The sequence below is a fragment of the Dasypus novemcinctus genome, chromosome 11 (assembly GCF_030445035.2).
Source record: "Dasypus novemcinctus isolate mDasNov1 chromosome 11, mDasNov1.1.hap2, whole genome shotgun sequence".
In the NCBI taxonomy this organism is placed as follows: Eukaryota; Metazoa; Chordata; class Mammalia; order Cingulata; family Dasypodidae; genus Dasypus; species Dasypus novemcinctus.
The window spans coordinates 46,475,249-46,619,427 of record NC_080683.1 but is presented as its reverse complement, the minus strand read 5'-3'; the positions used below and the strand labels follow the sequence as shown (position 1 = coordinate 46,619,427).

At 35.7% G+C, this 144,179-nt stretch overlaps 1 long non-coding RNA gene across 1 annotated transcript; it reads right to left on the bottom strand.

Annotated features, from left to right (window-relative positions):
* Positions 1–43,451: 43,451 nt before the first annotated feature.
* Positions 43,452–136,510, bottom strand: LOC111763638 (uncharacterized). The gene is made up of 5 exons (XR_002796470.3): positions 136,276–136,510; positions 121,021–121,117; positions 57,424–57,602; positions 47,074–47,162; positions 43,452–43,540 (listed from the first exon to the last, which is right to left on the bottom strand). It is a non-coding gene; the product is annotated as an uncharacterized lncRNA (long non-coding RNA).
* Positions 136,511–144,179: the final 7,669 nt, after the last annotated feature.

Sequence of the window (144,179 nt, the reverse complement as noted above, 5' to 3'; positions counted from 1 at the left end):
TTTTCATTTGGTGAAAATATGCCCTTGAGCTCTGTCAATGTAATTTTAAATGTAGCATTTGGTATCTGAACTTTCGCTGCTGTTGCAAAGAACACTCAAGCATGGAAACTCAACAATTCCAGAAATCCCTTGATCTCAGCCTCCCCATTTTCATGCCTCAGAAACATTTCTCTCTTGGGTGGAGACACAAAGGAGACCAGAAACAGGGAAGGACAGCAGGGGTTGGGGTTGAAAGGAAGGGTGAAATAGGAGTTTTCGTAAACAAGCCCTGTTTTTACTAGGCTTCTTTTCACTAGGAAGTGATTCTTTTTTAACTCTATATTGAAATCTGCTTCAAGGCTAGAGAAAAACAAATAATTATGTCAAAATTCCACAATTTAAGTTCCTTTTGTCATAACATAAGCTTATGTGGGCTTTTTAAAAATGTATTACTAATAATATTACCTCAGATGATTTAATAATTATAACTTTTCAAAGGTATTTTATTATTGACAATTTTATTTTATCTTTTGTAAATGATAAATATTTTCTTCACATGCATAAAGTCAAAAGCCTAAAGGGAGGACCCCTGGAATAACAGGGAGCTCTGCAGTGTGGTAACCTGAATATTTCAAAGGGTCATCTGGTCTGCCCCATGTGAATGATGCTCCCAGGTAGCACAGATGTAAAGTCAGAGTCTGGAACATCCTAGGACGAAGGCCTCAGTTTACTCATCCACGAAATTAGATAGTGGGACTAGATAACTTCTAAGATTACTTTTCCTTTGGAATTCTGTGATTTTATGAAACTATAAAGACATGTGCCCTTACCCTTCCTTATTCTTTCTCCTTCCATGTGAAAGGATGTGTCCTCTGTGGAAATGTCAAGTCTCTGCTAGTTGCCAGAACAGAGTCAGGGAGCTATTCTCAGATAGAACAACTTACAAAGATGAAAATATTGATTTAATGTGTACATTCTAGGCAACTATCGTATATTCTTTATGGGACAGAAATGGGTTAAAAAATAAACAAACATGACACCTGCTTTGCCAGCTGCCTGTATAGGTTAAAAACAACAACAAGAAATAAACAAAACTGGATTAAAGTTGTAATCCTTGACTGAAAGAAGAAGACGTTTCCAGATTCTTCTGGATTCTTTCCTGATAATTCTCAGGGAATATATAATTATTTGGAGAGCAGATGAGGAATGCCTGTTTCAAGAGAATACAATAAACAACCCATAGGGGAACCTGCCAGCATGTGTAACAAGTTGTGGTTAGTTTTTCTGTGTCACATTACAGCAGCGCAAATGTCACAGTTGACCCTAGTGTGCCTGTTGGCTTTTACTGAAATGTTCTTTGTGTGGGCACACTTAGGCAGGGGTCAACCTGGACAGAAGATTCAGTCAAATGAAGTGTACTGTCCCAGAAAAATAACCTAGGTCTTTATGTTTCAGCTTGTACCTCACTTACTAGGGAAGATCATAGCCTTTAAGCACACTGCAGAGTGTACCCCACAGGTTGGTCCCTGCCAAGAGAAGGCAGCACTGAGTGCCCAGGCTTTCTGGCCACAGCCTTGCCTCTCTTTGACTCTTATTTCTTCTGAAAAGATGAAGTAGCAAAAGCTCTGAGAAGTCCCCTGATTTGCCATAAGACACTAATCAATGATCAAACCTTGATCCTCAGATACAGCTGCTTTAAGGGCTTTAAAACAGCCACAGCAGGACAATTCTGATACCAGGATTGAAGTCTACGTTGCAGGACAACTTTTAAAGCTAATTTTCCCCTATACTCTAAATTAAGTATAATTTCACATCCAGGTAGCTAAGACCCTTACTTAAAATTCATTGGTGCTACTTCTCACAGGTTCAAATACAGTAAATTGTCTGGAAGAGTAGGAACATGGACTTGTTGGAAAAGAGATAGGTTTCAGAGGGATAGTGTGGGTTTTAAGTCTGAATCGAGGTTGAAATTGAAGTCTGGCTCCACTGTTTACATGAGCAAAGCACTTAACACTTTTCAAACCTCTCTTTTCTCATACATATAATAGGAAAACCAATACTTCATAGGACTGTGGAGATATAAAGAATTATAAGAAGGATTAGCACACTGCCTGGCAGAGAATAAATAAACGGTAAGTAGCTCTCATTATGATAAATACTAAATCTGTTTTTGTTATAAATAAGTAAACTAAAACAGAAGTCAAATTCTTTTTCTATAGGGGCAGATAGTGTATATTTAAAGTTTTCAGACAATACATTCTCTGTTGTAACATTTCAACTCTTCTGTTGTGGCTGGAAGTAGCCATAGACCTAAGGAATGAACAGGTGTTGCTGTGTTCCAATAAACTTGTATTTACAAAAGAGACAGGGCAGATTGGTCTGTTGACTTAGCTTGCCCACCCCTAGGGTAAAATGGCAAATAGGTTACATTTACGAAAATTCTGTGGAATAATTATTTGTTCAATGGTCTATAAATGAATTATATCTGGGGTTCAAGTGCATAGCAAATTGATCTCCACAGGCATTTTCCAAGGGTCTGGTAGACAATCCTCATGAACCCTAAATCACTTTTACCCACAAGCCATCTTTTGTGTGGGATGGCATTTACCACTGTACCCATGCGAAATCCTTTTGATAGCTAAATTGCAAATGGAATCAGTAGCTGTTCAAATGGCATGCTAGGCTGTATCAGACAAGTCTGGGATTCAGAAGATCAGTTTGCATGACATTTCACAACAAACTGAAATCAACTCCTGAAGCGCCACAAAAAATTTCCAGTTAAGAGAATCTTTGGAAATTTGGAGATTTTCTGTTTGTGTGTAAAATTTGGCAGTGTTTACCTTGACTGGAAATATGAAAGCCTCAAGTATTTGAATGACGCAGAACAAATGATAGAGTTATACTAATCTTTTTGAATCTTGTATAAAGCTTTTAACAATTCCATTCTATTTTTGGTAATGATTTTATCATCTGTTTATGTGGGAAATATTTGTGCTATAAATGATAATTTGTTGTGATCACACTAAATTCTCCTCAAACTATGAAGAAGAAAATATAATCAATTTTACATATGCAAACACCCTAAAAGAATGAAGTACAATTATAAAATAAAATGACTATGTGATTCATTGTTTACCACTTCGATAGTTTCATTATACTGGTGCCTCATGTTGAAATCTAAACTTCGTGGAGGGAGAGCTATGCTGCTGAGTCAACAAAGCTTGACTCAAACTACTTTGTTTCTCTAATCCAGTGGAATCTAATGGAGTCCTACATAGCGAAGATTTTTTTTTTTTTCCTGCCTGAAAGCTATTCTTACATCAAGGAAAATAAAATATTTCTTGTGACTAACCATAAATGGAATTGCCCATTTCAAAATGCTAATTTGTCTATAAAATCTTTTTTCTGTTCATGCCATGATCCAAAAGGTGTCATTATTTTCTCTTGTTATTACACTTATGTTACCATAAGACTCCAAACACCTATGATATTTACATTTCTTTTCTCTTTGTAAATATACTGGGCACAATACACTGAAAGAAAAAAACATTTATTAATAGTTTAACATCAACGATGACACTGGGTTATTGTTCTATCTTCTCCCTCGTAGTTGTACTCTGTACTTACTGTACAGGGAGACTATGGGCAGCAGTATTTTTTTTTTTTTAGGGAGCAGTATGTTGTTGGTTTTTTGGGTTTTTTTTTGGAAAGATCAAATAGTGGATTTGTCTTTAAGCTATATTTGCATAGCAAATGACCTGTTTTTCTTTAGTATATCCCTCTGAGGTATTTTAGTGGAGCCAGATAGTGATCATGGGGTATGTATGATTCCCCAAGGTATCCTTTGTCTTCACACTATCCTTTCGCACTCCCCCAATTTGTTTAAAGTCTTGACATCATTTACACTCTTCTTACACACAGGCCATATTATTTATGCCATACCACACTAGAAGTGTTGATATGTTTTATGTGCTTTTTATCTTCTGTACATGACAGAACTTCTTGCTTAACTTTAAAGTAACAAAAGATGGGGAGGCAGTGTGTAGTAGTTTGATATGGTTTGAGTTCCAAAAATAGATATCGAATTATGCTTGCAATGTGATCTGTACCTGGGCCTGATTGAGTTATGATTAGGGCTTTAATTGGGCCATGTCATTAGGGCATTGAGTTCCTGACCCTTGGTGGGTAGGGTCTCACAAATAAAAGTCATGGCAAATGACAGAGTTGGGGGCTCTTGATGTTGGAGTTTGATGCCGAAGTCTTAAGCTGATTATGTTTGTAAACTGATCTTTTCCTCTGGGCATATTAGATTATATTGGATTCAGAGGTTCACTTGATTAAGTAATCAGGTAAACCTCTTGTGCCAGTGGGGCCTTGAGTCTCCACTCCTTGGCGGGTAGGGACACACAAATAACAGACATGGCAAAGGACAGAGCTGGGGGGTGGTTTTGATGTTGGAGTTTGATGCTGAAGCCTTAAGCTGGAGCCCCGGGAAGTAAGCTCGCAGAGGAAAGAGAAACAAGCCCTGGGAAAAGAGGAACCCTGAACCCAGAGAGAAGCAAGACCCTGGAAGGGAGGAACCCAGGAAGCCTGAACCCTCACAGATATCGGCAGCCATCTTGCTCCAACATGTGAAAACAGACTTTTGTGAGGGAAATAACTTATGCTTTATGGCCTGGTATCTATAAACTCCTACCCCAAATAAATGCCCTTCATAAAAACCAACTAATTTCTGGTATTTTGTATCAGCACCCCTTTGGCTGACTAATACATAGGGGTAGGTCAAACCTATTTCACAAAAGAGTTTCTCTGGACATCTGTCTATATTAAATATGTATAATCAGCTCATCAATTAAGAGTTGATCCCTCAACAAGTATTGAGCGATATTTACTGAAAATGGAAGCGAACTAATATTATCTGTAGACCTTTTAAATAATGTTGAATTTTTTGTGCTTTTATTGAACAAGAAAAATCAAGTTTATTAATTATAAATTGGAAACTTTTCCCTAGATCTTTCTCCAATAATTAAATAGACTAGAAATAGTTTAAAAGTAATCTTCTATATATACATCTTATTTTTCTACCTGGAATGTATAGTAGTTAATTTCTATGTTATGGTAAAAATGTTATTTACTAAGTTTAAATTAGTCGTCAAGTCTTTTTTCTTTTTTATGATTTTTATTTATTTATTTATTTCCCCTCACCCCTCCCCCCCACCAGTTGTCTGTTCTCTGTGTCTATTTGCTGCGTCTTCTTCTTTGTCTGCTTCTGTTGTTGTCAGCGGCATGGGAATCTGTGTCTCTTTTTGTTGTGTAATCTTGCTGTGTCAGCTCTCTGTGTGTGAAGGCACCATTCTTGGGCAGGCTGCACTTTCTTTTGCGCTGGGCAGCTCTCCTTATGGGTCACACTCCTTGCGCGTGGGGCTCCCCTACGCAGGGGACACCCCTGCATGGTAGGGCACTCCTTGCGTGCATCAGCACTGTGTGTGGGCTAGCTCCACACAGGTCAAGGAGGCCTGGGGTTTGAACCATGGACCTCCCATGTGTTAGACAGATGCTCTAACCACTGGGCCAAGTTCGCTAGTTGTCAAGTCTTAAAAATCAGTATATTGCACAAAAAATGATTTATTGCTTTTTCTCAAAACTACAATATCTAACAGTAATGGGATGGCTTACCACCTTAGGAAGTCTAAGGCAACAAGTTTAGATCAACGTCATAAGGGTTGGAAAAGGTAGTTGGTTCTGAGGATGATCCAGTTTCTGTACTCAACTGTAACAAAAGGCTGATAGAAATTGGTAATCTTTCAATCAAATATCTTAGAGACTTTGAGAGTTCATATGGCAAACCCCCTGTATGCCAGCAGCTTTTTCTGCAGTTACATAGTAGGGGTCTCCCTTTCCCTGCAGATGTGAGATTTGATAGCAGATTTGTTGGCTGGCATCAGCAGTGACAGGAAACTTTGTAACAGCAAGCTGAAATTGGTGTCAGGAAAATGTGGGTACTAAAAGGTATCCAAGGAAACTGCTGTGTAGCACAACTATGGCATATGCTTAGACCCTCCCCAGGCCACGGAGAATGAATATAAGAGAGACTTTTGTTTCCAAAAAATTGGTTTGTAAAGAGACAGAGAACCACCATTATGATTATTTTTTAACCTACAGGCTAGTGTGACTTAAGAATTACGAATTTTTACATTAAATTTTATAATTCCTCATACATCTAGGATCAAAGGATTTCTTAAAATGCTCAGACACTTTACATCACAAACGACTAATAAAATGGAATCTTAAAACATCTATTTGGGGCTATAAAGAAATAAAGTGATAGTAACAGAAGTATAATAACTGCTATTAAATTTGGGTGATTTTTGTATTATTAAAGCAAATCTATCCTTTAATGTATGAATATTATTCTGTGGATGTTAATCAATGAACTTTGCTGTTAAAGGCATGGATTTTGGAATCAGAGAGATAGTGGTTTGAATCTGGAATCTACTCTGTGTGACGTAGAAATTACTTAGTCTCTTTGAATCTCACTTTTTTATTTTGCAGAATGAGGGTGAAAATACTTATTTTACAGGATAACTGAGAGTGTTAAAGGAGACTTTTAAATGAAAAGTACTTAGAGAAACTGTTAAGTGGTAAAAATATAGTGATCATCATTCCTATCTTTTTAATATTATTGAAAATTCTAAATGAAGAGGATATCTTAAACTTTCAGTCCTCAATTTGATTCTTTCTTAGAATTTTAAGCAAAAAAAATTAACATCATTATAGCATAGACTATGGAGCTTAGATATTAAGTTTCATAAAAAAGCTTTTAGCACTTTTTGAATGAAAATAATTTCAAGTCCATACTGCTTTTGAGGTAAATGCTTGCAAAGAGCAACAGTGAGTGCTTGAGATTATCTAATCAATGCTTATACACTTTGATATAATCAAGGAAAGACTTGCCAACATCAGGCTTATAAAGATATAGTTGGAGCACCATTACAGAATGAAAGATTCGAGAGCCTTTAGAAAACTGGTAGCACTGGCAGTATTACTTATGCAGACAGTTTCTGCTCTTAGCACTTCAAGGCATTAAATGGACTAGCAGCTCACTGACAAAAACTTTCAATATAATTTCTTTTTCAAACTGCTATCCTAGTCAACTAAATAATATGAAAGTTATTTGTCATGCCACATAGATCAAACATGAACTACTTGCAAAATAAATTACCTGTGAGTTCATTCGCAGGCCAAATTTGATACTGGAAAAAATGTGTATATGGAAAGATAATGCAAGTGAGTAAAAGGAATAGAGTTGAGAACAAGTACTGAAACATTTTCCAAGTTGGAAAAAAATGTATAATTGAAAAAGCCTTTGCTTTTTGTTTTCTTAACTCTCTTCTGAAAGTAAGAACTGGGTGGAGATACCTCCAAGTGAAGGTGCTAGAGACTAATCCAGCATCTGATTTTGATACTGGAGTTTTAGTAAACAAGAAAATGGGATACTTTTATGCTGAGGTCAGATTATATGGCTATGTCTGGCCCTGATGTATAAATATATTCAAATAGTAAAGCATTAATATCAACTACCCATAAACTTAAGTTTGTTATGAAGTGTGTATGTGTTATACAGAAAATCATCTGCAAACAGAATTTTTAAGTTGAAATATGAGCTTTAGCTGTGAAAACTGCATGCAATTTCCCCAGAATTTATTGTAATATCTTGTAAATGTATACTTGTATAAGATGGAGAGTTCTGTGAAAGCAAGGGCAGTATTCTATTTAATATCTTTGGATCCCAAGCACTAAGACAGTGGCTGGCTCATAGTAAAGATTCAATAGATCTCCCTGATGAATAAATCCTATGGCCAGAGACTTCCACTTGGACTATATTATAATCTGATGGGCTTCTTTAAAATGTTATAATTAGGGATGGCACTGTGATGGGAAAAAAATGGATTGGAAATTAAAAAGAAGAAAAGATCTGGGGTCAAGTCTGCTCCCCACAATTTACCTCTATATGTCCTAGAGCTGAGCATTGCATCTTTAGTGGAATAAAGGGGGCATGAGGAAAAGTGAAAAAAAAAATCTACAAAAGAAGACTAAAAAAAGTATTATTGATTCCAGGTAAATTTTTCAGTCATTCAAAAAACATGTTTTACCTTCTTACTATGTGTCACTCACTATTTATAGGTGATGGAGCTACAGAAGGAAAGCTTCCTGTTTGGATACTTACATTCTAGGGAATATATTATATTAGGTTATATTATATTAGGTTATATTACATTATACTATGGCATACATTAGTGGTACATTATTTTTTCATTTTAAAAAATTGTATTCAAGTATATCAGTCATATATGACCATATAAACAATAAGTTTATAGAAAAAGTTGTGAACTTACAAAACAAACATGCATAATGTCATCAGGGCTATATATTTAATGCTATGAAGTATATATTATAAGATACTATTATGTTGATATATATTTTAGAAAACATATTGGCATGTGCTTTATGAAATAGTGTTATATATAATATTATAATGAGTAATATGAAGAAAATAAAAGCACCATAAGGAGATGGTGGTTTTATTTTAGATGAGGAGGTCAGGGAAGTGACCTTTGAACAGAAGCCTGAAAGCAGTATGGCAGCAAGCCATGCAACAAATAGGGCTGGATTTTTCTTTTCTTTTTTTATACAATATGTCATAGCAGCTTCATTGTAAAAGTCCTCTTTTAGTTTCCTGGGCTTCTCCAGCAAATACCATGAAATGCTCTGGTTTAATCAGTAGGAATTTATTCACTTACTGTTTTGAGCCTTAGGAAAATGTACAAATCAAGGCATCATCAAGTGATGCTTTCTTCCTGAAAACCGGCTGCCAGTTATCCTTGGCTCCTCTACCACATGGCAGGGTACATGGCAGTGTCTGCCGAACTTTCCTTTCTCTTCCAGGTTTCATAGACCTCAGCTGTGGCTTTTTTTTTTCTTTGTCTGAATTTCATTCTCTTTTGAAGAACTCCAGTAATAGGATTAAGACTTATCTTGAATGAAATGGGTCATACCTTAACTGAAGTAACTTCATCAAAAGGTTCTACTTAAATGGAATTACTACTGTATTCAGCAATAAAAGTAACTATTGATACATTTTGTAACATTAGTAAATGACAAAATAATTAAGCTGAATGAAAGCTTATATATTGTATAATCCCATTTATATAAAACTCTAGAAAAGGCAATCTAATCTATATTGACAGAAAGAAGATCAGTTTTTGCCTACAGATGGGGATGGGAGGGAGCAGGAAAGAAGGATTACAAAAAGCGCACAAGAAAACTTTTGGGATGATGGCTATGTGCATTAACTTATCGTGGTGATGGTTTTGTAGGTATATACATGTGTAAAACATCAAAATGTATATTTTAAGTATGTTCAGTTTATTGTATACCAATTATACCTCAATAATTGTGTTTAAAAATTTGAAAAGAGCAGGAAGAACCTCAAATGAGAGGTCCTGCGGGGGGAAAAAATGAAGCTTCATTTCTTCAAGGAAAAAAAGAAATCCTTTGTGACTGAGTGATGAGTCAGGGAAGAGTGGAAGGAGATATGTTGGAGAGCAAGGCAGAGGCCAGATTTCAGAAGGGCTTTTTAGGCTATACTGAGGAGCTGGGTTTCAGAGGAAAACCAGGTTACAGAAAAATATTTGTTATTCATCAATACATTGATTCCAGTGAGAGTAAACAGAGAAGAAACACTTTTCAAGGATGGAGGCCTGGGGATCTCCTGCATTTAGAATTTGGAAGAAGGATGAGTGTACAGCAAGGAGACTTAGAAGGAGTAGCTGGTGAGATAGGAGGAGAATGGAGAGAATATGCCTCACCCAAGAAAATGTTTCAAAAGGATGAATGTATCAGATGGCTCTGCAAGAATGAGGGCAGTGAGTACTGAAAATCATTCTTTGAATTCAGTGTCCTTCTCAGGAACAGTTGAGTGGAGAGTTGAAGACTAAAATCTGCCTTTAGTTAATTAAAGTGAGGATATGAAATAAGGATTTGGGGACAGAGGTACAGTATTCTTTTGGGAATGAGAGTGAAGAAATAGAGCTATTAAAGGTGCAGGCTGTTGGGTAAAGGGAAAAAAAATTGTTTTAAGATAAGAAATATTGTATCATACTTATAAGGAAGACAGCAGGACTTTGAAAGATGAAGGTTGTGATGAGAGGAGTACTCCAGGAATAGCAAACACGGTGAGCAAAAATCACAGGAATGGTAGATGTTGCTGTCAGTGATCTCATCAAGTTTACAGTAATAAGTTTCCAAACTTAAATGCAGTTGGCAGTACTTTACATTATCAAAATTGAGATGTTGGTGTAAAATAATTCTTCCCTTGCTCTTCTTAAGTCACACTCCATTTAAACAGTTGATAATAGAATACAATAGAGACTAAATTCCAGAAGTTCGTCTATCTGTCAATTTTACACCTAAGCAGTGCTGTGCTGCTAAATATTTAGCCTCTTTTTCCCAAAGTCTGTGGCATTCTGGTGCTGGCTTGCTACAATCCTTGGGATTCCTTGGCTTGCTTCTCTACCACCTGTCACATTGTGTATTTCTCTCCTTGTGTCTAATTTTGGCTTTCCACTGGCTGCTGGCTTCTTCTTGTGACTGTCTCAGGCATCTGTCTTCTCTCTCTCAGCCTCCAGTATTACAGATGAAGGTCCACCCTCATTCATTTGGTCACAACTAAAGAGGATTTAGAAGAGCATATGTTCTAATGAGCCCACAACTTAACTGATAACACTTCCTCCAAAGATCCTATTTACACATAGGTGTGAGTATTTAGCAAGTGGGTCTCATAAAATAGTTAAGAGGCTGCTCTAGGACATCGCTGTACTCATAACTTCAATCTTATAATCCCTCTAAAGTACCTTGAATACAGGAAATATGATTGTCTGGTCCACCCATTATCATTTTAAGCATACTTTAAGCCAGAAGTTCTTAACCTTTTTTGTTCCACAGACCTCTTTGCCAGGCAGGTAAAAAACATGGACCACTTACTAAGTCCACACTATACTGTGTATTATTTAATAAATATATCACACCCACACCAACATGTCCCCACAAGAATAATGTTCTTTTGAATTTCAATTCAAGCTCACAGATCCCCTGAAATTTTTCCTTGGACCCCTTGGGGGTCTATGGACCCCTGGGTTAGAACCCCTGTTTTAAGCACTGTGAACATTGTTTTACCTAATATAGCCACACACTAAATATTTAGCAAAGGATGGAAGATAGAGATCTGATCAGTATCTGAGATAAAAGACATCCATGAGTAAACCATGATGACAGCATGTTGAGTGAAATAAGCCAGACACAAAAAGGACAAATATTGTATGATTCCACTTAGAAAAAATACCTAGAATATGTAAATTCAGAGAGACAGAAAGTAGACTACAGGTTCTCAAGGAGGGGCAAAAAAGGTGGGGAAGATGGGGGAGTTAATGCTTAATGGGTACAGAGTTTCTGTTTGAGGTGATAGAAAAGTTTTGGTAATGGATGGGGGTAACGGCAGCACAACATTGTGAATATAATTAGTACCACTGAAATGTGCACTTGAAAGTGGTAAAAATGGGAAGTTTGGGGCTGTAGATATGTTATCACAACAAAATAAAAATAAAAATATCTATATATGTAACTATGATAAATATCTAAATAAAAAGATAATGGGTTAGCAGATGGTTGAGATGGGTCACTCCCCCAAAGCCCCCCTCCTTCCCTAACAAAAGACATCCATGAGCCTCTCTGCTTAGAACTTGTATTCTCATTTTCCTTGTCTGGCTCTTCTTCTCTCACATCTTAGCCTAAATATCATCTAGTTAAGAAAGCCTCTTTACTAATCTATCCAAATAGGGTCCCCACAATTTTATATTTCTGTTTTCTGTTTCTTTCTTCGTAGTACTAATCACAGGCTATAATTTTACACCTATTTGTTTATTTACTAACCTGTCTTCCCCACTAGACTATAAGCTAAAGAAGTTATGGTCACATTTATTTCCCAGTACATAACTGGCATGCAGAACAGTGTGTGCACACACAACCTACTCAATAAATATAGACTGAACAAATAAGTGCTTTCACATGATTTGTTAATATAAAGCAAGGTAATTTGATTTAATAAAATGGGTAAGCTTATTGGTATATTATTTTGGTATTGACAATACCATTATATTTTATATTGTATTTTTCTTAGTTTTAATGGAATAACATTAATGTTGTTGAAATGTACACTTTGTTTCCTATACAAAATTTCACTGTCGTGTTTAAACCGTATAATACTATATGACAAAGTTCCATGTTCTAGAATGCTATCCATGTTCTCTGTACATTTCTAAATTCAAACATACACACTGACACACATACAAACATTAATGAAGGAGGCAAGACCCAACAGACAAAGGTCTGCACTCATCCTTCTAATAAAGGAAGTGTGCATTTCTATATGAAACTAAAATATCAATGACCTTTTTCCCAACATACCTACAGGGACCTCCAGCCCATCTTCTTACCCTTTATTTGCCCTTTGCTCTTTTTGTTTGTGCTATTTGGAAATTCGTCATTGCAGTTTCTACTTTTCAAACAGTTTCTACTATCCAACAACTTTCATCTCTTCTGCCCTCTCCAACCATGAAGTGTTTCTGCTTTTCATATATTATTCATTAAAGAAATGAATGAATATGTTCATTTATTTATTGAGAGATGGCTATGTGCCTGACACTAAGCAGATGCTGGGAATTCAAAGATAAATAAGATAACACACCTGTCCTCAAGGAACTGACTGTACAGATAGGGATTAGTAAGATGAGTGGCTTCATACAAGGTCAAATAAGAGGCTCGAATCCCACCTAGGAGGTCAGAGAAGATGGTCCCTCTCATGAGTCATATCCCCTCTAGAGGTACTTTCTTCTTTAATCAAGTCCTACAGGATATTAATTTTCCTTATTGCATTTATAGAGTTCTGTGCTTTACTATAGATATTATGAATATATTTATTTATGCCTCATGGATATAACTATTTATATACATCTGTGTTTGTTTATTAACATAATCAAGTTGGGGGTTTTTTTAGCAAAATTTTCAAGTTGGTTTTTAATCATATCACTTAAATATTTGTATTAGCCTGACAAAGGGATGCTGATGCAAATATGAGAAATCGGTTGGCTTTTATAAAGGGTATTTATTTAAGGTAAAATCTTACAGTCCCAAGGCCATGCAAAATTCAACACAAGACACCATAAAAGATGCTTCCTCACCAGTCAGCTGCCACATGGTGAAGCAAGATGGTGGGCAGTCCCTGCCTGGTCTCTCCTTCCTCTTCTTGAGCTCTATGGGCTCAGTCTCTTGAGGCTCCACACTTAAATGATCCTGCAGGCTTCTCTCCTGGCATAGGGCTTGTTTCTTTCTGGACCTTCTTTATTGGTCTCAGCTGTTCTGTTCTCTTCCGTTTCAGCTGTAAGCTATCAGGCAAATGGCTCATCTCTCCCCAGGACGTCAGCTGTTTGACCCTTTGCCTTTCTGGCACAAGGCAGGATAAAAAATGACAGAGCTCTCTCTTGTGTCTGTCACAATAAGAGTCTATTTAGATCAGAACCAGCAAGGGAGTAGGGACTCAGCCTCAGTCATGCCCACTGATGTAGTCTCATCAAAAGCCCAAAGCAATCTTATCGAATAATCTACTCAAAGGTCTCTCAGCTGAATTTAATGAAATCAAAGGGTATCACCCAGAGACATAGATTAGCATATAAGTATAATCTTTCTCTTTCTGGGACTCATAAAATAATCTCAAACTACCACAGAATTTGACAGATAGACAGTCAGGTGATTTAGAGACCCAGGCTCCTTCCATTTAGTTATTGTTTAAGGACTCTGACAAATCTGTGTCTAGCCAGGAGAGGAAGAAAGAGAAACAGCCAGTGAGAGTCTGAGAGACAATTTTAGGGCTGCCTTCACTGCCAGATACGTTCAATCAGCCAGAGCTAGGCACATGGCCCCAAACAATCTGTACCTAATATAAAACTGTGAACTTAATGCTACTAATTTCAAACATAATTGAAATACACCTCAAATATATTTATTTACATTAATTTTACATTGTTTTTCTCTGAAAAGAAAGAAGTTGCTAAAGTTCATAATATACATTTCAACAAGGTCCTGTGTAGCATTTAATCCCCACATGTGGTAGATGATCTTTTCTTTATTAACATTCCAGGCTGGGGAGTTAGTCATCCAAAGAACCACTTCTTCCTTGTGCTAAATGTGCAGTCCTGGTTCAGAGCTAGATAGGGCTCACCAGATTTGGCTATTGAACATAACACTTTCTGTCTTCTGGTTTATAAATCCTAATTCAGGATGTTGAAGTAAGAATTTTTGGGGGGAATTTTATGAAAATGCCTTTTTCAGAGTACTCACTCAAGAAGAAACTTGACTATAAGCTTTATCTATGAACAGGAACACCATGTTTCCAAATTTTTGTCCTTGAAAAGCAAATGCATCTGAGTTACCATACCACTAGGTAGAAATTATTCCCAGCTACATGACGGTAATATAGTGAAGGCCAGTGAAACTAAAAGACTAATCATTTTCTAAACAATTGTGTAAATTGGGAATAGGCAAAACCCTTAAACATTGGGTAACCATATAATCTATCATCCTATCAGCAAGACCATATAATTTATCATCCAGTCTGTTTATCAGCACAGTTGGCAAGAATCATCCTTTGTCAAACTGATGTGTATGGTGTAGACGTATGAGTTAGACAAAATTAACATATGATATTAAATCATTTGCTGCTCTAAGGATACCTTACTCGTTTATAAATGTACCAAGGTTTAATGTAAAAAAAATAATGAAAGGTTTTAGAGAACCTGGATTTCAATTACAGTCAACTGTTTACAACCTGTGGCCTTAAGCAAATTATTTAATTATTATTTGTAAACTGAGGATGAATATATCTGTTCTTTATAGTAATAAATATGTAGAATGACCTGCAACAGTGCCTGACACAGGGGAACTCCTCAATAGAGCTGTACTCCATCCTAATTAGTTTAAAAATCATATATTTGTAGTTTTAGAGTTACATATATTAATGCAGAAATTTTTAAAAATAATACAAAATTACATATCTCCCATAAACCATGATAACAAAAGATGACTGTTGTAAAATTTTGTTCTATTTACAGTTATCTTATGCATTTCAATATTTAATATTTTAAACGTCAATAATTCAAAATGTATTTTAAATAAATTTAGGCTTCATGTATTCTTTATGCCTATTCTTAATGTTAACATTAGGAATTTTCCTACGTTTTCAAAAATATTTTACTTGAAAACATGTCTTACAGAAAAATAATTCAAATTCTTTTTTCAGCCACAAATGCTAACATAGCAAATGTGAAATTAATGGCAAAATTTGAGTGACCACACAAGATCAAAGGGACTCAAGAAGTACAGGAAACAGAGGCGATATTCAAACTATTCCAAAACCCAGACGCATGGGAAACTACATCTTTCAGAAAAGATGTCAACAAAGATGGTTCTGGGCTAGATATTACCCCTTAATTTGCTGCATTGTTGGACTATCTAAGGGGTCCTAGAGGAGACGCTGGGTTAACTCTCCTCTCAGCCTCAGGGAAGAGTGGGGGACAACTAGGGAGTGAGGACTATTTATAAATCAATATAGATGAAAGTAAAGAGTTTAACAACCAGAAAGACAGTATTATGTGCCCACATGGCATATCTGCCATGACAGGAACCAGACATCCCAGGCAAACTTTATTATCAAAAACAGCTTGAGAATCTTGTCTAGGCACCAGCAACAAAATGAATAACCTACAACTTTTTTCTCACTCTGGCTTTCTACCAATCTGCAGATATTCAAATTTTAGGGAAAGATTCCATTTGCTTAGCTTGCATCAAATGTCCATCCCTTGTCTTAGGGAATATTGGGCACCTAATCATATCATGTCATATCGTATCATATCTAATAGGGAGAGATATTAGAAATACAATTACCAAAACAAGGTGGAATGAATGCTGTCATGTGTATGAAGATATCACAATTTATTCAACTATTTACTCATTTTTGGACCACCGAGGTGTTTGTAATTTTGCTATTATATATAGCACTGTATATAATATTATATATTAATTATATATACTATATTATGTGAATACTATATAATCGTTGTTCACATCTCTAATGTTCAATTGTATTTCTAGAAATGGTATTACTGGATAAACATATGAATATGAGCTTTTAACATAAATTGCCACCAAAAGCACTTATTAATACACTTAACATTATTATTTTGTGCCTACAGTGATCCAGGCACCATTCCAGTCTCCAGGGATACAGTGTTAAACAGAAACCTTTGCTACTGTGGATCTTAAATTCTAAATAGACAAGACGATTTCAGAACTGATAAGTATTATGAAAAAATTAAGCAGTGGAAAGAGATGGAAAGTCATTGTCATGGAAATAGAGATGATGAAGATTACACTAGAGAACACTAGTCAGGAAGGCCCCTCTGATGAGAAAACATTTGAGTTGAGTTCTGAGTGATAAACATCTGTTAAATGAAGATCAGAGGGAAGAGCTTTGTAGGCTTAGGGAGCAGTAAGTGCAAGGATGCTTAGCATATTCAAGGTAATAAAGAAGACCAGTGTTGCTGAAGGTAATTGAGAAGATGAAGAGTAGGAGGAAAGAAGAGTGAAGCAGGAGAACGACAGATAGTGCAGTAGCTTCTATACTGAAGGGAAAAAATTGGAAATTAAATAGTTACTGAAGAGTTTAAACAGGTCAGAGATATGATCTCATTTCCATTTTTTAATAAGCTACCCTGGTTGCACTGTAAAGAATGAACTGTGGGGAAACAGATCAGTTAGGAGGTGTTTGTAATAGTTCCAGTAAGGGATGATGGAAACTTGAACAAGGGTTGTAGCAGGAAATGGAAAGTATTGGAGAGATTTGGGATATATGGAGATGTAATAAAGCCAACAGCTACTTTTGATGATAAATATATTATCTATAGTGGACTAAACTGCAGTATCAAATAGACCCCAAATATCTAACTATAGTGACTTAAACATAATGGAAATTTAGTCCTCACTGATTATCAATCCAAAGAGGATTTTTCAAGTGAAGGGGCATCAGTCCTACCATGATAATTCAGACAGTCATGTCCTTCCATCTTTTGGGGATGTCCTGTAAGCCTCATGATCATTACCTTTAGCTTTCAAAAAAGAGAAAAAGGGCATTAGCCCAAACTTCCAACATCTTTGGGTAACAATGGTGAATGTCAGAATCCTTGTCTTGTTCTTAATTTTCAGGAGTATGTATCTAGAACAGAATTTCTTTCTCAAACACGTTCAATGAAATATAATTCATGGAATACTAATGAGTAGTTCAGGAAAAAGTATCTGGGTTCTATTAATTTGAAAAAATGCTGATTTCAACAAGATAATCGTGTCTATTTACTGATAGACTTCTTGGAGTCTTTAAAACATTATAAATTGTATATCATCAAGAAAAGCCTACCTTTCCCCAAATTGTCGACCATATGACCTCCTTTACTTGAAACAATGTGCAAGACTAGTATTCAATAGAACAATAATTTGGGAAGCTGTTGCTAGCTCCACTTTAAGTATGAATCTGTCTTTTAGCTTTAAGATAGTTTTGACCTATGAAATATGGAGCTTTCTACTCCCACTTATCTAGGAGTCTTATGTTTTAAATAATGAATTGGCATTAAATTTAATCACAAGTGGGCATAATAATCCATTGAGATTATCATGTCTGTTCTTCCTTAATCTATTAATAATGATGTATTATACTAATATTTTTGTACTACTGAACCAGTATTTCATTTATGGAATAAATTCTACTTTATTAAAAATGATTCTTTCAATTAACTTCTGAAGCAAGCTAGTTAAATACTCATCTAGAATTTTTGTGTCACACAAGTATAATTGTTCCATAATTTTCCATTTTCTGTGCTATTGACAGCCTTTCATATCATGATTATGCTGTCTCGAGCAAATGAATCAATGGCTGCACTATTTTTAATCATTTGGAAGAGTTTGCATTTTATTGAAATGTGAAAGAATATACCATAATGGAACTAGAGTTATTTTTATATGTAATTCTTTGATAACATTTTTTCAATTGTTTGCATGATTATTTCTCTATGTTCTATTCTAGTTTCTGATTTTCCTGTATTTGACTCAATTTTAGTAATTTTTGTTTTACAATAAGTCTCTCACATACCTCTTCAAAGTAATAAGTATTAACTAATTCATGGCTTTCCTTACACTTAACAAATCTCCATCAGTATCTCCACATTCTCCTTCTACTTTTTTAACTTTTTAAAATTGAAGTTTCACATTCATACATGAACATACATAAAAAATAATTGTTTAGTGTAAGTTGTGAACTAACAAAACAAACATGCAAATAATTGTATATATGGTTCCCGTACATTATCCCACCATCACCTTGCATTGTTGTGAAACAATTGCTACAAACTACGAAAGAGCATCATCAAACTATTACTACTAACTATAGCCAAAATCTTACAATTGGTGTATTTTCCCCCAACCCACCCAGTTAATGACACCCTGTATTAGTGTTATATACTTGTTATAGCTCATGAGAGAATGTTTTCATATTGTTCTCTTAACCACAGTCCATCTTTCACCACAAGATTTATTTTGTTATACAATCCCATGCCTTACATAATCCATTCGAAGTGTACACTCAGTGGCTGTCATATTAATCACAGAGCTGTGTTGTCATCAACTCAGTCAGTTTTAGAATGTTTTCATTATTCCAAAAGAAAAAATCCCATACCCTCTAGTACTCCCTCTTTTTGTCCCTCAGAATTAATATATCTTCTTTGCCATTGCTGCAAAAATGTTATGATAGTACCTTTAACTATAATCCATAAGTTATATTAGTTGTAATTTTCACATGGATCACCATATCCTTAACACTTTATAAAGGAAGAACATTCTTATACTATTTTTTTAACCATTTCATTACTTTATTTTTCACTTTTACACATTTACCATGATTACATTAATTACAGGTTTTTTTCCACAATTGTCATCCATCCCCAACATCACTATGTTATACAATCCCTACATTACTCTTTAGCTTCTTTTCCATTGAAATATCACATCTACAGACTACCCCTTTCAGTCACAATCACATTTATAAATCAACAATGTTAGTTATACTCACTGTAATGTATTACCATTAACTCTATTCATTTCCACACTTTTATTCACAGGTGAATTCTACCAATTATTCCAAGAATTGATACCAATCTTGCTCAAACTCTTGCAAAAAATAGAACAGGAGAGAAGACTACAAAGCTCATTCTATGAAGCTAATATCACCCTAATAACAAGGCCAGATAAAGATAACATGAAAAAAGAAAAATGTAGACCTATTTCTTTAATGGACATAGATGAAAAATCCTCAACAAAATACTTGCTAATCAAATTCAGCAGCACATTAAAAGCATTATACATCATGCTCAAGTGGGTCTTACCCCAGGTATGCAAAGGTGGTTCAACACAAGAAAATCAGTGTAAATACATCAATTACTAAATTGAGGAAGAAAAATCACATCATCATTGCCTTCTGCTTTTATTTTGCATTCTTAATTTTTTTACACTTTCCAATGTTTTTTTTTTCTTATTGGTAGTATTTTTGTCAAATGACCATGTGTTTTTATTTTCTACTTTTTTATTATTTTTTCTAATGACTACATTTTTGATATATGAAATCCTTCTTTGTGCCTATATATTTAAACCATATTAAGGATTTACAGCAATGACAAGCAAATGCCTAGTACATTTTTAAGGCAGTCTGAATTTTAAAAATAATTGGCTAGGGGAGCAGATATGGCTAAAACATGGGAGGTCCCAGGTTCTGTTCCTGGTGCCTCCTAAAGAAGATGAGCAAGACAGAATGCTGACACGACAGGCTGGCCTTGGGAGCTGATGCAAAGAGATGATGCCACAAGGAGACAATGAGAAAACCAAACAGGAGAAACAACAAGCAGGGAGCAGATGTGGCTCAAGCAATTGGGCACCTCCTTCCCACATGGGAGGTCCCAGGTTCGGTTCCGGTTTCTCCTAAAAAAAGCCAAGTAGACACAGAAAGTACACAATGAACAGATACAGAGAGCAGACAGCGAGTGCAAACAACAAAGGTGGTGGTGGGGGGCGTAAATAAATAAATCTTTTTAAAAAATCATTGGTTATTTCCTTTGTTTTCATTTTGTTGTATTAACTATGATTTACTTACTTTAATTTTCTCTAATGGTTAGAATAGTCAGATAATATTTTAAATTCTGTAATAGCAGTGTTTAAATTCTTGAAAAATAAGCTTTAATCTAATTATCAGCATCAAGTATAGTATACTTTTGGCTATCAATTATATACCGATGCAATTCAGTATTTTGTTATTTTCCCCATCTCTCTACTTTCTAATTTCAAATTATGGGCCCTGATTATCATCATTGGATTATGATTTTACTTCATGTATTTTTCATTTATTTTCAAGTGTATTATCATATTTCCTATTATTAGTATAGCGCCTTTCCTCTCTCAAGTTCTTTCTTCACACTATCCTTCTTTCAGCTGGCATGTCTGTTCGAGAAAGTTTTTCACAGAGATGTGCAGATGATAATAGGGTTTTCATGGGGGGTAGAGGAAACTCATTTCTGCCTCCTTCCTCACTGGCAATTTTTTGCTTTCCCACAAGCTTGAGGTAAACCAGTCAATGATTATTTTTTAATCTGGCATGTTCATTTTAGAGTTACAACAATTCTTCACAAAAACTGACAATTTATTCATGAATATCATGTATTCTAATTTTTGAGATTTGTGAATGTTGACACAGATTTTAAACCTATGAATTTGGAGGAACTAGCCTCATCCACAACCGATATTATGACCAAGTTTGAAAGGTTAAAAGTAAGATAGTATCCCTGACTTTACTGTGTATATGGCAAGACTGGACAAACTTTTTCTGTAAGGGCTAAGATTGTAAATATTTTAGGCTTTGTAGGACACAGTCTGTGACTCATCTGTTGTTGAGTGGATGCATCCATAGATAATACCTAAATGGATGTGACTGTGTTCCAATAAAACTTTATTTTCAACAACAAGTGGTAGGTCAGATTTGGCTCACAATCGATATTTTGCTCACCCCTGCTATATGACACCACAAATATGATGGTGAAAATAAGATCATTATATGAAATAGACTATTACTGAATTTCTGTATCTGACATGAGACATTGAAATAGTTGAAATTTTCCAAAATGTAACTAAATATTTCAGATTTTGATCATGTATATAACCTTGTCTATAAATTGAATGTGACCTTTGTTTTGGGTACAAATAGCCCAGCTACACTATATTGATTCATAGCTTTTAGTGGAATTATAATGGAAAAGATACATGGATAAGTTTCTCATGGAATAATATGATGAGTATATCCAATTTTCCCTAATTATTATTCTCAGTACTTATTCTCTAGGAAATGAATCTTGGCTTGAGTATTGCCCTTTGATAAAAGAGGTACTCTATGCTGCTATTAACTAATAAGGATTAACATGAGATGGAAGCCAATCTAAACATGTACTTCCTGTGTGATTAGAAGGTATGTTACAGTGCTATGAAGGAAAGAGAAAGATAAAGACACTCTAACATTTGGTTTGATGTAAGCCCCTGAAAGAAGTCCCTTATCTACTGGGTAAATCCTTTTGTTAGACATACCCCATTAGGAAAATTCCTCAGATTTTTTTTTCAAGATTTATTACTTTCCTACTGCTGTTGTAATACATTATCACTAACTTAGTGGCTTAAAGGGGCTCAAATTTATTATCTTACAATTCTGGAGGTAAGAAGTCAGAAATGGGTCTCACTGGGTTAAAAGTCAAGGTGTCAATAACGTTGAATTCCTTTGGAAACCCTCAGGGAGAAGAATTCATTTCCTTGGTTTTTCCAGCTCCTAGAGACTGCCATGTTGCTTGCTCATAGTCACTTTGCTCCTACTTTAATGCTAGCAACAACACATCAAGTTCATCTCACATTTCATCACTCTGACCTCCTCTTCAGCTTTTAAAGATCCTTGTGATTATATTGGTCCCACCTAGATAACCCAGCACAATCTCCCTACCTTAAAGTCATCTGATTTGCAATCTTAATTCCCCTTTGCCATGTAACCTAACATATCCATAGGTTCTGAGTGCCCGGAGGTTGACATATCTGGTGGGCCATTATTCTGCCAATCACGAGGGTCTAAATATGCACAAAGTTAAATAAAATGAATTTAGCTTTCCTATAGAGGTGATGATGGAGCCCTGAGTCATTCCTGCATTTGGTGTATCTTAATATTTGGAGAATATTCACGAATATTTGGAGAACTGAGTATTTGGGGAACTGAAGTATGCACTCTTTAAAAAAAAAAATCTCTTATTAGTGTACTGTATCATTTATGTAGTGGTTAAGAGCCTGGGTTTTGAAGCCAAAGAGCCTGGGTTCAAATCCCAGCAGCATCATTTATTAGCTGTCTGACCTTGGATCAATCACTTAACCCTATGCTTCACTTTCTTCACCTGGTAAATGCAGATGGTAAAAGGTCTACCTTGTATGGAGCTATTGGAATGATAAGCTGAGACAGCACTTAAAGCTCCTAGAAGAATGCCTAGAGCATGCAAAAGGGCACAGTTATCCAGGAAAAAGCACAAGTGCCTGACATATAAAAAGTGACTTATTTCTCCACCCAGTTTTCTTTACATGGAGATTACAAAGAAGGTGATCAGGAATGGGCTAGAATGGGTTTTCTAACTTTGGATGTTCATATTATTTTTAAGAATGGAATAGTGTTCCTCAAGTAAGATAGTTCAAATCCATATTATTTTTCTTAATTCTGAGGCAGAAAAACTGATCAGTAGGCATGCTTCTCAGAGCATAACAAGGTGGAAGAGGTGCCTGAGACTGCTCCTCCATGAGACTGGTTTGCATTCCTTTATTGGGTACAGCATGACATATAGAGAGATAGAATTTGAAATATTGGACTCAACCAATTTTTTTGGTACCATAGACCACTATGACCTCTAATTTCCCAAATTATGCTTAACATATTCAGCTAAAACCCTGCTCTTCCTTAATTTTAGACAGTTAACAAAAGTCAACATATGATTAATATCTATGTTGTTAGCCATAAATATCTATATCATCTCACTAATATAACTTCATACTTTATAACTTTAACGCACAAAAATCCGTATCATAAGCAATATTTCCACAGAATTCTGGAGCCGGAGGTGATGGGATAGAAAAGTAGGGAGACCTCAAATAATTGGAGGATCCTCCTTTAACTCCTTCCTACCCACTGACCAGGCCCTATTAACCAGCAAAGATCATTTGACTTCTCGAGGTTAGCCTCAGCGTCTTTGACACCATATTTTACACAACTAAGTTAAAGTCCCAATGCTTTTTTAAGAAGATAGCATGCCTGTATTATTTTTTATACCTTTTAATTTGAATTAAGTGTACTGATCCTGAAAGATGATGAAAAATAATTATTGATGCTAATTTTAGTGTTATCTATGTGTAGTCTTTTCAGCATCCTCACCAAGTGGTTTGTGGACTAAAAGCTTTATAAGCTTCTATTAGTTCCAAAAGCTAGATGGAAACAAAAGAACATCATTTTACGTCATTTTTCATAGCTAACTGGATAGAAAGTGTGTAAGGGAATAATATTTATTGAGCTGCGTATATGTCCCAGACAACTTATTTCATTTAAGGCTTGCAACCCTCATTCAAGATATACACTATTATCCCTATTTACAGATTTAAAAATTAGGACTGAGAAGTTAAACAATGAGACCAATTCAGACAACTAATAAGAAGCTGGATATGGATTCTTAAGTCTTTGACTCCAAGCCCATGTTCTAGTCTCTATGGCACTCTGCTTCCTTCAGACCCTGTTTCTCAAACTGAAGATACCAGCCAGTGTTGCTACCTGATAGGTACTATAGTCAGTCTTAAATCAGAATTTTTCTGTGAATTTTAGAGCTGTAAATAGCACTCCATTTAATATGGTAGTAAAGTATTAGAAAATCCTGTACACTGGCAGCAATGGCATTTTCATCACTCTGCTTTCTGATTCAAACTATTATATGTATTTATATTACAGAATGACTGGATTATATGTATGTCAGAGAGAGTCCAAAGAATATAATAAAATATGCACTTACTTAGGAAGAGAAATTAAATCCCTACAAAGCTCAATACTAAAAGTTATTTAAAATAATATATATTTACCTGGCTTCTGAAATATTCTGCTAAAAAATTTCAAATGGAGGAAATCTACTATTTCTATTTGGCCAAAATTCATCTAGTGACTATTCACACTCATCAAAAACAGCTAAAATGAATATGGAAAGATTAAAGTTAGCCTATTTCTACTTAGAATTTTATATGCTAACCAAGTAAACAATTTCCCTTGCATGATATTTCCATTCTACTAAGGCTTTAAAGTCTTTCTGCTTTTGATTATCTCATTTTATTGAGCAAGTGCTTATTCCTTTCCCTGAAAAAGAATTCTAGTTTTTCCACTTCAAAAGTCATCCACAATGTGCTGTAGTTGCTTATAGTCTAACATCTGGTATTTCTAAATAAACCACCAGAAAACCCCTTGAATCATAGTCTGAAGAGCAAACTAAAATATCAAGTGGTGTAGAAACTGCATACTTCATGGAAGGGGAAAAAACTTCCTATTCACTATAAACTGCTCTTTGGAGATCATGAACAATGCTTACGTTATTGTATCTGCGTGGGTCAGATTCTTTATGGTATTAAAGGCCTAACTGTTCTTCCATTGATGCACATGTGTAATTCCCCTTAGAAAACTAAAACGGAGTCCCTTACCAGGCTTACTCACAGCCACACTCCTCTGTGTGGACAGAGAGCAATTAGGGCAGAAAGCGAAGACTCAAACACCACTGTCAGATGGTTCTGATCAATGTTTGAGAGACTGATAAAACCTTACTATTAGGGAGTTAAGGGAAATAACAGATTCCTCCTGTTTCCCCAGGCCCTTCTCTTGCACAAAAAGAGCAAGTTCTTTTAGTTCCTTTTCTGAACTTAAGCCAATGAAATTACATACTATGATCCCATGAAACATAGTTGAACTTGATACAAAACTAGTCAGTAATGATCCACAGATTTCCTATATCTTTACCTAATAATTACAGGTTAAATTCTAATAATGCAAAGGACTATTCTTTGTTCATTCAATATAATTTTTTGCCTACCAAAATAATCAGAGTCTGACAGAGTCTATGTGTTTCGCAGTCTCCAAATACAATGACCACAAAATCAACATCCCATAGTCAAACCCACCAGCCACACTGTGTGCCCCATCCTTCCTCCAGGTCATTCACCTCATCCTCTAAGGTTACCCCGCTGTTCTTTCAGTTCTCCTTCTGGGCCACCACACCGGCTTCTTTCCTGTTTCTGATGGGTAATGTATTACTCTCCTCTTCTTATTAGACAGCCTCTCTGTACGGACCAAGGGCTTCCTCTGTGGGTGGTATTCATTAGGCTGGAACTGTGGTCTCTCTGGCTTCCTGAAAGTGGTATTGACTATCCCCCTGGAAATTTAAACTGCAACCCTGGCTCCTGCCCCAACATGCAAGGTCCTACCTCAGTCAAGAGTTGGTCTTAATGTAAAACAACTATCCTGTGTCTGAGCAAAGCTATTCTTGGATCTGTAGGATCTCCATGGAACTTTAAGACTGTCCATCACTGTACTGTTACATGAAATAAATTGTTGCCATTTTAAGGCAAAATAAAATTATTTTTATCAAAGTAGGCCTTTTTGGTCATTGTACCAAACTCACAAAAACTGATAAAAACACTAATTATTAAGAATTTAGTTGTTGATTTCCAGTCTAAATACTCAGCTTAAGAACTTGCTAAAAATATATCTTTACATTTCCCTCATGGCTGATCTTTCTACTCCCACAAGGTTTATATCTGTTTCCATCCAAGCCTTCATAATCACTAAACCTCTCTTACTTCACATCTTCCTTCATTTTTCCCTTCTTTTTACTGTAAATGGCCAAGGGCTAGGGACAGTGGTTGCAACAGAGATAGTTTGTCCTCAGTCTACATTTCCAATTGCCTTAGGGGCTTCACTTTTGCTCTTCAGTTCACCCAAATCCCACGTGTCCCATATGCTTGTTGCCCCTTTCTCCACTTAATTTTATGGGTTGTTTGTTTTTTCAGCCTAAAGGAAATTGTCTGACTGCCTACATTACTTTGACTGGGTGGTCTAGAGAAGTTTTTTTGCCTGTTGCTAAACCAACTCCTCAGGGGAATTTGCTAGCAAGAGACTCAAACATGGCTCTAAGAGGGTAGTTAGGTGTAGAGTAAAGAGTAACCACAAGGAAGTAGTATGTCGGCATTTTTATGTCAGCCTGCTGAAATTTGGCAAATTTGGACTAACAAGCATATCTTTTTATTCAGTTTACTATGTGGTTTGGTTCTATAAATACCTATCTTATTTTTGTTTGAAATTTCTCTTTAAACCTTAGGGGCCGAGAAAGGGAATTATAAGTAAAATATTCTACCACTGGAAATCTTATGTTTGGGTCAAAATTCTATCTAAAAGCATAAGGAAAAAGAGGAGTTTCTTACTTGTATCTAAGTGTTTTTTCCCTCCCTGGACATTGAAGTGCATTTTCAAAGAGAATTTACAAGTTTTCTTTCTATCTTATTATCTACTGGGGTAAGTGAGAAATCAATATTTTCTGTTTCTGATGCCTAAGGAAAATTGAGCTTTGTTAATAGTTGCCACATTTGTGGGTCCATAGAATTTCAATTAAAGAGTTATGGTAATGATTAATGCAATTTAATGTATTCACTGGTGGAATTTTTTCATATATACTCAGATTTTTCCGATGAGTGATTGGAAGTAATTAAATGTGCTTCAAAATTGGAAGAAATTAAGAATAATTATGATAATATATGGAAGAAACACAGTGGTATAATATAAATAAAATTTGGGTGTACCCTCCTCTTGGATAGAGGTGGAAGACATTTGTAACATTGATCTTTTTTGTATAAAATTAAATCCTGCATTTATATATAATTTTATATTGTTGTTTCCTTTTTTATTCAATTAGTTTGACTTTCCTAACATATTTGTGATGTATTATGGTAGGTAATATTAAATCCACTTTGCAGATGAGAAAACTGAGAATAGAGAGTCTCTTTGACTTATTCCAGTATTACAAGCAAAGACCTCTGGCACCATTCTTTCAGGAAATAGTCGCTGTGTTCCCATTATGTTTCTGGAATTATTCTAAAAAATGGGGATATGGCAATAAAAGCAAAAGCAAAACTTTTTAAATCCATATCTTCTATCTCTTATTCCAGTGCTGTATCAACTAGATCATTTGGGCCCCTTACTTTGCCAAAGTAATTTTTAAAGATATTTTAATTTAAACTATAGTTTTCAAATATCATTCCAGGCTTTATCAGATATTTATAAACTTGATCTCATGATGAAAGAAAATCATAGTGATGATGGGCATATTAGTCTAATCTAAATATCTACTTACAATACAATATCATATCTGAAGCTAAGAACCCATGGCATGAAAACAACAACTTTGAAATACTTAGAAACCACTATAGTGATGTCTTTTGGCAGGAAATAAGTTACTTCCAAGTCACTGAACTATTTTACCATTGGTGTGGTGACACTTTCAGACCATGAATGTTACTCCATTAAATTGCTAAGGTGGTCAACTGACAGCAAGAAACACTATTCAGAGGTTCATATCCACTTCTTTAGAACAAAGGTCTCTTTCATCATTGTGTCCAGAGGAGATTGTTGTTATGTGTTTCAACTGTCAATTGGTACCGAAGGTAAGTAGTTGTTTGAGCCTTGACTAACTTATTAGTAGAGTTAGCACATAATTTATTGTCCAACCTGGGACACTTTTGATTATGAAATGGGGAGTTATTAGTAATTATAAAGGCATAAACAGGTCTATCCCAGGTCAATCAGGACTAATGGTCACTCTACTTATGAAGTAATTTCAGTTAATCAGATCCCTAGAGTACACTATCCTAATTAATTGTAAATGTTCCAATACAATACTGATTTCAAAAGCTGATCTTCATTTTCAAAATCTCCAAATAGATGACCATATTTTAATTACTTCTGAGTATATTATTTTCCTCTTACAATAAAATAAGAAATTACCAGACTGAGTCAATGGGTAGTTTTTGGTTGCAAGAAACAAAAATCCAATTCAACTTGATCATTTAATAAGTGGAATTTAATGTCTTCCTTCTAGGTAGAGCCGGCTTATATAAAGAAATCATCTAGTGGCCAAACAATATTCAAAGGACCTGATTTTGTTCTGTTTCTTTATTCTGTGCTTCTTGATGTAGGTTTCATTGTGAGGAAGTATGCCTCATGATCCCCAAATGGATGCCAACAACTCTCCATTCTATATTCTGCATTTGCACCAAGTAGAAAAGCATTGCGTTGTCTCAATATTTACAGAAAAGTTCAGATATTTATGGTAATTTTACTAGCTAAGATTATATGACCATCTCTGAAACAGTCTTTATATTTAGAAGGATGGAATGTGCCAATTGACTTAGCCTACGTTATGTGCTTCATTCTTAAAATCATGGATATAGACAGCTTTCCTGGAATTCAAATGAGTATTAAGAGCTACTGGGAATGAATACCCAACAGAATAGCAAAAAGGGGTAGATATGAAAGCTGAGAAGGTATTTAAAAAATGACTGCTACTCAGACATTATTCAATGTGAGATCTTTATTTTTTCATGACATTAAAGTTTTCAATTCATACATTTGTTCCTTAAAGACATTACAGTATCCCTTGTAATTGAGAAAGTCTCAAATAAACACAATATTTATCATAATTTTCAGAAACTATGGTTTGTCACTTTGGAAATTCTTAGAGTTAGAAGAAACAGTTGCAGTTTCTTAACCTAGTATTATTTATTTTTAAATGAAGTCCAGAAAGAGGAAAGGTTTTTTTAAGCTTACACAGATAGTAATAGCAAGAAGTACTATCAGGATTCCTAGATCTTAAACATGAATTCTTTTTCCTGTATCTTACTTCCTCTATATATTAAAAATTCTAGATAGTGAAGTTTTAATTTTTCAACATAGTACATGATTGATTACTGAATTTTCCTTACAAAAACTTTTTAAAGGCAATATAAGCATCACACCGTGGCTCTCAATTTGAAAATAAAATTTTATAAAAATGGGGTAAGATTCAATTGATTTGACATCTTTTCTGATGGCTAAAGAGTCTCTCCCTCCAAGATTCTTATAATCATTTTCTTTGTACATATGGTAAACTTACTTATTTTCCCAGTTTTAAAGTAAAGATGTTGACATTGACCTGCCCATCTGATTCCCAACAGACTATAAGGATTATGTGGGCTATCACTTTCTATATAATTTTAGTGTATTCAGTCTGTTCATGAGTTAATTAGCCAGGCAATCAATAAATCATCTAATGAATGAAAAGATAATTTAAGGAATGGAAGAAATTATTTGGATATCATATATCTGATAAGGATTTAGTATTCAGAATATATATATATATATATATATATATATATATATATACTCCTACAACTTAACAACTAAAATTTTAAATTTTAAAGTTTTAAATGTGATTTTAAAATTAGCAGATGAGTTGAATAGACATTTTTCCAAAGAAAATCTAAAAATGGCAGATAAGCATATGCAAAGGTTCTCAACATCATTAGCCATTAGGGAAAGGCAAATCAAGACCCTATTGAGATATCATTTCATAGCCACAAGGATGGCTATTATTAAAAGAAATAGAAAACAACAAGAGTTGGCAAGGATGCAGAGAAATAGGAACATATATGGATTGTTGATGGGAATGTAACATGGTATAACCATTGCAGAAAAGAATTTGGCAGTTCCTCAGAAAGTTAAATATAAAATTATCATATGACCTGGGAATTCCACTTCTAGGAATATACCCCATAAGAACTGGGAAAAGGGATTTGAACAGATATTTGAACATTAATGTTCAAAGCAGCAATACTACTGTAACCAAAATGTGAAAACAACCCAAGTGTCCATCAACAGATAAATGGATAAGCAAAATGTGGTACGTGTATATATACACACACACACATACATACACAATGGAATATTGCTCAATCACAAGAAGGAATGGAGTTCTGATACATGCTATATAACATGGATGAACTGTTCAGTAAATTAAATCAGGCACAAAAGGACAAATATTGCATGATTCCATTTAAATTAATCACCTAGAATATAAAAATTTATAAAGACAGAAAATACATTACAGTTTACCAGGGACTAGGGTGAGAAAAAGTGATTGTTCAATTGATACAGGGTTTTGTTTGGGGTAATAAAAAGTTTTTAATGGATGGTGATGATGTTAACATGAGATTGTGAATGTAACTGTATCACTGAACTGTAAACACAGAAATGATTGAAATGGGAAATTTTGTGTTGTACATATGTTACCATGATAAATGTTTTTAAATGTTAGATATGATAGGCTTTTCTCATCACCTCTTCCAAATTAAGCAGAATTTCCTTTTCACTGGAATAGGAAAACCAATGTAGTTATAACATTATTGTGAATTACATAAATTACTTCTTATAGAAAATAGTGTGTTATCACATTATATTAATATGTTGATTCTCAAAGTAACTGTGGGTATTAATCCTGCATATTTTCTAAATAGAAGGATCAAATTAATGTTTATTTTATTTAACACAGAGTTCTGAAGAATCCAGGGATTCTGCTCAGTAAATATTATAAACTAAACTGACAGTGTTCAGGCCTCTTTCTTCTATTCATTCTTCTTGGGCAATTTCATCCATTCCCATAGTTTTAACTGCAAACAATAAGCAGATGATGCCCATGTCTATATATATCTCCAGACTTTTTCCCTGAGTTTTTCTAGGTCTTTGGAGACTAGTCACATCTGGATGTATCTACTTCAACATCACACAAGCACATGGGACTTTATATGTTTAAAAGTCAAGTCATCAAATGCCTTCTTAGCCTGCATTGTTCTCCTGTATAAACTCTTTTGTGTCAGAGCATCAGTGTGTGTGGTGGGTTAAAATTTGTCCCCTGAAAAACATGTTCAAATCCCAACAGTATCTGTGGATGTCCCCTTATTTGGAAATAGTGCTTTTGACAATGTGATTAGTTAAGTTGAAGCCGAACTAGATGAACAGGTCCCTTTTCCACTTTGACTGATGTCCTCCTAAGAAGAGGGAAATTTTGGCTTAGTCACAGACAGACATCGGAGAGAAGATCACATGAAGATGGAGAGGGCAGAAGTTGGAGTGGTAATAACTACGAGCCAATGAATGCTAGGGACTGCCAACAACCGACCGCCAGAAGCCAGAAGCAGCAAGGGCAGATTCTCTCCTGCTGGATTCAGACAGACTAGGCCCTGCTGACACATTGATTTTGTACTTCCAGACTTCAGACCCATGAAAAAATTAATTTCTGCTCTTTTATACACACACACACACACACACACACACTATATATAATATCTCATAAAAAACTGTCAAATTTGGACAGTAAATATTATGTCATAATTTTTTAAATATCCCCAGAGTGTAGCATATTGTTGGCACAAGATAGGAAGGGATATTTTGTTGACATATTGCTATGATTTAAATGTAAAGTAACAATAAAATAATATATAATCAGCCATATCAACTAATATAAAAATATAAAAATAATCCATTGTAGAAAGGTAACTCACTAACCATTTGGAAGATGCATCAGAGGTGGGACAGAATGAGGTAGAAAAATCAGTCAAGAAATCTCTCCAGATGAGATCCATTGAATTTGGGTTGGGACAATAATGTTGACAACGGGAATTATGAGTGGGAACAGATTTTAGAGATAGTAAAGAAATTGACACTGCCTAAATTAGATTAACTCAGGATTTATATGTGAAAGAGAAATTTGGGTTGGCTCCAATATTCCTGGACTTAGTGACTGATAGGATGGGACCATAGCAAAAGAAGTGAGTAAAGGGGAGAGAGGGAAACGGACTTTGGCCCAGTGGTTAGGGCGTCCGTCTACCATATGGGAGGTCCGCGGTTCAAACGCCGGGCCTCCTTGACCCGTGAGGAGCTGGCCCACGTGCAGCGCTCATGCGCGCAAGGAGTGCCGTGCCACGCAAGGGTGTCCCCCGCGTGGGGGAGCCCCACGCGCAAGGAGTGCGCCCATAAGGAGAGCCGCCCAGCGCAAAGGAGGCAGCAGCCTGCCCAGGAATGGCGCCGCCCACACTTCCCGTGCCGCTGACGACAACAGAAGTGGACAAAGAAACAAGATGCAGCAAATAGACACCAAGAACAGACAACCAGGGGAGGGGGGGAATTAAATAAATAAATAAATCTTTAAAAAAAAAAAAAAGGGGGAGAGAAAGTTAGATTCTGGATACTCTAAGCTTGATTTAACTTTAGATTATACAAGAAGACTCTCCAATGGATTTTTTTTTTCCCCAGCAAAATCTTCTAGTTGCTCACCCAATATCCATTCTCCCCTATATTGTCAAGGCCAACAATGCGCCTGGTTGAATAAATAAATTTCCCAAACTTCATTGAAAACTGAAGTGATCAATAGGGTGTAAGAATAAACCACTGAAATTTGACAATCTTTATAGGGATAAACCTATACTGAGCTGCCAACTGTGCCTTTTTAGTATTGTACCTTTTGGAGAAACAATCATGCCCCCACAAAAGGCAAGTTCACATCCAACCCCTGGTCTTGTAGGTGTGAACCTATTTGTGAACAGCAATTTTGAAGATGTTATTAGTTAGAGATTGCCTAAATCGAATGAAGTTGAGCACTAATCCAATATTGCTGAAGTTCCCATAAGCAAAGGAAATTGTACACAGGGAGAGAGTCACAGGGAGAAATCAGAAGTCAATGGAATTCTAAGGAGTAATGAGAAGACATTGCCATGTGCATTGCCATGGGAGAGAAAAACCAAAAAACAAGGATTTCCAGTAGCCAACCCAAGCATGGCAAAAGCCACCGTCTTTGGGGACAAAGCACATCTTGCTGATGCATTATTTGGGGCTTCTCCTAGCCTGAAAACTGTGAGCCAATAAGTTCCCAAGGAGTTATGGTCATGGCCGATGGGGTTAACTACCAGGTCAGATGGCCCCTTTTTGGAACTGGTGTTTATGTGTGATGAATCTGGACTCAGATGGGATCTTCCTTCATAAGACTTTCATGCTAAGGTGATGGAGGTGCAGTTAATGTTGGGGTTTAAGATATATTTAGCGGATTTGAATCTCTGGACTGACAATGTGATAGCCAGGTCCTGAGCCTCAACAGACTCCAGCACCTACAATATGATTTATTGGACTTATCACACTCAGCTAAGATGGAGTTGAAGAAGGACAACCACCACACCATGGAGCCTAGAGTGATTACAACTGAAAGTGGGAGGATTGCATCCAACATCCATGTGGAATCTGAGCCTCCTCTTGACATAGAGTTGCAATGGACACAACCAATCCAATGTCCACATAGAAGAGGTGGCATTGGATTGGGAAAAGTGGACATGGTGGCTGATGGGTATGGGGAAAGGCAGGAAGAGATGAGAGGTGGAGGCATCTTTGGGACATGGAGCTGCCCTGGATGGTGCTTCAGAGGCAATCACCGGACATTGTAAATCCTCACAGGGCCCACTGGATGGAATGGAGGAGAGTATGGGCCATGATGTGGACCATTGACTATGAGGTGCAGAGATGACCAAAGATGTACTTACCAAATCCAATGGATGTGTCATGATGATGGGAACGAGTGTTGCTGGGGGGGGGGGAGAGGTGGGGTGGGGGGTGGGGTTGAATGGGACCTCACATATATATTTTTAATGTAATATTATTACAAAATCAATTAAAAAAAAATGAAAAAAAAAAAAATAAGTTCCCAAGGTTTAAGCCAAACCTGTGTTAGTATTTATTTTAGCAGTAAGGAAACAAATGCCCTTCCTACTTACTGCCCCTGAGAATATGAACAAAATGATAACACTTGGATATAGAGCTGAAGCTTAGAAGAAACACCTGAACTATAAATTCTTCATCTATCGAAGAAACTATCATATTTACATATAAATTAACATATTTTACTGAAAAACAAGTGCAATGTATAATTTGAGGTAGTATGAAGAATATAGAGTGAGAAATACAGTTTTTGTCTTCAAGAACTTAAATAAAGGATGAATAAAGGTAAAGCAATACTTAATTTTTACAATGAAAGCACATGTTACAGGCCACAAAGATAAAGAAACTATGGAAGTTTCAAGGACAAAGAGACAATATCTTATTCTTCAGGGTGTAGAGGATGGCATGTGAGACTGATCTTGAAGAAGTGAACCAAATTTCAACAGGAATTTGTGAGGAAGGAGAGAGAGATATTCCAGCTGGAAAAAAAAAATTAGTTTGATTGATTTGTAAGGTTTTTGGAGAATAGCCAATTATCCTACTGTTCTGGAAGGCACATCCTCTTATTTAGAAATTCAGAGCTCATTGCAAGACTAACAAACTAAGTCTATGATTACTTGGGACTCAGCATATGGCATTTTAATTGAAATACAATGAAAAGTGTTAAAAATTTTTATTTACTGAGTTGACTAGAGTTTTGGCCCCTGTGACCATATCAGCTATTTTGGCATCTTCTGGGTACACCAATGATCTCAACTCTAAATTCCTAAAGTCAGTTACCTTAATCTCCTACCAGTTTGATTTAATGCTTGTCTGTGCACTGGTTTTTCAATCTGTAAAATATGAAGCACTGTGTTTCTCAGTTACATGTGTTAAATTAGTTTGTGCAACAGCCAGTTTTAAAATTCTAGAAAAAGAAATGTCATATTATATATCCAGTGTTAATATATTCTGAAACATTTTCTACAAAGAAAGGTATGTTTAAAATGAACTGAGAGAGAATTGTAAAATTATTAAGCTACTTGAAACCATTATAGGAGAAATTGAAACAAAATTTCCTACTAATTTTAGTTACTTCTTCACCCATTTAGAATCCAGGCTAGCTGTACCAGACCAAAACATAAAGTAATCGCCTTGAAATGGAAGGTGAATAATACAGTGACAAGAAGGTTAATGGATTTGTGAGTGCAATGCATAAATGAAGACTGAAACATACTTTTTCCCCCAGTGATTTAGATTGACTGCCGTATTCAGTAATGCAGCTTCTGCACATACATCTATATATGTATAGCTGGAGATATTTTATTTCCAACTTTTTTTAATATTAAAAATGTGAATCATTTAAAGCATTCATTTGAATTTAAATCATTGGGTTTGTTATCATAAGAAAAGTAAAAGCTTAAAAATGTTTTTTAGAAGCCAGAAAGTTGAGACGAACTTTTTTATTATAAGAATAAACTATGGATGAAATAACCCAAGAAAGAAAACTGCAACTCACAAAGTAAAAAAACTAAACTATGTAAATATTTTCAAGTGCATCAACACTCTCAGGGATTATGGGAATAATATGGTTTTTTGGTGTTTCCTATAACTTTTGTCAGAATAATCATTCCATAAAGAAATAATTATAAAAGTCTATGTGTCTCATTGCACTACATATATCAGTAATTGATAGTACTTTGCAGTCATATGATTTTTTTTGTTTCCTAGTATTTTAACATTCAGACTCTTATTTGATTCTGGCCAAAGTCCTGCAAGTTAGATATAACTGGTAATAAATCTCCTTTTCACACAGGAGGAGACTAATTTGAAGAAGATAAATAACTGTCTGAGACTACACAGGGAACAAGGAGGTTTTAAAGTCTCTTTGACAGTTTCATTTTGGTTTTTTGCTACAATGTAAAAGCTGCCTTTTGCCATTATGAATATGGTTTCAAAGCCTTGGAAGTGACCAGTCACTGGCAATGAAGGAATCACAAAAATAATGAAAAACTTGTGGTTACAACTCAGTTGATTCTCCTCAAGGAAACATAACTACTACCTTAATTTTCATGATCAAAAAGGTGGCTCTCAAATCTCTCTGAGTTCATTCTATGAAAGCCAATGAAACAACTGAATGTAAACAACCCCACAGCACCAGATTTACTCTTAAATACAAGATGGAGTGCAAAATTATATGGGATAACACATATCCAAAACAATTTGATCCATTTCCCTAAATTAGAAGTATTTAAAATGCCCCATTACTAACCTACTTTCAAGGTTCCCCAGACATGACAACAACTCAGGAAACCCCAAACCTCAACCATCTTGGATGGAATAGCTAGGCCAACCTCTGATTTTATTCCTTATTTTCTCCCTTTCATCATAAAGTCCACAAAAAATGTCTGGGTCTCGATGATACAAGCATAGAACCATTTATAAGCTACCCAGAATGGCATTCCACAAAGTAACATGAGTGGGGTGAAAGAGATGGCAGAGAAATTATTCATGGCTCAAACAGCAAGCTAAAGACCTTCCATCCTACAATTTGGCCTTTACTCAAGGTTCTACAGAAAGAGCTGTATTCAGGAGCTTGGGTGGTCCTAGACTGGCAGAGACCAGAGGAAAAGTAAAGCAATGCATGAGGCACAGGAGAAAGCCCTACAGAACTAAATGTAACTCTGACACTAGGCATCAAGTGCCATCCATCTCTTTATGTTGTAATGAATGCTATTTAAATTTAGTTTTGGCCAAAATGCCACATGGAGTATTCTTTCATTCCTGAGCTTTACAATCAGAACACACTGTGTTCTAAAAAAAGACTCACCTCTACCTTGAAAATAATTTAGTATGGTGTATGAACTGAAGAAAATTCATTAAAATATCTTTTCTTCTATATATATACACTACCACAGTTAAACATTTTGCAGGAACAAGGAACTAATAGGGAAAGTACAGTCTGAGCTCAAAGGAAGGAAAATAGTCAAATCTATTAATGGTCAAAGAAATGCAAATCAAACCAATAATCAAGCAGCATTGCCATCTAACATATTGACAAGAACTAAAAATAATTAAAAATAAATAAATAACCAAGGTTGGTTAGAATGTGAAGAAATAGACTCTCATTAACTGTTGATAAGAGATGTATATTGCTAAAAACACTTTTGAATATTAATTTGGAAATTTATTAAAAATATTTAATACCAGCAAGGGAAAATTTCTTTGTCAAATAGTATGCTGCATTTTGACAAATTATCCACCAGAAAGTTTGTAAGAGTTTACACTCAAATCAGAATATACACAGAGCTGATTGGTTGGGGGTTTGTTCTGTTTGGTCAATGCCATGCTATACCACTTGTAAAATATCTTGAATATCACCCCTAAATATATGTCAGTACTTATTTTAATGCATTCCTATAGGAAGTGCTAGGATATTTTTTAATTAAATAATTAGGAAGAAATTGGTGTCTCTCTGGCTTATTTTCATTTATGTAATTTTTGGTAAGATTGAACATGTTTTCATGTTTCCTCAAAATTATAAGTTTTTCTGTAAATTGCCTGTTTATATTATTTGATTTTATTTCTCAATAGGAAAATTTATTTCTCTTCATGATTCATTAATGTTATTTATACATGAAGAATGGTAACAATTGTTATTGTTATTTTTCCCATTTGGTCATTTGTATTCTATAATTTTTTAATTCATGAAATTTCAAAAATGTTTTCTGTAGTCAAACATAATTATTTCTTTACAATTTTATATATACATCATTTAAATTTTCTCTTTTAAACATAAATATTTTTTCATGTTTAATTTTATATATGTACAGAATTTTAAAATTTTTTTCCTGTAGTCAAACATAAGTATTTCTTCTCTTTTTAAATCATACCATTTACTCAGACAGTTCTTCATGCTAAAATAAAATACTCACCTAGGTTTAATTTTTAATTATTTATTGTTTTAATCCAAGTATAGTATATTTTGTTGTATTTCTGAGATAAAGACTTCAACAGAAAAACAATTTTACTCATAATGTGTAATTTTATGTTTGTTATAAAACAAGTAACTGTTATGTCTATTAAGGTCTGTTTCCTAGCTCCCTATTCTGTTCTATTCTTCAGTTTATCTATACTTTCACAGGTATTCATAATTGTAATTATTCTGGCTTTTTCTTATCCTACAGTATCTAAGATGATATAACCCTGCTTCTTATTTTCTTTTTCCAGCATTTTTGTCAATACCCAGATATTTTTATTCCTTCCATACTTTATTAAGTACCAATAATAATAATAAAATAAACTTTAAGAAATGTGAAAAAACATATTAGTCATGGTTAGTCCTCCTGTCCAGATCCATTGCATGCATCTTCATTTACACAAATTTTTAAAAGTATTTCTAAGAAAAATTTGCATTTTTCTTTATATTTTTCTTGGTAAAATTATTTCTAGGTGGGTTTCTTTTGTTGATTTCCATTCTTGCTTTGTCTCACTATGATCATTCAGATTATTTTTCCATTAAATTTTCTAACTGATCCTTGCTTAATAAGTTTTGTTAAAAATTTATGTTGCATTTCACCATTTTATGACTTTTGTTATTCTTGAAAACTATGTTTGCTTGTTTGCTTCCCATAAATTACTTTAAACTGCTGGATAATCAATCTTACCTAAAATTTAAGACACAAATAAATTCTGCTTGTGTTCTAGATAATATATTATTGGATTATCTAGAACTTCTAGGAAAATATTAAATAACAACATTTTATATTAGGCATATTTTTCTTATTACTAATGTTAATGAAAAGCCCCTCAGTGTTTTACCATTAAACATGAAACTGGCTGACAATCAGAAATGAGTATTCTTTCACAGGTTAAGAAAGTGTTTTTCTGCTTACAATTTTCTAAGAGCTTTGAACCCTTTATAGACAAAGAATTTCATTAGATTTATTTTTGCTTTTTGTTCATATGGTCCCGTAGTCTCTCTCTTGTGACTTTTTTAATAAAATATTATAATATTAGATGTCCTAATAAGAAACTAGACTGGTGTGTCTGTTATCTATTACTGTGTAACAAACTCTTCACAACAGCCACCATTTTATTTCTCATGATTCTGTGATTCTTCAATATACTGGCTGTGCTTACCTAGGCACATTACCTAGGCAGTTGTTCCGCTGGCCGCTGGTGCTACCTTTGCCGTTTAGTAAGCCCAAGTCACCTGACTTCATCTAGCAACTTGACTGAGGCCAAATGGTCAAAGATGTCTTCATTAACATACCTGTTCACTGGTGCTGGCTGTCAACCGGGCCACTCATTCACATGATCTCTCATTTTAAACGAACTTCTTCACATGATAGATTTCCAAGAGAGTAAGAGCAAAAGTGCAAATCTCTAGTAATAAGTTTAGAACTCCCACAAATGCTACATTCTATTGGACAAGGCAAAATACCAGGGCAGCCTAGATTCAAAGGTGTGAGAAATGGGCTCTGATTCTTCAAGCTAAATCACATTATAAAAGGTGTTTATATAGGGTTAGTAAGAAATGTGTGGCCAATTTTTTTCAGTCTATCTCAACAGGCATTTCAAATTGCAAATCACCTTTAAAGTCTTCCTATACTTCAACTGCCTTTGTTCAGCCTCTCATTTTCTCTCAGGTGGTTAATGCAAAGTTGTTTGTTTGTTTGTTTGTTTTACTAACCTCTCTGCTTCTATTCTTGCCCTCCTCCAAATCATTTCCCACATTTCTACTATAGTGCTCTTTGTAAAATAAAATGTAAACATATATTAATATTTATCCTGCTCAAAACCCCTCACTGGACCCCTTACTTAAGCTTCAATGCTTTTTTCTCCTTAGCAGGAGGTACAACCCCCTTCATGATATAGCTTTACCTAACTCTCCGGCTCCCTAAAGACTGGAAGTTACTTAAAAGATTGATGAAAAAAGATAGGACTGTGTTAGCAGTGCCAGGCCATGGGAGGAGCAGCACTATATAATTTACAAAAGTTGCCCACCTTACAGGGACCATATAATATATCAATCCAACCAGGACACTTTTGAAAATGAAAGAGGGTTCTCTTAATAATTACATCTGAATAACAGGCATAAGCCACTACATAATCTAACAGAACAGGGGCATACCCATCTCTTCCCCATACTTTGTTTTGGTATATTTTTGTGGGGAACTGAACATTTATTTTTTATAACATTCCCTTTTTGTTTTAGTGAGAGTAAAGGAAATACAACTTGTAGGCTTCAGGAAATGTATGATAATTTTTTGATGTTTGGAATATGACAAAATCATAGCCAATGAACTACTATCTGTTCAAATAAAGGATAATTACAGCTTGGGATACTGAAAAAACTACAAAAGAATATAGAAATCATTAGTTTTTAGTTTTATAATGCATGGTGTTTTTAAAGCAGATGTCTTTCCTAATTATTTTGCTCTAAGACTCAAATTAATAGCAATCTGGAAGTACTGAACACATGTCAGTTAATGTGGGAAGCAAAAGTCTGGCCTGGGATTGAGAAGAGAGAAAGCACAACAGGAAGGTAAAGTCCTTCTGACTTAATTCACAAAATTAAAAATATCCACATCGAAGATAAAGCGCCATCTTTCATTATGCAACTTCAGTCTTTCACTCAAATAGGATACTCTTCAATATTTATATATTCCAAAGCTCAAGATAGACAAATGACCAGATGACAGTTTCATAACTGTAATACCCATTGCCAGCTACTAACTGAAAATTAATTCATGGCAAATTCATATCAGATGTTGGGAATGAAACTGTTTTAGTTTTCTTTAAAGCATCCATCAGATTAAGCTTATGGCATGGAAATGGAAAATAAGTTGGAGAATATTAGTAAATGTTAATAAAATTTGAAAAACTATTAGAATATAGAAAAATTGCATGGGAAAATGTTTTGCTCTGGAAAACAGCTTGAAATGTTTGTCCTTTAAAACTCCATAGATGATTTCCATATTTACATCTATATTTGTCATGCCAGAAAGGATGAAAGGGAGAAAGGAAAGGAATGTTAGTGGCTGGGAAGAACAGAAAAGCCTGATGTGCTTTGGGAATTCAAATTTTACATCATACATATTCAAGACATTAACGCACACCAAAGATAGATCATCATGTCTCCTTAATTATACACTCACGCACACCCACATATACTGTTGTGTGTGGAAAAGCTTGCAGAATTAAACTTAGTGATTTTTTTTCAGTATTCCTGCAGGACATTTGACAAATCCATAACTGATGTAAAATTTTGTTTGGAAATGCTTCTAAAAGAAATGCCACATTTTCTATTGATTCGCTGATCTCTAGCTACTTAGGATTATGTCATAATTTCTTAATAACAGCTCAAACTACAAAGACAACAATTTAACAGTGGAAATAATGAATTGCAAACCAAAAAAAAAAAAAAATTGCTAGAGAGAAGAACTGACTTTCACGTTTATTTTAGGGCTTTCTATGGAACAGTGGTTTTTAAAATTGAGTTCTTATCTCCTTTATTATAAGATTTCCCAGGAGAATTGCAGCTGGGAAAGTGGCCTCCTTCTTGTGATTAGACTCAATTTTTTCCTGAAACATACTTCGGTCACTAGGTCTTGTAAAATCTCTTTTGCAAATTTGTAAGGAAGGTAAGTCACAATATCTTTGTCAGAGTTTATGTATCTAAAGGCAGAAAGATGCACTTACTAAACTCAAACAATCCCAGAGTTTGTTGGAATGAGATTATTTGATTGCTGTGCCTACAAAATAGAACAAAGTTTCCATCTTTTCAATATTATCATAAGATCAAGGCCAGAAAGAAAATCTGAAGTAACCTATGTAAATAAAAATACTTTTTATAAAAAAATTTAGAAAAAATGGTCTTTTCTAGAATATGAACCATACTCCAGATATAAACTACTTTGATAAACTCCATGAAAAGGATGTGAAATTATTTTTATATTTCTAAATATTGCTATAATTGGCATCACATAGTTTAACATAAGAATTATTGACCAAATTTTGTTTCTAATCCAAATATTTTTATCATGTAGTCGGAGCATAATTTTTAGCACATAAGAAAAGAAGGAAGATAAGATTTTGAGAAATAAAAATGAATAAAGTTTTGCTTATGTTGCATTAAGTTATTTAACTCCTTTAGAGATTATTGGATTTATTCATATACCATTCTCTTGGGGAAAAAATAATAACTAAACAGATATATGGAATTTAAGAGAAGTAAATTGAAAATGAAAAAGTGAAAATGTATTGAGACAAAAAAAAATACTAAAAATGGTAAGCAATATCATCAACAAGACATGATAAGGTATAAAACCTGATTCTTAACTTCAAGGAACCAAGTGTGGCAGAAACAAAGACCCATTTCCTTTGCCTTCTGTACACACAGACTAGTTCCCACTCACTCTCGTAGCTAGAGTGTCATGTGACTGAGTCCTGACCAATGTAACGGGGGCCAGAGCAATGTGTTCCACTTCCAGGCCTGGACTTCATTAAACTCCCACACATAATCCTTTCTGTCCTCATCTGCCAGTTGAATGGACCCAACTCTGAGAACTTAAAGGAAGATGGACCCACAAGCTAGAAGGAACCTGGGTTTCTGGTGACCACATGAAAGATCATTTAAATCAGAAAGATCCTCATTGGCCTTGAGAGAGTGAGAAATAATTCTTATTGTGTTAAGCCACTGACATTTTGGAGTTTGTTTAATACAGCCTTGCTTACCGTAGCTAATACAGTATGGCAGAGAGAAAACTTTAAAAAGTAAATTTTTCCCTTCAACACACAAACACACACGGACACAAAACTGAATGCATGCAGAATGGGAGAAATCTCAATAAGCTCTGTGGATTGCACAAATGTCAATTTCCTGGTATCGCTACTGTATTGTACTTGCACAAGGTATTAACTTTGGGGCAGCCTGGTGGAAGGATGCCTAGAACCTTCCTGAACATTTTTTTTTTTTGTAAATTCCTGTATATCTATGATTATTTCAGAAGAAAATATTTAAAAAGATCCTTTATTAGATGGGGAAAGTATATAAAATGTTCAGGGAAAACCAAATTTTATTTCTCTTGTCCTTTAAATAGGTAAAAATGAGTTATGAAAAGATGTGCACAACATAGAAAACAGCAAAATAAAAATTATATGTCTAATTCTTATAGTAACTTTTAATAAAAATTTGACAACAATAAAAGTGGAAGTATTATTTTACTAATGATTTGACCATGATCTAATGAGATATGGTCCAAAAGCATAAACTTTAATGTGATCAGCTTTATGAAAAACTAGAATTTTGACAAATAAGGAATGGTTAACTGGCCAAAAATTTTTAAACATTTGCCTTTTTTATTTGTACCAGATAATGCTCATATACACAATAAGCTCCCATAGGCACTAGCTGCCACTTCATTCTTTCCTCTACCACTCCTGAAAGAAAACAGAAAGAACGTGCATAAGAACAACATAATCATTAGGGCAACCATAACTACACTCTGATTTACTTTTTAACATAAATCATTTGTCAACTCGAGGGCTTTCTCGCTGTTAAAAATAAATAGTAACACACTGTGGAAGAACTTTGCTTTTTGCTGTGGTTAGAAAGAATTTGTCAGCATCAGTTTCCTGTTCTGTCAGGAAAAGCCATGACCAGTATCCCAAGCTTTTTGAAAGTAAGCAAACTAACAAATAGCACAAGACTTATCACTGCTGCCTCTGAGGATGGTCATTGCTGCCACTTTCTCACCAGGGTGTTCCACATGGTGCCCACCTCCCTGCCTGGAGGTCTGAAGCCTCTACCTGCTAAAGCCAGAAAGCCTCACTCTAACTGCAAAGGGGCTGGAAGGCGATCCAGCCGTGTTCCCTGGCAAAGCCAGAACTCACAGAAAAGTCAAGGATCAGGACAACCAAAAATAGTGACAAATATCCACCACGCAGAAGAGACATGGATTTAACATCAAAAAATTTAAAAAACAAACAAACATGTTTTAACATATCTTTACAGGGGAGAATTCTAGCTAACACTGTCTAGCCCAGGTGATCAAGGCTAACACCACAGTTGTGGATGTCATCTATCCCCTGATGAGAACAGCACTTCATCTCTTTAGTCAACCTCCCCAAAACCCATAACTCCAGGCTAACCATGAGAAAAGCATCAGACAAACCCAAACTAAGAAACAAAAAAAACCTGAACAGCATTTATCAAAATTGTCAGGGTCATCAAAGTAGTGAAATCTGAATAAACTGAGCAAACTGAATAAATATATACTATCAAAAACTTAGTTAATAGTTATATACCATCATTGGTTCTTATGACAAATGTACCTTAGTAATGTAATATGTTAGTAATAAGGGCAATTGAATTAGTGAAGGGTATGTGGGAACTTTTTGTGATATCTTTGCAACTTTTTTGTAAATATAAAACTATTCAAAAATAAGAATTTATTAAAATAACAACTTTTGCCCCAGCTGGCTAAAGTTCTTACAGACACTGGTATGAAAACGTTCTCCAGTTTTCTCCCTTACCTTTGCATAAAACAGTAATGACTAGTATAATACTTTGAAACAGTTATTTTATTCCCTCTTAAGTTTTTATATTAAAAGCCATTGCCATTTGTGGTTTCTTTTTATTTTAATCAAGATCTAATCCAAGTATTTAAGGCTTGTAGATTTCTCCTTTTATAGCATCTCACAATTATCACAACTGACCACAAATAACCATTTCTTTAGATTATTAGATTTGGAAGACATTTTTATGCTGCGGGTATAATAAGATCTGGGGTTCCAAGTTGCATACTGTGATAGACCTGGGCCTGGGATTGCCCTGATCTCCATTAAAAGACAGGATTAAGTGGATATATAGCATATTATGAAAATTAAGGGACGTAATCAGTTATTCTCATTGCATAGAAAGGTATCTCTTTTCCATATGGAGGTAAATTGGGTGGATTTGCCTCAGGGATTTAATAAACCTTTAGAAAATTTGTTCTGAGTATTTTCAATAAAACATTATTATTTATAAAACCCATGTGCAACCAGAATATGCTAGGTTCAAACCGTTCATTAAACTTAGATTCATACTCAAGCACATACCTGTGTGTCTGAATTCTCAGCCACTGAGCAGTAACTTTATTAAAAAGTACTATTTAAATCTGGTTGGCTGCTGACTCCACCAGAATTTCAAAAGAGAAGGGATTGTAAACCTTTGGGGGCAGGATATGGTCTTCATGGAAAGGTTTTTAGCAACCCTATGTTCATAGGCAGAGTAAATACTGTCTCTGCCCAGAATGTTATACTCTCTCTCTGCCAAAACTTAAATGCTAGTTCTTATGTTTATAATAATTGAAAAGGATCCAGTTATAACTTCTGGTGATACAAGGCTGTTCTTTCAAGGACTCTCTTCTCATCAAAACACCTTTATATGAAAAAAATAAATAAAAGCAGAAATGATAAGTTCTTTTGGACTATGTATTTTATGGCATCAAGAAAGAGGCATTTTTATATATTAATGATGAAAATAGTATTTCAGAAATGTATGTCTTTTAACCATATTATGAGGAATTTGATTTGGAGAAGGTCTCTGGCAGTGATTCTTTCAAAGATACTGAACAGCTTGTCAGAAACTACCACAAAGATTCTTGGAGACTGTCTTTGCTCTGCTGTAAGTAGATTTCATCATAGGACATAGGCAACTTTAGTCCTGAACTATTATAAACAATCTGTGTTGTTTTTAACAGTTGGGTGACCACCTTACTATTTCTATCCTATCATTCCTCCTTTGGGAACATTTCACCTCATCACCTAATCAAGTGTTGTTTCTTCCCCTTACTGTTCTTTCTCTTCATCTTCATAGTTGGACTATGGACGGTCATACATAATGACCCCAGAATACTATTTTAAAGTATTCAGAATTGAAAAGTAGACTGATTTTAAATATTTCCACTCTGTCTTCTGGTGCATCTACACATTTACATACAGGCAATCATATATGGCTGTAAATAAAATGTAGCCCAAGTGGATGCTATCTATATGTGTGTAATAGGATAAAAACTTCCTGTAAAAGGGCTTGGTTTTAAACTAAGTCCTGTTTAAAACCATCTAATACATGCCTTACAATAGTAAAACATCAATATATATTTGCTCATCAATAAATGATTGGTGAATTATGGAAATGTAGAATCTGGATAATCTCATTTCTATTATATTTGTTTAGTGTTAATCTTTATAGTGAGCAATTGATTCTGGGCAAAAGCCCAATTTAGTATTCAATTTCAAGTTCATCATATAGCTTTTGGAGTCTCAAATATCTCAGGGTTGTACTCAGTTTCAAATTCAAATTTTGTTTTTAAAGGTCAAATTTAAAGAAAAAAAACAAAAGCTATTTCGTAAGGAATGGAGGCTCAAGAATCTAGCTCTTTCCCATTAATCCAGGAACAACAATTATCTATCTATCCATCTATCTATCTATCTATCTATCTATCTATCTATCTATCTATCTACCTATTACATTTTTAGTCCACTTAGGGAAAAAAGTGACTGAATTCCTGATCAAATGTAACATATGTTAAATTAGTTTTTCTGGAGAAATACACTAATGGGCAAGAAAGATCTAAGAATGATAAGTGTTAAGGGCCATATAATATAGTACTATTAGCAACAGCTGAGAAATATGAGGGAATTACACACCTGAAAATGGGGGGATATTTAAGAGATAAAGAAGTTTCTCTAAAGAAAAATCTACCACTTTCAGAGTTCTAAAGCTGGTCATAGTTGAGATTTTATAGCCAATACAAGCATGATTCTTAGCAGGTCTTACCCTAGGCTTTGCTTTCAAATTTATACTGTAGTTTGTACTATAATTTGGCATACAAAAGAACGTAACCTTCTGTTTCAGTTTCTACTCTGAATTTAAAGTCTCCACATCTCAACAATTAGCTGTAAAATATACTGATAAGTTTACCTACCAAAATTGTAATACTGGTGATTTTAGTGGTTTAGGTGTCACTGTACTCCATGTCTTCTCATTCCAGGACTCACGCTGAAGGATCAGATCCTATGTGAGAAATGGAAAAGACCAAGAGAATTACTAGAAATTTATAATGCTTCTTAAAGCCTCTACTCAGACACTGTACCTCATGTCTTCTCATATTTAATGGCTAAGAAAGTGGAAAGGGTTAAGTAGTCTGAGTTCTTAACTCCTCATTCCCTTTTAACCTCCACCTTCATTTCAATCATAGAAGTTCTTCCTGTGTTTCTTCACAGAATGATTTTTCATAAACGTAAGTCATTTAAAAAGGGCTTTAAACTGCTTTAACAGTTTGGAAAGCCATAGTATTGTACATTGTATAATTCTTACATTGTTTCATAACTGAAGAAAATTATTGGTTCCTATTTAACTTGACTAAAAACCTAGTGTCTAGAGTCTGATGTAATGATATCCTGTTTTGCTTATATGGGACCTCATGGATCAAAATATACTACAGGATTCCAGTTCTAGAATGGCAGCATGAGGAAAACCTTTTTAAAGTTTAAGGAAATTGTTGAGAGAGCATACAGCAAAGGAAGAAATATTTATTCAAGAAAATCTAATAAAGCTCAGTAAGAACAGTGAGTATATGGCCCTTAAACCATGACTTGGGACCTCCTTGCCACCAGCTCAGCTTGAGAGAAGCTCTATCCCAATGTGTGTGGCCAGAAAGGTAGAGATTCCCTCTCCTCTCTGTTCCCATCCAAGGGTTACGATGTCTCATTGAGAGAACCAGGTCATCAGAATTGGCAAGCATGCAATCATGCATTCCTCCTCTGAGGAGGAAAGTCAAAGCCTTTACATGGTAGGGGAAATAGAATTCACTAAAGTAGTTTAGCCAAGTAACTAAACAAATAAGCAAGCAAAGAATGAAAAAAGAAGCCCCTGGAGAGGAGGGAGGGGAATCAGTACCTAGAACCACTATATTGCTTAAAATGTTCAGATTTCAAGGAGACATGACAAGATCTATAAAGAGACATGAACATTTTATAAATAAACGGGATAAATAGGTAACAGAAACTGCCACTGAAGGGTCCAGTTTAATACACAAAACCTTCAAAGCAGACATATAATTATGTTCAAAGAATTAAAGAAAATCATACTTGAAGAAATACAGGAAGTTATATGACAATTTCTTATTAAAATAGAAAATATCAAGAAAAAGCTAGAAATCATTAAAAAAGAAAAAAATCATAAATTCTGAAGTTGAAAGTACAATAACTAAAAAGTTAATTAGCGAGGATCAAAAGTAAATTTGAGTGAGTAGAAGATAGTGTTAGCAAATTCAAAGACAGGTTGACTGATTTTAGGGAATCTGAAAAACAGAAAAAAAAAATAAAGAAAAATGAACAAACTCTCAGAGAAATGTTGGGCATTTAGCACATCAACATATGTATAATGGAAATCCCAGAAGGAGAGGAGAGAAAAGGACAGAAAAAATATTTGAAGAAATAATGGTCCAAAACTTCCCAAATTTGAAAATAGATATGAATTTACACCTTCAAGAAACTCAACAAACTCCAGGTAGGATAAATATAGAGATTAACATCCAGATGCATTATATAATAATAAAAATTCTGAAATACAAAGACAAGGAGAAAATTTTGAAAGCAGTGAGCAAGTATTGAATCAACATTTGTAAGAGAATCCCAATAGATTAACATGGAGGCCATAAGACAGTGTGATATATTCAAAGTGCTAAAAGAGAAAAAAATCCATCAAGAATCTTACACCAACAAAGCTATCTCTAGTAAATGAAGTGAAACAAAAACTTTACTGGTATACAAAAACTGAGATAATTTGTTGCTAGATGACTCACCTTCAACAAATATTAAAGGCTGAAAGCAAATGGTTCTAGATGGTAATTCAGCTTCACACACACAAACATACAACCAAGAGTACTGGTAAAGGTAATTAGGCAATTATAAAGGAAAGTATAAAATCATGCTTCTTTTCTTCTCATAACTAATTGTAGTAAAAACAATATTTTTACAATTATTGTTGGATCTATAACATCTAGAAATGTAATATATTTAACAACGACATCACTAAGGAGGTGGATTGAAGCAAGATTGTATCAGAGTAAGGAAATAACACCAGAAAATAACTCAAATCTAAAGGAAAAGATGAAGAGAATCATAATTTTTCATTATAAAGTTAATATAACAAACTCTATCCTTTACTCAGCTTTTTGTTAAAAATATTATTCTACAAGGCAATAATTATAGCATGATATTGTTAGGTTTATAATTTGTATCAATGTAAGATATAAAACAACGTTTGTACAAAAAAGAGAGAAGAGAGAAAAGATCCATATAGGAGTAACATTTCTTTATCTCAATGGAATTAAATTGATATAACTATGAAGTAGATTCTGATAAGATAAGAAGGATGCGATAACCCTTATAGTTACCAATTAGGAAATAACTAAAATCCTAGTAGAAAATAATTAAAGGAATTAAAATGCTGCACTAGAAAATGTTCACTTAATGCAAAAAAAAAGCAGCATATGAGGAGAGAAAAAGATATGTGATATATGGAACACACACACAAAATAAAATGGCAGACATAAATCAAATTCTATTAATGATAACATTAAATATGAATAGATTAAACAATCAAAGTCAAATAATGTCAGACTAAATTAAAAAAATAATTTTCAACTATATGCTGTGTACAGGATACACTTTAGATTCAAAGATAAAAATAGGTTTAAAGTGAAAGGACAGACAAAGATATATAACACAAACAGCAATCTTAAGAAACCTGGAGTGGCTATATTAAAACCAGACAAAATATACATGAAATGTAAATATTACTAGATAAAGAGGGAAACTTTAAAATGATAAAAGGGTCAATCCATCTGGAAGATGTAACTATTATAAATAGCTACCAACAAAGACCCAAAATACATGAAGCACCACTGACAAACTTGAAGGGAGAAATAGATATTCCAAGAAAATTAGTTGAGGCATCAATACCCCACTTTCAACAATGAAGAGATAGAACAATTAGGCAAAAATCAACAAGGATATAGAAGACTTTAACAACACTATAAACTTACAGGACCTAAAAGATATCTATAGACCAGTTCACACAACCACAGTAAGATAAATTCTTCTCAAGTGTACATTGAACTTTCTCCAAAATAAATCATATGCTAGACCATGAAACAAGAATTGATAAATTTAAAAGGATTGAAACTATATGACATATGCACTCTGACCACAAATTTAGAAATTAATGACAAGACTTAGAAATACATAAATCTGTGGAAATTAAATAACACGCTCATAAATAACAAAAGGGACCAACAGGAAATCACAAGGTAAAACAGATTGATAAAAATAAAACAACTTATGCGAATTAATTGGATATACCTCTAAAGGTGTGCATAGACAGAAAATTATATGTGTATGTGTAAGGAAAATGTGAAAAGGAAAATTTCAAACCAATAACCTTAACCCTATTGACATGGAATAACAAGAACAAACTAAATCTAAGGTAAGCTGAAAGAGAAATAATGAGGATTAGAGCAAAAATTAATGACATAGACAACAGGAAAGCAATAGAGAAAAATCAATGAATCCAAAAACTGGTCTTTGAAAAGAGTATCAGAATTTACAAATCTGTCAGGAAATAAACAGAAATGATTAAAATTATTAAAATTGAATGAAAGAGGACACATTACTACTGACTTTATAAAAATAAAAGGATTATAAATGAATTCTATGAGCAACTATATGCCAACAAATTAGATAACTTAGATGAAATGGGCAAATTCCTATAAAGATGGAAACTACCAAAACTGAGCCAAGAAGAAATAGAAAATCTAAATTGACCTTTAGATGATAAGGAGGTCAAATTAGTAATTTAAAAAATTAGTCACAAAGAAAAACCCAAGCCCAAATGACCTCACTGTTGAATTCTAACAAACTTTTAAAGAAGAATTTATACTGCTTATTCACAAAGTCTTCTGAAAATAAAAGCAGTAGTAACCCTTCCCAATTCATTCTACAATCCCAATATTAATCTGATACCAATGAAAACAATATAAAAACATCATAAGAAAACAGCAGAACAATATCTCTTATGAATATAGTTGTAAAAATCCTCAATAAATATTGACAAACCAAATCCAGCAATACATAAAAAGGATATATATCTTGATTAAGTGAGATTTATCCTAGGAATACAAAGTTGGTTTAACATATGAAAGCAATTAATGTAATATGCCATATTAATAGAATAAAGGACAAAACCCACATGATCATTTCAATAGATTCAAAGAAATCATTTGACAAAATCCAACACCCAAAATTCAACATGCAAAAAATTAGAAAGAGAAGGGATCCTCCTCAACCCAATTAAGAGCATCTATGAAAAACCCTCAACTAACATCATACTAGAAATGCATATTATTAATAGAATGCTTTTCTCCTAAGAGGAGGTATAAGACAATGATCCCACTCTTGCCTCTTCTAGTCAACATTGTACTGGAGATTCTATCCAGGGTAATTAGGCAAGAATTTGAAATTTAAAAAGTAAAGGAAGAAATAAAGCTATCTCTATTTGCAGATGTCATGAGCTTGTAAATAAAACATCCTAAGGAACTGACTAAAAACTATTAGAAATAACAAATTAATTCAGCAAGTTTGCAAGATAAAAGAGCAATATGCAAATATCAATTTTATTTTCATAAAGAGCCAATGAACAAACCAAAAATGAAATTGGGAAAATAATTCTGTTTGCAGTAGCATGATAAAGGCAAAATACTCAGGAGGTATAAGACTTGCACATTGAAAACAATAAAACATTATTGAAAGAAATTAAGGACTTAAACAAATGGAGAGAAATCTCATGTTCATGTATTGAAATACTTAATATTAAGATGGCAGTACTACCCAAATTGATTTACAGATTCACAATTACTACCAGAACTCCAACAGCCTCCTCTTTAAGAAATCAACCTGCTGATCCTAACATTCATATGGAAATTCAAAGACCCAGGATTAGTCAAAACAAACTTGAAAAAAAGTACAAAGTTAGAGGACTCACATTTCCAGATTTTAAAATTTAATACAAAACTACAGTGATCAAGGCAGTGTGGAACTGGTGTAAGGATTTCTGTAGGTGTGTATGCATATGTTAAAGTTTGCCTGTGAATGAAATCTCATAATTACTAACTCTATAGAAAGCAATTGTTTCTTCTATTTATTTCCGGACATCATTCCCTAAGCTTTTCTCCTTTAAGTCCACATATTTAGAGAAACAGCATTCTCCTATTCATGTGACAATAGGCCTGTTAACTGCTCAGATGTTTTAAAATAAATTTTAACATTTTAAAATTTTGACAATATATCATCCAATCAATGTTGTCATAGAAACTAACAGCAGAATCTCACCATCAATATTATTACCTAAATATGAGAAGCAATTCACTGAAATATGTACCTTAACTGTCTGAAATAGATTTTTGAATGAAAATAACTGCTGATACATATTCTTTCCTACGAAGTGTCAAAAGACAGATATTATTGACAATGGGCCTTTCTACTAAGGAAAAGCTAAATTCTGAAACTATTTTTAAAATCTTATTCAAATGTCACATTCATCCCTAAAAGATAAGTGAGCATATATAAATGTACACCATAATTTGTTGACCGATGGAGCAATTAAGTTACCGTACTCTCATAGAAACAGTTTTCATAGTCTTTGGCAGTTGATAGTTCTAATGAGACACTGCAATTTCAGAAGTCTGTGTTACATATTTTTCTTATGGAGTGATAAACACATCCTGATCACATTTCATGTTGGATCTGTAAGATATTATTGATGATTGCAAGGTTTTGCTTGTGGTTTGAGAGTTCTCTGGCACTCTGAACCTAAAGCTTAGTTTAAATAACCCATTCTCAACGGTTTACCTTATTAGGTAAAATGGTTAAAAACATTCAACCTCAGCATTCCCAACAAATGAAATTATCCCATTAACTTGTATATAGAATTGTCTTTTTTCCTTTATTTTATTTTATCTTTTTTTAAGAATAAATCAGTGCACAGCTTTCCCTAAATATGTAGTTCAACCCTTGTGTAGGTTAATATCAATATCTAACTAATGTCTATATCTAATTAATTTTGTGAGCACATTGTAAAGGAAAAAAGAGCACATAGTTTAGAAATGCTAAGGCACAACTCTCATCTAAAAAGACAGGATTCAATGATTAAAAACCTTATATTCAACAGTCTGCCCAAAGCAAGGTGAGAGGCACCTGACCTGATAGCTGGAAATCCAGATGAGGATAATATAACTCTTCAAATTTTGAGATACATTTGAGGAAGAGAATAGGACATATCCCTGTATAACTAATTAAACTTTTACAAATTATCTAGAACTGAATTAATATTAAACTCTAGAAATATCAAGAGTTGAGTAAAAAAACATTTGATATCACCATACTAGAATCTGGAAGACTAAAATAAAAGCTCTGTGAAAGCAGTGCCTATTTCTGCCTTTATCAGTAGTGAAGTAAATATTTTGAATAAATAAATAAGAGCTTGAGCTGTAAAAGATAAACTATTAGTATAACGTAAGTAAATACAGTTCTGAGAACATGAAGTCTTAAATCCATATAAACAGAATAAGTAAGTTGAATCATGGATAACCTACAGGTGTACACCACAAAATTTTGATATTCTTAAGCATAAGTTTCATGGCATCTATATTCTTATCCATTGGGGTATTCCTTTTTTTTTTTTTGGTTGGATGAAAATAAGAGCAAACAAACACTGCCCTCTGACACACACCTACACCCAACACACATACCTTTTAACATAGTATGTTGACATAGTTTTCAGATTAAAATGATACATGGTTCTTAAGGTCATGATGAGTGGGCCACAAAATAAGGTCTATAGCATGAATAATGTAAGAACAGAAATCCATATTGCTTCCAAAAAGAGGCTTTCACTCTTAACTAAGAGATTTTCAAGTGTTTCTTGTGTGAAAGATTTGAAAATGTCAGATGTACAATTATGATAGTATCATTCATACTAAACTGTAGAAACTTTCCTCCAAAAATGTTGAGTTTTTTCAATTAATCATGATTCTTACTTATTCTACATTAAAGAAACACAATAAGTATTGTTCTAGATAGATATCAGAAGTGAATTATCAACCCTGACAATTGTAGTCACTATTCTGATACCCAGAGTAAGAAAATTCAGAAGGGAATATCTAACAGAATTTTAGGCTTACTTCTGACCAGAGGTAAGGAGACTACTGGAATGATAATAAAATAATGATAGTAATTTTTACTGATTTCTTAGGAATATATGGACATTAAGTGATATATATTAACTCACTTAAATATGTTAAATGATTTAGATATTATTATTATCTTCTGTTTACAAATGAAGATACTGAGTTGCAGAACATTGAAAGAAGGGATGTCCCAGTTTAGTCTATACATAAAGGGAAGTTTCTTTCTGAAGCAGTTTGGCTTCCAGTTTTCTCTAAGAGTTAGGGAAAATGTTCACAGAGTGTTCTTTGCACTTGTATAGGTTGATAGCTTGTTAAGATGAAATAATTCTAATGGTGACTTAGTGTTCCCAAGTAGATAGAATTTCTACCCATCTGACCTCATATGAGCCCTATAAGTGACTAAATATGAAAGATTCTGGATTAAGGCATGCAGGTATGATAAGCAATTAATTCTAGATGTAATAACCTTGATGAGTCCATGTAAATGAGTTTATAGCAATTTAAAATTCAACATTTATCCTTCACTCCATATTAAACATTCACTGGATCACTGGCTCTGCACACTTTAATTTTTTTTTATCATATAATGTAGAGTACAGTGTTTTTTAAGCTTTGAAGTACCTCAGAATCAAGCTAAGAGCTTATAACACCCAGGATGTGCTAAACCAAAATGTCCAAAGAAGAAGTCCAGGAATTAAAACTTCTAACAAACTCCTTAGACAATTCTTATGATTCTTAGGTTCTAACACCTAGTCATCTACCGCTTACTATGAATTATCCAAGCCTTGATCATTCTTGACTTTAGATTCCTGTTCCCCTCTATTGTGTGTCTCCTTTAATTAATAGGATCTGAACTAGTGAAGAAGTGGTTCTTCTACCCATTAGCTGTATATTTGAACAAATGATTTACTGTGTCTGTGGCTTGGTTTCCTCTATTTGGAAGTGGTAAAAACACCTTTATCCTAGGGTATTTGTGAGGATTAAAGGAATTAATGGATACAATTATTTAGAATTGTGGAATGACGATTTTGCATCTGCAAAGCCCAGTACTGAGAAGGAACTCAACATATATTTATGTAATAAATTAACATCTCCATATCTTTATCAACAATTCCAAATAAAAGATACCAGAAATATGGATTTTAGCATTGATTCACATTTTAACCTAGTCTGGAATTCTTTTTTATTTATTTATTTAACATAAGGAGACTGATTCTATTCTTTCCAAGCCTTTCTCCTTGATAGATATGGTCCTCAACCAACTTCAGAGTTTCTAGTCCTAGACTGACCTAGACATCTGACATTGAGTACATTAAATTTTGAAAGGAATCTTAAAAAGACAGTAATAAATACATTTTAAAACTCAAAATAGTTCTTGGAAAAACTGTTAATGAAGGAAGTAACTTATAAATCTCTCAAATCAGCTTAAGCTGGAACCAAAACTCTGAATACAATAAAATGAAATATGTTGGCTTCCAGATGTGCAAAATCACACATACAAAAAGCATGCAAGGTTACAGACAGAAAAGCTTTAAGAGAGACTCAGAACTGCTTTTAGAGCAAAATTTACTAGACAGAATTTATTTAAGTCAAATTTTGGGAACTCAAAAAGAAAGATGAGTTTTATGCAGGTATATGGCTGGCAATTTTGAAAATACCTATGATTTTACGTTTACCTGAAAAATTCATTTCTACTAAAAGGGAGACATATGTTACTCTTCACTGATATCAAGAATCCCATTAGATTGCAGGGAGTCTATATTGCACAAATATATGTATATTAAGGAAAGAAAATGATGTATTTTAATTACTGAGAAGATTTCCTAGCCACTTCCAACTCTGTAGATGAACATATTTAAAAAACATTTTCTAAGTAGCATTATTCACAAGGTATGTTCCTCCCCCAAATAGGTCGTATTATCAAATAAGTCTGGGAGTCACCATTTGCTGCTTATCCTCCATTGGGTATTTATAATCTGCATTAGTATTTCAAAGATTCTGAAAAGTCATATCATGAAATAATCTGTTCAGTTTTTTTTAGTTAAACTTATTTAACTCTAGTCACCTTTTTTACTTTTAAACACCTGTTAACCTCCTTGGAGCATGCTCTTAAAAACACAGAAGCTGGCAAATCTGAGCATATAAATTTTATGGAGAAATAACTTTTTAGAAAAAATTCTTAAAAAACTTCACCAACAGAATAGAATGAGTAGCCTTAACAGATTTTTAAAATACTCTGGTTAAGTGACAAGATAAAGATATTCAACAGATTGTGCCTTCATGAGAGAAGCAAACATTTAGCTTTATCTTTTAATTTTGGTAACTGTTTTCCTAATAAAAAATATTATCTTTTCCATAATAATATTTTTGAGTTTTTCCTTTTCTTTAACTTTCGAAATAACTTCATACATGTCATGTTAGCACATCCAGTCATTCCAAAATTTAGCAAAGTATATAACAAATTAGTTGGGATAATGGAAACAAAACAAATGGCTCTAATTGAGTCATCGCTTTCAGCTACTAACTTCTGCATCATGAAGGGGAAAAAAAACAAAATGATAGACTATATTTATCCAGTATCTAAATAACTAATAATCAGTGAAATTCTGATATATCTAAATATGGTTATATTTCATAATAGGTTACATAGATTTTTAAACAAAATTTTGTATCTTACCAACATACAACAAAATACAATTTTAGAGATGAAAAGAATATTAAAGACTTTGTTTTAAATTCTTAGTAGCACTTATAGAAAGTGGTCTAAAGTGATAAAAAAAATCTTAATCAAATTGTTCTGTAAACACACAACTTCTCTAATCATAATATTTAATTTTTAAAAGAAATATAAATACTAAAGTTCAATAAATTCAAAGTTGTTACCTAAATTCAACCACTAAAATAAAAATACTGAATAATACAGTCACATTATATAAATTTGTTTACTACCAATGAAAAGTTCAGCAGAAATCAATCTACAGTGGTGGCTTTTTCCATTATTGACACTTGAAAACATCCATTACTCACCATTGGTTACAGTCACTCTGATGACAAAAGTTTCATTTCTCCAGTTCTGACTTTGAGGCAACAATGGTAGAGTCACAAGAAGGAGACAGTAATGTGGCAAAGGACAATGAAGCTCCATCCCAGTCTCTGGCTTCAGTTGATCAAAATTTGTCTTTGGTACTTTGAAGTCTAACTTCTCCCTTGGGACAAGTTAAAAATAGTTAAGTGGTTGATCTGATTGGGGCTGAATTTTTCCCTCATAACTTATTGCATAAACCATGTCATCTGAGGCTGATAGGTGAGTGTGATGTTTTTAACATGTTTTTAACATGTTTTAACATGTGGTTTTTTGATGGCACAGTTATCTCAAAACTATCTATAGAAAAGAAGAAATGAGACTTATATCCAATTTTTGGAAGCCACCCAGCAAGTCCTAACAAAATCACTGGTGATGTTACTTATACAGTTTCAACATTTTTATTTTTAAAAGGATTTTAAAAGGAGCTGGTACATAAATAGAACAGAAGATTCATGTGTTCACACATATTCCCTTAAGTTTTACTTGTTAACCATACAATGGGAAACACATTGGAGAAACCCTTACTGGTGTATTTTATTGGCAGTGACCATATCAAGAGGCTGAATTTCACAACTAAACTGTTCTGTACTAACACTGACTTTGACTCTCACATTTACAGTTTATGATCAGACCAACCTAGAATCTAATGGCCATCAAAATACCAAATCATTTTCATTTTCATTTAATACCTACATAAACTCATTTTCCATATGTTTACAGGATTGGCTTATGCAGAGGGAGAATAGGTACACTTGTGTTATGAAATGCGGGGAACCAAGAAAGTTCCCCAGTATTTTCCCACTTCACTGCCTCTACTCCTCAAATTCCCAGCATGAGGTACACAGTAAATAATCTCTGAATATTTATATTAATGATTCTTATGCATGTTCTGAGGATCCAAGTGAGCTCCTAGCTTTCTTTCAGGGGATCTGCAGGATCAAAACTATTTTCAAAATGATATTGAGGGAAATGGACTTTGGCCCAGTGGTTAGGGCGTCCGTCTACCACATGGGAGGTCCGCGGTTCAAACCCCGGGCCTCCTTGACCCGTGTGGAGATGGCCCATGTGCAGCGCTGATCCGCACAAGGAGTGCCGTGCCACTCAGGGGTGTCCCCCATGTAAGGGAGCCCCATGCGCAAGGAGTGTGCCATTAAGGAGAGCCGCCCAGCGCGAAAGAGAGCGCAGCCTGCCGAGGAATGGCGCCGCCCACACTTCCCGTGCCGCTGACGACAACAGAAGCGGACAAAGAAACAAGACGCAACAAAAAGACACAGAAAACAGACAACCCGGGGAGGGGAATTAAATAAATAAATATAAATCTTTAAAAAAAAAAATGATATTGAGAGGTTAGTTACTTTTTTCACTTTCTTTCTCTTACAATTCTACCATAGATATTTTCAGAGGCTCTGAAGACTAATGATATATATACTCATAAATTCTTGCATTTTTATACTTTGTTAATTTTAAATTTTGGATACAGTAAACGTTGATAGATATGACCCACATAAATAAAAACTCTTTGAAGTCCTCAATAATCTTTAAGAGTGTAAAGACAAAAGTCTGAGACCCTGATCTACAGAATAAACTTCAGGAATTATTTATCAAACTTAAAATAGTCCAGAGTGCTATCACATGGAGTTATTTATGAGTTACTAACATCTTCTTTAACCTAATAGTGTCATTGCTGCCAACAGGTATTTGAACATACTATTTAAGTAGAGAGGACAGCCAGGATGTAATGGTGTCACAAAAACCCATGAACACTATAGAGAAGGGATGAGAAAAGGGAGAGAACATCTGTCAAAAACCTCATATATGCCACAGTTTTTCTCAGGGCTGGCCCAGAAGTCACTTTCTTTGCTTCCAATAAAAAGAAGAAGTGAGAGAAACTAAGTGTACTCTGCAGTAAGATTTGCTATCTACATTACCTTGTATGCTATGTCTGTGCTCATTTCAGTCCCCCCAAAACCAACTTATCTTCAGTAAAGTATTTCACGTATCAAAATGTTGTTGAAAAGAGAAAAACACAGCACTCTAGGGTTTGGTTTGTAGCTGTGTATTCATTTAACAAAGTTAACATTTCAAGCGAACATATATATTCATACAGAGCTAGACTCTTTCCTAGCACTTTTTGCTTCTATTTCCTAATACAATTTGACTCAGCCAACATTCATTTAGCACTTGATATAAATCAGGTCTGTCCAATTTCAATTATACCTAAGAAGCCACTGAGATCGTAGGATGCTACAATCCCTCAGCAACCTTATCCCAAAGGAAGTAAAGGAAATTTAAGAAGGGTTCCATCCAGAAACACGGCACCAGAAAATGATTGGAAAGAGTAGCCTCAAAAATGGGACCAACAATGCAAGATATTTACAAGTTGAAAAGAAGTTTCTTCTTAGAAACAATGAATTCCTCTGGAAAGGCAGGCACTTGGCCTCTGTGGAGCCAGGAAGATTTGTGGATAACACTAATAACATGATTTGAATCCTGGGAATAAGACAGAAACTCCCTTCTCTCTTTCCTTTCTTTCCGTAGTGAAGAAATTTTTGGTGAAAATGCATGAAACATTACAACATTTGGGCTCTGGATCTTTGAAAACTCACATTACATGCTGACCCTCTGAGATCGTAAGGCCACAAGTGCCATTGTGGCTGAGCTTCCTGTTGACATAGGGCATGTTTTCAAGGATTCTATTCTTAAGGAGCTTGAGAACATACTATGGTTTTCAGACCATGGGCTACGGAAATTAACCCAGACCCAATCCCCAGACAATGGAAATATTGCCTGGCTAAAAGGAAAACCCAAATATGTGGCTATTATCTCTAGATTACTGGAAAACATACCCACGCTTTAAATAGAGTTAGAAAAAAAAAACAGGCACTCTTAAAACAGTCTCTTCCCCTGCCCCCCACATTTAACAAATGTGTACTTCTAAATACTTCATCTCCAAAACTTATACTAATTAGGTTTTATTAAAGGATAAGCATACATACACGTGTGTATATAAAAATACACATAATTTTTCTAATGGTGATGAGCAGATATTTTATAGCTTGTTGTCTATCATATTAGACACCCTCCAAGCAACAGTGGTAGATTGACTATAAATATGTGTAGCACATTTGTCGTATGTACACAAAACAATTATAATAATGAATAATGTTATTTATTTATGCTATAGAGCCTGCCAGTGTTTATGGTTCATTTATCTTTGCTTTGTAAGTTGACAGTTGTTTAAAAGAGAGCACGGTTCTAATCACACATGAAATTCTTTTTTTATTTCTTTATTTTTTAATATTAAATTGTCTTTTTTTTTAAAGATACATAAATCACAAAAAAATGTTACATTAAAAAATGTGAGAGGTTCCCACATACCCCAATTCCACACACACACACACACACACACACCTCAAATCAACAACCTCTTTCATCATTGTGGCACATTCATTACATCTGGTGAATTCATTTTGGAGCACTGCTGCACTGCATGAATTATAGTTTACATTGTAGTTTACACTCTCCCCCAGTACATGCAGTGGGTTATGGCAGGATATAAAATGTCCAGCAGCTGTCCCTGCAATATCATTTAGGATAACTCCAAGTCCCGAAAATGCCCCCATATCTCATTTCTACTTCTCTCTCCCTGCCCTCAGCAACTACCTTGGCCACTTTCTCTGGATCAATGCTACAGTTTCTTCCATTACTAGTCACAATAATTCTATAATAGAATACCAGTAAATTCACTCTAATCCATATTTTATTCCTCCATCCTATGGATCCTGGGTTGGTGATGTCTTCTCCACCTCTACATCAAGAGAGGGCTTAGATCTCACATGGTTGATGGATGCAGTTCTCCTGCTTGGAGTGGTAGGCAGTCTTGGTTCCTTGTGGTGGTTGACCATCTTCACCTTCCTGTTAGCTGACCTGTGCAAGTCCAACAAACCAGAGAGTAGGAGCTGCAGTTCTACTGAGACTCAGGGCCCAGTTGGTACATGGCCTGTCCAGAGATTGAAGTCTCCTGTATATACATCAACCCCAGCACCAACCACAGATTCAGTAAAAGTGATAGAAGAGGCATGTGTAGAAAGTTCACATCTGAGTCCAATTCTATCACACTCATGAACACAAATTCCCAGGTAGGACCCACTGACAAGGCACTGAACTCCAGAGCCAACCACCATGATCATAGAACCTGTGGCCCTCAGGAGCACCATTACCCGGGATTGTATCTACTTTGACTGTCTCTGGGATCCTGCAGAGGAGTGCATAAGTGCACTCCTTTTTTTTGAAGACTCTTAGCCATATAAGCTCATTTATCTTTACCATTTCCCCCTTTTATTCAAGGTGAAGTTCTAAATAAATGCTCAGTAAATATGATTTTCATTAATCAATCAATAGAACTTTCATGTTGATCATTACCATCTCTTTAGCTGGGCAATCTGACTCTCTTCTTATTGAACTTCTTTACTTTTTAAAAACCATTTATTTTGAAATAATTTCAAATTTACAGGAGAGTTGCAAAAAATAATACAAACCCCATACCGAACTTCAAAATACCCCCACTTTCCCCAATGCCCAGATACACCAATTTTAACATTTTACTACCTCTGCCATATTATTCTATCTATCTATCTATCTATCTATCTATCTATCTATCTATCTATCTATCTATCTGTCTGTCTAACTATCTCTATCCATCTAACTATATAGTTGTCTGTTTTCTGAACATTGGATAGCAGGTTGTGCACATCATACTTCTTGAACACACAATACTTTCATGTACATTTCGCTTGAACAAGGATATTTATTTATGTAATCACCTTATCTGCAGTTATCAAGTTTAAGATATTTAATGCTGATTTAAAGTTTACCTTCGATATTCCAATTTTTCTTATTTCCCAGTAATGTCTTTTTGAACGTTTTCTCCTCTATTCTTAGATCCCATCCAGTATCATATCATGCATTCAATTGCCATTATCTGTTTAGTTTTTCTTTCTATTTTTTAGATTGTGGAAACTGATATATATAACATAAATCTTCCCATCACAACCCTTCCAATCATACCCCTTCATTGAAACTAATCCCATTCAGAATGTTGCAGTACCCTCACCACCATTCATTACTAGAACTTCACCCCAAACAGAAATCCAGCACTCATTTTGCATTAACTACCCATTGTCCCTGTCTCCCACCCCTGGTAACCTCTTGTCTACTTTCTGTGTCTATGAGTTTGCACAATCTCTGATATTTCCTTTGTAGTTTCCATGGGGCTAAAATTTAATTTCCTTTTTATTGTATAACAATTTCATTTGCTTTTACACTAACGTAATAGCCTCAATAGCATACATAAACTATGTTCCCATACCCTTCGGCCCCCCAGCTTTATGTAGTTCTAGTCACAAATTATATACTTACACATTATGAGTCTAGAACCACTGATCTACCATTACATTCTATGATCCTGTAGGAAGTAAAAAGAGAAGTTGCAATTCAAAAACACAATATTACTGCTATTTATTTTTATGCATGCTATTATTTTTGCCAGAGACATTTATTTCTTCATATGGCTTCAGTCTATTGTCTAGTGTCCTTTTTTTCAACATACAGAACTCTCTCCTAAGCATTTTTGACTAGTGGTGACAAAGTCCCATAGCTTTTTTTTTCTTTTAATCTGGGGGTGTCTTAATTCCTCCCTCATTTTTTTAGTCATTTAGGTCTTCCTTTATTTCTTATTTTTTTAACAAATCAGTTTTATTGATACATATTAATGATACATAAATCCATCCAGAGCGTACCATCAGTGGTAGTCAGTATAATCACATAGCTGTGCATTCATCCCTCCATTCAATTTTAGAGCATTTCAATAGTCAAGAAATAATAATAATAATAGAAAACAAAACCAACCAACCAAACAACCAAACAAAACTCATCACCTCTCAATCTCTCTATGCTTTTCCTGCTATATGTAGATGTCATTTTATTTCCTTCTTTCTAGTTTATTTGTATTTATATTTTATTAAAACAGTCTTATATATACAATATCACCTATATTCATATTCTACATGAGGTTTCACTATGTTATAGAGTCCCAAGGTACATTTTTTAGCTTTCCTTCTAGTAATGCACTTGTCTTTAGACTTTCCCTTTCAACAACTGCCATACCCACATAATAGCTCTGCTAGTCACAAACAACATAATGTTATCTCACCATTTCCATTAATTTTCTTTTTGTATTTATATTTTTAATGTTACATTCAAAAAATATGAGATCCCCATATACCCCCCCAACTCCCTCACACCACTCCTCCCATAACAACAACCTCCTCCATCATCATGGAACATTCATTGCGCTTGGTGAATACATCTCTGAGCACTGCTGCACCACATGGTCATTGGTCCACATTATAGCTTACACTCTCCCCCAGTCCACCCACTGGACCATGGGAGGACATACAATGTCCAGTAACTGTCCCTGCAGTACCACCCAGGACAATTCCAAGTCCTGAAAATGCCCCCACATCACATCTCTTCTTCCCACTCCCTACCATCAGCAGCTACCATGGCCACTTTCTCCACATCAATGCTACATTTGCTTCAATTACTAATCACAATAGTTCATGAATAGAATATTGGTAAGTACACTGTAAGCCATACTCTATTCCTCCATCCTGTGGATCCTGGAATGTTTCTGTCCACTCCAAATCTATTTAGATAGGGGGCTTAGATTCCACATGGATGATGGATGCAATTCTCCTGCTTTCAGTTGTAGGCACTCTTGACTCTCTGGTGTGGCAGTTGACCTTCTTCATCTACATGTTAGCTGGCTGGGGTAAGTCCAATAAACCAGAGGGCAGGAGTTGCAGGTTTGTTGAGGCTCAGGACCTGCCTATCACATGGACAATCCAGTATACACTGGACAGTCCAGTATACACTAAACCCCAGCACCAACCACAAGTCCAGTAAAAGTAACAGGAGAGGCTTGTGAACAAAGATCACATCTGAGTCCCACTCCATCACACTCAGGAACACAAACTCCAAAGTAGGGCCAACTGACATGGCACTGAACTCCATCTGCCATGACCATAGAACCTGTGGGTCTCTGTAGCCCTCAGAAGAATCAATACCTGAGGTTGTATTTACTTTAGCTGTCTCTGGGACTCTGCTGAGGTGTGTGTAAGGGCAACCCCACTGATGACCTCCTGGCTCTTTATTGGAGGCTCATAGCCATATAAACTCATTTGTCCTTTTCATTTCCCCCTTTTATTCAAGGTCAACAAGCATTTTTAACTCCTGATACTACATGTAGGCTGAGATATTCTGCTGGTCTGAGTTGACCCTTTTATTCAAGGTCGTTTTCTAGGTACATGATCAGTTGGTACTTGGAAGTAATCCCTTGGCACCAGGGAGGCTCTTCCCTGGGAGTCATGTCCCACACTGGGGGAAAGGCAATGCATTTACATGCTGAGTTTGGCTTTGAGACTGGCCACATGTAGGTAACATGGAGCCTCTCAGGAGGTAACTCTTAGGCACCCTGCAGCTATAGGCCTTGTTCTTATTTCAGGCGCACAGGCTCACAAACATAGTCATTGGTATCAAGGGATCATTGCTCGACCATCCTTCTTTTTTGGTCTTTGCCATTGCACTTGGGGGATTGTTGCTGTTCCATTAGCGAATGTGATAGAGCTCCCCTGGCTAGGAACTCAGCAATCCCTCAGTTGTCATTTATAAAAGTGTAACCACTATGAAAATATCCAAATATTTTTTGTACCCTTGATATATGCCCTGAAGAACTCCCTCCCAACCATGTGCCCTCTATCAATAACATCCCACACTAGTATTACTCCACTGCCATTGTTGAACCGCTCTGTGATCCAAAACTTCCTTGAAAATGAAGCCCAATATATTGCCAGGTTCCATTAATAGTAAATGGAATATAGAGATGGGTTTAAAGGTTAGATATAGACTACATACTAATTTAGAGAAATTAAAATAAAAGTAAATTGGGGTATCAAAAAATTAAAAAATTAGAAAGCTTTGTTTTTGATGTTTTGCCTTCCATCTCTGCAATAAGTGTTGCCCTGTATGCACATTGGCAAGGCAACTTCTTCTATCTATTCCTCAGTGTCTACATCCTTTCTTTTTCTTTTTTCTTCATCCAATTATTAAGTTTGTCTCCACAAAAGCTTTAGATCACAGTAATTCATATACACAATATATTCCCACATGTCCAACATGACACTTTGTTCCCTCCCCAGCAATAATCTTTTTACATGTTCATACTATATTTATTGAAACTGATGTACAGATATTGAGACAATAGCTTTCAAACAAGGTAATACTCAGGTTTACATTGTGGTTTATATTTTAGACTATACAATTTTCTAAATTTTTAGTTTTCTTATGTTTTACATTATGATTTACACTTTAACCTATAGGCCCCTATACATTTTTGGTGTAATTTAACATGTCCTATATCCATCCTTGCATAATCTTGTGGAACACTTCTATTGCCCCACAATTACATTGATTCCATCTATTCAATACTTCTTTCCCTCTCCTCTCAGGGCCCACAGTGACAATCAATCTTCATTGCTTGAAGGGCCATGTTCAGAGATACTTGCAAAAATGTTGAGGCCTTGACATGCTCGACTGCCCTAATGCACAGGGAGCCACCATTTTTCTCAAGAGATACAATTCCCTCTATTTGAGAACATCAGTCCTTCCCAGGATGTGGGTATACCTTCACTCTCATTTTATGGGTCTCCATCCAATGATATAACCCACTATCACAAAATGAGCACTCACACACTCCCTAGAAGCCTGTCCTGTGTCAGATTCTCCCCTTTAAGCATCTTAAACAGGCAACCTTCCTCATTATATTTTTGAAAAAGTTTTCTCAACATTATACTCTCAACCACATACCTGACAATCTCCTTTCTTCATGTGTTCTCCCACACTCCCCCCAATTTTTGGGGCCATATTACCCATTCTCCCATCCCTAGTCCCCCTCAAGCCCACAAAGCCCCACACCAAGGTATCCCTATACCCCATTTTATCCCTTCCTTGTACAAATACTTACCTCCAGCTTATCATAGATTTCACTCAGGTAGCTGTCAGCTCGCAACCTTTCTCTACTCCCAAAATTCCTTTAAGGCTATCATCCATTCTCTAGCTCTCTGAGGCAGCTTGATTTACTTATTTCATATCATTGAGGTCATCTAGTATTTGTCCTTCAATGCCTAGGTTGCTTCACTCAACATAGGGTCTCAAGATTCATCCATGTTATCACATGTGTTGTAGTGTATTCTTTCTTAAAGCTGAGTAGTATTCCATTGTATGTATATACCACATTTTATTTATCCACTCATCTGTTGATGGGCATTTGGGTTGATTCCAACTTTTGGCAATAGTTAACAATGCTGCTATGAACATTGGTGTGCATAAATTGGTTTATGTCCTTGTTTTCAGTTCTACTAGGTATATCTTAGCAGTGGAATTGCTGAAATTGTCTTTGTTTATCTTTTCAAGTGCTTTCTTATTTTCTATTTCATTTAGTTCTGCTCTGATCTTTGTTCTTTCTTTCTTTCTTCTTCCTGTCTGGTTACTTTGTTGGTTTTTTTTACTAATTCCTCCAAATGTAAAGTTAGTTCTTCAATTTTTGCTCTTTCTTCTTTTTGATGTATGAATTTATGGCTATAAATTTCCCTTTAAGTATTGCTTTTGTTGCATCCCATAAGTTTTGGTATGTTGTGTTATCATTTTCATTACTTTCAAGGTAGTTATTAATTTTACTTGTGATTTCCTCTTTGACCCACTGTTTTTCTAAGAGTGTGCTGTTTAATTATCATATCTTGGTGTGAAATCTGGGCCTCTGGCCCTTGCAGATTTCCAGCTTCACTCCACTGTGGTCAGAGATATTATTTTGTATATTTTTTATCTTTCTGAATTCATTGAACCTTTCTTTGTGGCCTAGCATATGGTCTATCTTGGAGAATGATCCATGTGCACTTGAGAAAAATGTATATCCTGCTGTATTTAGGTGCAAAGTTCTGTATATATTTATTAGATCCAGCTCCTCTAATATACTGTTCAAGGTTTTTGTTTCTTTATTGATTCTCCTTTGAGATGTTCTCTCCAAAGTTGATAGTGGTGTATTAAAGTTCCCCACTATAATTGTAGAGGCATCTATTCTTTCACTTAATTTTTCCAGTGTTTGCCTCACATATTTGGAGGTGGCCTTGTTAGGAGCATAAATGTTTATGATCATTGGTTTTTCTTGAAAGATTATCAGTTTCACTAATATGTAGTGTCCATCTTTGTCTCTCACAATTGTTTTGCATTTAAAGTCTATTTTGTCTGATATTAATATAGCTACTCCTGCCCTTTTTTGGTTGTTGTTTGCTTGTAAGATTATTTTCCAGCCATTCATGTTTAACCTCCTTGAATCCTTGGGTCTACGATGTGTTTCTTGTAGACAGCATATAGATGGGTCATATTTCCTTATCCAATCTTCCAGTCTGAATTTTTTGACAGGTGAGTTTAATCTATTGACATTCAGTGTTATTACATTCAAGGAATTATTTATGTTAGACATATTTTCTTTGGGCTTGTGTTTGTCATATTTCGTTTGTTTTTTTTTTTTTTTCTTCTCTTTTTGTCTTTTTAGTTGCTCTTACAATCTCCTCCAACTCTGCCTTCCTATTTTTTTTTATTTCTTCCTGCAGAACTCCCTTTAGTATTTCTTCAAGGGCAGGTTTCTTGTTAGCATACTCTCTCAGTTTCTGTTTATCTGTGAATATTTTGAACTCTCCATCACTTTCGAATGCTGGCTTTGCTGGATAGAGTATTCTTGGTTGGAAATTATTTTATTTCAGTACCTTGACTATGTCATACCACTGCCTTCTTGCCTCCATGGTTTCAGATGAGAAATCAGCACTTATTCTTATGGAGCCTCCTTTGTATGTGATGGTTCTCTTTTCTCTTGCTGCTTTTAGAATTTTCTCTTTGTCTTGAGCATTGGATAATTTGACCAGTATATGTCTTGTGGTAGGCCTGTTGGGATTTATAGTGTTTGGAGTGCATTGTGCTTTGTAGACATGTACATCCATCTCCCTCAGTAGATGTGGGAAATTTTCAGCCATTATTTCCTCCAACACCCCTTCCACCCCTTTCCCTTCTCTTCTCCTTCTGGGATGCCTATATTGCATATGTTTGTGTGTTTTGCATTGTCATTCAAGTTCCTAAGTCCCAGCTGGATTTTTTCTATCTTTTTATTGATCAGTTCTACTATCTGCTTGATTTCAGATGTACTGTCTTCCACAACACTAATTCTCTCTTCTGCCTGTTCTAATCTGCTGTTATTTGCTGGGAGTGTATTTTTGATTTCTTGAATTCTGCTGTTCATCATCATCATATCCATTATCTTTTTGCATATAATTGCAATTTCTTCTGTATTCTCTCCATGTGTTTTCTTCATATTCTTAATCTTGTCCTTTACTTCATTAAATTGGTTGCTAATATTTGTTTTGAGAGCTTTAATTACTTGTTTGATGTTCTGATCCTCTTCCTGGTTTTTAATTTGTTCATTGGATTGTTCCATGTTTTCCTGATTATTAATTTGGTTTGTAGTTTTTTGTTGCTGTCCAGTCATCATCATTTTATCTTGATGGATTTAATCAGTTCCTTAGCTTCTTTGTCTAGTCTTGGGATTAATTAGTTGTCATTCGTGCATAAGCGTTATGTCTTCTCTTTGTCACTTTTTACTTCTTACTCTATTTTCTTGTTGCTGGCTAAGTTCACTTTGAAGGAAAATATTAGGGCCAGGGAAAGCAAAATGAGTAAGAAAAGAAAATGTATAAAGTAGTATTGATAATAATGTTAACAGAGGAACCATGTGAGATCTAGGAGAATGGATATTAGACATATGTAAGCTGTGTAGAGTTATAGCAGTAAGTAGAGTACCTACAATGAGACAGTCAACTGAATATGGGGAGGAATATAGATGAATTAAAAGGCCAGTGTTTTCATGAGCAAGGAAAAGAGAAAAGAAAGACAATAATATAAAGACTGAATAAAAGACAGAAAACAGAACAAAGGTATTAGATATAAAAAGTCAGACAATTTGGGGGCCAAACAAAGGAAGGTGGAATGTAAGAGAAACAATAGATGATGGAGGATGGAAAGAGGATAGTGTAGGTGGCCAAAATCAATACACACAGAAAAGAGGAAATGGAGGATGAGGAAACACAGAAAATATGAAGTGCTCCCTGCAGCACCTATTATATAAAATAAAATAAAATAAAATAAAAAAGAAGAGAAAGGAAGAAAAAGAGAAAAAAGAGGGGGGACAAAAAGGGGAAGCAAGCAAGAAAAAGAAAAAGAGAAAAAACTAAAGAAAAGAAAAAGGGTCTTGGGGGGATAAAGAGGAAGAAAAAACCAGGAGACATGGCAGCAATAACTACAAAAACAAAAAACAAAACAAAACAAAAAAAACCACACACACACAACAAAGTTTCAAGTTAGGAATTCTCTTTGCAGTTAAATAAAATGCTTAGGGATCTGACATTCCCCCTTTCTCCCTTCCTCATTTCCCTCTCTCCAAGGGGAGCAGGAAAGCTGCATGAGGGTTCCAGTAGGAGATTCAAGTGGGTTCTTTGTGGACCAACTCAGCACAGAAAAAACAATGACTATTTCCAGCGAGAGAGCACCCATACCTCACCAGAAACCCCAAATATGCTATTGGGAGCTTGGAAAGCACATCCTACAGTCCCTCCCCCTTAGGTGTGCTAGGGGAGGTCTAACTGATTTTCTGACTCCACCTTCTCCCAGACCAAGTTTCCTATCCCAGGGCTTTTAGTTAAATTGGGCTTTCTTAGCAGATTTGCCTCTCCTTTCTTCCCAGGCTCTCCCCAAGCCAGCTGGTATGCAACTCCAAGCTCAAAAAAAAAAGGCAGATGGCTAGGGTAATCACTCACCTGAGATGCACCTCAGGGCATGTTGGTTTCAGGAATGGGAAGTCCAGGATATTGCAGACTCAAGGTATGTGATTCTGTGGAGTGTGGACTATGGGGTTTAGCGGATATGACCCTGGGAACCATGCATCTGGTAAACACAGGGTTGGGAATGCTGCAGCACAACCAACAGTTTTTAGGGATTGCCACAGCTGCCAGCCCTAGGGGTGAGGGTCCCACCCACAACTTCTGACCTCCGTGTCAGAAACCCAAAATTCTATCTCTTGCAAGAACCTCTTCTGTCACTGTCTCACCAAATTGACATCCAGACGCCTCCTGTCCTGCAAGCCCCGGAAACAGCCCACTCTGACAAGACTCTGGCCCTACTCAGCCACTTCTTTGCAGGAGAGATTATGATGTGTACTCACTCAGACACCATTTTGCCCCGCCTCTCTCTCCTTCATTTTTTAAAGACAGTTTTGCAGGATACACAATTCTTGGTGAGCAATTTTTTTCAATTCAGTACTTTATATGTGTCTTCCTACTGCCTTCTTTCCTCCATAGATACTAATGAGAAACCAGCACTTAACGTCATTGAGGTTCCCTTGAGTGTGACATGTTGATCCTCTCTCTTACATCTTTCAGAATTCTCTCTTTATCTCTGGAATTTGACAAGTTGATTAAAACATGAGGCAGTGTGGGTCTATTTAATTTATCCTGTTTGGAGTTCATTGAGCATCTTGGATATATAGTTTTATGTCTACTACTAAATTGGGGACGTTTTCAGCCATTATTTCTTCAGATATTCTCTCTGTCCCTTTCTCTTTTTGTTCACCTTGTCTGTTTCCCACAATGCATATACATGGGAGTCTATGCTTAATGGTGTCTCAAAAGTTCATCAGTCTCTTTGCTTTTCTTCATTATTTTCTCTCTTTGCTCCTCAAACTGGATGATTTCAATTGGCTTATTATAAAGTTCACCAATTCTTTCTTCTGCCAGCTCCACTCTCTTGTTGAACATTTCTAGGGAACTTTTTATTTATTAGTATGGTTTTCAGCACTGTTTGGTTCCTTCTCATAATTTCTATCTTTCTGTTGATATTTTCTTGGTGTTCATCTATCATTTTCCTGATTTCCTTTAGTCCTTTTACCATGTTTTCCTTTAGCACTTTGAGCAAATTTAAGACAATTTTTTATTATTTTTTATTAGAGACATTGTGAGTTTACAAAATATTCATGCATAAAATACAGGATTCCCATACAAAACCACACCACCAACACCTTGCATTGATATGGAACATTTTTTACAATTGATCATAGTACTTTTTAAAAATTGCACTATTTTTTAAATATATTTTTATTTATTTTTAAAAGATACATAGATTACATGAAATGTTACATAAAAAATATAGGAAATCCCCATATCCCCACTTCCCACCCTTCCCACCTTTCCCAGATGAACAACTTCTTTCATTAGTGTGGTGCGTGCATTGCAATTGATAAACATAATTTGGATCATTGCCACACAGCATGAATTATAGTCGACATTGTAGTTTACACTCTCTCTCAGTCCATTCTGTGGGTTATGGCAGGATGTAAAATGGCCTGTATCTGTCTTTGCAATGTCATTCAGGACAATTTCAAGTCCCAAAAATGCTCCCATATTATACCTCTTTTTCCCTCTCCATGCCTTCAGCAACTCCAGTGGCCACTGTTAACACATCAATGATATAATTTCTTCCATTGCCAGAATCACAATAAGTCTATAGCAGAATATTAGTAGGGACTAGACTGGACCTACTGGTATTAAGACCATTTTTAAAAAGTCTTTGACTGTAATGTCCTCAGTATGATCCTCTTCATTGAAAGTTTCTAATGCTTTAATCTTCTTTGCCTAGGCCATCATTTCCTGTTTCTTTGTATGTTTCATAATCTTTTGTTGATACATGGACATTTTAATATTTTAGTGTGTTATCACTAGAATTTAAACTGTAAGACATCTGTTTAAGATTTTATTCAGCTAGTGTTATGCCAGAGTTTTCCTTAAATGCCAGGAGCTAACAGGAAAAAAAAGAAGGAATAAAAAGAAAATATCTTTTCCAGGTTTTTTTTTTTTCATTTTTTTACTATCTTTTTTTTAAAGATACATAGATCGCACAAAATGTTACATTAAAAAATATAAGAGGTCCCATATACCCGACTCCCCCCACCCCCTACTCCTCCCACATCAATGATTTCTTTCATTAGTGTGGTACATTCATTGCATTTGATGAGTACATTTTGGAGCATTGCTACATAGCATGAATTATAGTTTATACTGTAGTTTACACTCTCTCTCACACAATTTTGCATGTTATGGGAAGATATAAAATGGCCTATATCTGTTATTGTCATGTCATTCAGGATGATTCCCAAGTCCCAAAAAAAAACCCATATTATACCTGTTTTTCCCTTTTCCTGTCCCCAGAGCCTCCAGTGGCCACTGCCTCCACATCAATGTTGTAATTTCTTCCATTTAGACAATTAGTCTAGAATAGAATACCAGTAAATCCACTCTAGTCCATAGTTCATTCCCTAATCCTGAAGATTCTGGGATGGTGATGTTCACTCCACCTCTAATTGAGAAGGGGATTTGATCCCATACAGCTGATGGATGGGATTCTCTTGCTTCCAGTTGTAAGCTCTCTCTTTTCCTTGGTGTGGTACTTGTCAATCCTCACTTCCTTGTTCATTGTCTTGGGTGAGTCCAATGAAGTGGAGAGTAGGTTTGGCAACTCTGCTGAGACTCAGGGCCCAGCTGGCATGTGGACAGTCCAAAGATTCCAGTCCCTTGGATATACACCTATAATCCCTAGCATAAAGTATAGGTTTAAATAGAAGGGACAGATGACTCATGCGTAGGGAAGCCATACTGAGTCCAACTCTGTCACTCTCAGGTGCACAAACACCAAAGTAGGGCCTATGAGCAAGGCACCAAACTCCAGAGCTATCTTCCCTGACCATAGGACTTGGGTGTCTCCAGAGCCCTCAGGAGCCCCACTATTTAGGGTAGTATCCACTTTGACAGACTATATGATCATGCTGAGATGTGCATAAACATTACCTCTGGCATGACCTCCTGATTCATTTGAAGTCTTTTAGTCATATAAACTCATTTGTCTTTACCTTTTCTCCCCTTTATACAAGATCTTTTTCCAGTTGCATTCCTACTTGGTGCTTGGTAGTAATCCCTGGGTGCCAGGGAAGCTCACTCCTGAGAGTTACATCCCATGCTGCAGAGCCATTAATGTATTTATATGCTGAATTTGGCTTAGAGAAAGGCCACATTTGAGCAACAAGGAGGCTCTCAGGAGGCAACTCTTAGGCATCCCACAACAATGGGCTAAGTTTCAATTTCAAGAGCAAAGGCTCACAAGCATAGTCTCCAATATCAAGCAAATATCAGTGGACCATCCTTTTTCACTGGTCATTGCTCTTGCATTTGGGGGACTGTTACTTCTCCAAAAGAGAACATGGCAGAACCCTCCAGGGTGGGAATTCATAGAGCTTTTAGAAAGATGTTTTCACCAGTTTTTGCTGGTTATTCAAAATTTCTGTGGGAGGGGAGTGCCCTGAAGTCTCTCACTCTGCCATCTTTATCAGGGTTATATTTCTTAAAAATGTGTTTTCTTATATCTTGTCAGTTCTTCCTGTGTCCTTTCTGTTATCACAGCCACCTTGGGTAACCTCAGAGTACTGCTTAAATATCCTGTTTTCTCCCACCCATGCACATTTTGCTCACCAGGGTTGGGTTATAGGAAAACAATATGGTAGGCCTGTGTAGAGAATGCCAAGATGAATCTCACTTCCATGTCTAATCAAGATGGAAAGCACATAAAACTTTGCCAAAAGTCAAATAGTTTAATAATGAGCTGAAGCTACTGACAAAAATTGCTAAAGCAGAGCATCACAGCCACTTTAGTATTACTGTTCCTTTTTGTGGCCAGAATTGGTGCTGCACACAGGCAACTGGGTGGCCACCTGTGCTGTACTAGAATAATTTAGCAAGATTACAGATAAAAAGCCAATGTAAAATATCAACACTATTTCCATAAAGAAGCAGTGGAAAATTAGAAATTTACATTTACAAAGACAAATACTGTTTAAATAGCATCAAAAATATGAAATATTTATTGATAAACTTAACAAAATACATGGGAAATCTATACACTGAAAATGACAAAACATTGCTGGAAGAAATTAAATAAATTTATAGATATTCCTTGACCATTGTTTGGAAGGCTTAATATTGCAAAATGCCAAGTTTCCCCAAACTGATCATAATGCTTATAAAATAATCCCAGCAGCATTTTTATTGAAATTTATAAGCTGATTTTAAAAGTTTATATTGAGATTCAAAAGAGCTGAAATAGCCAAAGCAATTTTGGTAAAGCAGAGCTAAATCGGAATTTACACATGCAATATACTTGCAGATCCACATGCAAGAAAGAGAAATAAATAATCGATTTAGCCCTTACATTACATTTTACACAAAAATTAACTCAAAATGTACCGTAGACTTAAATGTAAGCTTAAAGACAAAACTTCTTGAAAACAGCAAGAAGAACATGGTGACATTGGGGTAGATCATGATTTCTTAAATAGGACACAATCAAAGAAGAAATAATTGACAAACTGGCTTGAGCAATTCAAATACTTTAGGGCATCAAAATGCACTAATATGCAAATGAAAAGGCAACCTACAGAAGTGGAGAAAATATTTGCAAAACATATGTCCAATATAGGTCTCATACCCAGAATATTTAAAGAACCCCTAGAATGTAATAATAAGAAAAACAGCCCAATAAAATATGGATAAATGTCTCAAACAGATACTTTTCTAATGAAAAAAACACATGGAAAGATGGTCGACATCATTAATCACTAGGGAAATGAAAATTAAATCACAATGAAGCACAAACACTCCGTTGAATGGCTACAATTTAAAAGATTAACAACATCAAGTATTGATAAAGATATGGCACAACTAGAGCTCTAGTACTTTGCAGATGGAATTCAAAATGATAGTGTCACTTTGGAAAATAATTTAGCAGTTTCTTATAAAATTAAACCAACATTTGTCATGTTACCCAGCCATTTTCCTCCATGAGAAATGAAACAGCAACAAAAAGTCTTGTACATTAATTTTCATGGAGACGTAGCTAGAGAATTGATTTTAAAAAGAGAACAAAGGAACATTTTAGGACAATGGAAAATTCTATATCAAGATTGTGGGGTCATTATACAACTATGTACATTTGTGATATCTCACCAAATTTAGATTTAAAATTGGTGGAAGATTTATAGCTCAATAATGATTAAAATGTAATAATTATTTGGCATAACATTTTGTGAAAGTGGAACAATATATCTAATAATTTTGTGCATAATTTTTTAAAAAAGAGAGAGAACAGATTCAGCTAGCAAGGGTCTTTTGCTCCATGGCCTCAATCTTCCCTTTCTTTTTATCTGGCATGCAGATGAGATACTTGAGTTAGAACAAATCAAGTAAAAGGCATAAGCTAGAAATGGTAGAGTGGGAAATTAGAGAGAGCCTGGGTTCTTATGGCCTTGCAGAACATTTATACAACCTAAGATTGCCTATCTCTAGATTATTATATGTGAGAGAAACAAAGTCCCTAAGTACTACTTAGCCAGCTACATGCACTTTATAATTATGCACAATGTTTACTTCACCAGTTGTTTTGAAAAAACAGAGGGTTCAGTTTATTAAAAATTGTGCATGTGTACTTGTGTTCCTTTCCAATTAGTAAGTTTTTCTATTTTGCCACATAAGGAAAAACAAAAATTGGTTAGTTCTTAGGCCCCCTATGAATCTGACGATGACTTTCTGGAATCTAGACTTCTTAACTTCTTCTAAAACACCTAGGAATTGGTTGTTTTCTGAAGATTTACAGTAAACTATTGGAATTTTATGAGATTTGAAGTTTATTGAAAATTAGAAAATGATGAAAATACAATAGATGGATCAGCTAAAAGAAAACAATATTTTCTAAAGTACTTAAAAAGACATTGTTTATGGAATGGAAAATTATTGTGGATTTTTATGGAGTCTGCTTATTAAAATACTGTAGTATTATCCTTAAGAGATTCTTCTTTTTTAAAAAGGAGTTAATATCCATATTGTGCTATCAGGTAGCAAGAATTTAAGATATTTATTTAATGCATTCAAATATTCATCTAGGAGTGTTTCCACTCCAATGAATGCCTAAATAAGACAGTCAAGGCATTAAGAAAAGATTGAGGAACTATATGAGCCTTTGTTTTCCTGGAAAGTAAGACAAGGAAAGCAGATGAGGCATAAAACTTGAAAATACCAAATTTCCAGACCCAAGATAGAATGTGTTTTCCACTCCACCTTCTATCACTATTAGAATGTAGATAAAAATAAACATATCCGTCTCCTAGACTTAAAGTTCAGCTGGCTGTATGAGTCACACTGTGATCATGTTCTATCTGTCTTGCAAGCCCTCACTAGACATAAGCAAACTACTATGGAAAAAGTCTAGCCAAAAATTCCTTCGATATAAATTCTGTTCAAATTAGACAAAATCAAACTTCATTGATTATGACATTTATTTTGATTTAATTTTCAAATGATCCCATCCAAACATCCTACAATAAGACCAAAATAGCACAAGGAACTATTCTGCCTTCTTCCCATTTTTCCTACAGTTCCCATTTATCCTGATTACAATTATATAATCACTTCAAAAGTATAAACTAGTCCCATTTTTGTCATTGAGGTATACTGATATTCTTAAGCATAGTTTATTATTATTATTTAGCTCTTTGGACCATGAAAGATAATATTTTTCTTTAAAAATTGATAAATATCAATCTCTATGGGGTACAATTTGGCAATATCTATCTATCTATTTACTTACCTGTTACTTTTATACCCAGAATATCCTGCAACTATATTTCAATGATTTTGCAGAAACTCACATATAAAGATATTTACTGCAGCATTGTAATAGCAAAAGATTGAAGACAACCTAAATGTCCATCAACATGTGATGAGTTAAACAAATGAGGACAGGTCAAGATAACAGAATGGTATGCAGAAGTTCAAAAGCATAAAGCAGCTCTATTTGGACTGATATGACCGAGTCAATTAGATATATTACCAAATGAATAAAGCTGTACTGAATAACAACATGTAAATTATATAGTGGTTGGCTTAAAATTATAAATACAAATATACAATTAATAAATGCATAAAAAAATCTCTGGAAGGACACATAAAAATTCAGCAATACAGGTTCCCCTGGGGTTGGAGTAAATACATTTACTGTTGTATAGGATTAAAGGAAGACTATCTTTTCACTGAATGCTCTTGTATTAGTTTTAAATATGTATCATGTGAATGCATTTACTATTCAAATAAATTAGGCATATTAAAAGGCTATATACACCTGAAGAGGCAGTGTTTTTACTAAAACAAAAGAAGAGAAGACATTGCTAGTAGGGAAAATAGATAGCCATGCTAGAGAAAATATGACTGGTATTTAATGCTAACATTTACAAATATTGCTAGGAAGGTTTGCATTGTGGTAAAGGTCTCTACAATTTACATAAATTTTGCTTGTGATAAAAGAGTTGGACGGGAAACGGACTTTGGCCCAGCGGTTAGGGCGTCCGTCTACCATATGGGAGGTCCGCGGTTCAAACCCCGGGCCTCCTTGACCCGTGTGGAGCTGGCCATGCGCAGCGCTGACGCGCGCAAGGAGTGCCGTGCCACGCAAGGGTGTCCCCCGCGTGGGGGAGCCCCACGCGCAAGGAGTGCGCCCGTGAGGAAAGCCGCCCAGCGTGAAAAGAAAGCGCAGCCTGCCCAGGAATGGCGCCGCCCACACTTCCTGTGCCGCTGACGACAACAGAAGCGGACAAAGAAACAAAAGCAGACAAAGAAACAAGACGCAACAAATAGACACCAAGAACAGACAACCAGGGGAGGGGGGGAAATTAAATAAATAAATAAATCTTTAAAAAACAAAAAAAAACAAAAAAAACAAAAAAGAGTTGGAAAGAGAATACTTGGCAGCAGCAACAAGAAAAAATTAGAAGTGAAATATTGTTGGCTGCTTGATTGTTCACAAACCACACATAATTTTTTTATCAGATGGTTGGAATTAGGGAGAACAAATTTCCTGGAATGAGGTTAGAGTTTTCTTGCATGATTCAGAATTAAGAGTAGGAGCTGATAAATATAAAAGTCATGATTTATTCCAGAACATTCTGTATGGTGGTGATTAGGTTGGGTACTAATATCCCTTAATAAGTGAAAGAATGAAGTGGAATCAGGAGTTTTTCTTTAAAAGTATATTTCAGCAGATGGAAGGGAAAGAATGCTGTTCACCCTTCTAGAACTAAATACCTAATGTATCCCAGCCTATCATCAATCCATTGAGATTTACATGTTGTGTATGCTTGACTCTTTCTTGTTTTTTCTTGTGTACTAATGCTTGGCAATACTTTTAGATCATTTTGATGATATAATATATTTATAAAGTTTGATTGAGCTCAATGAGACTATAAAGAAACCAATCCTCCCACACACACACTTCCACATGATGGTTAAAATACATCATTTATTGTTAACAGATGAAAACAGGGATATTCCACCCATTGTAAAGAAGCAAATCACTTTATTTAAACTCTTGGAAAAATTATCTTTTTTAACAAATCAATTTTATTGATATATGTTAATAAAGCATAAATCCATCCCGAGTGTACAATGAATCATATTTGATGTATTCATCATATTTGTGTATTCATCACTTCAGTAATTCTTAGAGCACTTTCATTATTCCAACAATAATAATAAACAAACAAAATTCATCACCTCTCAATCTCTCTATGCTTCTCCTACTGTACATAATGACTATTCTTTTTCCTTCTATCTAGTATATTTGTATTTATATTTTGTAAAAAGTCTTATATATGCAATAGTACCCATATTACTGTAGGAACTCTTCATTGCTGGTGGGAATGTAGAATGGTATAGCCACTGTGGAGGACAGTTAGGCAGTTCCTAAGGAAAGGGAATACAGACTTGCCATTTGACCCAGGAATACCATTACCAGGTATTTACCCAGAAGAACTGAGAGCAGAGACATGAACAGTCATCTGCACACTGATGTTCATAGCAGTGTTAGTTTCAATTGCCAAAAGTTGGAAACAACCCAGGTGTCCATAAACTGATGAATGGATAAACAAATGGTGGTATATGCACATAATGGAATATTATGCAGCAGTAAGAAGAAATAAAGTCATGAAGTATATGATAACATGGATGAACTTGGAGGACATTATATTGAGTGAAGAAAGCCAGACCAAAAAAAAAATACTTTACAATTGCATTATTATGAACTAAATATATTGTGTAAAACCATGGAATTAATAATTAGAATATAGGTCCCCAGAAAATAGAAGGAGGGTAAAGAATGGAAAGCTGAGGGCTAATCTGCAGAATTACTAAAAAAAGATTGTAAATGTTTGAAAATGAATTGAAATGGTGAAAGTATATCATAGTGTTTTTAACTGGCAGAGCTATGATATGGGTATGACAGTGGTTGAAAGGGAAAGTCTGTGGTCATGTACATTATTAGAAGGAAAGCTAAAAACACTAACGTGGTATAAAAAATATATTTTACTTTTAAATTTTAAATGAAAAAAAATGCCCAACTGAGAAAACAGCATTTTTAAAATAATTATTTTATCATTATGTAATTGTTCTAAAATCTTTTTTGTTGTTATTTATTTTCCATACACCCTTATGTTAAGTAATCCCAGATCCTTTGTTCCTAAGCCTTGCCTTCTTTTTTTGATCTTTTTAAAAGACTTGCTTATTGGCAATCTTTCCCATTAGAGTGTAAAGTTTCAAGAGCAGAGACCATATTCATCTCACTCACCACTACCAAAACTCCCATATCTAGCACAGTGCTTGGCAAGTGGTAGGTGCTCAATAAATCTTTGTCGAATGATTGAATTAATGGCTATGACCTCTTACAAAAATGAAATGCCATTGTCTTTGAAAAGTCAGAGTGGCATCATATTGCCCAGAACAAGACCTCTGATTCCTTTGGCGGAATATGACATGCTGATATCAAATACTGGGATTACATATACCTTTTCATTTAAAGAGCACTATACTATGAACTCACCAGGTTTCTGGAGCTTAAAACCGATACAAATTCCAGATGAGCAAGGGAACAAGACATGGAGAAATGATACTTCCTATCCCTAAAATCTTATGGTTCTAAAAAGTGGCCTAAAAATGAAAGTTACAGAAATAACCTTATAATAATTTTAGCATTGTTGTTTAGTATGGATTTTGGCCAGCTTGGGCAAGGGTCATCTACTGTAGACAGGATTGAAGTTCAGTTGAAGGAGATATAGTTTGGATTTGCCCATAGGATAAGGAGACATTTTCACCTCTATAAAGAGAGGAATGAAAGAACCTGGGTTCTTGATGACACCATTGATCCACTACAGTCACCAACCCTGAATCCTACCCTATGTCTAAATGATCTTATTGTTTAAAACACTGATTTAATTTCTTTTAGTTGCAAAAAGAAACACCACAATATTCAAAATAAATAAAATCAAGTGCTCTTATCTCCATAAGTAACTTTCTCGTCTTTTTTTTTTAACCTATTTGAGGCAAATTGTGGCTCAGTTCTGAGCATGGTGGATCTTAGCAAATGTTAAGTAAAATGCCATATTCCATGCAGAAAGTCTTTCAGTAAGTCTGGTGTTAGCTATTCTCAATGAAGAATAGTGTGGTTAGAACCTTAGGTCAGGTCTTTTGCTTTGGTGTCATTTATCATTTTAGCTACAGGATTTTAAATCCTGTTTATCAAGAGAAATTTTGGACACCAAAGAATCTATCAACTAGACCAGCGACAAGCACAAAGTTTACTGGGCCCCTCAGCCTGGCTCTTCCTAGCAGCATTTCAGAGGGAAAGATAGCAGCTAGACTTCAAAATATGGGGATCATACTCTTTATCATGGATTTCCCATGAACTTGTTTCCTTAAGACCTTAAGAAGTAGTTGCCTTGCCAGTTTGCATACAGGGCAACATTTATTGCAGTGATGCAAGGCAAAATATCAAAAACAAAGCTTTTGCATTTTTAAATTTTTTCATACCCCAATTTATTTTTACCTTAATTTTTCTAAATTAATATGTATTCTATATCTAACCTTTAAACTCATCACTATATTCCATTTTACTATTAATGGAACCTGGCAATATTTTGGGCTTCATTTTTGAAGATGTTTTGGATCACAGAGAGGTTCAACAATGGCAGGGGAGGAATACTGGTGTGGGATGTTATTGACAGGGGACACATGGTTGGGAGGGAGTTCTACAGGGCATGTATCCAGGGTACATAAAAATGGTTGGATATTTTCATAGTGGTTACAGTTGAAAACAACAACTGAGGGAGTTCTGAGTTCCTAGCCAGGGGAGCTCTATCACAGTCCCTAAAGGAACAGCAACAATCCCCCAAGTGCAATGGCAAAGACCAAAAAAAGAAGGAATGTCCAACAATGAGCCCTTGATACTAATGACTATGCTTGTGAGCCTGTGCAGCTGCAGGGTGCCTAAGAGTACCTCCTGAGAGCCTCTGTGTTGCGCAAATGTGGCCACTCTCAAAGCAAACTCAGCATGTAAATCCATTGCCTTCCGCCCAGCATGGGACATGACTCCTGAGGATGAGCCTCCATGGTGCCAAGGGATTACTACCAAGTACCAGCTGATGATGTAACTAGAAAATGACCTTGAATAAAAGGGTCAACTCAGACCAACAGAATACCTCAATCTACATATAATACCAGGAGTTAAAAATGCTTTTTGACCTTAATAAAAGGGGGAAATAAAAAGGACAAATGAGTTTATATGGCTATGAGTCTCCAAAAAGAGCTGGGAGGTTATCAGAGGGGTTGCCCTTATGAACACCTCAGCAGCCTTCTGAGGGCTACAGACACCCACAGTTTCTATGGTCATGGCAAATGGAGTTCACTGCCATCTCAGATGGCCCTACTTTGGGGTTTGTGTTTCTGTGTGATGGATCAGGACTTAGATGTGATCTTTGTCCACAAGTCTTTCCTGTTACTTTTACTGGAACTATCGTTGTTGCTGGGGTTTAATGTATACCCAGGGGACCTGAATCTCTTGACTGACCATATGATAGCCAGGCCCTGAGCCTCAACAGACGTGCAACCCCTACACTCTGGTTTATTGGACTTACCCCACTCAGCTAACATGGAGGTGAAGAAGGTCAACCACCACTCCAGCGAGCCAAGAGTGCCTACAACTGAAAGCAGGAGAATTGCATCCAGCATCCATGTGGAATCTAAGCCCCCTCTTGATATAGATGTGCAGTGGACACAACCATTCTAAGGGCCACAGGATGGAGGAATAGAGTATGGATTAGAGTGGACTTACTGATATTCTATTCATGAACTATTGTGATTAGTAATCAAAGAAAATGTGGCATTAGTGTGGAGAAAGTGGCCATGGTGGCTGCTGCGGGTAGGGAGTGGGGGCATTTTCGGGACTTGGAGTTGTCCTGGGTGGTGCTGCAGGGACAGTTACTGAACACTGTATATTCTCCCATGGCCCACTGGATGGACTGTGGGAGAGTGTGGGCTATGATGTGAACCATTGACCATGAGGTACAGTCGTGCTCAGAGATGCATTCACCAAATGCAATGAATGTCTCATGATGATTGAGGAGGTTGTTGTTTTGGGGGGAGGAGTGGGGTGAGGAGGTGGGGGGTATATGGGGACCTCATATTTTTTGAATATAACATTAAAAAATAAAGACAAAAAAAAAAAAAAAAGACCTTAAGGAAGACTAAATAAGGTCAAATGATTTTTTAAAAATACAAAAAAATCCTTGTTTAACTGTCCTAGGCTTATCAGATCCTCTTGTTAGTCTTTAGGATTTTTTTTATAATTGAAGAAGTTGTGGGTTTACAAAAAAAGCCTATAATTAACAATTCACTTTGGTGTATAAATTTTTTTAAATTAGTGAAAGTACAGTTTTATAATTATACTATGAATTATAGCCCATGATTTAACTTAAAGTTCATTGTGTTGTGCAGGTTCACGGACTGTTTTTTAATCTTTATTTTAGCAACATATATGCAGTGGGACCTAAAATTTCCCCTTTTAACTGCATACAAACATATAATTCAGTGCTGTTAATTATTTTTACAATGTTGTGCTACCCTCACCACCATCCACTAGCAAAACTTCTCTATCATCTCAAATAGAAAGTGTACATTTTAAGCTTTAACTCTATATTCCCTATCCTCACCTGATCCCCTGGTAAATTATATTCTAGATTCTTTTCTATGGCTTCACTTTTTCTAATTATTTCATATCAGTGAGATTATAAAATATTTGTCCTTTTATATCTGATCTATTTCACTTAACATGATGTCTTCAAGGTTCATTCATGCTGCCACATATATCAAAATGTCATTCCATTTACAGCTGAATAATATCCCATTGTGTATTTATCACTTTATCAGTTAATGGACACTTGGGTTGCTTCCATCTCTTAGCAATTGTGAAAAATGCCACTATGAACATCAATCTGTAAATATCTGTTCAAGTCCTTGCTTTCAATTCTTTGGGTATATGCCAAAAAGTGAGATTGCCAGGCCATTTGGTAGATCTATACTTAACTTTCTGAAGTACTGCCAAACTGTTTTCCACAGAAGCTGCACCATTTTACATTCCCATGGCAATGAATGAGTATTCCTATTTCTCCACATTCTCAACACTTGCAATTTATAATTTTTTTAAAGTAGCCATTCTTGTGGGAATAAAATCTCTCATGGTTTTGATTTGCATGTCCCTGATGGTTAATAATATTGAGCATCTTTTCATGTCCTTTCTGGCAGTTTGTAGATCTTCTTTGGAGAGATGTCTGTTTCAGTTTTTTGCACATTTTTAAATTGAGCTATCTCTTTGTTGTTGAGTCAAAGGATTTCTTTATGTATTATGAATATTAAACCCCTATCATATGTATAAGGGTTTCCAAATATTTTCTCCTACAGATTGCCATTTTATGTTCATGATAAAATCCTTTGATGCACAAAAGTTTGTTTTTGTTTTTGTTTTATTTTGATAAGGGCCCATTTATCTATCTTTTCTGTTGCTTATGCTTTGAACTTAAAGTCAACAAAACCACTACTTAACACCAGGTCCTGAAGATGATTCCCTACATTTTCTTCTAGGAGTCTGCTAATTCTGGCTCTTATATTTTGGTTTTTGATCCATTTCAATTTTTGTAAATGGTATGAGGTAGAAGACCAACTTCATTCTTTTCCACCTGGAGATAAAATTTTCTTAGCATTATTTATTGGAGACTATTCTTTCCCAGTTGAGAGAACAGTGGTCTTTGCCCATTGTCAGAAATCATTTGATCATAAATGTGAGGACTGATTTCCTCAATTGAGAACACTCAATTTTATTTCATTGGTCTATATGTCTACCCTTGTGTCAATCCCATGCTATTTTGAAAAATGTGGCTTTGTAATATGCTTTATTATCAGGAAGTATGAGACCTCCCACTTTGCTCTTATTTTTCAAGATGTCTTTGGCTGTTCAGGGCCCCTTACCCTTCCATATAAATTTGATTATTGACTTTTCCAGTTGCAAACAGATTTTTAACCAACATTTTGCTGTTTTCTGTGTAGAAGTCCTTTGCATTCTTGTTTAGATTTATTCATAGATATGTGATTCTTTTAGTTGCTATTATAAATGTAATTTTCCTTCATTTCTTCTTCTAATTGTTCATTACTAGTCTATAGAAACTCTATTAACTTTGAAGTGTTTATCTTGTACCCCACAACATTTGATGAATTCATTTATTAGCTCTCATAGCTTTGTTGTGGCTTTGTCAGGATTTTCTGTACATAGAACTATGTCATCTGCAAAGAAGGAAAGTTTTACTTCTTCCTTTTCAATTTAGAAATCTCTTATTTCTCTTTCTTGCCTAATTGCTCTGGTTAGTACTTCCAGTGCATTGTTGAATAACGGTGGTGACAGTGGGCATTCTTGTCTTGTTCCTATTCTCAGAAGAAAAACTTTCAGTCTTTCACTATTAAGTAGGATGTTAGCTGTATGCTTTTCACATATGTTCTTTATCATATTGAGGAAATTTTCTTCTATTCCTAGTTTTCTAAGTGTTTTTTTTTTTTAAATGAAAGAAAGTGTTGGATTTTGTCCCATGCCTTTTCTGCATCAGTTTGGATGAGCATGTGTTTTTTTTTTTCCTTCATCGTGTTAATGTGGCATGTTACATTAATTGATTCTATGTTGAACTACCCTTGTAAACATGGGATAAATCCCACTTGATCATGGGGTATGATTGTTTTAATGTGCTGTTTGATTCAGTTTGCTATTATTTTTTGAGGATTTTTGCATCTTTATTCTTAAGAGATATTGGTCTGTTATTTTCTTTTCTTATGGTATCTTTAGCTGGATTTGGTAAGAGGGTGATTCAATCCCTACTGTTTATTGTTTGTTGAGATATTCAATTATTCTTGGGTCAGTATAGCAATTTGTAGGTTTCTAGGAATTTGTCTATTTCATCTGGCTTATCTAATTTGTTCATGTACAGTTGCTCATAATGTCTTTTAATTATTTCAGTGATGTTAGTAGTAATGGCCACTTTTCATTTCTGATTTCATATATTTCCATCCTCTTTCTTTCTTCACTCTAGCTAAAGTTTTGTCACTTTTATCTTCTCAAAGAAACAACTTTTAGTTTTAATTCTCTCTCTTGTTTTTGTGAAATTCTCTATTTCATTTATCTCTGCTCTAATCTTTGTTATTTCTTTCCTTCTGCTCACTTTCTGTTTAGCTTACTCTTCTTTTTCCAGTTCTTGCAGTTTTGCTATTAGGTCTCTGATTTGGAATCTTTCCTCTTTTTTAATATTAGCACTTAGAGCCATACCTTTCCCTATCAGAACTGCCTTTGCTACACCCCATAAGTTTTGATATGCTGTATTTTCATTTTCATTCAGCTTAAGACTTCCTAATTTCCCTTTTGATGTCACTGTTAACCAACTGGTTATACAGAGTTTGTTTAACTTCCATATATTTGTGAATTTTCCATTTATTGCTTTTTGTTGATTTCTAGCTTCATGCAATGTGGTCAGAGGTGATAAATTGCATGATTTCAACATATTTTTTTTTAATTTGTTGAGATTTATTTTGTGACTTATGATGTGACTATCCTAGAGAATGATCCACATCATTGGAGAAGAACATGTATTCTGTTATTGTTAGGTGAAGTGTTCTATAAATGTCAATTAGGTCTAGCTGGTTTAGAGTATTGTTTAAGTCTTCTAATTCCATATTGATCTTCTGTATAGTGGTTCTATCCATTATTTAAATTGATGTATTAAAGTCTTACTATTTCTGTAAACTATTTCTCCTTTAAAATGTATTTGTTTCATAGATTTTGATAGTTTTGTTATGTGTACATATATTTATAATTGTAAGGTGAGTCTCTTATAAATAGCACATAGTTGGGTCATGCTTTTATACCGAGGCTGCCAATCTCTACCTTTGAATGGGAGAGTTTAACTCATTTACATATAGGTCACTACTGATAATGCAGATTTTATTCTACCACTTTGCTATTTAACCTCAGTAAGTCATATCATTTTTGCCCCTCAAAAAGTAAGTTTTTAAAGCCTACTTTTGTATAGATTGTATTTTTTTGTTTTGAACCATATTGAGTCCCTCATCATTTCAATCTATATATTTTCATGGCTTTTCCTTTTGGTTATCATTTGGTTAAAATTTAACATCCAAAATATAAAACAATCTATTTGATTTGATATCTGCTTGATTTAAATAGCATACACATACATGTTCCTATATCCCTCCATTTCTCCACCTTTTTTGTACTTGTTACAAATTATATCATTGTACATTGTATGTACAAAACATAGATTTATCACTGCTTTTTATCCATTTGCATTTTAGCCCCTGTAGAAGTAAGAAGTGGAGTAACATACCAAAAAGTACAATAAAATAATACTGGAATTTATAATTACCCAAATGTTACCTTTACTGGAAGTCTTTATTTATGCCACTTTGAACCACTGTCTAGTGTCCTTTCCTTTCAGTCTGAAGAACTCCTTTTAGCAATGTACAGAGGACAGATTTATTGGTAATAAACTCCTCAACAGCAGATTAGAGATGGCAGAAGAAAGAAATCAGTGGTCTTGAAAACAAGATAATTGAAATGATTCAGGTTGATGAGGAGAAAGAATAAAGAATTATAGAAAGTGAAAATAGCCTAAGAGAAATCATTAAGCATGCCAGAATTCCTCCAGGCAATTTTTCATTTCAATTATTGTGGTCTTCAACTCCAGTAGTTCTGTTTGTTTCCTTTTTAAAATTTCTATCTCTTTATTGAAATTCTCATATTGTTCATGTATTTTTTTACTGATATCTTTTAGTTATTTCTCTATATTTTCCTTCATTTCCTTAAGCATATTGAATTTTTTTTTTAAGTCTTTGTCTGGTATGTCCACAGTCTAGTCTTCTTCAGTGATGTTTTCTAGATTCTTATCCTCTTCCTTTGGATGGGCCATCATTTTCTTTTTTGTTTGTTATCTACTCTACAATTTAATATTTTAAAATATTAACTCCAGGATTTATTTCTGAGATTGCTCTTTCTTGAATTTGTATCCAATTAGTAATATGACAGAGGTATTCCTGAGTGTCAGGAGCTAACAAAACCAAGCACACTTAAGCAAAAGATGCATTTCGCTCTCTTTTTCAAACGACTTTTCATTTTTTTTTTAAGATTTATTTATTTTATTATTTCTCTCCCCTTCCACCCCCACCCACCCCAGTTGTCTGTTCTCTGTGTCTATTTGCTGCATCTTCTTTGTCCGCTTCTGTTGTTGTCAGTGGCATGGGAACCTGTGTTTCTTTTTGTTGTGTCATCTTGTGTCACTTCTCCGTGTGGGCAGCACCATTCCTAGGCAGGCTGCACTTTCTTTCGCACTGGGCGGCTCTCCTTACAGGGCACACTCCCTGCGCGTGGGGCTCCCCTACGTGGGGGACACCCCTGCATGGCATGGCACTCCTTGAGCGCATCAGCACTGCGCATGGGCTGGCTCCACATGGCTCAACGGCAGTTCAATGGGGTTTGAACGGCAGACCTCCCATGTGGTAGATGGGATGCCCTAACCACTGGGCCAAGTCTGCCGCCTCACACTGGCTTTTCATTGGCTGGTGTTCTCCATCATGCAATCACGGTCTTTCTTGTCTTTTCTGGGCCTGACTCTTGTCCTGGGTTTGTGCTCACTAGTGACCTTTGCAGTTCCCCTGTTTACAGAGGCTTGAATGCCCTCTCTACTTCACAAGAAACCTACCATGTCCCTCTCTCAGGTGTTCTATTCCAGGTTTTAAAGCATGTAGGGCTTTACCCCAGGCTTCCTGCCTCATTTGTTTTTTACACAACTTTTGTTATCACAAGCTGCTTTTACCTGGATGGAACTTCTGGAAGGGGGTCCATACAGAAGGAAGTTTCCCAAGTCAATCTTTCTATGTCATTTACAGATTATGCAACTTAGCAATTTTACTTTGTAACTTCATTTATCTATAGTTTAACTGGTGAAAGATTTATTTTGAGTACTGAAATTTTGCGTTCCCCATCCATTAAATATTATACTTTCTATTTACTATGTTTTTCCTTTGCTTCTTTAACATGTTTGATTTAGAGGCAATCAGTATCACTTCCCTTTCCTTGAATAATAACGAGAACCTTTTAATTTTGTGCACCACTTTTTACCCCAACTTATTGGTGTCCTATTTTTAAATTCCTATTACATTTATACTCCCCAATTAGTTGCCATAATTATTGACTTTTCCATTCTGTGCTTTTTAAATTTACTCATATATTTACAATTTCTTTGCTCATCATTATTTCTTACAACTCTCTTCAAATTGGGGTCAATTTCCTTCTTCCTGAAGTATAAATTACAGAAAGTCCTTCAATATGGGTATGTGTGAATTCAGCTCTCTCAGATTTTGATTAAAATGTCTTTATACTGCCATTTGTGAATTAATTATATTCTGTTTAAATTTTTGGGTTGCATTTCCTATGCTTCTGCTCTTTGGAAATATTACTTGTGGAAGATTATATTTTCTATAACTAGACACCATCTCCCATCTCAGACGCTTTTCTGCAGTATGACCTTGCCTTCCTACAGTGAAATAGAGGCTCTATGCTGTCCTCCTCTCCATACCAAATCTAGCAGGTTTGTGACTTGCTTATAACCAGTAGACTGTGGCAAAATGAGGCTTCATGACTTTCAAAGCAAAGTAAAAAAAAATCTGAGGCAGCTCACTTTTGGACTCTGAGCTTCCATTTAAAATATCTGACTATCATGAGACCACCTGAAGAAAGTGATCACCTGGAGTGAACACATTGTCTGGCCACAGCATCAATGAAGGTCCCAGTGAACAACTCACATCAACTGGCACATATATGAGTAAAGACTTCTCTAAAGGATTGCAGTTCCTAGCTGTCAAATAACCCCAGCTGTCTTGTTGTACCAGCTGAGGACCCAGACATCTTGGAGGAGAAACAAATCATTTTCCACTGTTCCCTGTCCAAATTCCTGAACCACAGAAACTGTAAGCATATTTGTTAAAATCATCATCTTAAGCCACATAATTTGTAGTGATGTGTTATGCAGCTGTAGTAACTAGGACAGTAATGAACCATCTGTTTATTTCTATTTGTATTGTTCAGAAACTTATAGTCTAATTCTTCTTTATATAATCGGTATCATATCTCTGCTTGCTTTCAGATTCCTCTTTTTGTCTTTAAGAAGGAAAAAAATCTTCAAAGATAAAGATAAGATATAATTTAGGAGTAAATAAATAGATATAGGTATTAAAGATAGGTATAAATATAGGGATAAAATTAAAGTTCAGAGCTCCCCAAGGACAAGAAGCCTTAGAATTCCATTTGAGAACTAAAGAAATGCAACCTAGGAGCACATGGCAAAATGGAAACAGTCAAGTGTTTAAATCTTAAAAATGGCTCAATACCATCTGTATTAAATGGTCTTTCTCTACTTATCCACCTGGTAGAGTCAAGACTGTTGACTCTAGAAGAGTTATCACCCAGAGCTTCAAACCTTTTCTTTATTAATTTTTCACCACATTATTTGGCATTCAAAAAGAAATGCTTGTAGTATCAGGAAGCATGACCAAAATTTTTAAAAAAATAGAAGAAAAATTTCAGGAAAAATTCAAACAGACTTGCAAAATATATACTTATTGAAACTACCAGAAACCTCTAAAATAACTGCAATTAATATGTTAAAAAATAGAAAACAAAATAGAGAAGTTAAATAATTAAAACGTACACACACAAATACATATTTAACAATCAACTAGAAATCCTAAAACTAAAAAATGAAATAACTAAAATTAAAACTCAATATATGGATTTAATGTGAGAATGGGAGATTAGACATTGCTAAAGAGAAGAGCAGGAAATAAATGTAGTAAATGAGTAGGAAATAACCAGACTTAATAAAAGCAAAAAGACATTAAAGGATTGAAAACAGAGAAAAGATCATAATATTGAAAGGGATCATATTTAAAAGTTCTGATAAATGTATAAGTAGAGACCAAGAAAAAAGTGAAAGAAAATGGAACAGAAACAATGTCTGAGAATTTTTCAAAAGCCAGAGTTTCAAAATGTGTTATAAAGAAAATGACACCTAGACAAAAAAAGAGTAAACTTGCTGAAAGCCAAAGAGAAATAGAACATATTTCATGCAACCAGATAATAAAAGACATGTTACTTTTGAAGGAGCAACAATATGAATTTCAGCATACTTTCAAAAGAAGAGATGGTTGCCAGAAGACAATGGAAAGGAATCTTGAAATTACTGAATGAAAATGACTGCCAACCTAAGATTCTGTACCCAGCAAAAATATTCTTTGAAAGTGACTTTGAAGACAACAAAAAATGGGGGCAATTCATCACCAAAAAGTCTTGCAAAAAATAATAATAATAAAGGAATTCTTCAGACAGAAGGAAAATAATTAAAGACAGAAACACAGCAATATAAAGGGCAGACAATAATAGATAGAATAAATATGAGGGCAAATCTAAAATAATATTCATTTTATAAAATAGTAATAATATACTGTGTGGATTAAAATATGTACAGTCATAACATATTAATGAATTGGAAATACCATAAAGGATGGGCTTTATAAATGGAATTGAAGTATTTTAAGGTCCATACCTTGTCCAGAAATTATAAAAGTATTTATTTATATTAGATATTATTAAAACTAGGAGAGACATTCTGATTTTAGGTTAGTCATAAATAAGGAGGTGGAAACATGGCCATTGGGTTAGGAAAATAAGGTTCAGTTCTCAACAAAACAAGGGAGAAAGAGCCAAAGTCTGCCTTGGGGACCTGCTTTGGGATACAGCAGACCAGGATACTAATTCACAATTCACAGGAAAGTGAAGGACAGAGAGACAAAGAAGCAGAAACAAAAAACTGGAACTTGGACAACAACAAAGAAATAGAATAAAAGAAATGAAATGTCCAAGTGAAACATTACCGCATACACAAAAACAACAATGAAATAAAACCCTTGAGCAAAGACAGAAGCTAATCAACTGAATAAACCCATCAAGATAAACAGATGCCTAGACACCAACAAACAATTACAAGCAATACAAAGAAAGAGGAAGACATGGCCCAGTCCAATGAACAAACTAAAACCTAGGAGGAGATGCAGAACATGGAACAACTAATCAAAGATGTCCAAACAAACATCATGAATCAATTTAATGAAGTGAAGAAAGAGATTAAGGATATCAAGAAGATGCTGGGAGAACATACTGAGGAAATTGTAAACTTACATAAAAAGATAACAGATAAATGGTGATGAATGGCACAATGTAAGAAATAAAAAATTCACTGGAAGCACATAACAGTACATTTGAAAAAGCAGAGGAAAGAATTAGCAATGTGGAAGACTGTACATCTGAAATCAAACAGATAGAAGAAAAAACAGATTAAAAGATAGAAAAAAATCCAGCAGAGACTGAGGGATTTGGATGATAACAGAAACACACAAACATACACATTATATGCATCCAAGAGGGAAAAGAGAAGGAAAGGAGACAGGTGTGTTGGAGGAAATAATGGATGAAAACCTTCCAACCCTATTGAGGGACATGGATCTACATGTTCAGGAACTGTGGTGCACCCCAAAAAGTATAAATCCTAACAGGCTTAATCCAAGACATATACTTGTCAAATTGCCCAATGCTCAAGACAAAGAGAGAATACTGAAAGCAGCAAGAGAAAAGAGAACCATCACAAACAAGGAAGGCTTGATAAGATTAAGTGTTGATTTCTCATCTGAAACCATGGAGGCAAGAAGGCAGAGATATGACATAATAAAGGTGCTAAAAGAAAAAATTTAAAGCCAAGAAATCTTTATCTAGCAAAGCTGGCATTCAGAAATGAGGAACAGTTCACAATATTCACAGATAAAGAAGAAATTAGGAGAGTATGCGATAAGAAACTTGACCATGTAGAAATACTAAAGGGAGTTCTATAGGTTGAAAAGAAAACACAGGAGAGAAAGTTGCAGGAGAGTATAGGAACAACTAAAAAATTAAAAGAGAATTAAAAACAACACATGGCATACATAAACCTAAAGAAAATATGGCTAATGTAAGTAATACCTTGAGAGCAATAACATTGAATCTAATAGATTAAACACACCAGTCAAGAGATGCTGACTGGCAGAATGGATAAGGAAAATGACCCATCTATATGCTGTCTATAAGTAACCACCTTAGACCCAGGGATAAAAGGAGGTTGAAAGTGAATGGTTGGAAAACAATTTTACATGCAAACAATAACCAAAAAAGGGTGAGGAAAGCTATACTAATATCAGACAAAATAGACTTTAAATTCAAAAATATTGTAAGAGGCAAAAATGGGCACTGTATATTATCATAATCTCTCCTGCAAAGAAGTAGCTGAGTAGGGTCAGAGTCCTGCTGGACCAGGCTGTTTCGGGGATTTGCAGGGCAGGAGGTGTCTGATCATCGATATGGTGAGACAATGACAGAAGAGATTCTTGCAAGAGCATGACTTTTGGGTCTCTTACATGGAGGTCAGAAGTTGTGGGCAGGACCCTTCCCCTTAGGGCTAGTTGCCCGACTGTGGTGATCCCTGAAAACTTTGTTGTGCTGAGGTGTTCCCAAACCCTGAGCGGGCTGTTTCAGGGGCTTGCAGGGCAGGAGGTGTCTGGACGTCGATTTGGTGAGACAGTGACAGAAGAGATTCTTGTGAGAGGTGGAATTTTGGGTTTCTGACATGGAGGTCATTAGTTGTGCATGGGACCCCTCCCCCTAGGGCTGGCAGCCCTGCTGAAGCGATCCCCGAAAACTTTGTTCTGCTCTGGTGTTCCCAAAACCTGTTTACTGGATGCATGGTTCCCATGTCTGTACCCCCAAAACCCTGGTAGCCCATGCTCCAGAGACTCACACACCTTGAGTCTGCAATATCATGGACTTCCCATTCCCAAATCCACTGCACCCTGAGGTCTGATTGAGGTCCTTGATTACCCTAACCCTCTGCATTTTTTGTTGGGTTTTTTTTTTTCTCCTTGAACTTGGAGGACTGTACTAGCTGATTTGGGGAGAGTCTGGGAAGAAAGGAGAGGTGAATCTGCTGAGAAAGCCCAATTTACCTAAATGTCCTGGGATAGGAAACTTGGTCCAGGAGAAGATGGAGCCAGAAAATCAATTAGACCTCCCCTAGCACACCTAATGGGGAGGGACTATAGGACTTGCTATCCAAGCTTCCAATAGCATATTTGGGGTTTCTGGTGAGGTGTAGGTGCTCTCACGCTGGAAATAAAGAGTCATAGTCTTCTGTGTTGAGTTAGTTCAACAAGGACCCACTTGAATCTCCTGCCGGACCTCTCAGGCAGCTATCCTGCTGCTCTGGGAGAGAGAGAGGTGAGGAAGGAAGAAAGGGGGAAGGTAAGATCTCTAAGCATTTTATTTAACTTCAAAGAGGATTCCTAGATTGAAACGTTGGTTCTTTTTTTTTTTTTTTTTTTCTTTTTTTGTCATGGTTGCTACTATTGCATCATCTCCTGGTCTTTTCTCCCATTTGATCCCCCAAGGTCCTTTTTCATTCATTTAGTTTTTTTCTCTTTTTCCTTTTCTTGCTTGTTCCCCCCTCCCCTTTTCCTTTGCCACCCCTTTTCTCTTCTTTTTTTTTTCTTTTCTCTCTTTTTCTTCTTTTTTATTTTATCTTCTTTATATAATAGGTGCAGCAGGAAGCACTTCACATTTGCTGTGGTTCCTCATTCTCCATTTCCTCTTTTCTGTGTGTATTGATTTTGGCCACCTACACTATCCCTTTTCCCCTACATCTTTCTATCCTCCATTATCTACTGTATCTCTTACATTCCACCTCCCTTTCTTTGGCCCCCAAATTGTCTGACTTTTATTTCTAATACCTTTGTTCTGTTTTCTGTCTTTTATTCAGTCTTTACGTTATTGTCTTTCTTTTCTCTTTCCCTCTCTCATGAAAACACTGGCCTTATAATTCATACTATATTCCTCCTCATATTCAGTTGACTGTCTCATTATAGGAACTCTACTTACTGCTATAACTCTACACAACTTACATGAGTCTAATATCCATTCTCCTAGATCTCTCATGGTTCCTCTGTTAACATTTATTACCAATACTACTTTATACATTTTCTTTTCTTACTCATTTTGCTTTCCCTGGCCCTAATATTTTCCTTCAAGTGAACTTAGCCAGCAACAAGAAAATAGAATAAGAACAAAGTGACAAAGAGAAGACATAACACTTATGCAAAAACAACTAATTAAACCCCAAGACTAGACAAAGAAGCTAAGGAACTGATTAAACCCATCAAGATGAAATGATGACCAGATGGCAACAAACAAAAAACTACAAACCAAACCAAACCAATAATCAGGAAAACATGGCTGAATCCAATGAGCAAACTAAAAACCAGAAGAGGAACAGAACTTCAAACAAGTAATTAAAGATTTCAAATATATATATTAGAGACCATCTTAATGAAGTAAAGGAAGAGATTAATGATATGAAGAAAACATTTGGAGAGAATACCGAAGAAATTGCAGTCATACACAAAAATATAACAGATATGATGGTGATGAACACCACAGTTCAAGAAATCAAAAATACACTCTCAGCAAATAGCAGTAGGTTAGAAGAGGCAGAGAAGAGAATGAGTGACAGGGATAGTAGTGATAGATAGTAGAACTGATCAATAAAAAGACAGAAAAAATCCAGCTGGGACTTATGGACCTGAGCAACAATGCAAAATGCACAAACATACGTATTATAGGCATCCCAGAAGGAGAAGAGAAGGGAAAGGGGATGGTAGGGGTGTTGGAGGAAATAATGGCTGGAAATTTCCCAAATCTACTGAGGGAGAAGGATGTACATGTCCAGGAAGCATAACACACCCCAAACACCATAAATCCCAACAGGCCTACCTCAGGACATATACTTGTCAAATTATCCAATGCTCAAGACAAAGAGAAATTCTAAAAGCAGCAAGAGAAAAGAGAACCATCACATTCAAGGGAGGCTCCTTAAGATTAAGTGCTGATTTCTCATCTGAAACCATGGAGGCAAGAAGGCAGTGGTATGACATAGTCCAGGTACTAGAAGAAAAAAATTTCCAACCAAGAATACTCTACCCAGCTAAACTAGGATTCAAAAATGATGGAGAGTTCAAAATATTCAGATAAACAGAAATGAAAAGCGTATGCCAACAAGAATCCTGACCTTCAAGAAATACTAAAGGGAATTCTGCAGGAAGAAAGAAAAAAAACAGGAGATGCAGAGTTGGAGGAGAGTGTGAGAGCAACAAAAAAGACAAAAAGAGAAGGAAAAAAACAAACAAACAAAATATAACAAACACAAGTCCAAACAAAATATGACTAAATCAATAATTCATTGAAAGTAATAACACAGAACGTCAATGGATTAAACTCACCTGTCAAAAGATTCAGACTGGAAGGTTGGATAAGGAAATATGATGCATCTATATGCTGTCTGCAAGAAACACATCTTGGACCAAGGGATTCAAGGAGGTGGAAAATGAATGGCTGGAAAACAATCTTACAAGGAAACAATAACCAAAAAAAGGGAGGAGTAGCTATATTAATATCAGACAAAATAGACTTTAAATGTGAAACAATTGTGAGAAACAAAGATGTATACTACATATTAGTGAAAGGGATAATCTTTCAAGAATAATGAATAATCATAAATATTTATGCTCCTAACAAGGGTGCCTCCAAATACGTGAGGCAAACACTGGAAAAACTAAGTGAAAGAATAGATGCTTCTACAATTATAGTGGGAGATTTTAATACACCACTATCAACTTTGGACAGAACATCTCAAAAGAGAATCAATAAAGAAACAAAAACTTTTAACAGTATATTAGAGGAGCTGGACCTAATTGACATATACAGATTATTAAACCCGAATACAGCAGGATATACATTTTTCTCAATTGCACATGGATCATTGTCCAAAATAGACCATATGGTAGACCACAAAGAAAGGTTCAATGAATTCAGAAAGATTGAAATCATACAAAATAATTTTTCTGACCACAGTGGAGTGAAGCTGGAAATCTGCAAGGGCCAGAGGCCCAGATTTCACACCAATATATGGAAATTAAACAGCACACTCTTAGAAAAACAGCGGGTCAAAGAGGAAATCTCAAAAGAAATTAATAACTACCTTGAAACTAATGAAAATGATAACACAACATACCAAAACTTATGGGATGCAGCAAAAGCAGTACTGAGAGGGAAATTTATAGCCATGAATTCATACCTCAAATAAGAAGAGCAAAAATTGAAGAACAAACTTCGCATTTGGAGAAATTAGTAAAAAAACAACAAAGTAACCCCACAGGAAGAAGAAAGAAAGAAAGAACACAGATAAGAGCAGAACTAAATGAAATAGAAAATAAGAAAGCACTTGAAAAGAAAAACAAAACCAAGAGCTGGTTCTTTGAGAAAATCAATAAAATTGACAAACCCTTAGTTAGACTAACAAAGAAAAAAAGAGAAGATGCAAATACACAAAATAAGAAATGAGAAAGGAGATATCACCACTGACCCCACAGAAATAAAGACTATCATAAGAGCATACTTTGAAAAACTATACTCTAACAAAAATGACAATTCAGAGGAAATGGACAAATTCCTAAAAAACACATAAACAGCCTATATTGATGAAAGAAGAAATTTATGATCTCAACAAACCAATCACAAATAAAGAGATAGAATCAGTCATTAAAAACTTCCCATCTAAGAAGAGCCCTGGGTCAGACAGCTTCTCAGGTGAGTTCTACAATACATTCCGGAAAGAACTAATGCCCATCCTGCTGAAACTCTTCCAAAGAATTGAAACAGAAGGAACATTACCTAACTCCTTCTATGATGCCAACATTAGCCTAGTACCAAAGCCAAACAAAGACACCACAAGAAAGGAAAATTACAGACCAATTGTTCTAATGAACCAAGATACAAAAATCATCAACAAAATACTTGCTAACCATATTCAACAACACATTAAGCGAATTATACACCATGGCCAAGTGGGATTCATTCTGGGTATGCAAGGATGGTTCAACATAAGAAAATCAATCAATGTAATACACCATATAAACAGATTGAAGGAAAAAAATCACATGATTCTATCTATAGATGCAGAAAAAGCATTTGACAAAATACAGCACCCTTTCTTGATAAAAACACTACAAAGGATTAAAATACAAGGAAATTTTCTGAAAATGATAAAGAGTATATATGAAAAATCCAAAGCCAACATCGTTTACAATGGTGAAATTCTAAAATCTTTCCCTCTAAGATCAGGAAAAAGAGAGGATGCCCACTATCACCTCCTCTATTTAACATTGTCTTAGAAGTACTTGCTCAAGCACTGAGGCAAGAACCAGATATAAAAGGCATTCAAACTGGAAAGGAAAAAGTCAAAATTTCATTATTTGCAGAGACATGATCCTATATTTAGAAAACCCTGAGAAGTCTACAACAAAGCTTCTAGAAATCAGAAATTAGTTTAGTAAAGTCACAGATTATAAGATCCCAATGCACAAAATCAGTAGCATTTCTGTACACCAAAAAATGAGCAAGCTCAGGTGGAAATCAAGAAACAAATACCATTTACAATAGTCAATAAAAAAAATCAAATACCTAGGAATAAATTTAACTAAAGATGTAAAAAACTTATACACAGAGAACTAAACAACACTGTTCAAGGAAATCAAAGAAGACCTAAATAAATGGAAGAATATTCCCTGTTCATGGATAGTAAGACTAAATATTATTAAGATGTCTATTCTACCAAAACTGATCCACACATTCAATGTAATCCCAATAAAAATCAACACAGAATTCTTTAATGATCTAGAAAAACTAGCTATAAAATTTATTTGGAAAGAAAAGAGGCCTCAAATAGCCAAAGACATATTGAAAAAAAAAAATGAAATTGGAGGAATCACACTACCTGACTTCAAAACATACTACAAACCTACCGGAGTGAAAACAGCATGATATTGGCACAAGGAGAGACACACAGACCAATGGAACTGAATTGAGAGTTCTGATATAGATCCTCATATATACAGTCATAGAATATTCAATAAGACCACCAAACCCTCTCAACTGGGAGAGAATGGCCTCTTCAACAAATGGTGCCTAGAGAACTGGATATCCACATGTAAAATAATGAAAGAGGATTACCAACTCACACCTTATACAAAAATCAACTCAAGATGGATCAAAGACCTAAATATAAGAGCCAAGACCATAAAGACTTTGGAATGCAGTGTAGGGAAGTATCTACAGGACCTTGTAATAGGAAATGGCTCCATGAACTTCACACCAAAAGCATGAGTAGCAAAAGAACAAATAGATAAATGGGACTTCCTCAAAATTAAAGCCTTCTGCACCTCAAAGGAGTTTGTCAAGAAAGTGAAAAGAGAGCCTATACAATGGGAGAAAATATTTGGTAACTATATATCTGATAGAAGACTTACAATCTGCACATATAAAGAACTCCTATATCTTGAAAATAAAAAGACAAACAACCCATTTAAAAAATGGGTAAAAGATTTAAACAGGCTAAAAATCACATGAAAAAATGTTCCAAATCTCTAGCTATTAGGGAAATGCAAATCAAAACTACAATGAGATACCATCTTACTCCCATAAGATTGGCAGCTATGAAAAAAAAACAGAACACTACAAGTGTTGGAGAAGATGTGGAGGACTGGGAACACTCATCCACTGCTGGTGGGAATGCAGAAGGATCCAGACATGCTGGAGGACAGTTTGGCAGTTTCTCAAAAAACTAGCTATAGATTTGCTATATGACCCAGCAATTCCACTGCTGGGTATATACCCAGTAGAACTGAAAACAAGGACACAAACCAATATATGCACACCAATGTTAATAGCAGCATTGTTCACTATGCCAAAAGTTGGAATCAACCCAAATGCCCATCAACAGATAAGTGGATAAATAAAATGTGGTATATACATACAATGGAATACTACTCAGCTTTAAGAAAGAATACACTGTAACACATGTGATAACATGGATGAATCTTGAGAACCTTATGTTGAGTGAAGCAACCTAGGCATTGAAGGACAAATACTATATGACCTCAATGATATGAAATAAGTAAACCAAGCTGCCTCAGAGAGCTAGAGAATGGGTGATAGGCTTAAAGGAAATTGGGGGGTAGGGGAAAGATATAAACCGACACCTACATGGGTGAAATCTATGATAAACTGGAGGTAAGTATTTGTATAAGGAATGGATAAAATGGGGGCATAGGGTTACATTTGGGTGGGGCTTTGTGGGATTGAGGGGGGCTAGGGATGGGAGGATGGGTTATCAAGAAATTGGGGGGTGGATGGGGGTACGTATTAACATAGGAGATTGTCAGATATTTGGTTGAGAGTATAATGCTGAGAAAACTTTTTCAAAAATATAATAGGAAGGTTACCTGTTTAAGGTGCTTAAAGGGGAAGTCTGACACAGGACAGGCTTCTAGGGAATGTATGAGTGCTCATTTTGTTATCGTGGGTTAAATCATTGGATAGAGACCCATATAATGAGAGTGAAGGTATACCCACATCCTGGGGAGGACTGATGTTCTCAAATAGAGGGAATTGTATCTCTCGAGAGAAATGGTGGCTCCCAATGTGTTAGGGCAGTTGAGCATGACAAGCCCTCAACATTGTTGCAAGTATCTCTTAACATGGCCCTTCAAGCAATGAAGATTGACTGTCACTTTGGGCCCTCAGGGGAGGGGGAAAGAGGTATTGAATATATGGAATCAATGTAATTGTGTGGGCAATAGAAGTGTTCCACAATATTACACAAGGATGGATATAAGACATGTTAAATTACACCAAAAATATATAGGGGCCTATAGGCTAAAATGTAAATCATAATATAAAACATAAGATAACTAAAAATTTAAAAAATTGTATAGTCTAAACCACAATGTAAATCCAAATGTTATCTCATTAGAAAGCTATTGTCTCAATATCTGTACATCAGTTTCAGTAAATATAGTATGAATATGTAAAAAGATTATTGCTGTGGAAGGGAAAAGGGTTTTATGTTGGATATGTGGGAGTACCGTATATTGTATATATGAATTACTGTGATCTAAAACTTCTGTGAAGACAAACTTAATAATTAGGAAAAAAAGAAAACGAAGGCTGTAGACACTGAGGAAAAGTTGGAAGAAGTTGCCTTGCCAATTTGCATACAGGGCAACACTTATTGCAGTGATGGAAGGCAAAACATCAAATACAAACCTTTTGCATTTTTAAAATTTTTGATACCCCAATTTATTTTTACCTTAATTTTTCTAAATTAATATGTATTCTTTATCTAACCTTTAAACTCATCACTATATTCCATTTTACTATTAATGGAACCTGGCAACATATTGGGCTTCACTTTTGAAGAAGTTTTGGATCACAGCGAGGTTCAACAAAGGCAGGGGAGGAATACTGGTGTGGGATGTTGTTGACAGGGGACACAAGATTGGCAGGGAGTTCTCCAGGGCATATATCCAGGGTACATAACAATGGTTGGTTATTTTCATAGTGGTTAAAATTAAAAACAACTGAGGGAGTTCTGAGTTCCTAGCCAGGGGAGCTCTATCACAGTCCCTAAAGGAACAGCAACAATCCCCCAAGTGCAACGGCAAAGACCAAAAGAGTAGGAAGGTCCAACAATGAGCCCTTGATACTAATTACTATATTTGTGAGCCTGTGCGCCTGAACTAAGAACAAGGCCTAGAGCTGCAGGGTGCCTAAAAGTTACCTCCTGAGAGGCTCCATGTTGCTCAAATGTGGCCAGTCTCGAAGCCAAACTCAGCATGTAAAAGTGTTGCCTTCCCCCCAGCATGGGACATGACTCCTGGGGATGAGCCTCCCTGGTGCCAAGGGATTACTACCAAGTACCAGCTGATGATGTAAATAGAAAATGACCTTGAATAAAGGGTCAACTTGGACCAGCAGAATATCTCAGTCTACTTATAATACCAGGAGTTAAAAATGCTTTTTGATCTGAATAAAAGGTAGAAATGGAAAGGACAAATGATTTTATATGGCTATGAGTCTCCAAAAAGAGCCAGGAGGTTATCAGAGGGGTCACCCTTATGCACATCTCAGCAGAGTCCTAGAGACAGATAAAGTAGATACAACCTCAGTATTGGTTCTTCTGAGGGCTACAGAGACCCACAGGTTCTATGATCATGGCAGATGGAGTTCAGGGCCATGTCAGTTGGCCCTACTTTGGAGTTTGTGTTTCTGTATGATGGAGCTGGACTCAGATGTGATCTTTGTTCACAAGTCTTTCCTCTTACTTTTACCGGATCTGTAGTTGGTGCTGAGGTTTAGTGTATACCCAGGGAACCTGAATCTCTTCACTGACCATGTGATAGCCAGGCCCTGAGCTTCAGCAGACTTGCAACTCCTACACTCTGGTTTATTGGACTTACCCCACTCAGCTAACCTGGAATTGAAGAAGGTCAACCACCACACCAGGGACCCAAGAGTGCCTACAACTGAAAGCAGAATTGCATCCAGCATCCATGTAGAACCTAAGCCTATTGATATAGATGTGGAGTGGGCACAACCATTCTAAGGTCCGCAGGATGGAGGAATAGAGTATGGATTAGAATGGACTTACTGATATTCTATTAATGAACTATTGTGGTTAGTAATCAAAGAAAACATGGCATTGGTGTGGAGAAATTGGCCATGGTGGCTGCTGGGTGTAGGGAGTAGGAGGAAGAGATGTGATGTGGGAGCATTTTTGGGACTTGGAGTTGTCCTGGGTGGTGCTGCAGAGACAGTTACTGGACATTGTGTGTCCTCCCATGGCCCATTGGTAGACTGTGGGAGAGTGTGGGCTATGGTGTGGACCATTGACCATGAGGTGCAGCAGTGGTCAGAGATGTATTCATCAAGTGCAATAAATGTCTCATGATGATGGAAGAGGTTGTTGTTGTGGGGTGAAGGGGGTGGGGGTATATGGGGACCTCATATTTTTTTAATGTAACAATAAAAAAATAATGACCAAGAAAAGGAAATAAAGAAACAAAGAATTTGAATACTTTAGAGGAGCTAAACCTAATAGACATATAGAGAATGCTACACTCAAATATAGAGGGATATACATTCTTCTTGAGTGCACATGGATCAATCTCCAAAATATACCACATGTTTGGCCACAGAACAACTCAATAAATTCAGAAAGATTGACATTTTATAAGGTAATTTCTCTGACCACAATGGAATGAAGCTGGAAATCAGTAAGGGCCAGAGAACCAAATTAGGCACAAAGATATGGAAGTTAAATGACACATTCTTAGAAAAACAATGGGTCAAGGAGGAAATCACTAAAGAAATCAGTAACTACCTTGAATTGAGTGAAAATGACAACACAACACATCAAAACCTATAGGATGCAGCAAAAGCTGTATTGAGAGGGAAATTCATATAACAAAAAAGAAGAAAGAGCTAAAACAAAGACCTAACTGTACATCTGGAGGAATTAGAGAAAGAACAACAAACTAACCCCAAAAGAAGAAGAAAGAAGGAAATAACAAAGATTGGAGCAGAGCTAAATGAAATTGAAAATAAGAAAGGACTAGAAAAAATAAACAAAACCAAAAGCTGGTTCTTTGAGAAGATTAACAAATTTGACAAACCCTTAGCTAGATTAACAAAGAGAAAAAGAAAGATGATCCTAATAAGTAAAATAAGAAACAAGGAAGGGGATATCACCACAGGCCCCACAGAAATAGAGTACCATAAGAGGATAATTTGAAAAATTATATGCCAACAAGATGGATAACTTAGATGAAATGGACAAATTCCTAGGAATACACATGTAGGCTACATTGATGGAAGAAGAAATTGATGAACTCAACAAACCAATCACAAGTAAGGAGATTGAATTAGTCATCATAAACCTCCCAACTAAGAAGAGCCCAGGACTTGATCGTTTCATTCTGGAAAGAACTAACATGAATCCTGCTTAAGCTTTTCCAAAAAGTAGAAGTGAAGGGAACATTGCCTAACTCCTTGCATGATGCTAACATCACTCTAAAACCAAAGTCAAACAAAGATACCACAAGAAAGGAAAACTATAGACTAATCTCTCCAATGAACCTAGAAGCTAAAATTCTCAACAAAATATTTTCTAATTGTATTCAACAACCCATCAAATGCATTATATATCATGATCAAGTGGGTTTCATCCCTGGTATGCAAGGATGATCAAAAAAAAAAAAAAGAAAATTAATCAATGTAATAAACCACAAAAAACTGACTGAAAGAAAAAAAATCACATGATCATCTCAATAGATGCAGAAAAAGTGTTCAACAAAATACAGCACCATTTCCTGATAAAAACACTGAAAGAGATAGGAATACAAGGAAATGCCCTCAACATGATAAGGGGGAAATATGAAAAACCCACAGCTAACATCATATTCAATGGTGAAATCCTAAAATCTTTCCCTTTAAGATCAGGAACAAGACAAGGATGCTACTTTTAGTGCTCTTACTTATCATTGTGTTATAAGTACTCGCTTGAGCTCTTAGGTAAGAAAACCATATAAAAGTCACCCAAATTGGAAAGGAAAAAGACAAAATTTCACTATTTGCAGATGACATGATCTTATACTTAGACAGCCATGAGAAATCTACAACAAAGCCTTTTAGCGCTTATAAATGAATTCAGTTAAGTGGCAGGTTATAAGATCAATGTGCAAAAATCAGTAGTATTTATATCACCAATAATGAGCAATATGAGATAGAAATCAAGAAAGCAAATGTCACTGTACATACAAGATAACATATCTTACATTGATAAAATATATAGTTAAATTTTTTAAATTTTATTTTTAATTTTATATTATTTCCAACTTTTTAAAAATTTGTATTTTATTTATTTTTAAAACAATTATTATTATTATTTCATGTTCCTATAAATTTATATGGTTATTTTGTTGGCTTCAACTTTAAGGAAGTTTTGGTTCACAGAAGGGTTACAACTCTGGCAGGGAGGATCACTGGTGTGGAGTGTCAGATATGGGGGATGCATGGGAGGAGGCTCACCTGGGGCATATCCATAAGGCATATGAATATGCTCATTGGGCATTGTTACAGTGGGTTGAGATCCACACAATAACCAAAGAAATATCAAATTCCCATCCTGGGGAACTCTGCCACATTCTATGGGACAGCAAGAATCTCGTGAGTACAGGAGCAGTAACTACTGAAGAAGGATGGACCACTGACAGGCCCTTGATTGTGATGACTCTACCTATGAACATTTACTTTTGAAATTGAAATTTAGCATAGTATTATGGGGTACTTAAGCATTACCTCCTGAGAATCTCCTTGTTGCTCAAATGTGTTCTCTCTCTAAGCCAAAACTCAGCATATAAATGCATTACCTTCCCCCCAGCATGTGACATGAATTCTAGGGATTAGCCTCCCTGGCACTGAGGGATTACTAGCAAGAAATAACTGGCACTGCAACTGAAAAAAGACCTTGACCAAAAAGGAAAAGGATAAAGACAAATGAGTTTATATGGCTAAGAGACTTCAAAGTGAGTTGAGAGGTCATTTCAGAGGTTATGCTTATGCACACCTCAGCAGGAACTCATTGACTGCCAAAGTAAATATCACCTTAAATAGTGGGGCTCCTGAGGAGACACCCAGACAGCAAATGCAGGGCAGACAGCTTAGGAGTTTGGTGCCCTGCAAGTGGGCCCTACTTAGGAATTTATGCTCCCCAGTGTTAGAGTCAGACTCAGGTGTGATTTCCCTATGCATGGCTCTGCTGCCCCTCTATTTGAAACTACAGTTAGTCCTAGAGTTGATAGTTGTATGTCCAAGAGACTTAAATCTTTGGGCTGTCCATGTGTCAACTGGGCCCTGAATCTCAACAGACTTGCAACACCTACTCTCTAGTTCATTGAACTCACCCAGAACAACTAACAAGGAGATGATGACTGACAATGACCATGTCAAGGAACAGAAAGAGTCTGCAACTGCTGGCAAGAAAGTCCTATCTAACCTGCTCCATGGGAATCTAAGCCCTCTCTCAATTAGTGGTGGAGTAGGCATCACCATCACAGAATTCTCAGATTTGGGGAATGAACAATGGACTAGAGTAGACTTACAATTGTTCTACTGTAGGCTTGTTGTGCTATTAACAATGGAAAAACTTTTATCATGGATTTGGATGCAATGGTCACTGGAGGTTCCGAGGGGATGGAGATGGAAAAAACAGGTGTAATTTGCAGGCATTTTTTGGATTTGGGAATTATGAATGACATTGCAATGACAGATACAACCCACTGTATATCTTGTAATAACTGCAAAAAGTATGGGAGAGATTGTAAATTACAATGCAAACTATAATTATCACATAGTGGCAATGCTCCAAGATGTGCTCATCAATTGTGGCAAATGTATCACAATAATGAAGGATGCCGCTGATGTGGGAAAATGTGGGGGGGCTATGGAATGGGGCATATGAGAATCCCCTATATTTTTTGTGTAACATTTATAATCTAAGTTTCTTTTCAAAAATTTAAAAAAAAATTTAAAAAGAAAAAAAGAAAGATAGAAAAACACAAACCAAGAAATAAAGAAAGAAGGATTGAAGGAGAGAATCAGCAAAACCAAAGTGGGACATTTTATAATAATAGAAGAATCAACCCCTCAAGAAGACATAGTTCTAGATACATATGCCCATAATAATACAGGCTATAAATAAATAAGGTTAAAAATAAAGAAGGAAAAAGAGAAATAGAAAAATACAATGATAATGGAAGATTCTAATTCACCTTTCTCAGTAACTGATGGAACAAGCAAATAAACATCAGTAAAGATATAGTAAACTGGACTTGAACACCATTATTAACAAATGACCTACTTAACATATATAGAACATTGAACCTAAAATCCGAGGACATTCTATCCAGGTGCACAGAAACATTGACAAAATTGACCATATGTGGGCAATGCTTAAATCTCAACAATTTTCAAAGAATTGACATCATAAAGAAATTGACTTCTTATGGTTGTTGATGTGGGAGGAGTGGGGTGAGGGGGGTGGGGGGTATGTGGGGACAACTTACATTTTTTTAATGTAACATTAAAAAATAAATAAACAGAGAAAAAAAAATGAAGTCAAGCTAGAAGTCCATATTTAGATTGCTTCTAACTCCCAAAATGTTTGGAAATTATGCATGCAAGAAGAAGGAACCTCATGATTTCTGTCTATCTGATTATGTCAGTCAAGATTGGGGGAATATAGGAAGTACCAAAAACACTAAAAACATGGGGAGAAGAGATAAGTTTTGCAACAACTCAAAAATAATCTTGTAAACAACAAAGATTCCTTTTACTCCACAAAAGGAATCTTAAAATTTTAATTTAAAAAAGGAAATCATGGATGTATCTAAGTCAGTGCTAGAGGAGACATGTAGTCTCAGATGCTATATTAGGAAAAAGGAAAAGAATCAATAGAAATGGATGATCTAAACATTCATGTTAAAAATTTAGGAAAAAAATATCAAATTATGAAATTAAACACAAAGAAAGTAAAATGTAGAACTTAATACAAATAAGAGCCAAAATTAATGAAATGGAAAATAACAAAAACAGCAAAAGGATAAACAAAGCTAAAAGTCAATTCATTAAAAACAATAAAACTGATAATCCCTATTAAAACTGATCAAGTAAAAAAAGACCTTGTACAAATTACCAATTTTTCCTTTTTTAAATTAATTCATTGAAGTATATCACTCATACATAAACATACATAAACAATAAGTATAATCATAGTCATGAACTTACAAAACTAACATATATAACATCATACAGGACTCTCATAACTCACTCTACCACCAATAATTTGCATTGCTGTTAAACTTTTTTAACTAATGATTAAAGAGCATTGTCAAAATATCATTACTAACCAACAAAGCATTTTCCCCCAACCAGCCCTATTATCTTTATATCATTTATATATGAACATACATAAACAATTAAGTGTATAGTAAAAGTTGTGAACATACAAAGCAAACATGCATAACATCATTCAGGGGTTCCGTACATCAACCCTCCACCAACACATCACATTGTTGTTAGATGTTTCTTACAAATTATGAAAGAATATTGTCAAAATCTTACTACTAATTAAAGTCCTTATCTTACATTTATGGTGCTTTTCCTCCAACTCACCCATTTATTATTTAAATTTTTTTTTTTTGGTAACAAAAGTTGTAAACTTTTAAAACAATCATGCACATGTGCAGAATTCCCAAACAACACCCCTCCAACAAAACACCTCACTGCAGTGGAATAATTGCTACAGATAAGATAATATCATTTGATTGTTACCATGTCCATAGTGTACATTAGGCTCACATTTTCCACACTGCCTCATTATAAACACAGTACATCCTTTGCATAGATGCAAGAATATTATATTATTACTGCCAACCACAATCCATAGGTCACTCCAGCTGTATTTTTCCCAGGCTTCTCAGCATTCCCAACACCCTGCAGTAGTGATGTGCATTTGCTCTAGCTCACAAAGGACACACTTGTATCTGTACCATTAACCACAATTCTCATTCACCTCTTGGTTTACTGTGCTGTTCATTTCCTAGATTCTTCTCTACTATTCTGTCAATTGACATTTACATTCCTAGACTACCATTTTCAGTCACATCCCCATTTTCAAACTAGCTGTTATTCACTATGTGTTGCCATCCACTCGATACATTCCCACACTTTTACAGTTAATTAAAACTTCTACATACATTAAACATCAGTAGTCCACTCAGCCCTCCTCTTATCTCCTTTAAGAATCCACTCATTTACCACCAGGGCTTGAAGATATTTTCCTACATTTCTTCTATAAGTTTTATGGTTCTTGCTTTTATTTTCAGATTTGTGGTACCTTTTGAGTCAATTTTTGGATAAGGTGTGAGATAAGGATCCTCTCTCCTTCTTTCAGCTATGGATATCCAATTCTTTCAGCACCATTTGTTGAATTGGACTGCTCTGCCCGAGCTGCGTGCGTTTAACAGACCAGTCAAAAATCACTTGACCATACATGTGAGGGTCTGTTTCTGTACCATCAATTTGGTTCCATTGGTCTATGTGCCCATCTTTAAGCCAGTACCATGCTGTTTTCACCACTATAGCTAGGTAATATGATTTAAAGTCTGGAGATAAGGGTTTGCTTTTCCTTTTTGTGGTATTTCTGGCTATTCAGGACCCCTTACCCTTCCAAGTAAATTTGATGATCATGTTTTCAATTATTTTTTTTTAATGCTGGTGGAATTTTTATTGGGATTGCATTTAATCTGCATATAAATTTCAGTAGAATTGACATCTTAATGATATTTAGTCTTCCAATTCATGAGCATGGAATGTTCTTCCAGTTTTTTAGGTAACATTGAGTTGCAGTTTTCTAAATAGAAGTGCTTTACATCATTTTATTCCTGACTATTTGAGTTTTGTCTGTCTATTTTCCCCACTTTTTGACACTTTTACTTTTATTGATATAATCTTCATTTCTAGACTTTTGCAGGCCTCTCTCTCTTTTCTTTTCTGTTCAGACTCTAGCGCACCTTTTAGTATTTCCTGAAAATCTGGTCTCTTGTTTAGAAATTCTCTCAGTTTCTGTTTATCTGTGAATATATCTCACACTCATTTTTGAAAGACAGTCTTGCTGGATATAAGATTCTTGGCTGGAAGTTTTTCTCTTGTAGTATCTTAAATATATCAGACTACTGTTTTCTTGCCTCCACGGTTTCTGGTGAGAAATCAGTACTTAATCTTATTGGGTATCCCTTATATGTTATGCATTGCTTTTCTCTTGTTGCTTTCAGAATTCTCTCTTTATTTTTGGCATTTGACATTCTGATGAGTATGTGCCTCGGAATTGGTTTATTGAGATTCTTTCAGATGAGAGTACGTTGTGCTTCTTGAACATGGATATCTATGTCCTTTAATAGGGTTGGGAAATTTTCTAACATTATTTCTTCAAATATTCCTTCTGCCCTCTTTCCCGTCTCTTCTCCTTCTGAGACACCCATGACACATATGTTTCCATGCCTTTTGCTGTCATTTAGTTCCCTGAGACCTTGTTCAATTTTTTCCAATCTTTTCTTCATCTGTTCTTTCCTATGTTCACTTTCAGAGGCCATTTCTTCAAGCTCACCAATCCTTTCTTCTGCCTCCTCAAATCTGCTATTATATGATTCCGATGTTTCTTAAATTTCATTGACTGCACCTTTCATTCCCATAAGATCTGCTATTTTTCTATGTATGCTTTCAAATTTTTCTTTATGCTCATCCAGTGTCTTCTTAAGATCCTTAATCTCTTTAGCCATCTCTTTGAATTTATTAAGAAGATTTGTTTGAACATCTATGATTAATTGTCTCAATTCCTCTAAGTCATCTGGAGGCTTACCTTGTTCCTTTAACTGGGCCATAGCTTCTTGTTTCCTGGTGTGGGTTGTAATTTTTTCTTGGTGTCTTCGCATCTGGCTTACTAGAGTATTTATTCTGCATGCAGTTTTTCTCTTTAGTTTAGGACTTCCTGCCCATTCTCCCTTGCTGGTTTTGCAGTAGGGGCCAAGGTTGTTATTGGTGCTATAAGCTGTGGAAGCTCAAGCTGTCTTCATTGCATGAAGCCAATGAGGCTTCTCCCAACTTTTTCCTTTGCCAGGGGTAGGGACAGAGTCACAGCTGTCTGAAATAATTCAAGTCATGCAGGCCTAGACAGTAGTTGCCCAGAGAGACTGATGAAGCTTCACGCCACTTTCTCCTCTGCCTGATGTGGGATGGGGCTGTAGGTGTGGGCAGCACTCTATGCAGTGCAGGTCCAAGATGACTGCAGTTGCCCTGATAGCCTTCTGATTTTCAGTCTGTGTTAGCCAGAGGTACCGATAGTTAACTGGATAGGCTGGTACAGGGCCCGCCAGTCTCCTCTCTGCCAGAGGTGGGGCTGAAGCCTAGTCTAGGGCTGCAGGTCGACCTGGGTGAAAGAAACTGGTTCCTAACACCACTGTGATTTTCAGTCAGCCCAGCTTCCCCTCATGCTGGGGGGTAGAGTCAAAATAGCAGCCACAGGCCTCTTTCTGACTTGGACAGATTCTCATCCCAGCTATTCTCAGGGTTATATCTTAGACAGCCAAATCTACCAATCAGTAGCAGAAATCATCAGTCAACCATCTCCTGCTCCCCTGTTTCTGGGAAATGGAGCTTCCAATTCCAGCCAAGAATAGCTCCTAGGGCAGCCTGTGCCTCCAGAGTAGAGTAGGATAATCATGGATCTCCATAACTTGGCCAGTAATTTCCCAGAGAGGCTGGCACAGGTCCCTGCAGCCTCCTCCTTGCTGGAGGTGGCACTGGGCCTAGGCTAGTGCTGCAGTTGGATCTGTCTGGTCTGTATGGAAAGAAGCCAGTCCCCACCAGGACTGTGATTCTCAGTCTACCCGCTTCCCCTCGTGCCAGCCACAGAGTTAAGATGACGGCTACCAGCCTCTTTCTGACTTGGACATGCTCAAACCTTAACTGTTCTCAGGATTATACTTTAGCCCACTGAATTTACTCATCAGTAGCAGAAATTAGTGCCCAACTGTCTCTTCTTCCCCCATTTTTGGGAAGTGGAGCTTTCAAGTCCAGCTGTGGAACAGCTCCTGAGGCACCTTGTGCCTCCAGTGGAGGATGGGCACTGGCCTCAGCAGCATGGGGCACTCTATTTACAAATCTTCTCTGCAAGTGGGCAGTCTCCTCCTTCTACTCCTTTAAGGATGTTGCAGGAAGCTCTTCTGGCCTCCTGGAACCCCCAAACAGGTGCTTCAGCTAGCTCCAGATAGCTCTGGGTGTTTTCTAACTGCCCTGTAGCAGGAGCTGACTCTAGGAGCTCCTTACATGGCTACCATCTTGCTGGTTCCAAATTACCAATTTTCAATGGAAAGGTGGACAACTTTAAGGGCCTACAGACATTAAAAAGATATTTAGACGAAATGGACATGTTCTGAGAACATGATATCTGATCAACTAACTGAAGAAGAAATTAAAAATAAGAATAGTCATATATCAGAGAAATTGAATATATCATTAAATATGTTCCCCAAAAAATAACTTTTGGCCCATAAGGATTCACCAGGAAATTTTTCCAAATTTTAAGGGAAAATAACATCGATCTCATAACATTCTTGTGTAAAAGAAAACAGGAAATATTAGATCACTTCCTTACTTATAAGACCAGCATAACTTTTATTACAAAATGTGACAAGGACATTATAAGAAAGAAAAATTATAGACCAATCTTTCTCATGACCATAGGTGGAAACATCAAGTATGAACAAAATTAATCTAGCAATACATAATAGGATAATATATCACAATTGAGTTGTTTTTTTTCCAGGAATGCCATGTGGTTTACCCTTTAAAAAGCAATCAATGTAATTTACCACCTTAATAGAATGAAGGAAACATTTTTATGATACTCTAAAAGGTGGAAAGAATGCATTACTCATTCGCAATTAAAGTATAAATATAGCAAAGAAGAAATACAACTTCCTTAATCTGAATAAGGGAATCTATTAAAATTACTCTTCTGGGTAAATAAAGCTTAATCCCACAGGAAGCTCTGAGAGCCAGTGTAAAACACAGACTTCAGCGGTATCTGACTTAATAGGCAAAAGAACTAGAGGATACAGCAACTCCCATCAGTCAGTGTTTGAGTGCTCCTAGTGGATGGTACCTGGAAATTCTTGCTTACTTACAGCAAAAAGTCTGCAGGGGACAGAGAATGCTCAGTCAATTGACCCATCAATCAAAAAATACATACAAAAATAAATAGAACAAATAAATGGGTATCGGCAGTTGGAAGTTGGGCTGTGTGCACTAAAAAGTTAAAGACAAGAAGATCTGGTGGAGTTACCAATGAATCTGCAACTGCACACCTAAATAGAGAAGTATATCATATACATTGGTTGTAAAGCTTAATATTGTAAAGGTGTAGCTTATTCTCATACAGATATAGATTACATGAAATCCAATTTAAATTCCCAGAAAATTTTTCCCATGGGCTGAGAGGCTGATAACAAAACGTATACGGAAATGTAAAGGGTTAAGAACAACCAGCAACCTTGAAAATGAACAAAGAGAATTTACACAAATAGATATTAAAACTCATTTTAAAACTATAGCAATGAACACAACATTATAATGACATAAAAATAGACAAATATACAATAAAAATTTTAAAAGAATCTAGAAACCTGTGTAGACATACAGGTATAGACATATACTTTGACAAAATTTGCATGGTACAGCAATAGAGAAAGAATGGATCTTTTAATAAGCATTGACATCTCAACTGGATATCCACATGAAGAAAAAAAAATGACTCTTGAGCCCTCTTCCCAGTAAAGATTTTAGATCTTTGTGTGAAAGGTAAAGCAATACAAATTCTAGAATATATCATAGATAGATGACATTGAGATGGGTAATGCTTTTTTAAGTAGAAAATAAAAGCACAAACCATAAAGGCAAGATTGAGAATTTAGCTTCATTAAAATGAAAATTTTCTGTCCATCAAAATCTACTATTACAGAGGTAAAAAAGTGAACCACAGAGTAGAAGATGTCAGCAAATTTATAATGAGTCTAAAGACTCATACCCAGCTAACTCAATTTCAAAACTGAGGAAGAAGCTTAAAAAGGCACTTCACAAAAGTGGATATCAAAATGGCCAATAACTAGACTGGGCTCATTAATTATTAATCAAATGCAAATTAAAACAACAGTAGGATTCCATGAAACATCCGTACGAGTAGTTAAAATTTAAAGACTATCATACATAGGTAAGCAAGTGGAGTAACTGGAACACTCATATACTTCTGGTGGAAGTGTAAATCGGTACAAACACTTGGGGAAAATATTTGGCAGAATCTTCTAGAAGTGAACAAAAGTACGACAAAGCGATTCTACTCCTGATTTATACCCAACAAAAACACAAATATAGGTTCATCTAAAGACACATAACAGAAATGAAATATGGCAGCAATTTTGGTAACAGGGAAAAGTGGAAACAAATACATACTTTTTAAAAATATGGTATATTCATATAATGGAATGGTGTAGTTTAGTAAAAATGAATGTTACACACAGCAGCAAGAATGAAACTCTCAAACATATAGTTGAACAAAAGAAGTCAGATCCAAGAGTACATAAAATCTGATTTTAGTTCAAAAGTTCCACAACAGGCAAAACAAGTCTGTGGTTTCTATGGTGTTAGAAGTTAGAATCATGAATACTTTTGGGACGAAGAGGAGTAGTTCCTATTAAGGGCCATAAGGAGATCGTTTGAGACAACAGATATGTATTATTTACCTATCTGGGAAGCTGTTAACCAAATGTGCTCTCTATGTGAAAATTCACTGAGCTATCCTATTATGATTTGTTTTCTTTTCTGGACATATGTTATACTTCAATGAAAATTTTTAAGAAAAAATTTAAAAATAAACAACCTATTTATTTTCTTACTCTTTTAGTTTCCTTTGGCTGCTCAAGCAAATACATAAAGGGTAAGCATAAACAGTAGGAATTTATTAGGTTTTTAGATTTATTTAAAATAGTGATGTTTTCATTGATCATTGTGTGTTTGATCAGGCATGAAGACATACTTATCTCTACAATAACACAGAATAAATAATCAAATGAACACTTGTATATATCTTATACCTTTACCTTGACCTCTGCTGTTTACTACCAATTTGCCAGTTAAGGTCATAGAAGCATATCTTCAAGTTCATTTTAGGAAGCCTCATCATCAGAACATTCTATGCCAGTCACAGCCGTCCTTGACTCAGTTGATCTTTTATTTTGTTGCATATTTTCACTGATTTCAAACTCATGTACAAATTTCCCATTTTTAGCTAATGAGCCACATTCCCAATTGAAACCATAAATGTATAAAGCCTACATCTTAAAACTATCAGTAAACAACAACCCAAAATCACACAGAAAAATACTTCAAATTTTTATCTTTATCTCATTAGGAAACTCCCAGCAATAAATATGCTTTAAAATATCCTGATGAAGAAAAAAACAAGGCTAGAAATTAAAGTAATTTGTAGGAGAAAATATGTGTACATGTAATCCCAATAAAAGGCTGCTGCTTTATCGCATGACAAGCTTGTTTTTCAGGAATGTAGCTATATAATCCTCCATAAACTCATGCATATGCCAATTGTCTGGTATGATAGCCAAACCTATTTTGGTACAGTTCTGATACGTTAAAGCATGGTCTTTTCTTACTGCAATAGTAGGTAGATTGACAGTGTTAGACAGTGGTAAACAAGATGACAATGGGCTAAAGCTAACAGTCCTCCAATAACAAAATACCAGCATTTCTAATTCTCTTTGAAATTAAATTTATCAGTATTTTACAAAGTTCGTCAATAAATGTAAGATTAGTCAATATGAACAAGATGAATTCTGCTAATTTTTCTACTGAATGAAATTAACAAAACATTTTAAGTGTACAAAAATTAAGAATTTCTTTACCTAAACTTTTGTAGGAGCCCCCAATATAATTCCACTTACTCAAGGAATGTAAAACCACAGTTTGAGAAGTATAGATCCAGAGGACAGGCTCCAAGGAGACCACTGAACCAGCTTTCAGCTGAATGGAGTAAAACTATATGCATTTTTTTAAACCTTAGGTTCAGTTCACTGGCGATTTGAGCCTCAAAAGCTTGCTAATTATAGAGTGCACATTTGTCTAGCAAGTGTATTGTTCATTTGTTTTAAAAACGGGGGAGATAGCAAGATTGATGCACTATAAGTTCTTAAACCGTGTCCTCCTCTAATATGAAATAAATCCAATAAAGCTTGATGACATAGATAGGCTCTTACACTGAGATATTAACATTTTCCTGGATCAAAAAAATATGAACAAATAAATATATTTATTAGATACACTTTGTTGTTTTGTATTAACCACTTCCCCTAACGGCATGACTTGCACACTAAAATCCAGTTGCACTGACTTCCTTTCAATTTGTTTCCACCTCAGGGAGTTTTTACAATTCGTTTGCTTTTCCAGAATAACACAAATGCACAGGCACACTTCAATGTCTAGTCACTACTCATATTTCACGTTTCAAGTTTGAATGCCACATCTAGACTAAATTTGGTCTCCTTTATTAAGTATCCTCATGAAACACTAAATTATCTCCACATGTACCTCAAATTCAATATATCCTACAACTGTTATCATCATGTTTTCTAACTTGTATGTAGTGCTTCACCATTTACAAAACTATGTTCGTATTCATTTTTCTTCTACTCATGGAAACAGGACCAACACTCTTTGAAGTAGTGCATAAGATAATTGACTCTGGAATCAAACTGCCTGGTTGCCATCCAAACACTGTAGTATGCTGGATGTAGACCCTGCCTGGGTTGCCATGCCAACACTGTAGCACAGGGTCTGTAGACCTAGCAAGATACTTAACCTCTCTATGCCTCCATTTCATCATCTGTCAAATAGAGAAAAGAACTGCACCTGTATCATTGGGCTAGGAACACTGCCTGGCACTTTGTAATTTCTTAGTAAACATTCACCCTTTATTTAGCATTTATTATTTCCTCCTTCACTTTTTGGATGAAGCTGCGTGGTTTGGTGAAAATGAGACAAATAGTCATTTGGTTCCTTTTAAACATCATTTTTGGGTTTTCTTCTTCAAAGAAGAATGATTGTTTTTGCTATGATAATGAATAATTTAAAAATCAGCATTCTATTCCAAGTTACTGTATCAGAAATTCTAAAGAAATTAAGTCATATCTGAAGAACTCTGTTTTCTAAATGACTGTCTTTAGAATTATTTTCAAGAGAAAGTATTTTTCAGAGTCCTATTTTCAGTCGTGCATTTGATATTTCCTACAGAAATACATGTTGTACCCGTTGAAATCAGCCCACAAAAAGAGAACAAAAGTTATGACATTTAACATTGAATGTCAAACTTTCTCAACATTAGCAAACAGAGGATCTTTTTGTTAATTTCTATATCCAAAAATTATGACCTTTTTTTCTTTATTCAGGGATGACTTTAGACTTATATTATTGGTTTGTACAGTTTCTTCCAGAATACTTATTCTGTTGATTTGCATTTTGTTTTTCTTTTAAAAATTATTTTGTTCTTATTTTGAGAGAAAAAGTCTATGTCTTCAGTAACTTTCTTTTTTATTGGCACTTTTGATATTGACTGATGACAGTTATCCAGAAGATTTCTAAAGCAACAAATTCTCACCCTCACACAACTGTTCATTAGAATAGTTTTTCCTCACATACAAAAGTGTGAAATGGTGCCCATTTTCACTTGTCAATTTCTTGGAATCTCTCCCATTTAAAGCAACTAAAGAGACTGAGATGAATGGAGACCTGACAGGTGTCATCCAGGTTATTAGTGCCTGAAATTAGTTCAATATTTGTTTCAACATAGCTGTCAATACTGTCAAATTTTTGCTTGTCTCAATGTAATTTGCCAGTGTTTGTCTTAATTTTGCAGTATATCCAGGCTACTCGTTTTGGAGCACAAAGACTGCTATCAATGACAAGTCTTTGAAACCAGAATCTACATGCATATAATTAACAAAAATACCTATCCAATTATTAACATGGATAATTGAATGAATTTTTGAAAATAGAACTGACAAATGGCTTCGCTGAACTGATGGATAAGCTAGTTATTAAATCCACAGTTGTTGTTTTTATGTCTACATGATATCAAAATATCCAGTTAATTATGTTAATTCTATATTTGCAAAATGCCCCCAATGCTTCAATTGTGTTATTTGCCATCAAATAGATTGAACTCAATATTTCACTTTTTAATTCACTTTTCTGATGCTATCAGATATAGTTTTAATGTGCTTATTGACACCATTGCATTAAAAGACACTTTCAACACCCTTTCAATATCTAAAACTTAGAACTGAGACTATAAACTAAAAATGTTGAATAGGTATAGAATTTACTAACAAAAACATTGGTCTTTTAAAAATTTTAAATATCTGCAAAATGATCCACTTTTTCCTAGATTATGTATGCGGTCAATTTGTTAAATAGTATTTGGCCCTAAAAAAGATATGATTATGATTTATTCAACAAATATTATTGAAAGGCAACTATTGCCTGGCACCACTGTAGACATAAGAGTTACAGTGGTAAATGAGCTAGGCAACGTCCCTACTCTCTTGAAGCAAAGTCTAGGAAATAGAGGCAGATAATAAACAACTGCACACATCAATAGAGGTAGTGGTATTTGTATAAATGCAATATATTACGAAGATGTGCTAAAATGAGATCACTTTAGCCCTTCTGAATGACAGGAAACCAGGGGAAAACTTGGAGGTCAGAGCAATACAGATGAGAGAATAACAAGTATAGAAGCCCTAACCCTTGGCAGAGCTTGGCACATTCAAGGAACAGAAAGATATATCGAGAGAGACTGGAGCTGGGGTTTCAGAAAAGATGACAGAAAGTGGTGGGGCATGAGATCCATGTCTCCAAGGCCCTCACTAGAAGGAGCAGCCCCTCTTGAAGCTTGTCCAGTCACACACTGCTCCTACTTCCTGCTCTACCCTGCTCCTTCGAGTGGAGTTGAGAGAAAGCTCTGAGGTCTCCAAGACTCCAAAAATTCTGGGAATGGTGCTTCACCTTCTTCCTCTTCTTCCCAGGACAAATATCCTTATCCTCCCTCTTTCTCTGCTCCTACTAGGCCTTCTACCCTCCACAATACCCACCCAGGCAGCAAAGAGTATTCTCTATGTTTAAATTTATGTGGCTACCTCCAGAGACACAAGTTAACAGCTCCCAAGAATTTCATCATTATGCATCCCCCAGTCCCCAAGGCAGCACCTGGTGTGTGCAGTATGAGGGCCTTCAAGAGTACAGACGAAAAGTCTGTGGGAGATTTTCCTTCCCCGTAGGAAGCAGAGAAAAAGCTAGACTATTCCTTTCACTGATATCTCACACTGGGAAAGATTGCCTTCTTCCCAAGTATGAGATATTATACCTCACTGTAATAATGAAAAACACTCAAAGAATGCCATCTATAAATGGATTGTCATGGCATGTTGCTGTGTCTTTGTGATTGTATACAAAGGAAAAATCTTCCATGGAATAAAAGAGTTCAAATATATTTTAGCTGCTGTTCAGCAAAAGGGATTTTCAAAAGTAAATTTCAACAATTCAAGTGTGCTAAGAAATATATCCTTTTGTTTTCTTTGTTATAAAAACAAAATTCCGGGCAGTAATATTTCAGTTATTTGTCAAACATTTTTATGAAAATAAATAAGACAATGCAAAAATATTTGATTCCAGAATAATAGAATCCAAGGGAAAATAGGGATAATTTCAATTTTAATGTCATAGAAAGTATTAGAAGCTAAAACCTCTGAGAAATCTACATGTATTATATGACATGGTAAAGAATTTAGTTTAAGTGGAATTCATATTTATATTATAGAAAAAAACATGATAGGGAAGTGAATGTGGCTCAAGCAATTGGGCTCCCATCTACCCCATAGGAAGTCCAGGGTTTGATGCCCAGGGCCTCCTGGTAAAGGCAAGCTGGTTTTTGTGGCAAGCTGGCCCGTGTGGAGTGCTGGCCTGTGCAGAGTCCTGGCCTGCATCGAGTACTGACCCATGTAGGAGTGCTGCCCCACACAGGAGTTCTGGCCCACGTGGAGAGCTGCCGCAGCAAAATGACACAACAGAAAAAGAGACACAGAGGAGAGATAATTAGAGCAAAGCAGATCAGGGAGCTGAGGTGGTGCAAGAGAATGATCACCTCTGTCGCTCTCCAGAAGGTCCCAGGATTGGTTCCCAGAGTCACCTAATGAGAATGAATACAAGCAGACACAGAAGAACACACAGTGAATGGACACAGAAAGGAGACAACTGGAGGGGGGGGGGCAGGGATAAATAAATAAATCTTTAAAAAAAAAGACATGATAAACATGAAATCTAAATGTGAGTGCTTTTCCTCCTATAACTGCAGGAAGCTATAGACCAATAAAATGAATCTACGTAGCCCAAGCATGTATACATTCAATGAAAACCTTCCATTTGATTAGCATTTTTCCAGACATTAGAGATCCAAAAATAAATTATAAAAAACAGTATTTCTCTGACCACAATGTGTTCTTGGGCATTTACGTTTACTGATGCATACATAAATCATTACAATTTTTAAAATCAATTCCATAATAGCAGTGAGATTCAGAAACAAAGCCATTCATATGAGTGCTTTATGACATAAAAAATAAACAGCTAATATGGCATGAGTTTCTAAATCAGTAAAAATAGTTTCACTTTCAAATTCATTATAGTACTGAGTACTGTTCTATATAATGTGCTCTTCTGGGACTCTGAAAGATAGAAACATAGCTAAGTTGCACTTTTAGCATCCTTTGGAATTATTAATTTAGTAAAATATGGTAGGATGCCTGGTAGATTTATACCAGTAAAACCACTTCATGCAGTCCTCAGCAATTCCTGTTCCATCAGCCTGGAACTGTAAGGTCCCAAGGTCTTTCCAGCTGCTCCTTTTTAGAATTCCTGTCTCCACTCAAATGCCTCCTCCTCAAGATTTTCTCCAACCATTCAGTCTAAATTAGCCCTCTCCAATAAATCTTCCTCTTCTATTTTCAAAGGACACAATACTCATTATTAAATTGTCTACTTACATGTTATTATCCATCTCCTCTACTGGAATTTAAGCTCTATGAAAACAGGAACCTTTTCTTTCCCATCACCTTTGTATTCCAATGCCAAAAAGGATATCTGGAAAAAAATAGGCACAAAATAAATAAGTTTCCAATCACTGAATTGAAGGAACTATAAATAAATACATAGTTTTTTCTTCCTTCCACTCACTTATTCATTTGCTAAAAAACTAGTTATTAAGAGTTTACCATGTACCAGGAAATTAGGTGCTGGGGTCAATATATTGACCTCCCTGAAGGAATTCATGATCTGACCAGAGACAGGCACAGAAACAAATGATGAATCAATACAGTTGGAGAGAGAGTGTATTACAGCAAGAATACAGCAACCTAGGAGCACCAAGAAAGCTAAGTTTGGGAGATGAACCCTGATCTAACTCTTACAGGAGAAATAGAAGTTGGTCAAGAAAAGAAGCAATGAGTAATAAAAGGGAAAATAGGAGAGCCAGAGCATGAAAAATCCTGGCTTTCTGGTTCTGGACCAGCTGGAAGAAGCACATTTCACCACATTACTCTCACTGATTACAACTAAAAACAACAAACTACAACAAAGCTGCTATGAGAAGAGTCTGAAAGGTGGAGGAAAAAGGCTGGCTCGTTAGTGACCTCAGGAATCCAGGGTTGTCATTAGAGCAGGCTGCCCACAGAAACACCGATGGGCTCATACCAAACAAACCCCAGAAAAAGCAAAAGGCCTTATTCTCACTCAAGCTAAAGGACCAGGAAGAAGTCAGCTCTGCAGAATGGGACTTTTTTACTCCGCCCACCCATCTTGCTCCCACAGGCACTGCAGAGACTGTGGGTGGAACCTTGTCAGCAGTCTCCCCACCCTGCACTGACTGGAGCAGGGACAGCAGCTCTTTCCCCTCACCCGGTGCTGTGGAGCCTGTGAGCGCCCACCAGCCGTGGTGTGAGCAGAGGCCATGCCTCCCCTCCACACCGGGCTCTGTGGGAATGACGACGGGAACACCGGCACCCACCCACCTGCTCTAAGTGAGCAGCAATAAAACCGCAGCACTCCAGCCCTCCAGCCCTCCAAACTAGAGCGTAGAGACAGAATTATGAAGAACAGGGAGCGTTCTCTGGAAAAATGGGGGAAGAGACACTGGGGGAGTGGGGTCCTACCAAATTCTTGGCTCTATTGGAAACAATATCTATAGTTTATAAAAAGAATTTTAGGTAAATCTGAACCATTTCCTCCTCCCTCACTTATCCATTCCCACCAGCTCAGAATCACAGTATGAGGCAAATGGTTCTCTGCATTTGAACAGGCACCATCTCCCCTTTTTAAGATTGTATTACACATGGGAGTTATATTTTAAAAATCAGTGAAATAATGTAGTAGGAAGAATGAAGTTCCCCAAGAATGCCCATTCCCTAATGCCAGGAAATGCGAACACATTATCTTACATGGCAAAAGGAACTTTGCAGATGTGAGTAAGATTAAGGACATTGAGATAGAGAGATTATTCTGGATTATTTGGTGAGCCCAATCTTATCACAGGAGTCTTTAAAAGATTTTTTCTGGCCGTGACAAGATAGAGATGCTGTAATGGAAGAAGAGTCAGAGAGAGGCAATATTGCTGACTTTGAAAATCAAGGGATGGGGCCATGAGGCAAGGAATATGAATGACTTCTAAAAACTAGAACAAGCAAGGAAGCTAATTCTCCCACAGAGCCTCTAGAAAGGAACACAACTTGCTAATATCTAGATTCTACTCCAGCAAGACTCATGTTGGAGTTCTGAGCTATAAAACCGTAAGATAATAAATTGGTTTTATTTTAAGCCACTATATTTTTGGTAATTTATGTAAATTGTTATAACAGCAATAGAAGACAAATGCAGCTGGCAACAAGATTTTGACTAGTATTGCTTAAGTTTTATTTGCAAAGCTCCTTTCATTACTCTACTTGAATTATATGACAAAAGAAACTTATTTGTAAGCAAGTAACACCCATACTTTCACAATCAAGTAGTTTGAATGTCTTCATGGTGTTCAATTAGCAACTCAAGTTTAATAAAAATTTCCTAACAAAACAAAATTAATCCCATAGATACCTGTAAATAAATGAAGTGCAAATGAATAGACTCTGAATTTTTTCATGATTTCAGAAGCAAAAGAAACATTTTAATTTGTATTTTCTTCTAAAGTACCTCAAATTACATGTAAAATAGTGTACCACAGAAATGAATGAAATGAAAATTTTTAAAGAGATCTGCTCACTACTCTTTCACACTCTTGGCTCCAGAATCTTGAATATAATGATCAAGTAGGTTACCTACAGTTCAAATAAAAATTAAGTTCCTGGAGAAGTTATGTAACTTATGATCCCTAAAAATAATACATTTATTAACCATGACTAAAATGAGAATATATATTTAAGTGTATAATTAAGAATACATATTTTATATTATCTGAGAAATAAACCCCATGTCTTTGGTTCAGAGGAAGCTCCTTCCCAAGCAAATGTGCTATTTATCAGCTGGGTGGTTTCCCTGTGCAGAGCTGTTCCCCACCCAGAGGCCCACACAACTGTACATAATGTGGAGAATGCTCCCCTTTAGATAAGGTGGCTGATTGCTCCCCTTCCTTTGCCCTCTTGCCAGTTAAGCACACATACACACAGAAACCAGGTGCAAGAAGCAATTACTCTAGGTGTACAGTGGCAAGCTTGGAGGAAGGTAGAGGAATCATGTGTGAAGTTTTTAAAAACACTTTAAGGATAATCAGGAAGTGTATTTTATTCCTATCCCATATTCTTTAAAGAACTAGTATCTCTCTGATTATGGAAGAGTGATACAGGGAAAAACGTCATAAGTCCTATGTACATTTTCAATAATTAATGAAACATCATAATAACCCATGTTTTCATTTCCTTAATGTATGTTTTAAATACTTCTTTTGTAATGACAGAAATAAATTTCTAAGAATTTCCCTAGTGATGATCATTCCAACAGAATTTTGTGATACAGGAATTCCCACCAAATTGTGGGTTGTACATAATTCATTCATTTTATCAGTCAGGATCTGGTTAGAACACAGCAACAATACCAATTATTTAAGAGAGAAACTTTAAATAAAAAATTGCTAGCTAATTATAAAGTTAGCTAACTAGACAACAAAAAGCATAAAAGCAAAAATGAAGCATCCTTAAAGAGGATGGAAGTAGCAACTCCAGGAAGTAGGTACTACCCCTTGGCCTGGGAGGAAAAAAAACAGGAAGCTGGAGAAGTAGCCCCAGGATGCTGAAACTGAGGCTGCTCTGCTGAAGCTGGGGTCTCTGAGCTCAGAGGAGACCCCATGGGCCAGCAACCCAGACCTCTGACTAAGGGATATTGGTTAGCTGGTGTCTCTGAGGGTGAAGGTTCTGCAGGTGTTGGTGGCAAACTGGCTTCTGCTACTGCCTGGTAAGGCATTGCCACTAGCTGAGGGAGGACGCATTGCTAACATGCTCCTCTGAGAAACTCTAATAGCCAGAATGCAAATAGGGAGAAGGGGATGTGGTTCAACTGATAAGAGCATCCACCTATGACATGGGAGGTCCAGGGTTCAAACCCAGGGCCTCCTGGCCCATGTGGTGATCTGGTCCACATGTAGTGCTGCCACACACAAGGAGTGCCATGCCACACAGGGGTGTTCCCCACATAGGGGAGCCCCATGTACAAGGAGTGCGCCCTGTAAGGAGAACTGCCCCATGCAAAAAGTGCAGCCCACCCAGGAGTGGGGCTGCACACATGGAGAGCTGATGCAGCAAGATGATGCAACAAAAAGAGACACAGATTCCCGTGCTACCTGATGAGAATATAAGCAGACACAGAAGAACACACAGCTAATGGACACAGAGAGCAGAAAATTGGTGGGGGGGAGGGGGGGGGTTGGGGGAGGAAGGGGAGAGAAATAAAATTTTAAAAATAAAACTAAATCTTAAAATAAAAAAGAATACAAATAGGAAGGAGCAAGTCCCTTCTTCCTGCTCCAGCCTTGAAGTCTTGCTCTCCTGCTGACTATTGGCAGAGCCTGACAGAAAGCCTGCTCTTGCATCAGACAGCAGAGTATAGAAGCACGGGTTTGGAGTTGAGACAATTATTTAATAACTGGCATTTCATTCAATTTGAAACACTAACATGTACTATTGACAATATTTAAAATATTTACCATTCATAAATTTGACAGACTCCCACCAAATGGAATATTTGATGTTTTTGCTAACACACTGTCTGCCTGAAACTCTGTTCCTCAAAATTTTCATGTTTTTATATTATTATCTGCCCTATAATTCTAATCATGTTACCACCTCTGTAATGACCCAACAACAAGTCCTTTCTTCCTTTTCAGGACTCCCGTGGTATTTTGTGTGTATCTCTTTTACGACAGTCACCACTTCCCAGTGTATATTATGGTTGTTTAATAACTTCTTTAGAGCTCCTTACAGGAATGGTCTGTGGATAATTCTTCTATTCAGCATAGTGTTTTGAGTGTAGTAAGTGTTGACAGAAGGCTGATCTTCCCCTTGACTAGAAGAAAGGTCCCAGATTCCTGAAGAATTGCAGGAGGCTGGAGTCAAACTGCCCACTCTTTTTAACCCTCGGTATCAGAAACCTTAATGGAGAAGAAGGAGGTTTTTACCCCTGAACTGCCTTCCTTTCTGCTCCTCTGTATCTCAGAGGCTGAGAAGCACTGTTAGAACTTGTATATAATCATCCTTTTAGAAGAAAACAAACTTGCCCCCAGTTTACTGCTTCGTGAACCACTTGGTGTCTGATTTGGAGAGAAAGGCAAGTTCTAGAAGCTCCATTTTAATATATGTTCTTAATGGAGTCAGGCCTAAGTACCTTAACCTCAGAACACTATACTTGCTAAAAAAATTGACTTATTATAAAAATTCAAAGGGAGGTAGTGAGTAGAAAATTCTTACAAAGCAGGTGGAAAACATAAAGTACATAAAAACATAAAGTACCATCAAACATTAAACAATATAGTTTGAAGAGAGGAAAAACATAGCAATGTCAATGTCATAATGTCACAGAATGAGTGAGGATCAAAATAAGATTGAAACAGATACATATCTATGCAATCACTAGAGAGTTTTGCAAAAAAATAAAATGCATCATCACTTTTGTTTTATTAAGTTACATTGCAATGGAAAATTAAAGTAATTTATATAAAAATAATTAAACAATTTCTTTCATCAGCCAAGGATCCCACTACTGGGATCTAATCTGGCCCTTAAATATTCAACTGAAGAACTGGTGTCATGGTAAAAATGGGATAGTTCATACCCAAAATCCAAGACTAAGTCCTTAATGCCTTTAAAAGATCAGGAGTAGATTACAGAAAACCAGAAATGCCTTTATTATACTTTGTAGAAAATGAGAAGCAAGTTTACTGACTTGCCTTTGCATAAAGCTTCACTATGTAATTTAAAACATTTCTTTGCAGGAAATTCTGATACTTTATCTAAATCTAGGGTCATCTCACAGAAAAATAGCAGCTGCTTAATAGTCATTAGCATCACCTCCTATATCTTCCATGAATACCTTCCATGTTGCTTATTTTTCTAGGAAGAATATGTTACAGGGAACAGAGCATGATTTTTATAATTTAAAAAAGCTAAAAAATTCTGTCTTGTTATTGGCTAATGCCAAATCTGACCTTGAAAAAGTTACCCTGTGCAACTATTCCTCATCTGTAAAGAAAACACAAGGATAACTTTTAGATTTGTTGTAACAAATGCATGTTGAACAAATACTATTGTATGCATGTCAGGTAGGCAATAAATGTTAACACTTATTTTCCTTGGTAATCTCCGAATTAAAATAACAGTTGACAGAACTTTTCATATTTCACATAGTTGTTTGCCTCCAAATCGAGAAAAATTAGGGCTTGCTTGAATCAGTACAGGGAATGATTTTCTAATGTTATAAATTTTTTTCTTTGCTATATTTGTTAAGTAAACATAATCTCAGTAAGTGGAAAAGATAAATTATTTTATATACATTGTAGGAAACAAATAGTTGGGGTTTCTGTAGACAACCTTTAGAAATACTAGAATTTATGTAGAATGTTGCCTTTGTTTCTCTTATTCCTAGATATTTCCAAGATTTTCAAAACCAAAATTTCACTTGAGTTTTATCCAAAATACGTTAAAAGCAACCAGTAAAAATATTCCTAATTAAATAATAAATTATAATGTAAGTCATTTATATATTGGGCACTTCTGAAATAAATATTTCCATCTTTTCCCAACTTCTTTTTCTTTACCTTCAAAATCCTTCATTACCATGAAATGAATAATCAGTAAATTCCCAGACTATAGGAGCCAGTAAAATAGAAGAGGGAGAAAGAGGGGCTTGGAGGGGGAGAAGAGGAGAGAGAGAGAGAGAGAATAAAAGAGAAAAAGCAAATATAGAGCCAAGTTATTATTCAGCAGTATGTAGCAGCTATAAAAGTTTTACAGGACAAATTTTAGGAAGCAAATATTTATTGTCTGCTTTTTGATAAGGACCCTTTGAAATTTAGGTAAATTGCAGGGTGAAATTGACAATTTTTTGTAGTTTCCCTTAAATACCCATACCTTATAGCAGGGCATTTTCAAGTACCATCTCCTCAGAGAGACCCCTAAACATCCCACTGAAGAACAGCAATCTTTTTCTACCCAATCCCTTAATCATGTTTGCTTTTCTGTAATGCACTGAGCACTGTCAGAAACAATTATGCATGGATTTTTTTTCTCTCTTCCACTCTAGAAAACTCCATAGATGCAAGACCTTTGTCTTTTATTTTTTTGCTTGAGTGGTGCCTGGTATATAATAGGAATTCAATATACATATTTAGTGAATGACTGAGTATAAGATATTTGCTTTAGCACAGCCCAGGAAAGAGGAAAATTAGTGTGAGACACCTAGTAGAGGATCACCAAACCTAAAAGAGCAAAGAAGCAGCAAATGTGTGGTCATTTTAGTAGCTAGACAAACTACTGTTATATTGAGACAGGACCTTACCAATTTCTATACAGAAAAAATTATAAGTTTATCCCAGAGCCCCATTTGTTTTGTCATTTGTAGTTATGCTTAAAATTCTAAGTAAATCATATAGAGTTTTATTAATCTATGTTAGACTCAGCCATTTTCAATGAATGTCTTCCGTTCATTCCATATTTATAAAACCATGTATTAAATCACTCTTTTAGATATTGTTTTACATAAACATTTGAACTTAACTATAAGTTTGGTACCCAGATAGACACTTAAAATATGCTGCATTAACAAGACACATTGTGCAAACCAACATGGAGATGTTTTTGATGGTTGTGAATTTCAACTTGGTGGGTCATAGGGAAGAAATATTTTTTTCCCTTAACATAAGGCAGCTCCTTGAGGAACAAACCATATCTTAGATAATTGAATGCACCTGAGCTCAGCACAGTCACTAACTTCTAGCAGTAAAAATAAAGAGTAGTCATATAAGCTATAGTTATGGTAGTCGTAAGTAGATGTTAAAAGAATAATTAAAATAATAATTATTGTACATTAAAAGAATGCACAATAATTACATTGTATCATAACCAACACCATTATCTTTCTGGGAGGAAACTGATTCCTTTCTAAAAGTTATTCTCAGTAGGTCAGTGCTGTACATTACAGCATCAAAAGGGGAAATATTTTCGTACCAATGCCAGATCCCAGGACAGACATATTAAGTAGAATCTCTTTTTTGTGGAGGTGGATGCAGAGCAGACTTTAGAACATTTACAAGGCCTCCCAGGTCTAGGTAACGCACAGCAGGGACTGAGGACTATGGATGCACACACTCACTGTATGGAAGCATTGAATCACTGCCTTGGGCTTGAGGAAGTATTGGAGCAGGAAGGGTGATCCCATAGGATTATATGCTTGCATGAGGTTTAACTTGTGGGCTAGTTGATTGCTCATGATGTTCATGAAAACAAACAGAAGAGTCTCAAATTATACCAAAATTTGAATAAATGTGTCTATGTTTTAAAAAGATAGAATTAGTCATTCAGGACTCCTGCCTTTTCATTTCTGTGAACCAATCCAGTTTAACATTCAGTTGAGCTCTTTTTCACTAACAAACACGTAAATTAGATGTCTTCTCTTCCCATCAGTAATTCCAATAAATGTTTTCTTATGATTGGTAGGTTTTTGCAGCAAAAAAGAAACACACCAAGTTACTGGAAATTAAACATTTTCTTAAAATTTGATTTGTGGTTTCGTACTGTGAACACGAATTCTCCCTTCCTCTGTCCTCTGCACCTTGTTGAAATTTGGATCAAACTTGTTTTCACCAATAAAAAAGAAAACACTTTCTCCCTAATCATGTCACCCAATCAGCCATGGTCTTGTATTATTAAGTCAGTAGAGAAAACAGAGAGCAAACATTCCTGGCTTTGTTTTTGGAGCATTGGGCTTTATCAGGAGAAACGTGTCTTTTAAGGAGATGCAACAGCTGTTGCATAAACCTTAGGCACATTTACTAGATTCCCTGAGCCCTGTAACCTTCTAATTTTAATATTTTATAGCCTTTCTTATCACATTTACAACACTTTTAAAAATAGTTGTTCATAGGTGTTTCTTTCTCTACCACATTAATATAACCTCCTGAGGAAAAGAGCATATACCCAGCACCTGGCATACATCCTAGCACATATTATTCAGAACTATTGCACTCAACAGCACACAAATAATTCAAATTAGAGTATTCAGGTTTTTTCTTCATTCTTCTCCCAAAACATCAATTCTCTTGGAATAAATTAAGGTTTTTCAGACTTGTAATAAAGGTCATCTGACTATATGCAAATATGTATAATATACACATTTTCCTCTTTTTGACTGTTTTTCCCTTTACTTTAGTGTAAGATTCCCAAAGTTGGATGACAACGATTTGACTCGCTATGCAGTACTAGGGTTTATAGACTATTCAGTGGTGAATTCTTATCCATGATTATTTTTATTACGATTTCAAAGAAATTAAGAAATGTAGTCATCCAGGCCAGAAAAAACTTTTTTATTTATTTTTAAATAGTTTTATTCATATTTATAATCGTATTCATTCTTTATTACACACAAATTAAACTTAGGTCACTGTCTATAGAGCTTTGAGTGAAAACATTAATAAACAAAGTAGTTTTTAACACAAAATCCTGTTTTTCACCCTGAAGAAAAAGAGACGTATTATAAGATATGTAAGAACTAAGAAAATATTCTTCCCGTGGGGTCATGCTGAAAATAGTTATCAAAGGTGTATTTAGCCAACTGAAAGATGAGCATTAAAACCACTTAACTGTGTAATAAAACTAAATAGTTTCTGTGAATATAATTACAAAATCATTCAAATGCTAAAAGAATTAATATAAGAGAATATATAAATTGCAGTCTAATAATTTAATCAAAATCTTAATTGCAAAAGCAAGACTACATTAAAAAGAACAGGGAATACAGATGATAAGAAATACAAGTATGATAATATCTTCAGATAAGTGAGATAAGAATCACATAGTAAGTAGATTATTTAATGTTTTTCAAAAATGTTTGGGAAATAAAGAATAGAATCAAAACAATGGAATATTAAACAAAAGATTTTCTTCTACCCTACTATCAAAAATTTTTTAAAAAGAAAAAATTTAGCTCATGAGAAAAAAGACAAAAAACACAGGAAACAAAAAAGTAATGAAAAATGTATGAGTAAGTTGATATAAGTAAAAATTGACAAAATTTTTGCTATGATATATACAAGAGTTTTAACTACTCTACCCAAAGACAAAAAGAAAAATTGTAATTAGTTTTTAAGAAAATTCTAACCATATGATTTTAAAATAGACACACCTAAACAAGCTGTAGGGAAAGCTTAAAAATTAAGGGTTGTGAAATGTGAAGGAAGAAAATATGTAATAAAATAAAGCAGGATTCTCAAGAGGAATAGCTGGCAAAGTAGAATTCAAGGGGAACAAACAATGAAAAAATTATTGTGTCATGTAAAATTTACAAATTTTTCTATGACAGTGATCAACTCTTATGCTTAATATAGCATCAGAATTGAACAAAAATTTAGAAATACAAGAAAAAAAGTAGTAGCAGGAAGTTATAACATAAATTTTCAGTGTTTGATAGAATAAGTAGGTAGAAAACAAATTATTAGAACATAAAGGACTATTAACATGGAAATGAATTTTTAAAAAAAGAAACAAAAACTTACCCCAAGAAATTTTGGAGCAAATAGGAAAATATGCAAATATGCTGCAATTATAGGATATTTTGAAAATAAAAAATAAAACCACTTTTAAAAATAAGATGATAAATACAAAGTTTATCTTAGTGTCAAATTTTATAGCCTTAAATGTTTCATAATTTACAAAAAATTTACAAAAAATAACTGAGTAAATGGAGAGCCAATTAAAAACAAAATAGTTGAATTCATAAGTAAATTGAGAACAGAATTTTAACAACAACAAAAAAACAGACTTATACCAGCATGTATAAACTTAAATTGAAAAAAAGAACTAAGAAAGAATAAAAGCAGATATAGCAAGTTTTAAATTATTACAAAATACTATGTACAGTCTGTGCTAAATATGCATTATTTCATCCATGTTCATAAAAGCTTAAAATTAAAAGATTTTTCTTCCTCAGTTATTTTAGTAGCTTCCCTTAACACTGATTGTAAAAATATTAGTAATAATAATAAATCAGTCAGACAGATGGAGATTTTAAATACGCCAAACACCCCTGAGAAACTATTTTACTGGAGAAGAAAACAGAAAGACAAGGGATTATTTAGCTTCACATTGTTTTCTTTCCCCTAAAATAAAATTTATAATAATCTTATTTTTTTAAGTTAACAATTCTGAAGACTAATAAAATATAAACAGAAATACTTAAAGACAGAAAATCAAAATAGTATTATAAATTATTTGAAAGTTTATATTCAATTTAATTGTTTAAAAAGATGACTGGCAGGCATGATTGACTTTTTCATGATTATCCCTAGTTCTGCAAACCCCATGCTATGCAATGAAATGAATATGATATGTATCACAGTAAAGTGCAAATTCAATTGAGTAGATCTGGACTCTGGGTATTTCATATCCAATAATTTTTGCTACTAGAAAGCTGAGACAGCAATAATAACTTGATTTGTGCCCTAATGTAACAAAAGTTTTGGATTGTACTATATCCAGAGGAGACTAAGGATGACCAGGAAAAAAAAAAAAAAGAAAACACTTCAATTCAGAAATATATTTTGAAATGTACCAGAGCACAGATTTCAAAATTGGTTCTGAACTTACCCACTGGATTCATTAGCCACTTTTTTTCAATTAAAAAATTATTTAAGTATATCATTCATACTTGAACATACATAAACAATAGTGTAGAAAAGTTGTGAACTTACAAAACAAACATGTGTATCATCATACAGGGCTCCCATATATCACCCCACCACCACCTCCCATTGTTGTGAAATATTTATTACAAACCATGAAAGAACATCATCAAAATATTACTACTAACTTAGCCCATATTTACATTTGGTGTATTTCCCCCCCCAACTCACTTGGTTATTAACATCTTGTATTAGTATTATATATATCTTATAGTTATGAGAAAAATGTTCTCACATTTGTTCTGTTAACCCTAGTCCATCTTTCACCACAGGATTACTGTTATACAGTTCCATGCTCTGTACAATTCATTCAGCATGTGTACTCAGTGACTCTCACATTCACCAGAGTTTTGTGCTGTCACCACCTCAATTTAAGAATGTTTTCATTACTCCAAAAGGAAAAATCCCATACCCTCTCTTACCTCCCTATTATTGCCCCTCAGAAGTGATACCTTTTGCCATTGCTGCAAAAATATTAAAATATTACTATTAACTATCATTCATTGTTGTATTTCCCCTTATTGACCATATTCTTACACTTTGTAAAAGAACATTCTTATATTTATACTATTGACCACAATCTTCATCTAACACCCAAATCACTGCTATACATTCCCTAGATTATTCTCTAGCTTCCTTTCAATTAGCATTTATGTTCACAGACCACAATCACATTTATAAATCAGGAGTGTTAGTTATACTCTCTATAAAGTGTTACCATTAACTCTATTCATTTCCACATTTTCATATTAAATCTTATTAAAAATTGTACACATATTAAACATCAGCTCCCATTCTCAACCCTCATTCTATTAATAGCTCCTAGTAACCTATACTCTAGAGTTTACCTCTGTGAGTTTACTTGTGTTTCGTTCATATTAGTGAGACCATAAAATATTTGTCCTTTTGAACCTGGCCTAATTCACTCAACATATCTTCTAGGTTTATCCATGTTGTAATGTGCATCCTGATTTCATTCCTTTCAAGTGTTCTTTAGTCATTTTAATGCATTGAGATGCAATCCTCTTTAAAACATCTGATTTCAAAGTTTCATTTCTAAATTTTGTATTTGTGAATGGAGAAATATTAAACATCCCAGTGCAGATTTACAGAGATTCTCATCCATCCCATGTTTTCCATCTACAAGACATTTTAGGTTTCTTGGGGATCCATAAGTAATATATAATATATGAGGAAGGTAGACAAATGCCAAACCTCTGTCTACAGAGATAAATTTTTTCAGGAAATGGAAAGAGAAACAGAACTTGCTAAAAGGTTTCCAGGCCTGGTGGTCCAAGCAGTTGAGTTGAAATTTTACCTTAGTAGAATTGAAACTATTAGGTAATATTTAAAAGCAAAATGGAGCCTTTAAATAACATTTCACATGCTGACTATAGAAAAATGAAAACAACTTCTGGGTGACCAGGCAAAACATCAAAAGACTTTAACAAATGGTAAATCACATATCAATACAAATGTGGTACTAAGAGTAAAAATACATTGACATTGTACTGTTATGGGAGAATGTAGTTTTTCTTAAGCCTTTAATCTCCTGGAAGTCTGTTTATTTTCTTAAATTTTTGTAGCATACACATCCTTAGGCATAATATATTATTCAGGCTTTTCTCTTCCAAAGTGAAGCCTTTTTACATTTCAAAGACATAAATCAGAGCTTTCATTCAAAAATAATATTAAAAACTCACTTTCAATAAGTATATTTTGCAGAATATAAAGTAAAGATGTTTCAGCCAGTACAGGGGCAGCAAACATAAGGTTGGTTCCTCATTTGTATCACCTTAATGTAAGTAGCCTCCCGCATTACTCTGCCCTGGTTGTAAAGATAGACTTTCACAGCTGTAAGACATTTAATTACAGTGACAGAAACACAACTGTTCACTTTTCTCTCTTCTATTAAAATAGATTTTTCTTTAAACAAATATAAAATTAGAACTGGAAGCAACTTTTATCATTCATTGTCCCTAAATGCCACTGGAAAAGATGAATAATTGAGCCTGGTTGAAATTCAACCACAAAATATGTTCAATTATTCTCCCGTTTTGCTTGCTAGTGCTTTACACTTTCCAAACTTCTATCTGGCTCAAAGTGGGAAAGGTGAAAGTGTTGTCAGTCTGGTCTGTCTCCACATTCCTACCTGCCTGTTGATTCACTGATCACTGTCATAAAGCAAATAATCCCAATATTATTGAGGGACAAACCCTACTTAGACAAACTACCCACAACTGCAAAAGACACTGAGCTCTTGGCTTTCCACAAAACTTTTTCAATAACCTGCTTTTCTTTAACTGAATTAGAGCCTTCTTTGCCATGGGACTCTGGGACTCAACCAAAGGTACATGGAACAATCAGACTTCACTCAATGCCAGCCCAAAGCATTTTCTCTCACCTAGCTTGGACATCCTGAATGTCTCAGTGCCTGAAAGCTAAGGGATGGGCCTTGTTCTCCTGAGGACTATTAGGCTGGGCCAGACAGCCAACCATCAAGCATTTAGCACATTACTCTTCCCCACCGAACCCCTCTAGATCAGGGGTGTCTACCAGTGTATACGTGATACACACACTGAAAAGTTGAATATAAATTTTAAGTTACCTACATTAGTAAGAGACATAATAGCATCATGGAGTAATAAAGCTGAGCTAAAGTTTGGACATCACCTCTGCTGCAATGACTTCATTCAACAGTTGAAGAAACTCAATCTCAGAAAATGTAACGGCTCACCCAAACTCCCGAAGTCATAGTAGAAAGAGGCACAGGAATAACACTTTGTCAATTTGTATTATTCAGTTCATATGACACTTTAAACATGACTACATTTATTGTAGAAAATTTCAAGAAAAGGATAATATGCATATATGTGTGTGTGTGTGTGTGTGTGTGTATTTTTTTTTAATGCACATACCTCCATAGGCCCCAGTCTGTCTTCTAAGGTTCTGGAAACATTGATGACACCTTGCACATTTAATATTTTCCCACATGCTAAGATTACAGTATTACAAGTGGCATCCATAATAGTAACTAAAGCTTCTCATTCTTCCCATTTAAATTGCCATCTTCTAAACCAAGAGTCTTCATCAAATGAAGTGGAAATCAGACAGGTGTGTTTGTTACGTGTTTGAGGATAGAGAGATAAACAAGGCAATCCATTCCTTAAGCAGAATATAGCCCATCTGGAGAGCCCAAAAGCTGCATAAATCTACCAGTAGGAATTATGCTGGGATCATTTCTAAAGTTCTAAAATTAGAAATAAACTCTTACAATGGAACAAAGGAGAGGAAAGTTATTTATTATGGGAAGAACTGAGGAAGATTCCATGGAAGATATCTTGAACGATGAGTAGGATTTTGACAGAAAGAGACATAGGAAGGTATGAGAAATGAAGAGAACTCTATGAGCAAGGAAGTGCACAGAGGTGGACAAGGGCAGGACCTTTCCAGTGAGCAATGACTAGAAGGCAGAAAGTATTGGAGAATGGATGCAATGATAGTAAGACAAAGAATTGAGAAGTCAGGTCAGAGCCAGCCAGATAATGAAATGCCTTGTAATTGGATGGGAAGAAGTTCATTAAGTTGGTTGGCAACAGGCAGCCAAGAAAAAAATGATCCTTAGTAGAGAAATTATAAGATTTCTCTTAATTACAAAATAATATTAGAAACAATCATAAAAGATTTCCAGATATTCTCCTTCTTAGTCTTCATTTAGATATCCAGAACCTGAATGATCCAATGTACCATCAATTATCTGTAAAATCTTAGTACCAGAGATATTATTTAAATGTGATTTGCTTAATCTTTTACAAACCTCCTGATATTTTCACTCGTTGGCTGCCAAGATTTGAGCTCCAGCACCAGTCATCGCTTAGCAGCTCCTTGGCTGTCCTTCTCCATTCATCCATCACATGCTTAAATTCCATCCAAAATTCTGCAGCACATCTCACTTTTTCCATTTCTTGTAATGCTCATGTTACATTGGCCTCTTGTACACCTGAAAATTAGATTCAAACAATTTCAGGTCCTGATGTTTCAAGCACTTCATGCCTTTGTGCTTACAAAGTGTCCTTCTAGCCCAGATCGCTCTAATCTTGTTAAAACTAGATTTAGGTAGCTTTCTTAGTCAAAGTTCAGCCTGACCGCAAACAAGAACAAGGGTCACTCAGGACTTGTCTGTGAAGTTGAGTTGAAGAAATCAGGCTGTTTATTGATCTGATGTATTATTGCTAAAGCGGGCCTCACTATTCCCTGCCTCTCTCTAACACTTTTTTTTTTCATAAATTTTAAGCTGTCCCATGAAATTATTTTGTGTTGTGATGGTAACTGCTAAATTAATTAAATGTTTTCATTTCATGAAATGGTAATGTTTAACTGAAATGGGCCAATCTCTGCTTACATAGGGAAATCCCTACTTCACCATAGAGAAAGCCCTCTTGAAACATAATTTGTTCTCTCTCTCTCTGTTCTACCATTTCCTTTACCTGTTTTTCATCTTCAAGCACTTATCCCAAATGACTTCCTTAGCAATTCTACATTCAACAAATCAAAACACATTCCTCAGAAAAATATGCCCATTTCAAAGATGAAGATACTGAGGGAAGATATATTTCAGGTTTATACATGATGGTACTTATAAACCTAACAGGGAATCTCAAAGACTCCAAATTTAGACCATGGTTTATAAATTAGTTTGAAAGAGACCATGATTCTTTCTCCTGTCTTGGAAATAATCTTGGTTTTTGGCTAAGAAATCAATTACATCATATCAATTAACTCAAAACAGAAAAGCCTGTCCAAGACTTGTCTGCTCTGGCACTTAGAAGGAATCCAGCTTTGGCTCAAGGAATCTTTCATGTAAATTACCTAGCTTCAGTAGCCACTGCAGAATTCTACCATTTACTTGAATCATCTTGCACTAAATTATTGATTTAGCATATGCTGTTTATGCATGACATGTATTAGTTATCTGCAGAAAAAAATTTTTGTTCAATTTAGCAAATAAATTCAGTTTGTTTACAAAATGTTATTACACATTAAAAAGATCACTCTTTCCCTGCAACTTATTTTTACATAGCGTTTACAAAACCATTGTAATTTCACCTTAATAGCTGTACATTGTAGAAATAACTTTCAATAATAGTCATATTAGCATTAAAATCGCCCCAGTAATTCATTTCTCATGAAAACTACCTACATTTTGTCCTTAACTTGCACTGATAAATAATCACATAAACAGTCATGTACAAAAATAATCAAAGGAGTTGTCATTTATATAGAAAATAGGAGGTAACTGGTTTTGTATCAAATGGTCTGGCTTTGAAGCCAGGAGAACTGGAGCTTACATTTTCCTTCGGCCATTTGCTATTTCTAGGATTTAGGCAAAGTTACTTGGCCTCCCTTTTCAGCAAATATGAGCTATTTATTATAATGATGTTGTTAAAAATAAATAGCATTATGGTTATAATGGATATTCCCTAGTTCAAAGATAACTTAAAGTGTATTCTCAAATATATTAGTTCTTCCCTTTTTCCAGGATGCGAGAATATTGCCATCATGACCGTATGATTTCATTAAAAGGGACTATCATTATTTTCAATAATTGTGTAAATTTTAGGCAAATTAATGATGGAATAATGATTTACTTCTTTCTGATTGTAAAAGCATTTGCCAACAGAGATCTAAAAAGAGAAATTTTTTACTTTAGTTTTTCTAAATTATTATGCATTCTATTTCTAATCTTTAAACTGGTCAATACTATTTCATTTTCCTACTAATTGAATTTGGCAATATATTAGGCTTCATTTTTAAAGAAGTTTTGGGTGACAGAAGGGTTCAACTATGGCAGGGGAGTGCACTGGTGTAGGGTGTCATTGATGGGGTTTGCATGGATAGGAGGGAGTTCTCCAGGGCAAGCATACGGGGTATATAGATATGTTTGGATGTTCATTGGGTATTGTCATAGTGGATAGAATTACACATGAAACTGAGGGAGTGCTGAGTTCCCATCCTGGGGAGCTCTATTGCATTCCCCAGTGGAATAGCAGCAATCCCCCAAGTGCAAGGACAAAGACCAGGAAAGAAGGATGGTCCAATGATGGACCCTTGATACAGATGTCTATACTTTTGAGCCTGTATGTTTGAAATTTCAACTAGGCCTAGAGTTGCAGGGTGCCTAACAGTTACCTCCTGAGAGCCTCCATGTTACTCAAATGTGGCCACTCACTAAGCCAAACTCAGCATGTAAACGCATTACCTTCCCCCCAGTGTGCAACATGACTCCTGGGGATGAGCCTCCCTGGCACCAAGAGATTACTACCATCACCAGCTGTTGATGCAACTAGAAAAAGACCTTGAATAAAAGGGGGAAATGGTAAAGACAAATGAGTTTATATGGCTAAGAGACTTCAGAATGAGTCCGGAGGTCATCAGAGGGGTCACACTTATGCACATCTCAGCAGGATCCCAGAGACAGCCAAAGTAGATACAACACCAGGTACTGGTGCTCCTGAGGGCTATGGAGATACACAGGTTCTATGTCATGGCTCTGAAGTTCAGTGCCTTGCCAGTGGGCCCTACTTGGGAATTTGTGCTCCTGATTGTGATGGAGTTGGACTCAGATGTGACCTCTCTATACATGGCTCTTCTGTCACTTTTACTGAACCAGTGATTGGCGCTGGGGGTTGTGTATGCTTAGGAGACTTGAATCTCTGGACTGGCCATGTGCCAGCTGGGCCCTGAGCCTCAGCAGAGTTGCAACACCTACTCTCTGGTTTGTTGGCCATACCCAGGTCAGCTGACAGGGATGTAAGAATGGTCAACCACCACACCAGGGAACCAAGAGTGTCTACAACTGCAAGGAAGAGAATTGCATCCATCAGCCATGTGAGATCAAAGTCCCCTCTCTATTTAGAGGTGGAGTGGACATCACCATCCCAGGGTGGAGGAATACAATATGGATTAGAGTGGACTTATGGATATTCTACTATAGTACTGCTGTGACTCTAACAATGCAAGAAATTGTATCATTGATGTGGAGACAGTGGCTACAGAAATTGCTGAGGGTAAAGAGAGGGAGGAAAAGGTGTGATATGGAGCATTTTTGGGACTTGTAGTTGTCCTGAATGATACTGCCGGGACAGATGCAGGACATTTTTTATCCTACCATGACCCACTGGATGGACTGGGGGAGAGTGTGAACTATAATGTAAACTGCGGTCCATGTGGTGTGCCGGTGCTCCAGGGTATATTCGCCAAATGCAGTGAATGTGCCTTACTGATGAAAGGGAATGTTGATCTGGGAGGAGCGTGGGGTGGGGTGTGGAGTATACGAGAACATTTTATGTTTTTCGACATAACGTTTTGTGTAATTTATCTATAAAAATAAGACAATAAAGAAAAAAGAGAAATAGTTTAAAGCACACTATATTTTCCTCAACCAACTGTCAAGGAAATCACAAACACCTGTTAAGTAGCCATCAGTCAACCTCCACCTACTCTCACTCTCTTCTTTCAGGAAGTCACAAACACATGCTAAGTGACAATCCTCAGCTACCCTCACCTCCTTTTCTATCTGGTGCTGTTCTGCAAAGGCCTGGTCAGAACTTAAATCCAGAAACCAGGAACAAGCAGTCTCAGATGCTTATCAGACAGGAATTCCCAAAGGCAGGACCCCTTTCCTGCCCCCTCTACCACCCCCACCAACTCCACCACCCACCCCCAACAAAAACCACATTCAAACAATAGAGATTAGTCTCTCTTCTCAGGCTTTGAATTGGGGCCTTTGGAGCTGTAATCCATTGACCCTTACCAGGAGCAGATTTCAGCCCCTCTGGGAGACTGATGATGGGACTTCTTCCCTTACTCCTTTGGATTCCTTGTGCTATGTAAGTGACAAGGAGACTATCACCCTTTGTTATCAGACATGCTGGGTTCTCTAGGTTCTTGGCTATGTTGCATAAAGGATTTTAAGGACATGCCTGTTTAATTAGGCCAGTAAAAAGTTTTATTGAGAAACAACAGAAAAGTGAAAAGTACACACCCAAAACATGGATGTGGGCATCCTCCAGGCAGAGACTCATGCCTGGGGTTGGGTAATTGCTTTTATTACAGCTGTTCTTCCCCCCTTCCCTTTCCTAATGTTGGGAAGGGGCTCCAGCTATTTGCTGTTCTGATTGGTTGTCTTTCAATCCTCACCTGTCAGCTCTCAAGGGACCAATGGGGAAGACTTTGTGTTTGAAGTTATCTGGGGCTTCCTCTGGAGTCCAGGATTTCCAAATGGGACCTCGTGGCCAGGGTCTCCGCAGGGTTTTCCAGCTTTGTTCTTAGTAGTGATCTTCCCTCATGGGGTTTCTAGGTGGGATCTCAAAGCCATGTTCTCTGTCCCAGCTGCAACAAGACATCTTCCCTCATCTTCTCTAACTCCCTATACTAACCTGCCTCAACTCTCCCCACCCCCTGAGAGTTTACAACCTTATTCTTAAGAGTTGAAGGATTATGGTCATTCTTCTGTAGTTGCTTCCTGCTGGTTAGGGGCAGTAGTCCATGTCTGACAGGATGTAAAACCCTCTGGCTATTCTATTGAGGTTGAGGGAAGGCAGGTCCAGCACCGTGATTGCATCTGGATAAAATCCCAACATGACTAATCCTTTGTTCTGGAAGGCATTGATTCTAGAAGAAATAAACTTTGCTAGAATTTTGAAGATACATGATTCCACTAAAAGGATAAAAAAGACGGTGGCAAGCAAACCCAAAAAGGGGGACAGCCATGCCAACTGGACCACAAGAGTGAGAAAGGCCAGGTGCCTCCAAAGGCTGCATCCTCCCAAAGTTGATCGGCTTCATCTTGTACCTTTCAAATGCTGTCTAGGACTGTTCTGGAGTAATTTACATAGAAACAGTACTTTTTCTTGAGGAACAGTTTCCTCCCTGTGCTGCTGTTAGGAGTTTAAGACACTGCAATTTTGTAGCACCATAGCAGCAAGGGAGTCTTTTTGCCGTCTATGGCCTTCTAAGGCATGGCTAATTTCTTCTTTGCTGTTGGTTAACTCTAGGGAGAGATTGTGGTAGACCTGCTGTGTTTGGCATAAACTGCCAATCCCAGTTTCCATGGTGGAGGTTATGCCTAGAACAGCTAGCAGGGGTATTAGAAGAGGTACTGACCTTTTATTTATTGTATGGTGAGAAAATACAGGAAATGGGAAGGTGAGGGTTTTCGGGACCATAGTCGATAGAAGGGGTGATGTATGCTAGTAAGCATAAGCTGATTCAAAGGAAAGGCAAGGAGAGGTAGATCTTGTCTCCTAAAAGGAAGAAAATTCCCCTCTTGATAGTTTAAAGTAACAACAAATGTGAGATTACATATTGGTGAGCTGGACCCCTCTTCAGAGCATACAGTTACCAGCTCACTGATTAATCTGCTAGTGGACAGTACCAACATACCCCCATTGGCCCCTGTGTCATGAAGCAGGATACTTCTCTGGGTGTCCCAGACAAGGTTGGTTTCTCCTCTCAGGCCATAGGGTTCTAGTTTATGATATACCCGTGGCATATTTGGTGGGGTTTTGGTTGGCATAAGTTGTGTTTAGAAGTATAGTAACACAAGAGCTACCTAACAGTACATGATAATGTTTGAGTCCTCCCCTAGGCTCCCAAGACTTGAGCGGACATTTGATACTGGTAGGTATCATGGAATTGATGGGGTACTGTTAAATAGATGTCTGGCCCCCAAACTCAGGGGGTCAGGGTACCTTAATGTTTGACTGGCTGGGGGTCATCAAGAAGGTATTGTTACAGGGGGTAAAATCTATTTGGCTCAGGAAAGGAGGGGAGGAGGAGTTTTGGAAGGCAGTAGAATAGATACAGATGGGAAAATAATATTCTTAGATATGTGAACTGAGGTGTATAGAGGTTCTAATAGAGGGAATAAGGTACATTCTAAGGTATGCTGCTAGTTCACAGTGTTGTGAGAAGTGGGCTGGTGAGCTGTAGGTATTCTACCCCTGCACTGGGTGATATTGTGGCAATAGGCTGGACTGTGATATTAACAATTGTCCAGTGCTTGGGAGCAGCTGGCCAGGCCATGGCTGTTTCTGGTTGGGACACATAGAGCCAACATGAGGATTTATTGGTTAAATTGGAAGTTTTTTGCACAAGAGTTTTTTAAGGGATGTCTGGCTTGTCCTCCCCCTAGCAATAGACTACATGAAGTTTCATTTGGGCTAGAGTTAGAGAGAATAGCACACAATTTATGTACTGGCTTTGACACAGACACTACTTAACTTTGTTTCTTAAAGAGGATTTCCAGGCCATTCTATGGCTGGCATTTGAATATCTCATCAGGTGCTTCCAGTGAGTTGGCACTTCCTTGGACAGTGGGTTTCACTCAGGATAAGTGTACCCAGATGATAATTTCATTAACTTTAACAGCTGTGGGAGTGATCTGAACCACAGAGTAAGGGCCCCTTCCATTTTGGCTCTAATTAGGAGTGAGACTTGTTGTCTTGCCAAATTTTAATCAGAACCTGGTCTCCAGGTTTAACTAGGTAGAGGTAACTCACAGTTGGAACTAGGAAGGATTTTGTCCCAAGTTTTTGCATGATTTGTTGAGTTTTTCCTTAGGTTTCTAAAATATTTGGTGAGTTCCTGGGTCTCCTGATCTAGCACCATGTCCTGGATGAGGAAAGGTCATCCACAGACCATCTTGAAAGGGCTAAACTGAAACAGGTCTTTTGGAGCTTTATGCAGCCTCAGTAAAGCTACAGGTAGATTGATGACTCAAGGTGATGTTGTTTCCTAGCAAAGTTTGGCCAGAATTTCTTTCAGGGTTTGGTTGGCTCATTCTACTTTCCCTGAGGACTGGAGTCTCCAGCAACTATGAAATGATATTTAATTCCATAGGCAGCCAATCAACCTTGGGTTATTTTGCTAGTAAAAGCTGGTCCATTGTCCCTTTGGAGGGACTTAGGTAGTCCAGACCTAGGAATGTTCCTCTAAGAGGGCCTTAGCCACCTCATTTGCTGTTTCCCTTTTAGTAGGAAATGCTTCCACCCATCCAGTAAAAGTATCTACCAGTACTAAGAGGTACTTATAGCCCTGGCAATATGGCATGCGGGTGAAGTCTATTTGCCAGTCCTTCCCCAGGTATGATCCCCCCAGCTGGAAAGAGGGCTTAAGGGAGGGGGTTTGTGAAGCCTCCTGTTGTCTGGGTAATTTACTTCATAGAAGGGACAACTTTTGGTGACCTCCTTGATTGTTTTTGTCAGACCCTGGCCCTCAAAAATCCATTTGGCTAAGCCAGTCAGGGCATTTCTCCCTAGATGAGTGGCTTGGTGGAGTGCAAGAAGGATCTTCAACTTCACTGCTCCTGAAAGGTAGATTTGAGCATCCTTGACAAGCCCTAGCTTCCAGGGTGAACCCTAGGCTAATTCCTTTGGTCTGCTTATCCTGGGTGTACTCTAGAGTCTTCAGTAGCAGGACAGGCTCTGGGATGAGGGCTATGAAAGAGCCTTGGGTTTGCTCTGCATCTTTAGCTGCTGCATCTGCTCAGGCTTTTCCCCTAGCTATAGCAGTGTCTGTCTTCTGAGGCCCTAGGCAATGCCTAACTGCTACTTCTTGGGGGCAACAGAACAGCCTCTAGTAGGTCCAGAATTACTTGCTGGTGCTTAATAGGCAACCTGCTCTTAGTAAGCAAGCCTTGAGCCTGCCACACAGCAGAGT